This window comes from Crinia signifera, chromosome 19, assembly GCF_055691185.1.
Source record: "Crinia signifera chromosome 19, ASM5569118v1, whole genome shotgun sequence".
In the NCBI taxonomy this organism is placed as follows: domain Eukaryota; kingdom Metazoa; phylum Chordata; class Amphibia; order Anura; family Myobatrachidae; genus Crinia; species Crinia signifera.
The window spans coordinates 16,509,884-16,654,062 of NC_139226.1; the positions used below are offsets into that span (position 1 = coordinate 16,509,884).

The 144,179-nt window shown below is 46.4% G+C and overlaps 2 protein-coding genes and 1 pseudogene across 2 annotated transcripts; all 3 read right to left on the bottom strand.

Moving 5' to 3' along the window:
- Positions 1 to 41,638: 41,638 nt before the first annotated feature.
- Positions 41,639 to 43,810, bottom strand: LOC146042199 (myb-related transcription factor, partner of profilin-like). Its single transcript, XM_083162126.1, has 2 exons — positions 42,371 to 43,810; positions 41,639 to 42,074 (listed from the first exon to the last, which is right to left on the bottom strand). Exon 1 carries the CDS (start codon positions 43,404 to 43,406, stop codon positions 42,855 to 42,857), a length of 552 nt encoding a protein of 183 aa, XP_083018252.1. The 5' UTR covers positions 43,407 to 43,810; the 3' UTR covers positions 41,639 to 42,074; positions 42,371 to 42,854.
- A 592-nt stretch (positions 43,811 to 44,402) lies between these two features.
- LOC146042198 (phospholipase A2 inhibitor NAI-like) lies at positions 44,403 to 89,714 on the bottom strand. Its single transcript, XM_083162125.1, has 5 exons — positions 89,593 to 89,714; positions 80,253 to 80,381; positions 51,393 to 51,542; positions 46,808 to 46,948; positions 44,403 to 44,974 (listed from the first exon to the last, which is right to left on the bottom strand). The coding sequence occupies exons 1-5, from the start codon at positions 89,642 to 89,644 to the stop codon at positions 44,781 to 44,783; spliced, it is 666 nt and encodes a 221-aa protein (XP_083018251.1). The 5' UTR covers positions 89,645 to 89,714; the 3' UTR covers positions 44,403 to 44,780.
- Positions 89,715 to 116,630: 26,916 nt separating this feature from the next.
- On the bottom strand, positions 116,631 to 116,749 carry LOC146044369 (5S ribosomal RNA; annotated as a pseudogene).
- Between the last annotated feature and the right edge of the window lie 27,430 nt (positions 116,750 to 144,179).

Here is a 144,179-nt window from a genome sequence, read left to right on the forward strand (position 1 = left end):
ATGAAATGTATTAAGATGTGTATTCCACTTCACATGTGATGTTGCTATGGGAAACCAATCAGATCCTGCTTACTATCTTCTAGAGCAGGGGTGTCCAAACTTTTTGCAAAGAGGGCCGATTTGGTGAGGTGAAAATGTGTGGGGGCCGACCATTCAGCCTGAACCATGAATCACATCAGAAGACTAAAATAACTTGTCTTACCTGCTTTGGGGGGAGATTCTCTAAGAATCTCCGCCCCCCTTCGCCATCCATCGCATATTTAATTATCGCATATGTTGTAACATATGCGATAATTAAGGCAAAGGACAGCTCTTGCGTTAAGAGCTGTCCTTTGCGGTGAGAGTCGCCGGGTCCCAGCAGGTCCCGGCGGCTCCCCCCTCCCTCCCACACCCGGCGCTGCTGCGCCGGGCTCTCCTCCTCCCTGCACCCGGAAGAGGATGAGTGCAGGGAGGAGGTCACAGGTCCGGGCAGCACAGCTCTGTGCTGCCCGGACACAGGTGAGGGGGGAGGGGGCGATGCGGGGGGTTGGCGCGGGGCGGCGGAGGGTTGCGGTAGAAGCCCATTGGCTTCTATGGGGCATCGCCAGATTTTTCTGGAGATGCCCCCCGCCGGTAACCCGGCGGGTGATGCTTACAGCATCCTAAAATGCGGTAAAAACCCGATAACGGGGTTTTTACCGCATTTTTTTGCTTAGAGAATCTCCCCCCTAGTGTGAAGGGTGATACTGAGATCTCGGCTGCAGTAAATAGGCCAGGTCTGGCTCAAAGACCATGGTTTTGATGCGCAAGATGTCACGCAGGTGAGAGTCACTTAGTCTTGACCTCACACGGCTTTTGCTGTGGTTCATAACCGTGAAGATCTTCTCACACAAGTATGTCGAGCCAAACAAGCTCAGCATTTTCTTGGAAAATATTCGAGTCTCTTGGAAGCTGCCTTTGTCCAGCTGGCAGTAAAAGCTGACAAGAGGGAGCTGTTGGTACCAACTGCGACACTCGGCATCACACTGCAACTCAATCAGCTCCAGCTGCAGGTGGTCTGGAGCGTCATCAGGAACTACAGAGAAAGGGGAGGGAAAAAGTGAGATCTCCTCTTCAATAGCTGCAAAATCCTTAAAGCGTTGTTTAGATTCCTCAGCCAGAGTTGAGATGTCTGCTGCATTGCTGTGCACTGATGTTTTTCTATGTAAAACTTGTCATTATTTAGGGCAGTGATGGGAAATATGTGGTATTGGGCTGCATTTTTGACAGGTGTCCTTGGAAAAGTTGCAGCTTGGTCCCAAACAGAGGCAGAACTCTGGGAGGCAATGGAGTCATCTGCCACCGGGCTCCTGCTCCCAATGGGACACCTCTCTTCCCCTGCACATTTGAATCAGTTAATTGAAAGTCGTCGATAACAGTAAAGTGGCTGACTCCCCCTCGTAGCAGGACCATAAATGTCACTCTTAATTTTAAACATAATATACATAACATGTATTTATTTAAGGTGGTGTATGTGTGCATGTGTGTGTGTGGGGAAGAACCAATATTTATCTTGCCTCCGGGCAACTGGGACGAACTTACGCCACTGGTCCCAAAGGCTTTGATGTGTGAATACAGTCGGCTTACCACTGCATTTTGCCCCTGAAGGTTTGTGTTCAGTACATTCAGATGTTGTGTTATGTCAACTAAAAATCCAAAATCAGCCAGCCAAACAGGATCAGATATTTCTGGCATCGTCTGTCCCTTATTTGACAAGAATTATCTGATTTCTTTCCTTGGAGAGTAGAAGCGCTGCAGTGCAGATCCCCGACTGAGCCATCTTACGTCGTTGTAATACACAACATCTCTGTATTCAGCCTGGATGTCGAGTAGAAACTGTTGAAACTGGCGGTGGCACAGGGCTCTGGAGTGAATATAATTAATAGCCCCAGCACCGGTTTTATATCAAGATCCTATTTCAGATGTTTGGCACAGAGAACTTGTTGGTGAATAATACAGTGGAGTTTTATAGCTTTGCCACCTTCTTCGCTGACTTTGTTACAGACTATGGTTGATAATCCACTTCGCTCGCCAGCCATGGCAGGTGCGCCATCCGTAATAATCCCAGTGACTTTATTCCTCGGTAGTTTCATGTCATCTAGGGCGGAACAAACAGAAGCAAATAAATCTGTTCCTCTTGTTTGGTCCTTAAGGCTCTGCAGGTCAAGTAGCTCTTCATTCACATTCATTTCCCGGTCCGCTCCTCTCAAAAAAATTAGTAACTGAGTGGTGTCAGATGCATCTGTGCTTTCATCGCAGGCTAATGAAAAAAAACTCAAACTCCTTTTGACTCTAACTGTCTCTTCATATCAGATGAATCATCTTAAATTCTCCATACTACATTGTTACGAGCCAGGAAAACATTGGCAAACTCTTGCTTCTTCTCAGGACAAATGTTCTCAACCCAGTGGCGTAACTATCCCCACGCAGCCCCCACGGTGGCGGGGAGGCACTTGGAAGGTGAGGGCACCGGGGGGGGGGGCTACGGGGCTATTGTTACCCGCTGCGTCTGCCTGGGACCTTCCGCCGGCGAATCAGTCTGCAGTTCGGCTCTCCGTCTCCCTGCTCTCCCGGCTCCTTCTGCCATAAAAAATGTGACACACAGAAAATGGCTGCCCCCATACTGCAGACCGTTTTTGAGGATGATAGAGGAGGCGGAGGCCTCCTCTAGCATCCTTAAAAATGATTTGTTGTACGGGGGCAGCCATTTTCTGAGTGACACATTTTTTATAGCAGCAGGAGCTGGCAGAGCAGGGAGACGGAGAGCCGGACCACAGACTGATTCGCCGGTGGAAGGTCCAGACGCAGCGGCACTATGTGGAGGGTTAAAGGGGTTGGGGTGTTCGGGGTCGAGGTGGGGGGGCGCAAAAGATTTGTGGCAGGGGGAAGAATTTTTCATAGTTACGCCACTGTCTCCACCATTTTCATCATGCAGTCTTTGATAAATTCACGCTCAGTAAAAGGTTTGCAGTGCTTGGCAATCAGCATTGCCACCTTGTAGCTCGCCTTTGTGGCATGTTAATTTGACTCCCAGGCTCTTGTGAAAAAGCACTGCAGTGCCCATAAATCAGCGTCCAATTGCTTAAATTTTTCACTGCGTTTGTTCCCAGTTAGCTGGTTGTAGTTAGCATGTTTCGTCTGGTAGTGCCTCGTGATATTGAACTCCTTGAAAACAGCTACACTCTCTTGGCAAATTAGGCAGACACAGTTATTTTGTCATTCAGTGAAAAAATACTGCAATTTCCACTTCTCCTGGAAGCGTCGGCCCTCGCTGTCAACTTTCCTTTTTTCATTAGCGTCACCATTTTAGAAATGGGCAGGAAAGGTTCACACAAGACTCACGCAGCAAGGGTGCAGTCATGGGTCTGCTGAAAAAAAAATCACAGTAGGAAAGTACAGTAGCGCTGTGAAGCCACTATAGGGGTGATTCTAATTCCCCTTCACTGTATGCCCCCCAGCCTACTCCCCACTCTGCCCTCATTTAATGTATTTCCCCAGCCTGCACCCACCTTCTCGGTATGTCCCCCACTCTGCCCCCATTTAGTGTATTTCTTCCAACTTGCACCCCCTGCTCTCTATGTCCCCCACTCTGCCCCTATTCGATGTATTTCCCCCAGCCTGACCCTCCATCATTGTTTGTCCCCCCAGCCTGACCCTCCTTCACTGTATGTCCCCCACTCTTCCCCCCATTCAGTGTATTTCCCCCAGCCTGCTCCCCCCTTCTCTGTATGTCCCCCAATCTGCCCCCATTCAGTGTATTTCCCCCAGCCGGGCAAAAAAATGCAGTGGGGCCCCTAGTTTACAAAAATGTTATTTATCAAAACAAGTAAGCTTATGTTATTTATATATAACACATACTAACACACATATATAATTAATAAACAAAGGATAGAGGTTTCAGCGACTAAATATACCTGGGCATAAACTGTATTTTTTATATAAAAAAATATATATATTTAAAAATGTGAACAATAGTAATAAACAGAATTTTTAATAAAACAAACATAAAAAAATGTGCACAGAAAAAACGAAAGGATAAGAATATATGACCTTTATAAAATCAATATATAAGAAAAAAAGTGAAGTGAAATAAAAAAAATTCTAAAAAACTTTTTAAAAAATATAAGAACATAACTTATCTATTAGAGGAGTCAGCAGGCAATACCCAACGCGTTTCGTCAATTAGACTTCATCAAGGGGCGAGGGAGGGAAGTGCCTGGAGCACTGTTTATACTGTAAATGCTTGTTATAGCCAATTGTGATGTCACATCCTGTGGGATGCGCCCATCATTCTAAGATCAGGGGATTGGCTTTAAAACATATATATTGCTTTGGAGGTATTAAATGCTTACTCTATATATTCTCAGTAGTTGATCTTAAATATAAAAAACGTGGTGGAAATAGTAGAAAACTTATTAATGCAATTCAGGGATAAAACTTCCCACTTCCGGCGGGGCGGGCGTCACTTCCGCCCCACTTCCTGTGTCCGGGTGCTCATTCAGTCTATCAGGCTGTGTAGCTTCCGCCACCCTTAGGCAGGAGTTCAGTGTTCAGATATGCCCCGCTTCCGGTTTTCCGGGTCTATGTTTCTGATGCAGTGAATCTGTTTGATGATGATTTGTTGCTGCGGCCGTCAATCATATGTTATGTTTTTATGATGGAGTTTAGTGTGATTCTGTCTCCAGTCAGCACCCATTTTGTTAGGGACATTTGTATCTTCAAACAGAGGATCAGCCATTTTTCTGTATCCATATGTGCGGGTTTTCTGTTTCCCTTTTTTGGACTAATAGTTTCTTAAGTGTTTATTTTACATAGGACATGGGGGGAGAGGAAAAATAAATTAGGTACTTGTGTATTATCACGGCGCCCGATTTCATCTAAAGAGAGGATCAGGGTTGACACTCAGGGAGGGAAGGTCAGGGATGATGCTGAGGGAGGGTCAGGGTTGACGCTGAGGGAGGGTCAGGGTTGCCACTGAGGGAGGGTCTGGGTTGACGCTGAGGGTGGAAGGGTCAGGGTTACCGCTGAGGGAGGGTGAGGGTTTACGCTGAGGGAGGGAGGGTGAGGGTTGATGCTGAGGGAGGGTCAGTGTTTACGCTGAGGGAGGGTCAGAGTTGACACTGAGGGTGGGAGGGTCAGGGTTGACGCTGAGGGAGGGTCAGGGTTGACGCTGAGGGAGGGTCAGGGAATTAGACTGTGGGAGGGGAGGTAGGTTAGGTTTAGGCTGCAGAGGGGGAAAGGGGGCGTGGAGGTGTAGGTTTAGATATATCAGCACAGCCTCTTCTTCCTTTATCCCCACCAACACAGCACGGTTTAGGCAGAAAACTTTAGACCCCCCCCCCTCCCTCTAGAACCTTTCATCCCTCCACATAGTGCTCATAGCGCAGGGGGCATTGTTACACAGGCAGGCACAAAACTGCCCCCATCCCCCCTTACCTAAGTGTGTGGAAGCCTGCTGTTGGCACGCAGGAGGATGTTCCCACAGCGGCCACTGGCGGCAACCCACTGGCGTGTGGCCAATTCTCCATGCTGGTGATGCCACTCTCAGAATGGAAGCGCCTCACTCAGCCCGGCCACAGCTGCATACCTGGCTTGGGAGGGGTAAGCCGGGCAATGTGAGCCGGATGGCTGGCAGTGGGTGGGAATAGAGGCGTGAGCAGTGCGCCGGGCTAGAGGGAGAGTGGTCCTCCGCCTTCTATCGGCGGCAGGGTGTGGGGGTGTATGCGGTAAATGGAGACACGCCCCTAATTGGCGCAAGGCCACGCCTCCAGCGGTGAGGTCACTGGAGCTCGGGACATGTTCCCCAGTAAATAGCAGGTCTGTGGTGGGGTGGGTGACCCACAATGTATGTGGGGATGTGTGCAGGGGATGTGTGCACACTATAGGTCACTTCTTTGTAAAGACAGAATATGATTCTTATTTGTACCCTTGGATGTTTTTAACCAATAAATGTTTGTCCATCCTTATTTTAAACATATTTATTGTGTCTGCCGACACCACTTCTCCCGGAAGAGAGTTCCACAGTTTGACTGCTCTGACCGTAAATAATTTTTTCTTTTGAAGGAACAAAATATTCTTTCTTCTAAACTAAACCCGTGCCCTCGTGTCCTTGATTCCTTTCTAGCAGCAAAAAGGGTGCTTGACAGTTCTTTATATTGGCCCTTGATGTATTTGTACATGTTGAGCATGTCCCCCCTTAATCATCTCTTCTCTAGTGTAAATACCGGTAGTCCAAAAGTACTCAATCTCTCTTCATAGTTTCAATTCTTCATTCCCCTGATTAGCTTTGTTGCTCTTCTTTGTTTTTTTTTCCAATTCTATGATGTCCTTTTCCTAAAGTGGGGCCCGTAATTGTACTCTATAATCAAGGTGAGGTCTAACCAGTGCCTTGTACAGTGTCATAATTACTTTTGAGTCCCTAGTTTCCATGCCCCTTTTAATACATGCTAGTATTCTGTTGGCCTTTTTTGTTGCTATGTGACATTGAGCACTACACCCCAGTTTGTTATCAATTTGGACTCCTAGATACTTTTCAAGTACTGAAATAACCAATGACTCCCCACTTAACTAAGACACTGGTTATGTCTCCTGTGGTGCATGACCTTGCATTTGTCCACATTGAACCTCATCATCCACTTTTTACCCCACTCATCTAGATTGTTAGGATCATTTAGAAGTGCGATGACATCCTCTGTTGATTTAACCCCTTCATGACAGAGCCAGTTTGTGCCTTCATGACAGAGCCCTTTTTTTCAAATCTGACATGTCTCACTTAAGTGGGGATAACTTTTTTTTGCTTTTACTTATCACTACAGTGATTTTGAGATTGTTTTTTCGTGACACATTGTACTTCAAGTTAGTGGTAAATTTTGGTCGATACAGTCTGTGTTTTTTTGTGAAAAATACCAAAATATCGTGAAAAAATGGAAAATTTAGCAATATGCAAAATGTCACATTTTCTGCTTGTGAGACAAATAATCATACCACTCAAAATAGTGAATAACTAACAAAGACCATATGTCTACTTTATGTAGCAATCATTATTTCAACTTCCTTTTCATTTTTTTGGACACTAGGAGGCTTCAGATATGACTAGCAAATTCTCAAATTTTCAAGAAAATTTCAAACACTGATTTTTTTAGGGACCAGTTCAGTTCTGATGTGACTTTTAGGGACTTGTATGTGAGACACCCCCATAAATGATGCCATTTCAAAAACTGCACCCCTCGCAGTATTCAAAACAGCAGTTTGGAAGTTTGTTAACCCTTTAGGTGTTTCACAGGAATTAAAACAAAGTGTAGGTGAAATTTCAAAATTTCTTTTTTTTTGCAGAGTTTCAATTTTAATACATTTTTCTAACGAATACAGTAGATTTTACTAGAGAAATGTGACTAAAAATTGATTCCCCCAATTCTTTTGTTTTCAAAAATATCCTATATGTGGCCCTAGTGTGCACGTTGACCAAACCACAGGCTTCATAATAGAAGGAGCACCTACTTGATTTTGGAGCCTCCTTTTTATGAGATTTTTTTTTAGGCACCATGTAGGTTTCTAGGCACCATAAGTGCTAAAAGTTAGGAACCTCCCCCACAAGTCACCCCATTTTGCAATCTACACCCCTCAGGGAATTCATCTAGGGGTATAGTGTACATTTCAAACCCCCAGGGGTTTCACCAATTTTGGTACAACTGGGATGTGAAAATGGAAAATTACATTTTTTTACACAAACATGCAGTTCTGGCTCAAAATTTTTCATTTTCACAAGGAATGAAGGAGACAAAGCACCCCAAAATCTGTGCCCCAATTTCTCCCGAGTACGGCAATGCCTCACATGTGACCAAAAAATACCAGTTGGGCGCATGGCAGGACTCAGAAGGGAAGGAGTGATTTTTGGATTTTGCAGCACAGATTTTGGTGGAATAAATGGTGGGTGCTATGTTGCACCAATACAGTGGAACCCCCCCACAAGTCACCCCATTTTGCAAAGTACACCCCTCAGGGAATTCATCTAGGGGTATAGTGTACATTTCAAACCCCCAGGGGTTTCACCAATTTTGGTACAACTGGGCAGTGAAAATGAAAAATTACATTTTTTTACACAAAAATGCAGTTCTGGCTCAAAATTTTTCATTTTCACAAGGAATGAAGGAGACAAAGCACCCCAAAATCTGTGCCCCAATTTCTCCCGAGTACGGCAATGCCTCACATGTGACCAAAAAATACCAGTTGGGCGCATGGCAGGACTCAGAAGGGAAGGAGTGATTTTTGGATTTGGCAGCACAGATTTTGGTGGAATGAATGGTGGGTGCCATGTTGCATTAGCAAGACTCCCAAAGCACCAATACAGTGGAACCCCCCCACAAGTCACCCCATTTTGCAAAGTACACCCCTCAGGGAATTCATCTAGGGGTATAGTGTACATTTCAAACCCCCAGGGGTTTCACCAATTTTGATACAACTGGGCAGTGAAAATGAAAAATTACATTTTTTTACACAAAAATGCAGTTCTGGCTCAAAATTTTTCATTTTTACAAGGAATGAAGGAGACAAAGCACCCCAAAATCTGTGCCCCAATTTCTCCCGAGTACGGCAATGCCTCACATGTGACCAAAAAATACCAGTTGGGCGCATGGCAGGACTCAGAAGGGAAGGAGTGATTTTTGGATTTGGCAGCACAGATTTTGGTGGAATAAATGGTGGGTGCTATGTTGCACCAATACAGTGGAACCCCCCCACAAGTCACCCCATTTTGCAAAGTACACCCCTCAGGGAATTCATCTAGGGGTATAGTGTACATTTCAAACCCCCAGGGGTTTCACCAATTTTGGTACAACTGGGCTGTGAAAATGAAAAATTACATTTTTTTACACAAAAATGTACTTCTGGCTCAAAATTTTTCATTTTCACAAGGAATGAAGGAGACAAAGCACCCCAAAATCTGTGCCCCCATTTCTCCCGAGTACGGCAATGCCTCACATGTGACCAAAAAATACCAGTGGGGCGCATAGCAGGACTCAGAAGGGAAGGAGTGATTTTTGGATTTGGCAGCACAGATTTTGGTGGAATGAATGGTGGGTGCTATGTTGCATTGCCAATACAGTGGAACCCCCCCACAAGTGACCCCATTTTGCAAACTACACCCCTCAGGGAATTCATCTAGGGGTATAGTGTACATTTCAAACCCCCAGGGGTTTCACCAATTTTGGTACAACTGGGCTGTGAAAATGAAAAATTAAATTTTTTTACACAAAAATGTACTTCTGGCTCAAAATTTTTCATTTTCACAAGGAATGAAGGAGACAAAGCACCCCAAAATCTGTGCCCCCATTACTCCCGAGTACGGCAATGCCTCACATGTGACCAAAAAATACCAGTGGGGCGCATAGCAGGACTCAGAAGGGAAGGAGTGATTTTTGGATTTGGCAGCACAGATTTTGGTGGAATGAATGGTGGGTGCTATGTTGCATTGCCAATACAGTGGAACCCCCCCACAAGTGACCCCATTTTGCAAACTACACCCCTCAGGGAATTCATCTAGGGGTATAGTGTACATTTCAAACCCCCAGGGGTTTCACCAATTTTGGTACAACTGGGCTGTGAAAATGAAAAATTACATTTTTTTACACAAAAATGTACTTCTGGCTCAAAATTTTTCATTTTCACAAGGAATGAAGTAGACAAAGCACCCCAAAATCTGTGCCCCCATTTCTCCAGAGTACGGCAATGCCTCACATGTGACCAAAAAATACCAGTTGGGTGCATGGCAGGACTCAGAAGGGAAGGAGTGATTTTTGGATTTTGCAGCTCAGATTCTGGTGGAATGAATGGTGGGTGCTATGTGGCATTAGCAAGACCCCCGATGCACGGTGAAATGATGAACCTAATAATCCATCGATGTGTGGTATATTTTGAAACACTCCTTTATACATAGGCCGGGTTTGTCGGGGCAAGTTTCACAGTGGAAAATAGTTTCCTTTCTTATTCCCTTTTTATAGCAAACTTTGCACCTTTTTTGTGTCCTGCCCTTTCTTGCAGTGGAGGGGATTTCGTTGGGAAAATGCTGCCCTGGTACAATACGGGGGCCAGTACTAGAAGTACTGGGGCCCTCTGCCTGCTGGTTCCCAAATATTAGGCCCTTTATGACTTCCTCTTGAAAGTGCATAAATGTCCCCATCTGGCCGGTAGAACGGAATAGCACGTAAGCGTTATACAGTGCCATCTGGATGATATACACGGCCAGCTTCTTGTACCAGATATTTGTTTTCCGCAGGGCACTGTACGGCTTCAGTACCTGATCTGAAAGATCCACTCCGCCCATGTACTTATTGTAATCTAGGATACAATTTGGTTTTGAGGTGTGGGTACTGGTACCTCGTACAGGGATGGAGGTGGTACTGTCTCCATGAATTGTTGTCAGTATAAGGACATCCCTCTTGTCCTTATATTTGACCAACAACATATTTTCGGTGCATATTCCCCTGCTTTCACCCCTTCTCATTACTTGGGCAATGTGCGTTTTGGGGAGGCCTCTTTGGTTCTTGCGCACAGTACCGCAAGCTGCTGTACCTCTTGAACCAAGGGCCTTAAACAGGGGGATGCTGGTGTAAAAGTTATCCACATAGAGGTGATAACCCTTATCCAGGAAGGGGTGCATTAAATCCCAGACAATTTTGCCACTAACACCTACGAGGGAGGGGGGGCATTCTGGCGGTTCAATTCTTGAATCCTTCCCTTCATATACCCTAAACTTGTGGGTGTACCCTGTGGTGCTTTCACACAGCTTATACATTTTTATGCCATACCTTGCCCTCTTATTGGGAAGGTACTGGCGGAATTTAACCCTTCCTTTAAAATGTATAAGGGACTCGTCGATACTAATACATTTATCAGGGATGTATAGCTCTGCAAATTTGGCACTGAAATGATCAATGACCGGCCTGACTTTGAATAGCCTGTCAAAGGTGGGATCATCTCTGGGTGGGCACTGTGCATTATCGGTGTAATGTATAAATTTATGGATTGCGTCAAAACGAGTCCGAGTCATGGCCATACGGTAAAATGGGGTGCTGTACAGAACATCTGTACTCCAATATTGCCTAATTTGTGGCTTTTTTACTATGCCCATATGAAACACCAGACCCCAAAACGTCATCATCTCTACTGCATCTACAGGGGTCCACCTAGCAAATGATGACGTGGGGTTTTGAGCAATAAACTGCTGGGCATATAAATTAGTTTGGTCCACCATTAAATTTATAAAATCATCAGAGAAAAATAATTTGAAAAAGTCAATTTCTCTGAGACCTGTGGAATCAAATTGGATTCCTGGCATGGCCAAAAACTCAGGAACCTGGGGCTCAAAATTGTCTGGTGGTGGGGTCCATACGAGATCAATTATTGGGGGGGGGGGTCTCAGCTGCTCTACGGGGGCGTCTTTGAGGGGGTCCCTCATCACCAGAGGAGGAAGAGGAGCTTAAGACAAATCCTTCAAATTCCCCGCTTGCCTCACTGGCTGTGTCAGAATCAGAGGCAAGCATGGCATATGCCTCCTCCACTGAATACATTCTTCTGGATGACTGGGATGACATTTGGGATGACATTTGGGATGCCATTTTTATTTTTGTGTTACTGGTAGTGAAATGTTTCAACACGTGTATAGTGTAGGGGGGGGGGGGGTTCAAACTTTATTTCAAGCCGGGGGGTATGTAGTGTGGAGTGTGTATGTAGTGCAGAAAAAAAAAATACTTTATACAAAAAAAAAAAATTTGAAGGGGTTAAAAAAAAAAAAAAATTGAAGGGGTTAAAAAAAAAAAAATTGAAGGGGTTAAAAAAACAAAAAAAAAGGTCCTGCGCCAAAAATTGAGCACAGATGTTGGTCAGTAACGTCCGTCACTGAACAGCGCTCAAAGGCAACAGGAATTTGATAAAAAAAAAAAAAAAATAGATCAACCCTGTGCCGAAAAAGCTGATCAGTGATGTACGTCACTGATCAGCGCACAGTGGCCACAGGACACCCACAAAATCACAATGTGTGTAAAAAAAAATTAAAAAAAGACCACACAGCACCCACAAAAAAAAAAAAAGGTGATCAGTGATGCGACACTGATTACCAGTGAGGGGCAGCAGGTGCACAACCTTTGTTGCAACTGGCAGCAACTGACAGGTATATATAAAAAAAAAAAACCTCTGCGCCCCCAAAAAGTTGCTGATCACCTCAGATATAGTGATCAGCACAAAAGGCGGGGGTAGCAGACACAAAATATACACTCTCTATCACTCTCTGTCACTATCTCTCTCTATCTCTCACTATCTATCACTATCTATCACTATCTATCACTATCTATCACTATCTATCACACTGCAGCAGCAGCACTGACAGTTATATGTATAAAAAAAAACCTGCACCCCCAAAAAGGGGGGGTAGCAGACACAAAATATACACTCTCTATCACTCTCTGTCACTATCTCTCTCTATCTCTCTATCTCTCACTATCTATCACTATCTATCACTATGACACTGCAGCAGCAGCACTGACAGTTATATATATAAAAAAAAAAACCTGCACCCCCAAAAAGGGGGGGTAGCAGACACAAATCTCTCTATCTCTCACTATCTATCACTATCTATCACTATCTCTCACTATCTATCACTATGACACTGCAGCAGCAGCGACAGTTATTTATATATAAAAAACCCCTGCACCCCCAAAAAGGGGGGGTAGCAGACACAAAATATAGCTCTCTCTGTCACTATCTCTCTATCTCTCTCTATCTCTCTCTCTCTATCTCTCTATCTCTCTATCACACTGCAGCAGCAGCAGGAAGTCTCAGGAAGTCAGATCCAGGAAGCGTCCAGCACGCTACAAGCAGTGATCAAGTGATCAGGTAAGGTATTTGCAAGGATCAGGTAAGTATTAGCAAGGATCAGGTCAGTATCACGGCAGATAGGCACGGTGACCGCTCTGCACGCTACTCCAGACCGGAATGGCGTCTGCAGCGCAGTCACCGGTAGTTTAAATGTCGCGCCTTGGCTGTGATTGGTCCGTGGGTCCCACGGACCAATCACAGCCTTGGGGGCAGGTGGGGTGAGGGTGGGGTGAGGTGTCATCGTCACCGATGACCCCCTCATGCCCCCTGACGCCCGGCGGTGATTGACACCTGTGTTACCAAGCGTCTGATTCGCTGACAGACAGTTTAAAGTCATGACGTATATATACGTCATGTGTCGGGAAGTACTTCCCGGCCATGACGTATATATACGTCAAATGTCGTGAAGGGGTTAATAAATGCAAAACCCGGAAGTGGGTATGTGTGACCGTATCCAGTGAATTAGGTCTGGTGGATGGCTGTGACTAATTATTTATGCAACTTTGTGACTAATTATTTATGCAACTTAAAACCAATGTGGTGTGATGGATGTCTGACATGTTGATGCGCACCTGGTAAGGAGGTAATTGTATGCAGTGGTCACATGATCGTGTGACTCAGTAATGGAAAGCATACACCTGATGATTGATTAATTATGGGCCTATATACTGTATGCTGGTCTGGGTGAGTAGGCATTCATTCGCTACCTGGGTCTCTATTGGAGGACTGTGCCATGACTAAGGGCCCTGAGGGGGTCTGAAACGTTGGAGGAACTATGCAGTCATTTAAAAAGAATAAATCACCTATAATTGTACAAAAAGTCTGGTGAGTGCCCTGTCCTTGGATTTATATATATATATATATATATATATATATATATATATATATATATATATATATAAATATATATATATATATAAATATATATATGTGTTTGTAGATGGAGTAGGCGGCGCTCGACAGGACTTGTGGATATGAAAGATCAGGCGGGGACCACCATATTCTTATCTAGGTCCCCGCCTGATCTTTCATATCCAAAACTCCTGTCGAGTTCCGCATACAGAAGCATACAGTAGTACATGTCTTTATTCAAGAAAGGGTGTATGGTCATTGACTCGACGCATATTAGGTTGAGATGCATTGGGTTGATCACTGAAGATCAACATGACTTAAGTCAACACAAGAAATAGGTCAACATGGCTAAGGTCGACAGAGTTGGAAGTTCGACAGTCAAAAGGTCGACATGAGTACCTGTATATCATTTTTTTGTAGCTGATGTGCCGACAGGTGGTTTTTCATGTAATACCATCCACATAGTCGTGGAGAGAGAATAGAATAGTGTAAAGCAGAACACTCAGGGCCGGCGCCACCACTAGGCAAATCTAGCCATTTGCCTAGGGCGCCAGCCACTGGAGGGCGGCACTTCGCCCCTCGCCTCTCGCATGGAGGCTGCAGGGGTGTCCATGTCGGGTACCTGCGGCGCTGTGTGATCTGGCAGCGGGGTCCCTGCAGGGATGCGCGCTATCCGGCAGCCAGGCGGCGGCGCGGAAAGCGCTGCTGGGTTTGAAAACATTCCACATGCTGATTGGCTGAGATTCAGCCAATCAGCGTGCGGTGAGTTTTCAAACCCATCAGCGCTTCCCGCGCCGCCTGGCTGCCGGATAGCGCGCATCACTGCAGGGACCCCGCCGCCAGATCACACAGTGCTGCAGGTACCCCCCCCCCAGGCACCGGGGCGCCCCACCCCCCCTCGCCTGGCACCCTTGCACCGGCCCTGAGAACACTTACACGGTGTCCATGTCGACTATGTCTCTCATCTCATGGGGACTATGCTCTCATCTCCCAGCGGCGCTCAGGATCCGCTACCGCTGCTGTCACCCGCTCAACATAATGCTGGGTGGGAACGGCAGTGTAGAAAGGGTCACAATCTGAAATGCGACCCGGCTTTTTGGTGTAAAACCAGTATAAATAAATACGCGCAGAAGACCCCGTAACATATTGGATTTACATTTGTATACATACTGTAAGCAACATGGAGATTATCAGCATGTAGAATGATTACTCAGCACAGTATTACCAGATTTCCTGCACAAACCCTCAATGTGTCGGCTGAGTGATTTGTTTCCCAGGAGTTTCCTGTCAGGGACCCTAGATGGTGTACCTACAGTAATTTGGTTCAGCCTATAGTAAGAGACCAAGGGCTCTGATATCATAGACATTGGGAGTGTAGCTGCTATGGGGCCCAGAGCTGAGAGGGGCCACCTTAGCTGTCACAGTTACATGTGTTATATACAGGGTGTAGTTACCATAGGTGCAGGGAGTGCAGCTACTATGGGGCCGGAGCTGAGAGGAGCCACCTTCCCTGTCACAGTTACATGTGTTATATACAGGGGTGTAGCTACCATAGGTGCAGGGAGTGCAGCTACTATGGGGCCGGAGCTGAGAGGGGCCACCTTACCTGTCACAGTTGCATGTGTTATACACAGGGTGTAGTTACCATAGGTGCAGGGGGTGCAGCTGCTATGGGGCCCAGAGCTGAGAGGGGCCACCTTCCCTGTCACAGGTACATGTGTTATACACAGGGATGTAGCTACCATAGGTGCAGGGAGTGTAGTTGCTATGGGGCCCAGAGCTGAGAGGGGCCACCTTCCCTGTCACAGTTACATGTGTTATATACAGGGTGTAGCTACCATAGGCAGTGGCGTAACTACGTTTTGGGCGCCTCCCTCGCTGCCGCGGCCCCCCCGCCAAGCACCCCCAATCCCCCGCCGCCCATGCAAACCCCCCCAAACCCCTGCAGCCTTACCTATCACGCTGGTCCCGGCGGCTCCGTTCTTCTTCTGCTGAGGACCACCACAAAATGGCCACCCCCATACAGCAGACAGTTTCAGAGAACTGTGTGCTATATGGGGGTGGCCATTTTGTGGTGGTCCTCAGCAGAAGAACGGAGCCGCCGGGACCAGCGAGATAGGTAAGTCTGCAGGGGATTGGGGGGGGGGGGGGTGTAACTATAGCACCGCAGCCCCCGGCGCCCCCACATGCACAGCGCCCCCCCCGCAGTGGCGGGGGCTGCGGTGCTATAGTTACGCTGCTGACCATAGGTACAGGGGGTGCAGCTGCTATGGGGCCCAGAGGTGACAAGGGCCACCTTCCCTGTCACAGTTACATGTGTTATATACAGGGGTGTAACTACTATAGGTGCAGGTAGTGCAGCTGCTATGGAGACCAGAGCTGAGAGGGGCCACCTTCCCTGTCACAGTTACATGTGTTATATACAGGGTACAGCTACCATAGGTGCAGGGAGTACAGCTGCTATGGGCCCAGAGCTGAGAGAGGCCACCTTCCCTGTCACAGTTACATGTGTTATATACAGGGTGTAACTACCATGGTGCAGGGGGTGCAGCTGCTATGGGGCCCAGAGCTGAGAGGGGCCACCTTCCCTGTCACAGTTACATGTGTTATATACAGGGTGTAGCTACCATAGGTGCAGGGAGTGCAGCTGCTATGGGGCCCAGAGCTGAGAGGGGCCACCTTCCCTGTCACAGTTACATGTGTTATATACAGGGGTGTAGCTACCATAGGTGCAGGGAGTGCAGCTGCTATGGGGCCCAGAGCTGAGAGGGGTCACCTTCCCTGTCACAGTTACATGTGTTATATACAGGGTGTAACTACCATAGGTGCAGGGAGTGCAGCTGCTATGGGGCCCAGAGCTGAGAGGGGCCACCTTCCCTGTCACAGTTACATGTGTTATATACAGGGGTGTAGTTACCATAGGTGCAGGGAGTGCAGCTGCTATGGGGCCCAGAGCTGAGAGGGGCCACCTTCCCTGTCACAGTTATATGTGTTATATACAGGGTGTAACTACCATAGGTGCAGGGGGTGCAGCTGCTATGGGGCCCAGAGCTGAGAGGGGCCATCTTCCCTATCATAGTTACATGTGTTATATACAGGGTGTAGTTACCATAGGTGCAGGGAGTGCAGCTGCTATGGGGCCAGAGCTGAGAGGGGCCACCTTCCCTGTCACACTTACATGTGTTATATACAGGGGTGTAACTACTATAGGTGCAGGGGGTGCAGCTGCTATGGGGCCAGAGCTGAGAGGGGCCCACCTTCCCTGTCACAGTTACATGTGTTATATACAGGGTGTAACTACCATAGGTGCAGGGGGTGCAGCTGCTATGGGGTCCAGAGCTGAGAGGGGCCACCTTCCCTGTCACAGTTCCATGTGTTATATACAGGGGTGTAACTACTATAGGTGCAGGGAGTGCAGCTGCTATGGGCCCCAGAGCTGAGAGGGGACACCTTCCCTGTCATAGTTACATGTGTTATATAGAGGGGTGTAACTACTATAGGTGCAGGAGATAGGAGAAATGTGAGTTCAACTGAGCGTTCGATGACTTTCCACTGCCACCCCAGTGTGTTCACCACGGTAATCGTCCTGTGACATGGGTGCCGTGGTTAGGCAGCTACAGTATTATCACCCGATGTCAGCTGCCCGCCCACTTCCTTCTGAATTGCCCACGCACATCGAAGGTTACCTCAGAGTAAACGTAGATGTGCTTGTGCCTTCCACATCATTTGATGGTCAGGGAACATCGAATGATGTGGGTGTTCCTCCACAGCCTGCAAATGGATATAAATGTTAAACATCCATTGCAGCCCATGTATACAAACGCATCATGCGAGGGGGGTGGGGTGTGCGTATAGGCATTCGCAGGCCGGCATCTGGTGGAGTCGTTAGGTTGCTAATTTGCTGCCTTGCGAATCAACCAGAATAAGGTCCAGAGACTATTCTATACTGGGAAATTTACAACAATAACACAATTTGCCAACACAAACAGGAGAGAGGGAGTGTAAGGAAAACAAAACATATTATCCACCCATTCTGTCAATATTCTAACATTACATAAAGTAAATATAATGACTAGGAATTTATATTTCCGTAATTGAGTAACTGAATATTTCCCCAATTGAGTAACTCCACTGTTTGCCTTGATGGAAGCGCAGAAGTCTCGGGAACAGAGGCTAGCAGCGGCCATCTTCTTCCGGGTCCGGTGGGGCGCTCTGCTAGGCAATGCGAGACACGCAGACTGGTGCACATCGGCTGATGTCACACGCCGGCGGTGGCTTGTTTGAATAAAACTGGTCAGTTCGGCTGTCTGATGCCGGTTATAGCTCTGTGCAGCTTCATTCCAGTGTTTGGTGTTTCCTGTTCAGCTTGTTCCCAGTCCCTGCTGTGAGCCTTGTGCAGCATCCCTGCCTGTCATCTGCACTGTCTTCCTGGCCGTGTCTGTCACCAGATAAGTCAGGGGACATTCCCCTGCAGCTTTTTCTTCTGTATATTTCTTGGTACTATCTTCTGCATTGTTACCAGCACAGGTGGGTCCGCTTCTGCCTAGGATTAGGGGTTATCTGTACCTGTGCAGGCTACATTACTTTCTATGTGTTTACCATTTCACCTGTGCATTGTTGCATCCTTAGTATTTGTTTGGGTACTACTTCCCAGGTTACAGTACATATGTCCATTGTTGCACCCATGAGTTCCATCCTCACGTAAAGGTGTACTGAGTGTGGCCACAATACCACAAAATCTTGCAGTATTCCAAACTCCTGTAGCAGCCTTGTCCATCGTAAGACCTGGCGGCACTGGTATGGGGCCAGACTAAATTGGCCCTACAAATTTACAGCTTGTCCCATCTTTGCAGGGCTGACGTTTCTATCGCCAGCCCCGCCATCATGTCAGACCCGCCAGGGGGCATGCACACACGAGACGCTCTTGCGCCCCCTGACCGCCCTGCCTCCGACCCCGCCGCCTCCCCCTCTGCCGCCTCCCCTGCCGTCGCCTCCCGTCGCCCTTGCCGCCCCGAGCGCCCCCCTAACCCTGCCCATCTCCCTGAAGCGGAGACGGGCAGGGACACGCAGCGTCCTCGCTGAGAGACTGGGAAGTGCTTGCGTGTGAGACGCAAGCGCGCCCCAGTTCAGTGTAGCCCCTGCTGGTGGCGGCCGCCAGCGGGGAGGGTCTGGCAAGCCCCGTCCAAGGATGGCAGGGGCTACATCTGTAGCTGTAATAGGGGAAGCCTTAGCCAGCAGGAGGCAAGCATGACCTTTTTAACACTGGAACCTGGTCTGCGCACTCAGTCCCCCTAACATCCACAACTAGTATTAAACATTTGTGTTACTTACATTTAACACATATTGGTGCTGATTCAGACCTTCATCATGTGACATCATACGCCAGCCCTGAGCAAGCAGGGGCACAACTGCATTTGCTGTGGCCCACCCAGAGTTTCTGAGGGTGAACCCACAATGTTTGTGTGCATGCCCATGAAATAAGAAAAACAGGTGTTGCCAAGCAACAGTAATGGGCGCTGGTATGGGGTGCGTGTGCGAAGCAGCTACTTATAGGGGTGAGCAATCCCTTACACAATACATATAAAAAAACAGAAAAAAAGTAGCGCTAATAACACCAATGAACATTCATATGAAATTTAATGACAGGAATTAAAAACAAATTGATAATAAAACCACAGGATCCGTTCCTATATATGCCACCACAAGATGGATAAGTTCCAATAGTATCCAAGGATGATAAAATGGGCACCAGTTGGTGGTGTGCTGGTAATAGATGTATAGTTACCACAGTTGTCACACTTGGGTCACCAGGAGGAATTGTTCCAATCGGAGTGCATATCAGCACTAACTCTCCAAAACAGGTGAAGGTGCCAAACGTCCAATGGAGGAAATGTGCAAAGAAGCGCAATAATGGCGCAAGTGGTGGCTGGTCCAGATCAAGTGAAATAAAAAGTGCTGGGTGCAATGTCCAGAGCTCCTGACGCGTTTCCCTGCAACTAGGTGCAGCTTGACAAAGCTGCACCTAGTTGCAGGGAAACGCGTCAGGAGCTCTGGACATTGCACCCAGCACTTTTTATTTCACTTGATCTGGACCAGCCACCACTTGCGCCATTATTGCGCTTCTTTGCACATTTCCTCCATTGGACGTTTGGCACCTTCACCTGTTTTGGAGAGTTAGTGCTGATATGCACTCCGATTGGAACAATTCCTCCTGGTGACCCAAGTGTGACAACTGTGGTAACTATACATCTATTACCAGCACACCACCAACTGGTGCCCATTTTATCATCCTTGGATACTATTGGAACTTATCCATCTTGTGGTGGCATATATAGGAACGGATCCTGTGGTTTTATTATCAATTTGTTTTTAATTCCTGTCATTAAATTTCATATGAATGTTCATTGGTGTTATTAGCGCTACTTTTTTTCTGTTCTGTTTTTTTATATGCCCATGAAATACTGAGTGTCCAACCTGGAATGTTCCCCTTCCTGTCAATCAGGCACTAGCGCCCCAACAATTGAAAATTTAGCCAAAGTTTCTCGCTGCGGGAGTTGGCACATGCACATTAGCGCTTATATGCATGGCCAGTCCTGCATATATGCATGGCTAGTCCCCCTTCATTGGAGACAGGTGCGAAATTCATAAGTAATACAGCGATAGATTAACCAATGACATAAAAATAAGCCTAGAGTATACAGTAACCATAATTGTCCAAATGTATTGGCCTCTGCATGATGCTGGTCAAACTATGAGGCTTTTTTTCTTTTAAACGTGACATCACACGCAGTCACTGCGACCCAAACATAGCTGTGCATCCAGGGGGCAGATCATAATGTGAGAGCGATTCACTGTGTAATAAAGCACTCACACAATATTGATGTACCCGCAAAATCTACCGCCTGGAGTTGTCTATCTTCTACATTTTGCTAAATAATAACTCGTGTTAAATGAGGACCTACTGTATGTCATAAAGATAATTACATGTGTCCCGCATGGGAAAATATTTGAACATCCCATCAGAGCTGCTCCTGGTGATCGAATCTCCAATTGCCAGCCAGCAGGAGCCGGAAGGGGACGGTCGCGGATGAGATGCTCGTGCCCCATTCTGACAGACCCCTCTGCCACCCTCTGGTGCTTCCTCGCCCTGTCACTGCACGCAGTCTACTGCACCCCCCCTGCCCTATCCATCTCCCTGAAGTGGAGACCGGCAGGGATTCTGCTCCCCGCTGCCGAGTGACTGGGATGCGTCAGATGGATCGCCAGTATTACAAAAGGATCCTTCTGTATTTTTCCCTATAGATACACATCATTTAGCAGTTTATCTATATTTTCTTTTTACTGTTTTTTTTTTTTTTTTTAATTATATGTGATAAAGGATTATGTTACTAGTCACCTCTGGCTAGTCTGAGTTACTGCAGCCTGATTCCATTATTTGTTCTGTGTGCAGTCTCAGCAACTACATATTAGCCCATAATCTCTATACAGCATATCAGGCTGTAATGTCATTCAGGTGTTTAGCTGCAGCTGTGTCTCTACTCACCTGTCACATACTGTAATTAGGCCATCAGCACACTACCTGTGTGTCTGGCTGTCCACCTGCAATGATTCCCCCCAATCATTGCAGGTGGACAGCCAGACACACAGGTAGATCTCATTGGGAGATGCTCCCCATATCACCCAGCTTGCCCTGAACTTCAAGCCATTTATAGAGTCTTGTTACTGGAACCTGGTTGGTGCTGTCGGCCTGGTATCCTGTGTTCTTGTGGGAGTTCCAGCTTCTCCAGGCTGTGTCCCAGGGCCTTATTCTGGTTCACTTTCAGAGACAAATTCATTCTAAAATGGACAAAACCATGTGCACTGCATATGGGGATATAACATGGGCAGATAGAATTAGATTTGGGTGGGATTTTTCTATAGATCTATATTGCAGTGTAAAAATAAAGCAGTCAGTATTTTCCCTGCACTGAAACAAAATAAATTACCCAGAGGGGCGGAGCAAAGCACGGAGATGGACACTTAGGTGACCCAGTATATGCCGGGTCAGTTAAAGTATTATAGATAGTGTAGACCCCTGGGCATAGCAATGTATTGGGGGCACCTACCGATACTCCAGCAGTAGGGGTGGGGGATGCTTTGATGTCCCGCGGGTGGTAGGCGGTATTATATCAACTGCTCAGCATCTATGGCCTGGATCAGTAACTTCCACTAATTACCGCTTTACTGCACAGATGGTGGGAGATGGGGTGGGAGAAGGGGGCATTGGGCTGAATGAAGGGGCCCTGATACATAACTTCCAGGGTGGTAGATGATGTTTAATATGCAGAGGAGGGGTGTACAGTGTAGTGGGCTTATTATTCATAATTTTCTGGTGGGAGGACAGCTTGCTTGACTGCAGATATCTCCAGTTCCCAGAAATAGATTTCTTAGATTTTAATTTTAAAAACTAGAGAATCCCACCTACCAAATGGTATTGGGGACTAGGGGATGAGAGTTCAGGAGGCAGAGCAATCTGCCAATGAGGATATAAAACTACATACCCAGTGTATGGAGCTGGAGCAGTAACCAGCTGCTGGAAGGCTGATATCTCTGGTTATGGGAAAAGTAGAGACAAGCTACTAGTGTCCCTCAAAGGGGGAGAGTCACAGATTTTGGAATATATCCTCTAGAAAACTGTAAGTCAGACAGAACCTGAAATATCTGACTGGGAAGAGCAATTAACAGGCTTGGATGGGGACCACTGCTTTGAAGTCAGATATCTCCAGTTCCCAATGGCCGATTTTTAAAATTCTTGTACCCGTGGAAAGAGGGGACCCTCAGCTTTCAGCATATTAGACTCCTGGGGGGGTTTCTGGGTACTCAGAAACCCCCCCTGCGTGCGCTACTGCCCTGCCCTGTCTTCGTCCCGCTGCCCACAAATATAAACCAGTGTCCACATATTTGCAAAGGCAGTGATGGTGACCATCAAATGATTTCTCCTGCAGAGGAGGTATGGGAAGTTCATAACACATCCCCTCGCATGGATTCAAGGAAAAACGACAGCAATGAGCATATTTTTGGCAGGCGGTCAGGCTCTTTGGGACTTGCTAAGCTGCGAGTTTCGCCGCTTACCAAGTCAACCAAAATCAGGGCCTAGGTACACCACCAGTAGATAAATTCCTAATTGCATATTAATGTGGGGTGTCATGCGCTCCGGGCGCTGGATAAGGGAGCAGCATAGTTATTGAGATGAGGTAGTCAGTGTCACAGTGGGAGGGAGAAGACAGCACAGAAGGAAGCATGCAATGTGACAGCCGGGCAGAGAGCGGTGGGCTGCCTGGCTGTCTTCAGAGTGTGTCAGCGGCTATTTGAAATCTTGCGTTGGGTCGCCAGCCAATTGTAGCTTGTTGCCCGGCAGCCAATCAGGAGCAACCCTGCCAGGCCATGAACTCCTATTGGCTGGTGACCCGGTGTGAGATTCCAAATAGCCGCCGACCTGCTCTGAAGAAAGCCTGGCATCCCACCGCTCTTTGCCCGGCTGTCACACTGCTTCCCTTCTGGCAGGCTGGCAGCTGTCAACACAAACTCCCCCATGGTAATGAGCATTAAACCCCTTGGCAACAAGCATGTAATCCCCAATAGCAATGAGCATGAAACCCCCTTGGCATCAAACATGAAGCCCCTGGCATCGAGCATGAAGCCCCTGGCATTGAGAATCTCCTAGCAATAAGCATGTGGGTAAGTGGAATTCATGTGGCATAATAATGGGAATCACAGTGTCTGGCATCATGTGTAATAGCCTCTAGCTTTGTGTGACCATACCCCTCATGGCATGTGGTCATGCCCATTTTTGCCACATGCATTGAATTTTCTTTTTCTTTTTATGGAGGGGGGGGGGGGGGGCACCAAATGACTGCCTTACTCCAGGCACCAGCAACCCTAGTTTCAGGCCTGCCAAGCCAGGATGACAGCCAGCAGTGAAGTCATGCTCTATCATGGACAGGGGAGTCGGCTGTTTTCATTTGACCTGCATTTGTAAAGAAGCTGCTGTCATGATAAAAAGAGCCAGAAGGAAATGCGCGGTGGAGTGACCACATCAGAATAACCCCATGGTTCGATTTCGTCTAATTTTCTATTCAATTTTGCTTATATAGACAAAATCGAATCGAAATCTAACGGTTTACAGCCACGTTGGATCTCAATTCCATGGCATCTATATCAAATAGAAAAATAGACTGCGCAGACAAGAATATATTGAATTGGTCAAATACAGTATAAAGGAAATCTAATAGAAAGTAAAATGAACTGTTTGTTCACCCCTTACTGCAGGAGTGTCATGAGCCAGATTCAATTAACTTGCAACTCTGTATCTAGAGGAGTTATTTAATGTTATGCTGACCGTAAGGGAGACAGGAGCCGGATGTCACCAGCGGGGACTGGAGGACTGAGAGGAGCCAGTGGACATGAGGAGGGCCCTTCAAGGACCTGTGGGAACTAGTGGACGAGGGCTTGTGATCTTCCTGGAGTCTTCTGGGTAGTCACCAAGGACCAGCGATGCGTCGTGCGGCGCTGTGACGTTTCAGGGGGGTAGGGGGCTTGCCATGCAATGCGGTGCTGGCCGCCGCAATGCTTCTCAGGGAGGGGAGGGGAGGGGGGGGGCTCAATGACATTCCAGGGGGGGGGACTTGCCAGGTTATGGTCGTCGCACCATGACATTCCCCAGGGATGGGGCTGCTTGCTGGGTGATGCGGTGCGGGGGGGCAGCTCCAAACTGCCGCCTTTCAGCGGCCGGCGCCCTAGGCAAATGCCTAAGGCAGCCTAGTGGTGGCGCCGGCCCTGAGTATGTCTACCGGCACTAGTATGCCACCCGGACTTACGTCGATAGATGGCAGTGTAGGCTGAACCGGGGGAACCAGAGTGAGCTACCGGTAGGTAGTGAGGGGACTACCCTAACTACAGGACTAAATAAATGACAAGGGACAGAGGAATGGGCTAAAGGAGCAGTGCAGGCTGAAATCTTACTAAAGAGAATAACAGTGTAAAAGACAATAACAAGTGCTTGATAGGTGAACCACACAAACACACAGGACATACTAGTGAAATAAGAGAGCACACAAATGATAGGTTAAGAGCCTGCTTAAAGGGTGACGGCCTTTTAACTAAGGCCTCTGTAACAACTAACTACAAGCTTTAGCAGTAAAGGACACAAGCTATACTACAGGGAACGCTGGACATTCTGTTTAGCAAGATATAAATGGACTGCATAAATAGGTACTGTTACTTGCATTTAGCACAGCTGGTAATCAGGTAGGGAATAACTCTGGACAGAACAAACCAGGAGTAAACTGCAACAGGGACCGGATACACATGCAAGGCAGACAGAGAGTTCTCCACACCAAACTCTATAACCTGCATTGGTCTGCCCCATAGAGTGTCTTAAAAAAGCTTCCCTGACCTATAATAGCAAGAGCCCTGCTGGAGGTAATTAATGAAAGCAGCTGTGTGCTGCATCAGAAGCCCGCCTAATCTGTGGAGGCAGCAGCTGCCTGGCGTGCCCGCCGCCTAGGCAACCGCTGCGAAGCGGGTCTGCAGGCGGAGGGAGGCGTCCAGGTTGCTCTGCAACTGCCCCGGAAGCGCTATGATGCCTCAGCCGCCTAGCAGCAACCGGGGCCAGAGTATCCCTAATCTGAAATGCTCGGGACCAGAAGCATTTTGGACAAGGGATTATTGTGGATTTCTGAGGTTTTTTTTTCCATGCTCACCTGGACCCCTGGCATCCACGGCGACCGTCGGAATCCCATGACATCACCAGCGCACCCGCAAAATGCATCCTTGGTACCAAAGATGCTGCTGAAGAGGAGTCCGATGCAGAATGAAAAATCATTCAATGGTCGCTGACAAACTGATTTGTCTTCTCATATATATGCCCTCACACGCTAAATAGGGGATGCAGGGGTGGTGGTGGTGGGGGGGGGGGGGGGGGGCGTTAATTAGTGCAACAGGTATACAGTATATAATATGTTCATGAGGCTGGTATAGGATTTTGGAGGTTATTCACATCACTGGCACATTTCCATGGGAACACCCAGCTGTGCAAATATGCAGGGGAGGAAAGCGATCAGAATTAGGGCCTATATGTGGGTTTAGTCAATTTAATTTTTATTTTTTTCATTTTATCTCTCTCTCACTATCTATAGCTTTGGCTACTTATCACTAATCCATACTAGCACTATAGTATTTTCACTGGTGTGCTGCTCTGGGCTTTCTGGCTTGTGATGGTTTTTGGGGTGCCGCACCCTGCACCTAGATAAAGCGCTAAGGACCCCCAATATACAGAGAAGCCTTGTCGATGGCTTGGGGGCTTACACATAAATTTACACAAATATATGTAATCAATGTCTCTGAATTCTATTATCATGTACTGTTCTAGACTGGTTACTAATTCCATTCAGTGAGCTGATAGAAACCATGTATTGTTACTTACTTGGTTTAGTGAATACAGTAAGTAGCTTATATGTAAAAGTACTGATGTTATACTATAACATTATATACTCACCATTAGTGGAATTCCCATGATCAAAATCTTCAACTGGCGATTAAAAAAAAAAATTAAAAAAAAAATTAGATAAACAGAAAGGGATTTATTATATATACATAAACATATACCCTACCATGTTAATATTACATTTTCCCTAGCTAATTTAGGTAAATACTGTAACACTAGTTAATGAAACCAGATTTCAGAATAAAGAGAGGGCTACATTACCATCGTGGCTCTCCAGAAAACAAACATCTTAATCTCCAGTGCACTGCATGGTGACCGTAGTGTTACACCAACCAGATTCATCCAATATGCAAGTAGGAGAGGTCACTACATTTGGCTGAGAGCTATCGCCGGGTACTGTAAAATATATAGTTCCACAAAATGAAATGCGCAACCTCTTGGTGACTTCTATTATCATGTTTGGGTTAAAGTTTAGAGATGAGCGTTTCGGATTCCACGGGGCATTGTGCACTGGGGTGTTCTAAAAAATTTTTTCAAAAAAAAAGAGGGAGACTGTTCGTGGAGAACGCACTAGTAGTCAATATTACAATAAAATATAACTTTTAATAGGTTTTTCGTTAATACTTCCTATATTACTTTACATGGAAAATTGAAATCACAGTGAAAAATAGAGGTAAAAACATCAACATACAAACACATAGACACTTAGTGTGCTCAAAGGAAAGAAATCAGTGTATTGAAATTACACAGAAGTCCACCTGAAAGATACGTGTTGTATTATGGCCAGCGATATTGTTCTTGTGCCATGGCCAGGGCTGGACTGGCCATATATTGGTAGTTAATACTACCACAATCCTGATTCCTCCTTTTTTCCTATTTTTCTTCCTTACCTGATCTAAAGATTTTTCTATTTTCTCTAGTGTTTCTCCACTAGATGGCGCCATGGTCATCATTATAAGCTGAAATTATATACCATTCTTTTGGAGAGAAAAGGATACAAAATACAGTTTTTTTCTCATAGAATTCTGTACACACTATTAGCCTATGTACAATCTTCATATAAAGATTTCAATATAGAATATTCGCGGTTCGCCACACATTTATCACATATGTGATCACTGTCTGAGTGACAGTCCTTGACAATTTAAGATTATTTGATTAGTTCGAAAATGTATTATCTGTTGAATGATCAAAGATTTAATGTATTCGTAAGTATCATTCGATTTATATGTTTGTATGTGTCGTGTGTATGTCATATACTGTATGTGTTTCTGCAATTATCGAATTATTAAATGTTTTAAAAATGAATAATTAAACGTTAAGTTTTATAAAGTGTGCCCCCCAAAAAAGAGAGTTCTTCTCTTTCCTCTACCGCATACTACTATTCACTCTCAGGGGAGCACCTCCACTTCACTCACCAGTGCTAAGGCACACACACATTCAATAACTGTGGATAAATTGTCTCTTCTTGATTGTTGACATATATCGAGAAAGTGGTGCTAGTGCACAGGTACTCCTCCCCAAAATCCCTCCCCCATGGTACAACATGATCTGTGCAGGTGAAAGGCAAATACGGTTGGAAAATGAAGGGTATTTTCCAGAAATATTTTACCGGCAATTAGTGGTCATAAACCGCTAATTGCCGATAATTGAAAATACGTCTGGTTAATAAATTAGGAATCACCATTCTTTTGAATGGTGATTCCAATTCGTATTTTACAATTTTGTATACATTTGGTATATGTAAATACAAATACGATTGTTCCATCAATACAAATACGAGTTGGTGTATTTTTTGCCAAAAATACGAATACGCCTAAAAAAATTTGTATTTTCTCATACAAATACGAATTATACTTAGTCAATTTCCCCTCTTATGCAAGGAGGGGGCCTGGCCACACCTCCCAGGGTTGGCCACACCCCCTCCCTGTACTGAGGCCCGGCGGAGTAGTCTGAGCATCGTTATGCTATGAATAAAAATGATAACTTCACTGCTCTCCCAACATTAGGCTGTGATTATATTTTACCACTTCAGTAAAGAAAAAAGATATTAACAATGTCTATATGTTCAATAAAAACAGGAAAAATTAGCGCTAATGAAGATTTAAAAGAAAAGAAAAGAATAGATAAAAGTAGGAAAAAAAACACCTGAAAAATAAAACGTTAGCAAGAAAATGTTTACAGCTCCTTAGAGCTTGTGTGTGTGTTTGTCCGTGGTATTGGTTTCTGTGCTAGCCCTACAGTACCTCTAAACAAGCGGGATGCAGGAAGCAGAGAATGGCGTGCTGCGGCTGTGTAATCAACGCTGATCTTCGCTCCGTCTGCCGGGTGACATCACTCAGTGCAGCGGGAGCCGCTTCTGCTCCTGGTGGAACGGAGTTCACTTGCTGGGGTGGACTTGAGGCACCAGAGGGCTCCACAGACAAGCCTTCAACGCGTTTCGTGCTATCAAAGCACTTTTTCAAGAATGGCTGTTCAGGCATTTCTTTTGTTTTTTTATTTTGAAAAAACATTATTGAAAAATACACAGTGGGTTTCACCATGCGGTTCCAACCACTTTTTAGCCAATTTCCGTTTTTCCAATAAAGTTTTTTCAAAACTTCTGCCTTCAGCCGCAGCACGCCATTCTCCGCTTCCTGCATCCCGCTTGGTTAGAGGTAGGGCTAGCACAGAAACCAATACCACGGACAAACACACACACAAGCTCTAAGGAGATGTAAACATTTTCTTGCTAACGTTTTAATTTTTCAGGTATTTTTTTCCTACTTTTATCTATTCTTTTCTTTTAAATCTTATTTAGCGCTCATTTTTCCTGTTTTTATTGTCCTTATTTTATTGAGCAGCTATCCCAATTTTTAATGTCTATATGTTGTTACTATGGGTTACAGACATACATTAAATGAAAACATTTGTACTTGGGTCAGATATCTTTGGAACACAGTCATCAGTGTAACAACAGGCTTTGATAATATATTTCCTGCCATTGGGGGAGTTGAAATTTCTAAAGAAAGAAGGATGATGAATAAGGTGCCCGTTGTCTTATTGTGACACGCTGCTTAACAAATACTTAAGCTTGCTTAAGACTAAGAAATAAAGACTCGGACAATAAATAATCACACGGACACCAACTGCTAGATTTTAAAAGGCCAACAAGTATTAATTGATTTGGTGACCCCTTTAACTAAGCGTGGGAGGATGGTAAGAAAAAGGTGCTACCAAACGCCAGCCCAGTCAACTAGATATTAGCACAAAAAATTGAGGAGGGTCTCACCACCGCCTCCTACCGCATAAGCTGCATTGTGCAGGACCCACCAACCTGTCACGGCCCGAGTATTAAGACCTGTATATAGTATTTATCATCTAAGTGTCTGGCAAGACAGTCCCTGCATTTCAAAGCATGCTTCCATCAGCAATGTGTGCGCTGAGCCTGCAGCGCTGAGATCCAGCACCGTCCTAGTGCGCCTGTGTCCACAGCAATCCAGTAGTCTCCCAGCACTGCAGTTATTGCAGCTGAACACCAGTCCATGCCTGTTTGTCAGCCCCTGTCTCACGTGGCTTCCATGCTGCCGCCATTACCATAGCAATGCTCCATGTGCTCTAGAAACAGCGTTTCTAACATTTCCTGAACAGCCATGTTCTTCCTTTCACATGGAATTCCTTAACCTATCCAGGGCCGGCGCCACCACTAGGCAAATCTAGGCATTTGCCTAGGGCGCCGGCCACTGGAGGGCGGCATTTTGTGCCGCCCGGGTACCTGTCCTGCGGCGCTGTGTATGTAAAGTTGGCGGCGGAGGCAGCGGGGGTCCCTGCAGTCCATTAGAAATCACGAGCGCTATCCGCCGGGCTATGCGGAAGCGCTTCTAGTGTGAAAACTCTGGCAGCACAGCGCACGCTGATCTCAGCCAATCAGCGTGCTGCCAGTGTTTTCACACTAGAAGCGCTTCCGCATAGCCCGGTGGATAGCGCTCGTGATTTCTAATGGACTGCAGGGACCCCCGCTGCCTCCACCGCCAACTTTACATACACAGCGCCGCAGGACAGGTACACCCCCCCCCCCCCCCCCCCGGCACCGGGGCGCCCCCACCCCGACTCGCCTGGGGCGCTCCGGTGCCTTGCACCGGCCCTGAACCTATCCTGTGAGCCTTCCAGCAGTGCTAATTGCCCAGCCAATCATCACTCCTCTGCTGCTATAAAGGTATGGGTGAGTATGGCCAGTTGCCAGTGCTACTGATAAGATTGTGCTGCCTACATCACCAAAAACAAGGACCACACTCGCAAATCATCCCTTATCTCACGAGACAGATACATCATATGGTGAGGCTTGGACACACTGGTCATAGACCTTTAAAGGTATAAAGCTCAGCCCATAGACCTTATAATGTAGAAAACCTGGCAATCAAAGGTAAAAGAGCCAAGCAACAATAAGAGTTGCCCTTTGCGATCGTTGCCAGTTCCTAGACTTCTGGATTTGTGCCCTGGTAGTCTTTCTGTGGCATCTGCAGGGACTGCTGGGAGCGATACTTATTGAAGCCCATAGGTTGCTGGCATTTCCCTCTGCAACAGAGCCACGCCGGAGGATAGCTTTAGTAAGGACCGGATTAAAGCTAAAGGTAGCCTGGGGGAAGGGATGTGTATATTAGATTGTGCATACCTCCTAACATGACCTATTCTTGGAGGGACAAAATGCTCTCTATCTGGATATATTCATACATCTAAATATATAATTGGTATCATGATTGGCGTCATCTCTATTGGACTCTTTAATTGGTACTTGTGTAGTTTCACGGCTCCAGCATGGTGCCGTGCTACTTCCGGGTGTCCGCTCGCCACTAAATATGTCAAATAAACTAACTTAACTCCATGCCAACATGGATAGTTTATGCCTCCACTATCCATGTTGGCATGGAGTTAAATTTAAATAGCGTGGCGAGCGTAGCGAGCCACCGAGCCCGCAGCGTGCCCTTTAATTTATAATATATTCATAAATATTCAAGTGCCCTTTAATTTATAATATATTCATTTCAACACAGGTAACTGCAATTATAAACCAATTGTGTATATTAGAGTTAAACTAATGGGCCGATTCAGGATCACTCGGTGTGATCCGAATTTGTCCCCAGTCCCGATGGTCGGGGTTTGTGCATGTGGGTAGAACTGAGTTCCACCACGTCTAATAGTAGGGGAAACTACTTACAGATCCACCACAGCCCTGCACAGTCATTCAAAAGAAAGGCCTGTTCCAGCAGCTTCCTTTTCTAGCACGGCTTATGTGATGTCATGACATCACCGATGCTGAAGTGAAGAAGAGCCACTAACAGGAGCAGGATCTGTGCTTGCTGAAAACAAGGTTAGATAGAGTTGAAAGGACACAGAGAGTTGGGGACGCTGCTGGAGGAATAAAGGGCATGGCACTGTTGGATGAAAAAGAGGCAGATATGTCTGTAAGGGACACTACTGTGTTGTTTGTATAAATGGCATTACTACTTTGGGCATTATGTGTAAGGGGCACTACTACTGTGGCACTACTGTGTAACATACATGTATAAGGAGTATTACAGCGTGACATGAATAAGGGGCTATACCAGTGGTTCCCAAACATTGGGCCTCGGGATCCTTGTAGGGGGTGCCCCAGGTTGGTGTTCCAAGCCCAATGCAAATTACTAGTGGCCATTACAAAAAGGTAAAACCAGTGCTGGTGGCTGCCAATCATGAACTGTGTGGACAAACAGAAATGAATGCTGTCCCTCCCCACATAATTAAACCTAAGGATGTCATATAAACACAATTTACTTAATTTGATATTTTTTTCCCCTACATTTCTCAATAAGAAACTTATCCTAGGGGTGCTGTGAAAAAAATTATTATATGGCAGTAATCAAATTTAGTTTGCAGTGGCATCTGCTGGGAATAATGGGAGTGTTGCTTGTTGAACCCCATAGGTTGCTGACATTACCCTCTGCAACGGAAACAGGCCGGAGGGGACTTTAGGAGGTTATTTTAGTTGATTTGCTCCCCTGTGCAAACTTTTATGCACATGTGCGGCCACTTTAGAGGACTCGCAAACCTGTGAAATACAGATAGAGAGCATGCTCTCCCTCCTGTTAGGAGGTATGGATTGTGGATACTGTATTACATTTAAAGCAATTTTGTATATTATATATTAGATTTAAAGTAATAATGTAATAAAGTCTGGATACTATTTTATAAAGTTTCTATGTAGTGGAGCAAAGACAACTTTAACCATTCGAGTGCCTGGTGAATTTGTCGAAATAGGTGTGAAAATTGGCAAGCAAACATTTGTATGCACCATAATGGCGTGTAATGTTACCTTACTGTATATAGGAAATATTCTTTTTTTACACAACATTTTTTTTTTTAGATTCATACAACAAATGTGAGCGACGTTGGAGATACTGTATCAGGGGAGTCTAGGGACACTGGAGTTTAGGGGAGGGGGTGAACCCAGGGACACTGGAGATCAGGGGAGGGGGGAGCCTGGGGACACTGGAGTTTAGGGGAGAGGAAGAGCCCAGGTACACTGGAGATCAGGGGAGGGGGAGCCTGGGGACACTGGAGTTTAGGGGAGGGGGTGAACCTGGGGACACTGGAGATCAGGGGAGGGGGGAGCCTGGGGACACTGGAGTTTAGGGGAAAGGGTGACCAGGGGCCACTGGAGTTTAGGGGAGGGGGAGCCCGGGTACACTGGAGTTTAGGGGAGGGGGAGCCCGGGTACACTGGAGTTTATGGGAGGGGGAGCCTGGGGACACTGGAGTTACTAGGAGGGAATGAGCCTGGAGACACTGGAGAATAGGGAAGGGGGAGCCTGGGGACACTGGAGTATATGGGAGGGGGTGAGCCCGTGGACACTGGAGTTTAAGGAAGGGGGGAGCCTGGGGACTGGATATCATGGGAGGGTTGGAGCATTGACCAGGCTGATACTCAGCTTAGTATCCATAAAGGATCTTGTTCCCATCAAACCCTAACCCTACCCCCAGTGCCTAACCCACCTCTCCCACAGCCCAACCCTAACCCACCACCTAATGTGATGACTGTGTGTGTGGTCAATTCCATATCAGCATGACCAGGTGTAGACACCCTACACCAGAGGTGGCCCAAGCATTGAATGCAGTTGATTGTGGACACACAACCAGTGGTGCCCAGTGGGGCAGCAGCTCTTCTCTACCCTGCACATGCTGCTGCGTGCTGGGCTGCCATCCGGACAGGGAGGTGCTTAAAGTGATAGTTTTTTTTGTATTTTAGTCTAATTGTGCACCACACCTCCACAAGTAGGCCACACCCCCTGAAATGTACCTGGGCCCGGCCAGACTCTCTACTGTCCTGCATACTACCAGTCTATGTTGGTGGACACAATCTGCAGCAGCCAGCATTAGTCACTGAAAATCAGGCTGATTCTTACTTTCTGTTTCTGTTCTGTTTAATAGCACTGTGGAGGTTATTCTGGTTCACAGGTAGTGCAATGAATTTCACAGCGCTGCGTGTGATCTAAATGCCACTCATCCAGCCACCCCCCCCTCGCTCGCTGTGTTCCCCACACAGTAGCGAATGGATGTTTTGCATAAACATCCATTTGCAGCCTTGGTTGCGGGGACCAGATCATTTGATGGTCTCCGACCATAGTATGATTTTTAGCATGCATGCAAAAGTCACTCTCAGGTGCCTTTGTGTTGCGTGTTCCCTGTCAGCTGCCCGCCCTCGGCACCCACGTCATCAGGAAATGACCATGAGAACGCCCAGCAATTTCATGGGAACGCCCATAAAACGCTGGGCGTTCACATGGGCGCATCCCCCGCCCTCACCTATTTGCCCGGCCATTTGCACACAGCAGCTGCACATGAGCATAAATGACTATACGCAGGGCATTAAGTGGTCATGCAGAGGTGGGGGAACTCCTTTCTCTATGCCACCTACAGATGGAGCAGGTCTTATTGTTGCTGGCGAATCTCCAGCAGCATGTTGCTGGTGATCCGCCAACAAAACGGCGCTCCCTATGACTGAGACGCGCGTGCGTCCCCCACGCACGCGCGTTTCAGTATCCGGGCGGCGAGGCAGATGCAATCCTGTCTGCCTCCCGCTTCAGGGGGCTGCGGGGGGCTGCGGAGGGGTGCGGGGACCCGGTGTAGACACCGGGCGACCGCTGGCAGCACCGTCGGAAGGGGACGCGCGCGCACCTCGTGCGTGCGCGTCCCCTTCCGGCATACAGATGGCGCGAGGCAGGGGATGGCGGCTGGCGTCGCCATCCCCTGGATAGATAAGTCCTGCTCCATCTGTAATTACCCCCCCTTCCCCTCCCCCATTAGGCAGAGACAGGACCAGTGGTAGGGTATTTGGCATCCCCCTGCAAACTACAATGCTCTTCTGTGAGAGTTACTGTGCTGGGCCAATGTGGAGGTTAAAATGTTCCACCTCACCATTAGAGGGGGTGGAACTCCGATCCACCCTGTTCCCCCTCACTTTAACCCCTGACTATACGCATGCACAGTTGTGAAAAATCACCCCCCTGCATGTTCCTACACGCAGGGGAGCGCAGAAATCAGAATAACGCCTCTGTGTTCTGTATATATCACTTCATTTTAATTCTGTAGAATAATAATAATAAAAAAAAAAAAACAATAGCACTGTACACGGTAATTACACAGCACTCCTAATGTTCTCTGTATATTGCAGCAGAGCTTCATAATTCCTTATATAGCAACGCACAAGATTCACCGTTAGCCAGAGCTTGTATGAGGCCACCTTATATCCGAGGGTTATATTACCAGTAACGGTAACGCATTTAATCAGTGGACACTTTCATAATTATCGTCATGTGACACAGGAGACATCACTACGCTACAAATATACAGTAAGCGATGACCCGACTGCTCTCCAGATAGAAACCTATGGTTTATATTGTAGTATTGTGCTTAACCCTTTGAGTACCAACATCTCCGTGAGAGACGTTCAAAATATCCGCAAAAAAGGACAGCGGCGCGCACACTTGTTAAAGAAATTAAAATTAAAAAAAAAAGATTACATTTCCTATATAAGGGGAACATTACAGGTCACTGTGATGAATAACAATGATAAAGTTCACTAATTGGGGCAAATTTACTAAGACAGGAGATGGGATGTCACCTATAGCAACCAATCAGATTCTACTTATCTAGAAGGTGTTAAATAAATGACCCCAATGTGTTGGATTTTTCCCTGTGTGGTGCAGTGTTTACTACTGTGGCTTATTGCTGTGCAAGGCCACGCCCCTTGTTTCATACGGTGGGTGCAAATAGGTCCTCCTGCTAGGTCCCGAAAGCTTTTTAGCTTAGATCACCAACTCCAAAAGTCTGGCCACCAATGCGCTATATTATCTGCCCCAATGTCTCGGTAAATATGTACAAGTATTAAAAAATAAAAGTATAAAAATTCCTTAATTTTGTTATGAAATGATGATTTATAGCTGATTATGGTGCCAGTCACCACGTCGCTATCATAGTGATGGGACGTTTTTATGTGGAGGCCTGAAGCTGTAGTTTTATCCGCACCACTGTAGACCTGGCCCTGAGCAGCGGTGTATTGTAGCATGAGTGATATCACACACTGTAGCTCCAGTCGCACCAACAAGCCCCTGCCAGTGCGCCAGGTCCGGGGTAATTTATCCTAGCCGAGAGTCTGAAAATGTGTGCTACGCCCGTTAACTAAAACACCTAGAAGTGACAAAACAACTTGGCGAGATTGAACATCTGTTAAAATGAGTCTGAATCTGTATACAAATTGCTGCGCAGTAGCGGCGGTGGCATTTTCTAACACCAAGGGCTTGATTCAGGTTGTCTCTGTAAGCTTAGAAAAAAATGGTAGCGCTAAACAGTATACATTTAAAGAATTGGTACTTCTGTAGTTTCACGGCACCAGTATGGCGCCGTGCGTCTGAGTCCCCTTGCGGGGCTCGCTTCGCTCGCCCACGCTACGGGCTCGGTGGCTCGCTGCGCACGCCACGCTATTTAAAATCAACTCCATGCCAACATGGATAGTAGGGGTTTGAACTATCCATGTTGGCATGGAGTTAAGTTACTTTTTTTGACATATTTCGTGGCGAGCGTAGAACCCGGAAGTAGCACGGCGCCATGAAACTACAGAAGTACCAAAGAATTTAATAGGACATAAAAAAAGATATGGTTCATAAAAGCACAATATAAGAACAATAACGCACTGGCACCTATTAGAGTGTATCGGTCCATTCCTAGTTCACCGCCAAATGATTTTTGGAGAAATTCCAGATACAGTAAAAGTCTGTTAACTCAAAGCATGCTGTATAGTTACCGCAGAGGAATGTCCAAATGAAGATTTTTAATCCTTATTTTCTGTACTTTTTCTTTGTTGAAGGGATTCTCACCCCCTTCCCTAGTAGCCGCTTCACAACACACCCCATCACAAGCGCCTAATTGGTTGTTATTACAACCATTTTTCTTCCTTTTGTTTCTGTAAGCTGTGAAGATTACGGCTTACCCAGTTCCAGAGAGGCCACCCCCCCCCCCCCCCCCCCGAATATCCCCCCCCCCTCCAACCACAGATTTCCCTCTCAACTAAGAGAGGGGATGTGTGACAAAGACACTTCCCCTCGCATGCTGTCGCTGCGGGAGAAATCATTCGATGGGGTCCCCGGCCATGGGATGATTTCTCCTGGCTTTCCAAATAAGCGCCAGTCTGAACAGAGTTTTATTTGTCTGTGCCCGGCCGTAGACAGGGCAAAGCGGCGGATGTCCTGTGATGTCAGCTGCCGGCCCCTGGCAGGCATCTGCCGTCTGCATGCCCATGCGAAAGCCCAGCATTTTCATAGGGACACCCATAAAACGCTGGGCATTCCCATGGGCGATCCCCGTCCACGTCGCCGACCGCCCCCTGCCCTCCCTCCCTGCTGCGACCAGCCCGGCGAGTGTCTAACTTGCCGCAGCCGTTCGATGTTGAGGTTTGCACATTTGCAGAAATGTGCATGTGCAAACTCCGACCATCGGAGCAGGGCCCGGATTGGGATCACTGTGTGTGATCCAGAATCAGCCCCCAAGTGCCGCTGTACTTGTTCTGTGACTTTGTACATGTTTATGTGATGTCACTGTTACTCTGTATGTGCAGAAATGTGGGGGTGAACCGGACCACCCATTAGACCGCCTGGTCTATCAAGTCCAGCGCTAGGGCGCGCGCCACTGCTCTCCCAGTGGCTGGCGCTGATGACTGAGCCGTGCAGGGCTGCGATGGCTGACTTCTATACTGAAGCTGCAGTCAGCGCAGGACTTCACCTCCCTTATCTACCGTATGCTGCCTGCCGCTAGTCCAATCCATCAAACATCCGACTGCTACCTGCCGCACTCCCCATCGCCAGGCCACCTGCTACCTGCCGCACTCCCCATCACCAGGCCATCTGCTACCTGCCGCACTCCCCATCGCCAGGCCACCTGCTACCTGCCGCACTCCCCATCGCCAAGCCATCTGCTACCTGCCACACTCCCCATCGCCAGGCCACCTGCTACCTGTCGCACTCCCCATCGCCAGGCCACCTGCTACCTGCCGCACTCCCCATCGCCAGGCCACCTGCTACCTGCCGCACTCCCCATCACCCGTGTGTCTGGTAAAGTGGCAGTTTGTGTAGAATTTATTTAAGTTTTACATGTATACATACCTCCCAACAGTCCCGAAAACCGCAGGAATGTCCCGGTTTTTGGGGACATTCCCACGTCCCTCCCACGGCCGGCAGTGTCCCGCGGCGAGGGGGGGGGGCTGTTGGGAGACCCCCCCTATTGGCTGGTGAGTAGTGGGGAATAAATGCTGTGCGCATGCGCACAGCGTCTATTCCCGCAGCCAGGGGGCTGAGGGCATGGCTAGACTCACAGATCCTCTGGGTCATGCCCCCATAGCATCAAAACGTGGGCGTGGCCTCGTGGGTGAGCTGCGAGTATAGGCCATGCCCCTTATTAAGGGGTACACGGTAAATGGGTTAATAGAGAGGTGAAAGTGGGAAGGAAAGGTACATGGGGTACATGGTAGATGTTCAGGGGGACAGGTGGATGGAGAGGTGCAGGGGAGACAGAGAGGTGCAAAGAAGATGGGGGCATGCACATATATAACAATTAATCTGGGGACATATCCAGCAGCTCACAGAACCCTGGGCATGCCCTCACAGCGGCGAAGAAAATGGGTCAGTATCTTGCAGGAGTGTCACCCCGCTAAGCCACGCATCTCTTCACATGAGACCACGCCCCTTTTATGGTTCATGCGCAAATTCGTACTGTACTTCAATCTGGGACCACCCATTACCATATTTCTAGATTCGCAGTTGCCGGTAGCCATACGATGCGGCTGCATAACATAAAGAAAAATTCACCGATTATCACTGGTTTTTATGTTCTTGCAGTTGGCTACAAATACTCAAAAATAAATGTACATATGGCAGTGGCCTGCGGTGGGGTGAGGCAGGTGAGGCACAGCCTTTCCTGTCATACTAACGTATATGCTGGCGTTTTGAATTATGTATAAAAAATACAAACAATTTAGAAAAAAAATCTTATTTTTATTATTCTAATCATTTTTATAGTCAAAACTCTGGAGTAAAAAGTCTATGGCAGGTGAGGCACTGCTACACATGTGTATAATGCTGGCATGTACCCCATGGCTCATATATTGTGTGCATATCTGGCACTTGGCAGGGACTTTTGAGCCATTTACCTCACCGCACATCCCTAACATATGGTACTTGTGTAGTTTCACAGCGGCAGTTACGTAGTCAGCGTAGCGTCCCTGTCAGAATCAGCGTAGTGTTCCCACGGCCAGCGTAGTCAGCATCCCTGTCAGTATCTGCATCTGCCTACAGATACTTTTTGTGCTATACAATATTGTACCCGCGGGGACGCGCATCGCATCCCCGAAGGTACAAAGTGCGATTATCGCACATGCGATGCGTTTTGAACTTTAAAAGTACAAAATGCATGCGATAATCACAGCGTGTATGGGCACCTTAAGTATGATTTTTTTTTTTTTTTTTTAAGTAGTCTAGTAATCTAAGTTGGCAATCTTGATCACTTTTTGATCAGAAACCTCACTAGGGGGGAGCCCATACATTGCCAATTTATTGTAACGAGGGGTGACATTCTATGCTGTGCGATTTCCGTTTTTTGGCGTTATTTAGACCACAAAATGGCGATATCGCATTTTTCATTGAAATCGCCAATTTAATGTGATGCGTTAAGGGACAGAAATCGCATATTATGTGCGTAAAGGTATGCGGACCAAAAGCGCGAGATTAATTCGCACTTTTATCGCATCCAGATGTTTTCCAATACAAAAGTATACAAACCGCTTATTTAATGCTATGCGCATTCGCAAATCGCACTTTTTAGGTGTCTAATTATCGCACTTATTTCAGACCTGGTTCTGTTTGGCGAATTTGCACAGAACTCATTTTGGCCAAGTGCACACATGGTTAATTTCAACACAGGTGCCCTCATTTTCACTCACAAACACCCCTACATAAACCCCAACATCAGTAAGGACACCTGTGAGGGTTTAAATCATGTAGATTTTGATGACTATTTTCAAGTTGCTTATCTGTGATGTGTCCCATTTGGAGGAGCAACGCAGGAGGGAGGAAGCTGGCCAACAGATCCTGGTAGCCCCCCCACTACTGAGTACCCCACGTATGTATGGTGCTCACCTGTACCTGGACTACCTGTCGGATCAACAGGTTGTGGGGATGGTTACGCTGAACCCCATTACCCTGTAGGAGTTATATGAGCAGGTGAGAGATGAATTGTACCATTTTGTAGGTGCCAACTATGCAGTGTCTGCCCAGCACAAATTAATGTGTGCCCTCTACTATTTGTCCACAGCCTCCACTCAGTCTGTGACCTCATGGGCCTTGGTGGTATCACAGGCCACTTTGTCTAAGCATTTTACTCAACTGTTACTTGCTATAAAGAAGTTGTTGCGGACATACTTCAGCAGCCGTTACTTTTCTGGTAAGCACATGTGCCCTGTACTCCAAAATGTACCAGTGTTGTAAGTGTACTCATTAACAAATTATTGACCAATACCATCTGTTTCCACCCACATTTAACCTAACACCAGTCCCCAACGGATGCACATGGTGGTGCTGACCTATCCCTTGCTGCTATCTACCTTCTAAGTACTGTTGATACATGTATGAATGAAGTTTGCAGTCAAACATGGCTCACTGGTGTTGTGGAACTACATGTGCCAGCATGCCCAGACACACTACAACCATTACAGTCCAAACCATGAGTGTCAAAGCCTGCTGGAATATGTAGATCCACAACCTTTGCCAGCCAAGGAGTTATACCACACTACTTTACTGCAATCCCATAGTCATATACCATTACAATACAGATGGGGCAGGTCCCATCTTGGCAGGGGATGGCGCTGGCGTCGCCAGCCGCCATCCCCCGCCAGCGCCATGGCGATGGTGAGAAGGGGACGCGCGCGCACGAGAGGCGCGCGCGTCCCCTTCCGACGGCGCTTCCATCCGTTCCCCGGGTCCCCGCCGGCTTGCCGGCGGTAACCCGGGGTCCCTGCCGCCTGCCCGCACCCCCCCCTAACCCCCCCTAACCCTGTCCGTCTCCCTGAGGCAGAGACGGACAGGGTTTCCGTCGCGCCAGCGACGGAGACTGAGACGCGCGTGCGCGTGAGACGCACGCGCGTCCCAGTCTCCTCGCTGGCGTGGCTGCTGGCGGGTCGCCAGCGCGTACGTTCTGGCGACCCGCCAGCAAGGATGGCTACAGTAACATACTGTATGTTCTAATTCACACATTAATTTATATTGAGAAAAAGACACAAACACAATGGTATGCGGTTAGCAATTTTTACTTTTTTTTTTTTTTGTGAAGCATTCTGCATTTTGACATGTGGTAAATAACAACTGTGGGGCCATGTACAAAGATCTTTGGCATTTCACTAACTGAACACATTAATATAGCAGCTACCTTCTCCCAGCATCAGGCAGCCATAAACCACTTCTAGACCCTGCACTAAGCCCACCACGGGTCATCACACTACGACGGGGTGGGGAAGTGGGGGAGCCACTTATTGGGGTGCTGGATACACTGCTGAGGGTTGATGCAGTGCCACCTCCCACATTGCCTTCCTGCTGCTGTATTTGGGCCTGCATAGCTAGTAGGGCATTGGTCTGCGCTGTGCATGTTTGGGTTAGTGCTGTGAGACTTTGGGCCAGGCTCCCAATGGGGCAGATGCATTAAGCCTTAACAAGAGATAAATGCAAGGTTGATAAGGAGAGATAAACGTCCAGCCAATCAGCTCCTTACTAACTGTTTTCAAACACAGGCTGTACCATGGCAGTTATGATGTGATTGGCTGGACGTTTATCTCTCTTTATCACCCTTGTATTTATCTCTTGTTAAGGCTTAATACATCTGCCCCAATATGCCTATTCTGCTCCCTTATTGCAGCAGTTAGTTCTGCAAAACGGGTGTCAATACTGTTGGCAATGCGCACTTGAGTGCCTACACCTACCCGTACACTACGTGCAATTTTGCGTAACTGAAGGAAGGTGTCACGCATGTACCCCTGTATATTACCTATTTGGAGGCTTTGGGAGGCCATGAATTCTAACTGTTTGTCCTTGAAATTAACCAAGGAGTTAGCTACTTGGGAAGCAGTAGCTGGTGGGTGGTTGGGGGTGGGTTGGGAGACACCCCACTTGGGGGAAGATCACTCTGTGACGAGGTCTGCATTTCTTCCTCTGCCGCAAAGGTGTCGACCGGATCAAGAATGATGTCCATTTCGTCTAGCACCACTATTGAAGAATCTGTTGTGTTGCTCCCTAGTTGTATAGCAGCTGTGGATACAGATGAAGAGGTAAGTACTGATGCATATATAGGCCACACTGTCGTCTATACTGTTTTACATAGGGCTAGAGATGCTGGACGCACATACCTAGGGGTGTTATGCACTTACACATGTACCCCGATACAGCATGCAACTTTGACATTAATAATATATCACATGCCTAGCTTAGATTACATTCATTTCTGTAGCAATGTAGCAGCAGGAGCTGAATGTAGTGTGAGATATTGTTGATGTGACATGGGTGTGTGTACTGTATGTGTAATGGGGTGTGGTTTGTTCATTTACCTGCTTCCGCAGATTCAGCAGCAACGGGCCTTCTTCTCTTGGATGCCGCAGCACTTCGGGACGGACAATCTGTACATGGAAAGATGGACAGGCATTATAGACATTGCTAAGGCTAAGCATTTTCTGAAAACATGCATTGAATTTACAATAATGAACAATACCCAGTGGATAAGGACTGCATTATATCTTGACCACCTTTTTGGGGGTTTATAGTCAAATATTTTATTTAAAGCTTAGTAGTAAACTAGTGTACACATGGCAACTACTGGTTAATCGGTGGTATGTAGGCATGGCAGCTAAACCACCAGTACACCACAGGGTTTTTGTACACATACATGTTAGTCTGCTAGAAAGAATGGTACACTGTTAATCAATATGAGTAGTTGTTGAACTACAGGGCCCAGCATTATCAGCAATTTCAAAGTAGGAGCAGACATTTTCTTGTGCATGACCTTGCTGGGCTATGTAGTTCCACAGCAGCACTTTACAAAGCATAACAATACAAGTGCACATTACAGGTATAATACATTGGCATGTATGTTAAACTTTGCATGGGGTCACACTTGCCAGCTCTGGTTGGCGTTTGTGGCCTGTCGGAATCCGCCACATGCATGCCAGGCAGGACCTCAGGTGGGATGATGCGCTTCAGCTTCACCTCATACGCATTGTAGCTGACAGTGGTGGGGCTTCCTCCTCCAGTCCTGGTGGCCTCCTCCATCTCCAGGGCCATTTTATGTTTTAACTGGCGTTTTATATCGTTAAACCGCTTTTTCACATTGCGGACCAGGCGCTTGCGATTACTGACAGCGTTCACCGCCTGGGTGATGTCCTTCCATATAGCCCGTTTGCGCTGAGCAGTGGTCTTGTAGTTGCTTTTTCCGAGCAGACGCTCGAACACTGGCATGATAGCCCGGACAAGTGCCACATTTTCTTCATAAGAGAATCTCACCATCCGGCCACTTTTGGTGCGACCAGCTACCACCTCCTCCTCCTCCTCCTCATTTTCACCACCAGCCATGTCGCCCTCCTCCTCCATGCCAGTGTCTTCCTCCTCCTCACCAGCATCTTCCTCCACCTCTGACGTGGCCCTCCTGCAGCTGGTGTGGGGTATGGTCTAGGGCTTGGCTGTAGGATGGGGATGCCAGCGGATCCTCCACCTCCTCCTGCTGGGGCTGGACAGCCAGGGTCTGGGCTGAGGCTGGCCTTGCTGTGGCCATGCTGCCTGCCACACTGCTGCCTCTCACACTTGACTGGCTGCTGCCACTGCTCCCTCTGCCACTGCTCCCTCTGCCACTGCTCCCTCTGCCACTGCTCCCTCTGCCAGTGCTCACTCTGCCACCAACACCTCTTCCTGAACTCACGCTTCCACTGCTCCTCTCCATGCTCCTTACTTCCTATCAAAGAGTGAAATGGCGCCAATGGCCCTTTATATAGGGGGTGTGATGCATAATAGAGGGGACACAGGTGGGCCAATAGGTTGTGGGGTTCTTAGTGATGCGGAGACAGTTTTGTAAATCGCACTCCGGTTGGTCCAAAACTCGCACATGACCGGCGGAAGAAATCACACTTTTTTGTTACTAAAAATCGAATTTTTTTGTTACTAAAAATCGCAACTCTTCGCCGCAAATCGCCCCTCTTCGCACTTTTCAGCCTCAAATGCGCATCACATTAAATAATCGAATTTTAACTGAAAAGTGCGATTTGCGGCGATGTGGTGCGGGAATAAAACATGCGCATTTAGCGCAAAGCATAGAATGTCACCCCATCATTTCTAAAATGGGTAATTGCTACAATTTACCATAGATGGATCTCGGTATTTAGTTCAAGCTCATGGGTTTGTTTAATAATACATTTTTTATTATAGTTCTGAATTGATATCAGTTCCAGGATTAAAAATCATATCTATATAAATTAGAATATAACGGTAATCCAATCACTTCTTTTTTTTTTGGTCTGTAGAGCCATATCTTAATTCACAATATTTAATATATTCAATCCCATTAACATTGAAAAAAAAGCTACAATAAAAAAATGTTTTTAAACTTTATATTTATTTAAATGTTTAAGCTTTAAAAGCAATATTTTTTTATTGAAAATAAAAATGTCACATTTTTAAACATGTGTAGATAAATGGCGCTGTAAATTTTGTTTTTAGAATATTCGGAAACTAACAGGTGACAGAAAAACTGCTGGAGAACCAGGAAGAGAAGAGGAAGGGAAACATGGAAGCAAAAAATACAAAAATACAAAAGTAGATGAAGACATCACAATACATTTTACATGGCCGAGAAAAACCTGTCACCCTGATCTACAATAAAGAACTAGCGATATCCAGTCCACGCACACCAATGAAACAGAGGACAACCAAAAGTGGAATGATAGGAAGTGGTTGTGGAATGAGTGCTGTTATCTACTTAAACAATACAGCTATAACAACAGCAAAAATAAAGGAAACAATTGGACTACTGCGCAGACCAAATGTTCCGCTGCTACATGAAAATGACCCTTTGATTTTCATGGTACCAAATGTTATAGACTGGGTGCCGATTGCACATATGCTTTTGGTGGCACATCCCCGAATCCCTGAAGATATTGTTGTAGGACCTGTAAAGAACAAACATAATATCAGTGAAGAATTCTTGTCAATGATTTAAAGAAAAATAGTATAGAGTTCCCGATTATACAGTACACAGGGAGAGGTAACACGTTCTTATCAGGTCAGTAGGTACAGCTTCCAATCAGCCCGAGTCACCAGAATAAACCTCTCGTTGGCTAAAAAGGAACCTAAATCATAATGTTATATAGGGGTGATTCAACATCAATCGTAATGGGGCAAATTCGGCCCAGTTCTAATGGTGGGGGGGGGGTCTGCGCATTTGCGTATTTGCACGTGCCGACCCCGGCAACGAACTGCTTCAGCGAGTTACACACTGGGCGGTCCATTTGTTGCAGGGAGGGAGGGACGGGGGCGGAAACAGGGCTTGCCCATGAGAATGCCCAGCGTTTTATAGGCTTCCGCGTTCCCATAGGGATGCAGCCAGGCCGATGCCTGCCGGGGGCAGGTGGCTGACGTCACAGAGGGACACCAAAGGAAATAAAAGTCAGTGGAGACACGATAAATCATTTGATGGTCTGTGACCATCGAATGATTTCTCCTGCTAGCGGATGAATGCAAGGGGATGTGTTAGTGAACACATCCCCTTGCATGATAACGACGGGATTTGGCCAAGGGGTCGGGCATTCGGCCGGGCGCCGTTAAGCCGATCGGTAAGCAGTGAGCGAACGTTGCTTACCAAGCGGTGTTGAATCATCCCCTACGTACGCCATCCCACTGTAGTAAATGTGTGAATAGATACAAAATGTCCAAATCTGCCATGAAATCAGCCTGATCAAGGCCGCAGCTGAAGACACACACCCTCCCCTAACAGGCTTGGGCCCGCCTGCGTTCTCCTAAGCACACCCAGCATTTTTACTGTCACGCCTGCATTATTTCCAAGACTCCCATGAAACGGCAAGTTACCACCACCAGACTCCTACTTCCTGTCAATCACCTAGCTAAGGGCAAAAGTAGCAGACCTTCATCACTTCCCACCTTCCCAAATCCGCATTGGGGTCCAGATGTATCGATAGTGGGCTGCTGTGCGAATTCGCACAGCAGCGATCAGGTCTGAATTGGGCCCATTGTACACAGTATTCTGCAACAATATTGAGATTTACAATGTTTACAGTTATGATGTTGTCATCTGCATTAAAGGCCACCTTGTCCCCTGAGCTCCCCTGGGAGATCTCATTAAGATAACCCCCTTAATGTGCCTTTTGTACATGTGTTGAATCGCATGGGATTTATCACACGTAAAAGGCTGGGGAAAAAATCCAATTCAAAAACTCTGCGGATTCTGATTCGCTGAGAGAGCTCTCAGCCAATCAGTGGCCACCCAGTCTTTTGAATAGGATTTTTTTCATTTCTCTCACTGCACCCTGCTCGCCGCGACCCCGGAGACAATCTGGCGATTCGCCAGCAAGAGGGAGGCTAGCTCCATCTGTATAGTATGTATTATGTAGATGCAGTGGATTGGGTGTGTGGCTACACACTACATGGATCAGCCCAGTTGCAATGATATTGAACTGACAATTGTAAGTAGTAGCTTAATATAGTTAGAATATTCAGGCTTATTATGAGGGTGTAAACAGCTTCATTAGTAGGGTGTCTGTCTACAATGTAACATGTAATGGGTTGAAATCCCAACTATGAAAGAATTTTGAAGAGTATGACTGCCAAGAAATGTGTTACTCAAAGTTCCACTTCTGAAGTCTTGGCAGATGTAGTATCTGACGACATAATGGCAAATCTTCACATGAATCTCAATTATAAGTTACATTCAATGTATTTCATCAGACGCCTAAATGTACAAAAAAATAAATAAATATTATAGTTACCATAAATATTAGAGCGTTGGAGAAGACACATGTTTTCCTTTCCAGTGCACTGCATGGTGTCCGCAGTGTAACACCAATCAGATGTAGCCGATATGCAAGAACGACAGGTCACTCCGTTGGGCTGAGAGTTATCGCTGGGTACTGTAAAATATTTAGTTCCACAAAATGAAATGTGCAGCCTATTGGTGACTTCTAATATCATGTTTGGTTTACAGTAGGGCGTGCAATACTCGTTATATATTACACAAGTGTGAACATGAAGTTGTCTTAAGGTGCCCATACATTACTATACAACTCAAGGGGCAACGGCTGAGACTTCTCCAAGGTGGGAAGCTGCAGTAATGCCTGGGCATCTTCAGACTGTTGTAGTAACACCTCTATGGCTCCGTGCAACACCACCTGGACTTACGTTTGTCCATTACTTACATGGGTCTAGGCCGACATGATATTAGGTCGACACAAGCATTAGGTCGGCATGGGCAATGTCGACAGTCAAAAGGTTGACATGGGGTTTTTCACTGTTTTTTTTACCCGAGTGTCCACACAGTCATGGGGGTTTTCACTGTTTTTTTTACCCGAGTGTCCACACAGTCATGGGGGTTTTCACTGTTTTTTGAGCTGACACGTGCCGACAGGCGGTATTTCATGCCTTACCATCCACTAGGGCGTGGTGGGAGAATAAAATAGTGTGCCTGAAGATGGATGCGGTGCATTTCAAACTGTGTCCATGTCGACTGTGTCAACATTCGGGTAAAAAAAACATGTCGACCTTTTGACTGTCAACCTTGCCCAGGTTGACCTAATGCTTGTGTCAACCTAATGACCTGTCAACCTAAACCCATGTCAACCTTGACCTATGTCGACCTAAACCCATGTCGACCTAGTTGCTGTAGCAATATGACCGTATCCCGGTGGCAGTAATACTTTTTTCTTGCCAGGCATAACAGATATTGATGATAGCATATTGCATAAATACGGAATCATACTGAGAGATCTCTGTATCGTATGTACAATATGACTGGATTGCGGCAGCAGTTACATTGTATCAACCACCAATTGCAATAAGGTGATTTTGATACCAAAACAGTGCTCTGAAATGAGCACAGTGCTATAGTAAAACACTCACACTCTGTAACTAAGTACATTATTTGTTAATGAAGAAACGTGGATGTGGATTTGGAATCTAGCCTAATAAAGTATCACTGATTATTGTATCACTACTTGTTCCACATATGAAATACCCAGTACATTGTTTGTGCAGGTTGATCCTGCTGTGAATCTCTTCAAGTGATTTTTGAGTGGAGATTAAACTACCATATTAGACAGTGCGCTGAATAAACATATGAATTTAGGAGAGTACCATTTAACACGCGGCCTGTCCGCATGTACTGTGTATTTAACACACACTGATTGCACTTGTTTGTCATTTTTTTGTGTTACTTTTGAAATTTCGCCATTTTTTAAGGTTATAATAAAAGTTATATTTTACTGTATTTCTTCTTTGGTGCACCACACCTGACAATATCTTTTCTGTCCTATCAAAATACTTGAACTCCATATTTGTCTGTGGTAACACTACCAGAAATGCATCATAGAACACGTTCCTATATGATCTGACCAATAGGGGGCCTCATTTAATTGAATATCCATTAAAAAACACTTATTTTTGTGCCATTGACCCCAAACACAATCCCTCTGATTTTGTTTACATCCTTCATTTCCTCTGTGTCCATGCTGGTTCGGGTACCGGCATTTAAAAAAAAACTTTTGCCAAGTACGTGGATGCCTACAGGGAAAGAAGAGGACGATCCACACCTAGGAGATGTAAGTATGATTTGCCTCCAAAGGTACCCTTAAAGGATTACTACTGGACAAGTGAACCTATCTACAACCAAGTTAGGTAAGTACAGTACAGTATGAATGGGCTCTGTGTGAAATAAAGCTTTATTTTTCTTGTGTCAGTGTGCTTTTATTTAACTATTGGTTTTGCTGTGCAACTAAGAGTCCCAACAAGCCCATTAATTGGCTGCATGCTGGGACCTGTGGTTCTCCAAACCCAGTATGTGTTCCCGGCTTGCTGGGACTCATAGTTCCACAGCAAAACCTAATGGTTTTTTCTATTTTTTACACTTTATTCAGCCACAGGAGTTCCGGGGACAGCAACAGGCTTCAGCCTGGGCAGGTAAGTTCTGGAGGGGGAACCCCTTCATTGGGGAGGTCCCCCCTGGCCAGGCTTACTGGTCGGTAGGGATGAATGCTTTGGCCGGGGGGGACTTGTATAAAAAGTCTCCCCCCCCGGCTGTGACATTACCCTGTTGGTTGGTTGAGCCTGGTTGTCAAAATACGGGGGACCCCTAGTCATTTTGTCCCCGTATTTTGGTAACCAGGACCGGCCCTGTGGCCTGGTGCTGGTGGTAAATAATCAGGGAAACTCTACTCAAATGTTTCCCTGATTTTTTACAACCAGGACTGGGTGTTTGATCTTGGAGCTGGTTACGGCCATTGGGGGGGGGGGGGACCCAACGCCAATTTTTCAAATGATTTATTTATTCTTTTTTTTTTTTTTTACACTGAAACCAATACGAATTCGTATCAGCAAAAATATGAATGCATACACTATCGGAAAATATGAATCAGTCAAATACGACTGATTAGAAAAATACCCCCCAGAATACGAATTTCCATATGGCTATAACAGCCGTATCCATTCGTATTAAGAATACAAATACAAAATTTTGTATTTATATTCTTATATTTCCCCCACTGACTTAACGGATATAAGTGAGGAGCTGCTTCCCCTTTAGAACCCTTTAACCCCTCGAGTGGTGGGTTTTTATGGGGCAGGGAAAACCTACCAAAGCAGGTTTATCCTGCCTGCAAAATAACCACCACAGAACTTAGGGGAAGCTACCCTGTTGCCCCCCCCCCATTCCTGTTGCCCCCCACCCAGTCCTGACTCGGGGTTCCCTGCTGCTGTCCCCACTGCCATTCACAGCAGTGACCGGGTGGCAGGCTCGGGGATGTTTGGAGTGGCTCGGGGGTTCTCGAATGTCAGAACTCCTGCGCAGCCCCGAACTTTCCTGAGTGGGCCTGCCACTGCTGCAAATGGTGGCATGGGAGCCCTGGCATACATTCGCCAGGGTGGGGAGTCAGGACTGTCCGGAGCCGGAGGTGAGCGCGTGGGGGGAGTGACAGTGGGATGCCCCTAGACATGGTGTGCCAGTGGTGCTAAGCTAGAGGCATCACTGGCGCACACCTCCTTATCGAGGGTATGCCCGGAAAATATCTGAGAGGGCCCTCTCCTGCATCGTGGCTCAGCCTGGAAAATTTCAGGGCATACAGTACCACTGAAGTGGTTATTTCCCCTACCTGCTAATTTACCATTTATGCATTACTATCCAGCACATTTAATGCTTGTTATTATTTGCATGTATGCTTCATTTAAAAAAAAATATATGTTTTTTTTGGTACTTATATGTTAATTGGGCGCCCGTTACGTAGTTTGTGTAGTGGTATATTGAGAATACCAATACACCACTATGCTGGCTACGTAAACTACGTAACTTACGCAAATGACGTAAGTTACGCAAATTACGTAACTGTAGCCCTGCTAACACATAAAGGGTCATATGGCCACTATCCACGTCCTAACCCCAGTGTCCACGTGGGCGTGGAGTTAATTTTATAAAGTGTGGCGAGCACAGCGAGCCCGAAGCGTGGCGAGCGCAGCGAGCCCCACGAAGGGCCACGTATCTGTGTCCCCTCATGGGGCTCACTGCGCACGCCATGCTTCGGGCTTGGTGGCTCGCTGCGCTCGCCACACTTTATAAAATTAACTCCACACCCACGTGGACACTGGGGTTAGGATGTGGATAGCGGCCATATGATTGTTTAAGTGTGTGTAGTGTGCATGATATACTTACCATCCCGGCGTCTCCGGCACTCGGCTCCCCGCTGTCCCGCATGCCATGACAGTCCGGCTCCATGTATGCTATTAGCGTAGTGCCGCTGGGGGGAGCTGGGAAACCATGTGATGCTCCCCCATTGCTCCCTGCCACCTAAATGCTTCGCCCCTGCCCGGCCACCGCAGATTCCCTGCCGCCCGCCCCACTGCACGATACTGTAAGTTAACACCCCCAGGCTGGCAGCCCGCCCCCGGCCCCCACACAATCCCTGCCCGATGCAGATTAGCCAATGCTACGTTCTCAGCATAGCGTAGCCGGGCGCCCAGCTAACATATAAGTACCTTTTTTTTTTTTTTAAGATGGCTCCTTTAAAAAAATTCCGAACTTGGCCGGCATCCCGCATGTCCGCCAAACTCAGGCGGCATTACATCCTGTCCCTTGCGTCTCAACTGCAACTCCTACAATGTAGGACACTTACACTGTGCAACTCTTTAGGCTTCCATAGCCTTATATAGGGAAGCCTCGGAGACCCAGCATCTGGGTCATAGTACATGTGGGAAATGCAATAAAACCCTGAAAACTGGGATTTTGCCACATTTTCCCAACAGGAACAAATATGGATTAAAATACTATACTATATAATTCAGGGATAGACCAAAGGCATGGAACGGAACACTTACATGTAGGTGCTGGTGGAATACAGTTATCAGTGTAACAACAGGAAGTGCCCATCTTTATTTTGCCACTGGGGGCGGTAATACTTCCACTTGTATCACAGCGATCCTTCGGTACACAGTATAGTTCAGCTGTGTCAGTGACTTCGATCCCACCTGTACAAAGAGAATGATAAAAAAAAAAAGATTAAACAGTGCTAAAGTTATATCTTTTCCCACCTTCAACTTAAAATTGACTAACCTCCTGCCTTCCCCCTAATAGCCCAATGGTGGGGTTTGTCTACTACGCACATCACTGTCTTTATTTAGCACAGTCTCAGCATTTACTGTACATATAACTGGTGCCAATGCCATCACTTGGTGGGAGCGGACCCAGGTGTCCCCACCGGGCAGGGACATCTTAATAGCATTGTAGGCCCCAGGCAATGTATTTGGGGCCCCTTCACACCCATTCACGGGGGGGGGGGATTAAAAAAAAAAATCATAATAAACTCCTCATGTGGGTCCATTCCATCTCTCCACTGGCTTCCATACAGTGAATGGCTGTTTGAACTCTGATTGGTGGATAGCTCCAGCCATCCAAGAATCTATCCAAGGATACTAAAAGAGCTTAAACAGAATATTCAACCAGTCACGAGCTACTGAAGACCAGTGAGCCTTACATCAGTAGTGGGGAAATTGATGGAAACACTCTTAAAACAAAGAGTTGCAGAATCTCTCAAAACCGGGATCAGAGACAGCATGGGTTTACTGGGGGCTGGGGCGTAACTATAGCACCGCAGCCCCCGCGACCGCGGGGGGCGCTGTGCATGTGCGGGCACCGGGGGCTGCATTGCTATAGTTACACCCCGCCGCCCCGCCGTCATCCCCCACAGTCTTTACCTGTCAGTGTCTTCTTCAGTACGCGCTGGTCCCGGCTCCCTTCTTCTGCTATAAGGACCACAACAAAATGTCCGCCCCCATGTAGCAGAAAGTTCTCTGAAACTGTCTGCTGCATGGGGGCAGACATTTTGTGGTGGTCCTCATAGCAGAAGAAGGGAGCTGGGACCAGCGCGTACTGAGCGTAGGTAAGACTGCGGGGGATGGGGGGGATTGCATGGGCGGCGAGGCGGGGGTTGGTGCGGCGGGGCGGGCGAGGGTTGGTGCGGCGGGGCGGGCGAGGGTTGGTGCGGCGGGGCGGGCAGGCGGGGGTTGGTGCGGCGGGGCGGGCGGGGGTGGTGCGGCAGGGTTCGTGGGTGGGCGCCCTCCCTTTAACGGCAGGTGGGCGCCCTCCCTTTAACGGGGGGGGGGCGCCCAAAAGCTAGTTACGCCACTGACTGGGGGGAAAATCTAAGATGGCTGAATGGATAAGATCTTGGTTGCAGGATAGAAAACAGAGGCCCTTATTCAGATCTGATTGCAGCACAAATTTGTTTGGAAAATGGGCAAAACCATGTGCACGGCAGGTGGGGCAGATGTAACATGTGCAGAGAGAGTTCGATTTGGGTGGAGTGTGTTGAAACTGAAATCTAAATTGCAGTGTACAAATAATTTAGCCAGTATTAACCCTGCATGGAAACAAAATAACTCACCCAAATCTAACCCTCTGCACATGTTACATCTGTCCCACCTGCAGTGCACATGGGTTTGCCCATTTTACAAACAAATTTGTACTGCGATCAGATCTGAATAAAGGCCAGATAGTTGTAGTAAAGGGAGTACAGTCAAAGGAGGGAAAGGTTACAAGTGGAGTACCCCAGGGATCTGTACTTGGACCAGTACTTGTTAATATCTTTATTGGTGATATTGCAAATGGAATTGAGGGTAAAATGTGCCTTTTTGCAGATGACACAAAGGTATGCAACAGGATAGACACACCAGGAGGGGTAAAACAAATGATTGAGGATCTACTGTAGGTAGATTAGAGGAATGGTCAAGAGAATGGCAACTACAGTTTAATGCCAAAAAATGCAAAATCTGCACTTGGGTCTCAGAAATCCAAAGACTAAATATAGTATAAATGGCACTATAATGGAAACTACTGAGGAAGAGAGGGATCTAGGTGTCACTATTTCAGGGGACTTAAAAGCAGGTAGGCAATGTAACAAAGCAATGAAGAAGGCAAGTCAGATGCTTGGTTGCATAGGGAGAGGTATCAGCAGTAGAAAGAAAGAAGTAATAATGCCACTGTATAGGTCATTGGTACGACCTCACCTAGAGTATTGTGTTCAGTTCTGGAGGCCATATCTCCAGAAGGATATAAATACATTAGAGACTGTACAAAGAAGAGCAACTAAAATGGTGCATGGCCTACATCATAAAACGTACCAGGAAAGACAAAAAGATCTTAATATGTATACTTTAGAGCAGAGGAGGGAAAGGGGGACATGATAGAAACTTTCAAATATATCAAGGGTTTTAACAAGGTACAGGTGGGAGACATTCTTCACAGGAAGAGGAGCAGCAGAACACGAGGACACACACTGACACTAGAGGGAGGAAGGTACAGGTGGGAGACATTCTTCACAGGAAGAGGAGCAGCAGAACACGAGGACACACACTGACACTAGAGGGAGGAGGGTACAGGTGGGAGACATTCTTCACAGGAAGAGGAGCAGCAGAACACGAGGACACACACTGATACTAGAGGGAGGAAGGTACAGGTGGGAGACATTCGTCACAGGAAGAGGAGCAGCAGAACACGAGGACATGCACTGACACTGGGGGGAGGAAGGTACAGGTGGGAGACATTCTTCACAGGAAGAGGAGCAGCAGAACACGAGGACATGCACTGACACTGGGGGGAGGAAGGTACAGGTGGGAGACATTCTTCACAGGAAGAGGAGCAGCAGAACACGAGGACATGCACTGACACTAGGGGGAGGAAGGTACAGGTGGGAGACATTCTTCACAGGAAGAGGAGCAGCAGAACACGAGGACATGCACTGAAACTAGAGGGCGGAAGATTCAGGGGAAATTTGAGGAAGAATTACTTCACAGAAAGAGTAGTAGATAAGTGGAATAGCCTCCCAACAGAGGTGGTAGACGCAAATACAGTAGTACAATTTAAACATGCTTGGGATAGGCATATTGATATCCTTACAAAGAAATAAGGATCAAATATGGTTGGATGTAACATGTTTAAAAAAGGGGCAGACTAGATGGGCCGAGTGGTTCTTATCTGCCGTCACATTATATGTTTCTATCCACCAATCAGCATGCAGACAGCAGTTCAGTGTTTAGCTGCAGGCTAGGAAGCAGGAAGAGAATGCTGCTGTGTGTGATTCACAATCATGGAGTCCAGGCAGTATTCTCTACTGCCTACCAAGAAGCTCAGGAGGCCGATGCCCACAGTCCAAATTGCCCCAACTTGAAGGCCCCTAGAATTGGGGAGCCCTTGGGCAGCGGCCCCTTGAGCCAATACGTTAAGATGGCCCTGCCACCACGGAAGTGACACCAAAGTGCTGACAACTCTGTAGTGAGAGGAGCCAGATGCTGCTCTGTAACATGTGCAGCAACCGGCTCCTGTCACTATGTAGGAGCCGCCAATGAAGCCTGACTGGTCCCTGTGTGCAGCACAGCATCTCCGGACCCCGCAAGAATGAAAACAGATATTCGGGCCACTTTTTTTCCGAAGCCTGGAGAGCCTGGAGAGAGATAAAGTGAGGACAGATAATGTACCAGCTGTCTCTTACTGGACCCTCTTGTTGCTCAGTTCATTGCTCACAGTCAGTCATCGAGCATAAGATCCTCGCCATTGAGAAGTGATCAGACACCCCTTCAAATTTGTGTGATCAACATCATGAATCAAGATAAGTAGTAAATTCTTTATTATCTACCAACAAGTACGTATAGCGCTCTGATCTGCATTGCATATGTGACGTTTCCTGATGAAACTGCATTTCTATAGGCTAAGCTAATGTTTCTATTCTGTACGTCACACATATAGAAGCTTCTAGCATTTTCAGAACATAAAAAGTAATTATGCCTCTCTAAGTCAGCTAGACATGTTCAGATGCGGTTTTGTACCTTGTCAGACACCTGCATTGACTTCCTGTAGCTTAAACACAAGTTCCTGTCTGCAGCACAACTACCGCTGTGTGGGCAATGTTTCCGTAACCAGTGGCATAACTATAAATGTTGCTCCCCCCCAGCCAAAATACTGTATGTTCTGGCGCGCATATGTTTAGGGTTATAGGCTGCAGGGTGTATGTGTGTGTATTAGGGCGGAGTGAAAAAACTGAAATTGAGAAATTCAAAATCGGCTAGTGTGGGAGAGTTGTGACTTGACCTGAAGAAGAAACGTGAAAAGCTTTAACATCTTCTGTTCTGGCAAGAGGCCTGAAGTTTCACCTTTTTGGTGAAAATGACGAAAACTGTGAAGAAGCTCCGATCTAGTTAAAATTATCTCATGATGTCTTAGTGTGGTTTATTAATATACTTTAGCTTAGTAAAAGAGAGTATGAGCTTGTTCAAACCAACACCCAGCCCACAGTTATTGCCCCCTGTTTCCACCAACAGAACACCCAGCCCACAGTTTTAGCTCCCAGTATTTGACAATACACCGAACCAACCACCAAAAATACCCCTGAGAGCCAGCACTCCACCCTTCTATTTTTGCTTTTTAAAATATGAACATAGTCTGAAGCATTAACATCAGTTACAATAAGTAAGTGACATAAACAATATACAGTTTTAGTATATCACAGAGAAGCGGTCCAGAGAAAAAAGAAAAAGAAAAAAGAGGGGGAAGAAGAGAAAAGAAAGGGAAAGATTGAGAATTTTTGTTTTAAAAAGAGAGATAGATAAGAAACGAGAAAAGAGAGTGTAACAGGATTCCTATTTGCATTTGAATGATTAGTAGTCTACAAAAAAAAATAAAAATAAAAACAATTTGACTTCTAAACTAAACTAAAAAAAAAATGGTAGAAGGGGAGGGGGGAGGGAGAGGGTAGGGTAAAAAGGGAGGCACGGGAGAGAAAGGGAAGGGGAGGGGGTGGTCTCCATTATCAGGGGTCGAATGGCGGTGGGGAGTTCTGTTGGGACAGCCAGGGGGTCCAAACCTTATGGAAGGACTTAAACGAATGGCGTATGTTAGCTGTCATAAACTCCATTTTGTAAATATACCACACTCAAGAGAGAACTGCTTGCATTGGGGCTGGGAGGGGCTTCTTCCAGTCAGCCGCTATTAGACAGGTCATTGCTGAGGAAATGTGCCTAAGTAATTTGTGTTGGTGGAAATTGAGCGCGGGAGGTTTTAGCGGGAGAAGGAAATATATGGGGTCTAAAGGAACGGCAATTCCCAACAAACTTGTAAGTAAGTCTACCACTTCTCTCCAAATTCCAGCAATTTTTGGACATGTCCACCAAATATGAAGAAAATTACCTTCTGTAGGACAGCCTCTCCAGCATCTATCGGATACATCAGGAAACATCCTATGTAGTCTAGAGGGGACGTAGTACCAACGATATAGAAGTTTGTATGTGTTTTCCTTAATTTTTACACAAATCGAACTGGAGGCCGCGTTATTGCGTATTTCCTCCCAGTCTACGTCATCTAAGGAAAGACCAAGATCTCTCTCCCAGGCTGTTTCATGGGGAGCCCGAGGGGAGGATACATAGGAGTCCAACAGAGAATAAAGTATGGAGATTAGTCGTCTAGAAGAGGTGCGTTTCCAGCAGATGTATTCAAAAGATGTCAGAGATCTAGCATTTAGAATAGATAGGACTTTGGAATGAAAGTGCCGGATCTGTAGAAAGCGAAAAAAGTCCATGTTTGGAATTGCCGTGCCCTCCCGAATGTCAGAGAATTGAGGGAAGTTCGTATTGTCTGATATATCATTTAAATAGTAAATACCATCTTTTAACCAGCTGGATAGGGAGGAGCGCCCCAAGCCAGCGGGGAAGGCTGGGTTGTGGAATAATGGAATCAACGGAGAGGGGAGTGGGGCTAAACTATATGTTTTATTCACTTTGTCCCAGACTGATAGGGTGTGAGAAATCACTGGGTGAGACGTAACTGAATGCGGGCGTTTAGGTCTGGGCAGCCATAGCAGGGATGACAAAGTGGACAGGCCTATATCTTCTGATTCTATGTTCACCCATACCTAAGAGTTAAAAGCACGACGTCGGCATACAATGCTATCTTGTGCTCTGAAGAGCCAGTTTTGATGCCGTGGATGGCAGTGTTATTGCGTATCCTCGCCGCCAGAATCTCCATAACAAGAGAAAAAATTAATGGAGATAAAGGGCACCCCTGACGGGTGCCATTACATATACTGAAGTGTTCAGACCCCACCCCGTTAACGACCACCCGAGCGTACGGCGTGCGATATAGGGCCTTAACCCCTTCCAAAAAGGATCCCGATATGCCCATCCTTTCTAAGACTGCGAAGGCAAACGACCAAGAAATAAGGTCGAATGCCTTTTCTGCGTCCAAGGCTAGAATCAGGGCGGGGATTTTCTGCTTCTGAATTACATGGATGAGGTCGATCGCACGCCTTGTGTTGTCTGACGCCTGGCGACCAGGAATAAAGCCTACCTGGTCTGGGTGGAACAGGGATGGAAGCCAAAGTGCCAGACGACCGGCTAAGATTTTTGCATAGATTTTTAAATCGACATTAAATAATGAAATTGGCCTATAGTTCGCACAGCTGGTTGGATCCTTGCCCGGTTTTGGAATCACCACTATGTCCGCCAGGGTGGTCTCGGGAGAGAAGGAAGCACCCTCCAATATATCGTTAAACAGCACCACAAGGTGGGGGGATAGTTCTTTCGCAAAGCGTTTATAATAAATAGCTGAGAAGCCGTCTGGGCCTGGGGCAGCAGAGGACCGCATAGAGCGGATTGCTACTACAACCTCCTCTTCTATTATTTTTGCGTTCAGAGTGGCGAGCTGAGCTTCTGAAAGAGACGGAAGGGAGGTGTCAGCTAGGTAAGAGGACAGATCTCTGTCGGAAGTGTCTATGTGGGGAGAATTCTTCAAATTATACAGTGATTCATAGAAGACTTGTAATTCCCTTGCTATTTCTTTAGGGTCCTATGTGTGAGGTCCTGGTTTTGTAGACTGTATTTTTTCAATCATCCTTGACGCTTGTTGGCGCCTAAGTTTATTAGCTAATAATGAATCTATTTTATCTGCTTTATCATAAAAGCGTTGCTTAAGTTTTTTGAGGATGTTGGCAGCTCGGTGGGATAAAAGTGCATTCAGCTGCCCCTAACCGCTTCAATTTGGGGCAGCAGGTTGGGGGCAGGTGTGCTTTTATGTTGGTCCAATAGGGAGGTTAGCTGAGATTCCAAAAAGTGTATCTGTGAGGCCCATTTCTTTCGAATAGAGGAAACCTTAGAGATTATCATGCCTCTAATTGTTGCCGTATGGGCCTCCCAGATAGTGTTTGAGGGTATATCAGGAGAGGAATTCTCCTTAAAAAAATTAATAATAGCGGGCTTGACCTCCTTCAGAGAGGAAGGATGGTCTAGTAAGGAATCGTCCAACCTCCACCTATATGTACCGGGGGGGCGATCATAAAGTCTAAGGTCCAGGAAGGTGCCGGCATGGTCCGTCCATGAGAATGGTACCATGCCCGTTTCCCCAACCCGTGGTATCAAGGAGGAGGAAATGAGGAGCATGTCGATCCTAGAGTATTGTTGGTGGGGGGCCGAGAAGTGTGTAAAGTCTTTGGAATGAGGATGTTTTAGTCGCCAGGAGTCGCACATCCCATATTGTCTTAAAGCGGCAGCAAGGGTGCGTGTAGCTCTAGGAGCTTCTGTTGTAGGAGTGCGGGAAGAGGGGGAAGATTTGTCCAGCAGTGGGTCAATAATCATATTGAAATCTCCTCCAATAATAATATGACCTTGGGCTACTCTGTCCAGTCGCTTGAAGAAATTATCAAAAAATTGGGATTGGTCCTGGTTGGGAGCATATAAGGAAGCTAGGGTCACTGTCAATGATCTAATGTTTCCTATCACAATAACAAACCTGCCGTCAGGGTCAGTAACTGTTTTAATGGGTACAAAAGGTACATCATTGCGGATTAGAATAGCGACTCCCCGTTTCTTGCAGTCCGCCGATGCGAAAAAGTTTTGAGAAAAGGAACGACCCCTCAGTTGGGATTGAATGCATGTAAAGTGTGTCTCTTGCAAGAAAACGATAGATGCGTTCTCCCTCTTGCAAGCTCCCAAAAGGATTGTTCGTTTTCTAGGGGAATTTAAGCCATTAACGTTTACTGATAAAAATTTAAGGGCCATAGGAGAATGTGTCAACACAGCTTATAAAGAAAACCCGTGAATTAAAGAGAATAAAATATAGGAGATATGGAGGCCATCCCCAGGGAAAGGAAAGGGAAGAGGGGAGGGTGGATAAAAAGGAAGAACCATTGAGAGAAAGCCAAAAAGGAAAAGATATAGCTTGAGGGAAAAGAAAAGAAAGCCCGAAAGGGCTGAATCCCTGAAAAGAAGGGTCCCAAAATGAGACCGCTACAGAGCAAATCATTTCAACATACATGTTAAACTTTTATATAAGGGATTATGGGGGGTGGTGGAGAAATAAGGTATTTCCGAACCCAGAGCAGCCGGGGCCAACAATGTCCCAATCCGGAGCGATCTATAGAAACTAAGCTAGCATGTGGAAACAAATAAACTCCATAACAAAGGGTTATTTACAGGAGAACAAGACAGTTGTGGAAACATTATGCCTTAAAAGGGCTCGCTCGAAAGGCTTGATTTCAACATTATATAGATTACTACTTAACCATAACAAACCAAGACGAGCAGCGCATGAAATGGCATGGGAACATGAGATGGGAATACAGCTGGAGAACAGAGAGTGGGATAAAATTAAACAAAATATAGTGTCGGTTTCGCCCTCAATTAGATACCGAGAAAATGCATATAAAATATATACCAGATGGTATATGACACCAATTAAATTGGCCCAAATGTTCCCAAATATGTCGGATGATTGTTGGAGGGAGTGTGGGCTGAGAGGCTCTATGACCCATATCTTCTGGGGATGTCCCAAAATAAGGGAGATATGGAGATTTACACGGGAGTTGATTAAAAAGGTGTTGGGAATCCGAATACCAGAGGACCCTAGCTATTTTTTGTTACCACAAAATATTCCGGGGATTTTAAAACACCAGCAAAAATTGGTATGGTTTATATGTGGGGCGGTAAAAATAAAGATTGCCCTTCATTGGAAATCAATAAATATCCCATCTAAACATGCGATTTTGGCATCAATTTGGGATATATATCATTTAGAATATTTAGCAAGCATTGTGGAGGATACATCGGGAATGTTTGGGAGGATCTGGGGCCCATGGCTTGAGTACAATGGTCTCCCTCCACCATATACATATGGGCATTGAGGGGACCAGGTGTACTCGGGTCGGATTAATAGGGTATAACTAAGGTAATTATGCCCTACCATTATGAGCCCATTGGGGGAGTAGAGTCAGGGGAATTGTGGAGGATATATTCTTGACCATGTTAATTTGCATGGAAGAAAAAGGGAGGGAGAACATATCGATGCAATCCATTATTAGTTAGTTTGTATTTTTTTTTTTTTTTTTTTTTTATTATTGTCGTGGGATGGAAGGGACGTCATAAAGATATTGAAATATGTATAAGAATATTACCAGTGGTAAATGTTGACGGGATGTAATTGTATTGTATGTATTGTGAAAAATTATGTAATAAAATTTAAATTTAAAGGAAACAAATAAACTTCTATATGAAATATATCAACACCAAGGGTTAGCATATAATAACAAAAACATCAACAAGGGTAAATCTCACCCATAAAGAATCAAAACAATGAGCTCGTGTGCGGAGCCATCACGGTAATCATTTCACTTTGGTTCGCTGTTTTCCACTCCGTGGTTGGGGTCGGAAGGAGTTCCAGCTTGGACAGCAATTCCTGGCCTTGAGTCAGGGTCTTGACGTTGTGTAGTGAATTGTTTGCTGATACTTGTAGCATGAAAGGAAAACCCCACCTATAGCGAATGTTGTGCTGACGAAGGATTTTAGTAACTGGTTGTAGGTCGCGCCTTTTTTGAATAGTTGAGGGGGCCAAATCTTGGAAAATTTGTAATTGCAAATCTTGAAATTGTATGGTTTGGGTTTCTATGGTGGCTGAGAGGATTTTCTCCTTCGTTTGATAGTAATGAAATCGGACAATGACGTCCCTCGGGGGCTGAGATGCAGAGGGCTTCGGGCGGAGAGCTCTGTGGGCTCTGTCCAATAGGCAGTCCTCATCCGAAAGTGCCAGGACTATTTGTTGAAACAAGTCCTTAAGGAAAGATGGTAAGTTGGACCCAAGAACAGATTCTGCTACGTTGCGGATGCGCAAATTATTGCGTCGGGACCGATTTTCCTGGTCCTCTTAGCGATCTTTAAGGGCCTCCAACTCTTCATGGAGCCTGGAGAGTTCCTTATCCAGGCGCAATTGAGAGCGACAAATGTCGTCCGTCTTGGACTCCAGGGCATCGGTTCTATTACCCAAGGCTGTTAGGTCAGACCGGAATTCTGAGACGGCTTTAGCCAGTTCTTGTTTGAATGCGATTTGCACGTCCAGTCATGACTGCTTGGATTTGGGGATCTATAGGAGTTTCCACTGCATCGGAGCGGGTGGGGGAGTCTGAAGGCTGCGACATACATGAAGTATTTCTGGATTTGGAACCAAAGAAATTCCCAGCTGCCTGAGATGCTTTCTTATTTTTCTGAGACATAATCGACCAGAGTAATGAGGGCCAGAGGCAGCGACCAATGTAGTAATGTTATATTCGTGGTGTGGGGGCTATAGAGATGATCAGCAGGTCAGCATTGAGGGACAATCTCGGCCCCAGCGGGCCATCGGGGACAATCAGGCGGGCATGACAGATCCAAGAGCCCCAGGGGAGGGCAACTCACTGATGTAAGTTCACAGTTGGTCTTATGAACGTCCACACAGATACCTATGTGAGTCTCACAACAGAGCCCACTTCTGAAAAGCCGGGCCCCAAATGTGTCCCCCACAGAGGCTGCCTCCTGTCTCCGTAGATCTCGAGCCGCCCGCTCTGGTAACCGCCGTCCTGTGGCCTGCACAAGATGGCAGCCGTCCGTCTGTGCCTGGAACAAACCCGGGGGACTCCGGTGTTCAAGCCCTGCTTCAGGGGGGGGAAGGAAGCAGGCTCTTTACTTCAGCGGCTCCCGCTATGGTCTGGTCTGCCACGCGACTCCTTTCCAGCCTGTCAGCCGCGTCGCCTCCTGTTTTTATTTTTGTATATATTTTTTTTCTTTATATATATATTTTTTTTTTAAATTTTGTATTTTATTTAAATTTTTATAAACCTGTCCTCAGTAAATTGTGTGGTAGTGCAGAGGGGATTCAGCACCCCTGGGATAATCAAATTAGTAGGCAGGGGTGAGGTGTAGACACTTGTGCTGCAGTGATTGCAGGCAGGGAGGGCTGAGCAGTGTGTGTATATAATACTCAGTGTGTGGCTCGGATCCAAGATGGCCGCCGCGGCTGAAACCGAAGGGAGATACACGGATCTCCACTCTTAGCTCCTGTCCCCAGGGCAGCCCAGGCAATTCAAGGGTGCCGGGAGGGGTTGGGGCGCCCACCGCTTACCTCCAGGAGGGCGGGATGAATGATATGCTGCCCCCGGGATCCGTCCTTCGGTGCGATGCATCCGTGGAGCTCAGGCACTGGACACAGGACACTAATTGAGGCCACGGCTCCAAGTCAGGTGAGGTCCGCAACCTGCAGGGCTGGATTTCTCCTACCCCCGGCTCCGCAGCACACTCAAACCTGATCCAGAGGGTGCCTGTGGGGCAGCAAGGCTGCTGCTGATGCTGTGTTGGTGCCCCCAAAGCAGTAGAAAGGCACTTTATATAAGGAATAGCAGGAGCACTCTCAAAGTGCGTCCTGCCTCTATCCCGGCTAGGCCACGCCCCCCCCAACACTTCTGTGTATTGTCTTTACTTGTGGCAGTTTAGTTGTTTGAAAAACAGTCTGAAAAACAGTGTTGCATCCCCTATGCTGGGAACATGAAAGGGCTGCATTATGGCATTTAGTTATGCCAAAGATAAGCCAATATGTTAACAGTTCAGTACGTTGAAGTGTATTATGATGTAATAAACAAATATTCCTTATGTTTAGTTATATTTTAAATGATACATTAATCAGTTTACACTGTTACTTGTAATACAAATACTGCTTTCACATTGCAGAAACGGGTAATGACCCGGTATTCTTAAATGGGACTTTAAAACGGGTCTGAACCTTTAGACCTTTCACATTGGAGGTGAAAACCGTTTTAAAAAGTATTTAATACCATTCACACATTCAACCCGTTTAACCCCCAAGGGACACGTTTCAAGCCATAGAAATAGAGCCATTCACACTGCCTAAAAAACGGCTTTGAAACGTGTAGGACTCTGCTTTTTAACCGTGTTGAAATACCGGTTAACTTTAACCGGTAAATCAACTCTGGCGCTTTCACACTGCAGCCTTAAACATTTTAAAATGGAAAAAAAAACGGCAATATACCGTTTTAAAAGTGCAGTGTGAAAGGGGTATTATTGTAACAGTTACTGTTTTTCAATAACAGACTGCAACAGTTATTTCTTATTAGCAAGATCTGACAACCAGACACTCTTATTGATAATAAAGAATACAGTATCTATCCTTATGTATCAATGCCTATTTCCCTATAGATTGTAAGCTTGCGAGCAGGGCCCTCCTACATTTTGACTGTCTGTAAATACCCTGTTTTGTTGTATCACTGTCTGTCATTGTAAAGCGCAACGGAATATGCTGCGCTATATAAGAAATTGTTAATAAATAAATAAATAAATAAGACACGAAGGGTGACATTCTATGGACTGCGATTTGCGTTTTTTTGCATTAATTAGACAGCAAAATGGCGATATCGCATTTTTCCTTCAAATCGGCAATTTAATGGGATGCGCTAAGGGACTGAAATCGCATATTATGTGCGTTAAGGCATGCGGACCAAAAGTGCGACATTAATTTGCATTTTTATCGCATCCAGATGTTTTCGTACAGAAAACTATACAACTCGCTTATTTAATGCTATGCGCATTTGCACATCGCAATTTTTAGGTGTCTAATTATCGCACTTATTTCAGACCAGGGTCTGTTTGGCAAATGAGCCAGAACCCTGCACAGATCGCAATGTTCTGTGCAGGGTTCTGGTGTTAAAATAAAAAAAATCAGTTAAAATAAAAAAAAAACGAGCGCGGGGTCCCCCGCCCAAGCATAACCAGCCCCGGGCTCATTGAGCCGGTGCTGGTGACATATAATCAGGGTCCCTGACAAATCAGGGTCCCCTTGATTTCACGAAACCAGCACCAGGCTCAAGGTCCGGCGCTGGTTCCCAAAATACGGGGGACAAAATGACTAGGGGTCCCCCGTATTTTAAGAACCAGCACCGGACCCAACCAGCCAGCAGGGTAATGCCACAGCCAGGGGACACTTATTATATAAGGTCCCGCGGCCAAAGCATTAACCCCCTGGCTGGTTGGGTCCGGTGCTGGTTCTTAAAATACGGGGGACCCCTAGTCATTTTTTCCCCCGTATTTTGGGAACCAGTGCCGGACCTTGAGCCTGGTGCTGGTTTCGTGAAATCAAGGGGACCCCGATTTGTCGGGGACCCTGATTTTATGTCACCAGCACCGGCTCAATGAGCCCGGGGCTGGTTATGCTTGGGCGGGGGACCCCGCGCACGTTTTTTTTTTATTTTAACTGATTTTTTTTATTTTAACACCAGAACCCTGGGGACCAATGAAGGGGTCCCCCCCCTCCAGGACTTACCAGCCCATGCTGATAGTCCAGGGCTGTCCCCGATGCCCCTGGGCGGTGGGCATCGGGCTGATGAATTGTCTAAAAAAATTATCTTCTGCCCTGGAGCCCCGGAGCCCGGACCCAGGATCCAGGGACCGACCTACGGGCTCAAGGTAGGTAAGTATCAGTGTGTGTGTGTATTAAACTTTTATTTTTCAGGGTGTGAGTGTGTTTTCTTTAACTATTTTTTGTACTGCAGAACTACAAGTGCTAGCGGGCCCTTTAATGCCCCGCATGCTGGGACTTGTGGTTCTCCAAGTCCCAGCATGCGGGGTAGGCTTGCTGGGACTCATAGTTCGCCAGTAGAAAACAATAGTTTTACTTCTTTTTTTTACACAATTCATCAGCCCGATGCCCACCGCCCAGGGGCATCGGAGACAGCCCCGGACTATCAGCATGGGCTGGTAAGTCCTGGAGGGGGGGGACCCCTTCATTGGGGGGGTCCCCACTTCCCCAGGACCCCTGCCCATGCTGACCAGCCAGTGGGTTAATGCTTTGGCTGCGGGACATTATATAATAAGTGTCCCCCGGCTGTGGCATTACCCTGCTGGCTCGTTGGGTCCGGTGCTGGTTCTTAAAATACGGGGGACCCCTAGTCATTTTGTCCCCCGTATTTTGGGAACCAGCGCCGGACCTTGAGCCTGGTGCTGGTTTCATGAAATCAAGGGGACCCCGATTTGTCGGGGACCCTGATTTTATGTCACCAGCACCGGCTCAATGAGTCCGGGGCTGGTTATGCTCTGGCGGGGGACCCCGCGCGCGTTTTTTTTTTTTTTACTTTGCGCTTTCCTGCAAACGTGCGATTTTCAGACATGAAAATCGCACATTTTCAGGACTAAAGACAGCGCACCAATTCGCCGCAAATCGCACCACTTCGCATTTTTCAGGCTCCAATGTGCATCACATTAAATATGCGAATTTTTACTGAAAAGTGCGATTTGAGGCGATGTGGTGCGCTAAAAAAAAAATGCGCATTTATCTCAACGCATAGAATGTCACCCAATATACCACACTAATAACGCTTTCACACTGCAAAAACGTTTAAAGAACCGGTATTTTTAAATGGTATTTAAAACGGGTCTGAGCCTTCACATTGCAGTAGATTACCGTTTAAGTACCATTCACATCAGTAAACCCGTTTAATCCCCTGAACATGTTTCAAGGCAGAATGCAGGGGACAGCCTATCACAGGTCTGGAATCTGTTGTTTTTGCTAAATACCGTTTCAGAGCCATTCTCACTGCATAAAAAACGTCTCTGAAACGTGTAGGACTCTGCTTTTTAAACGTATTGAAATACCAGTTATCTTTAACCAGTAAATCAACTCTGGCGCTTTCCCACTGCAGCGTTAAATGTTTAGAAATGGGAAAAAATGGCAATATACCATTTCACAAGTGTAGTGTGAAAGGGGTATAACAGTGCTCCAAACACTGCTAAAAAGTATGTTTTTTTATTTTTTTTTATTTACAGATTTAAAAAACAGTGCAGGTTTTTATTTATACTTGATTGACATTACTACCACAAAACATTCCTAAATTCATATAAGGTTGTGAAAAATGTAATCAGCTTTACTCCATATGTACTAATGTCCTGTTATATAGAAGGTTGGTAGGACATTACTAGTGAAAAGGTAATGAGGCTTTTGAACTGTTGTATCACTGTCTTTTGGCCCTTATTCAAACCTGACCGCAGTAAAAAATTTGTTCTCAAAATGGGCAAAAAAATGCTGCACTGCAAGGGGGCAGATGTAACATGTGCAGAGAGAATTACATTTGTGTGATTTAGTTTGTTTCTGTGCAGGGTAAATTCTGGCTGCTTTATTTTTACACTTCAATTTAGATTTCAGTTTCAACACACCCACCCATATCTAACTCTCTCTGCACATGTTACATCTGCCCCCCCCCCCCCTGCAGTGCAGCATTTTTCTGCCCATTTTGAGAACAAATTTTTACTGCGATCAGGTTTGAATAAGGGCCAGAAGGCAGTGATACAACAGTTCACAGAAAAGCCTCATTACCTTTTCACTAGTAATGATGCTGACCGTTCATACATTCGGCCTGCTATCATTTAGATAGCAGCACCGATATGGACAGGGGCGCCCCTGTCCTTTACCGCACGCTGGCTCCATCATACATGGTGGAGAAGTGGCATCAGTGCACATAACGTGCGCTGATACCCCTTCTCCCCCATAACGATCTTTCATACATCTGCCCCATTGTGTCTTATCAATAAGAGTGTCTGGTTGTCAGATCTTGCTAATAAGAAATAACTGTTGCAGTCTGTTATTGAAAAACAGTAACTGTTACAATAGGTATAACAAGTAACAGTGTAAACTGTTTAATGTATCATTTTACATATCACTAAACATTAGATGTATTTGTTTATTACATCATAATACACGTCAACGTATTTAACTGTTAATATATTGGCTTATCTTTGGAATAATTATATGCTGTAATGCAGCCCAATCATGTTCCCAGCATAGGGGATGCAACACTGTTTTTCAGAGTGTTTTTCAAACAAATAAACTGCCACAAGTAAAGACAATCAGATGTGTTTTAAATCATGCATCTATAGAACAGAGTGTAATGCATTGTTACTGAACTTACTGTAGCATTCAGTAAAGAGTTTGTTGGACATTAGAAGACACATAGGTGCACTATTCTATTAAAGGCAAAAAAAAGGGATTTACCCTGTTTTTTTTTTTTCCCACCAAGTTTCTTTTCCTGATCACATCAATGACAGAGCATCCCCCCCCCCCCCCCCCCAAAAAAAAAAAAACACGTTCCGGTGAAAACTCAATATTCACAATTGTAACCATGAAAATGGGTCATTTATCAGGGATTTTTTCTCCCGCCAAAGTCAGTCACTTTGCACTAGGACAAGCTCGTACTCTCTTTTAAGTATTTTATTTATTTATTTGCAGTTTTTTATATAGCGCAGCAGATTCCGTTGCGCTTTACAATAGTAGACAGTGTTAAAACAAACTGGCTATCAGACAGACTTGGAGGTTAGAGGGCCCTGCTGCAGGCTTACAATCTATTAAGTATATTAATAAACCACTCTAATGCTGCTTTCCCACTGCCTAAACGGGTAAAGACCAGGTATTTGTAAACGGGTCTTTAAATGGGTAAGAGCTATAAAGACCCTTTCCCACTGCAGCTCTTAAACAGTCATTTGCAATTTAAATGCTGTTTTTGTCACATTCACATATACCCATTTAAGCTAAAAATTTAAATCCTTAGTAAACATGGGCTGTCATATAGAATGGACTTTTCTGCCCACATTGATGACGTTTGGAGAGAACAAAAGGAGGGGGTGGGGAGTGGTCTGATCAGTGTTACAATAATGGCAGACAGAGCACATGTCTCTGCTGATTTCCTGCCTGATTTTCTTCCACTTCCTCATTCTGAGTTTCAGGGATCACTTCAGGGGTCTGCGGTCGCAGCATGTCCTCCTTAAACAGGGGTGTGGATGTTGTGGACTGGGCTGGTTCCACAGGTGGGGGTAATGCAGGGTTGCCGACCCTCCCGGAATTTGCGGGAGTCTCCAGAAAATCGGGTCCTTCCTCCCGGCCCCCGGAAGGGTGGGCAACCCTCCCGGATTCAGGGGGACCCCCACTGAGCCCCCCGATCGCGGCATTTATATGCCGCAATCCGCGGGTCTCAGGGGAGGGGGCGGAGCTAAAACGGCACAATCGTGATGTTTTAGCTCCGCCCCTTCCATGGATATCAGTTATTTCTGCTATTTGCTGTAATGGGGACGGGGCTTAATGACGTCACAGTTAAGCCCCGCCTCCCGGAGAGGATTTTTTTAAAGTCAGCAACCCTGGGGTAATGTTTGTTCTGCACACGACTGTGCAGCTTCATGCCGACTTCCGGCTGCTGCCAGGCTAGATGATAATGCTACTGAATTAGCAAGAGCAGAATGCCCGAAAACCACCATGCATTAATCAAAGTACAACCACTCCCTACGTGCAGAGCCGATTTGGTTCCGGTTCTGGTCTAGTACATTGTGGAATAAGCATTTCAATGCCTTCAGCTTATTTATAATTTGCGTAGTGGTTCTTATAAATCCTGATGCTGCCATCATATTGCTGATATCAGGGCTATTTTTCAGCAGGCTCCAGCATGAACTGAGGCCCTTATTCTAGTTCACTCTTTCTGACAAAATATTTCTTAGATGGACAAAACCATGTGCACTGCAGGTGAGGCAGGTGTTACTTGTGCAGAGATACTTAGATTTGGGTGGGGTTTTACACCTGCCTCACCTGCAGTGCACATGGTTTTGTCCATCTAAGAAATATTTTGTCAGAAAGAGTGAACTAGAATAAGGGCCTCAGTTCCTGCTAGAGCCTGCTGAAAAATAGCCCTGGCTGATATTACGGTATATTGCAGCATCCTTTACCGTACCGGTCATCTGACACATGATTTCTTCTTCCCCACGAATTCAAATGAGTTCCCTGATCTCCTGCTCTGTCCAGCTGGGCATGGTAGCAGAATGTAAACAGCAGTACAGCACAAAAACGTTTTAGCTCCTCTCTGTCTACTGTCTGCTGCGATTACTTCCTGGATGTGGTGACTGTAAAGTCATCACAAGGAGGAAGCCAATCATGTTCTTAACCTTTATTATTATTACTAAATACCATTTAAGACCCTTTCCCACTGGCAAAAAAATGGCTCTTAAATGGGTAAAACTCTGCTTTTTACCCATTAAAAAAAAAAGGTATTTTTAAACGGGTATAGCAACCTGGAGCATTCCAACTGCAGCTCTACCAATTTAAAAAGGCTAAAAAAATGGCAAATTGCCATTTAAGAGCTGCAGTGGGAAAAGGGGTATAAGACATCATGACATCATTTTTACTAGATCGGAGCATCTTCACAGTTTTTGTCATTTTCACCAAAAAAGTGAAACTTCAGGCCTCTTGCGGGAACAGGGAACAGAAGATGTTGACTCAGATCAAAAAGCTTTTTCAAGTTTCTTATTCAGGTCAAGGCACAACTTTCCCACACTAGCCGATTTTGAATTTCTCAACTTCAGTTTTTTCACTCCGCCCTAGTGTGTATGGTTAGTGTTATAGGTTGCGAGGTGTATGCATGTATAGGCTGCGTGTTTGTGTAAAGGCTGCAGGGTGTATGTGTGTTAGGAAGGGTTATAGGCTGTGGAGTGTGTGTGTGGTTAGGATTATAGGCTGCAGGGGGTGTGTGTATGGTTAGGGTTATAGGCTGCGGGTGTGTGTGTATGTTTAGGGTTATAGGCTGCGGGGTGTGTGTGTATGGTTAGGGTTATAGGCTGCGGGTGTGTGTGTATGGTTAGGGTTATAGGCTGTGTGGTATGTGTTTATGGTTGGGGTTATAGGCTGCGGGTGTGTGTGTATGGTTAGGGTTATAGGCTGCGGGGTGTGTGTGTATGGTTAGGGTTATAGGCTGCGGGTGTGTGTGTATGGTTAGGGTTATAGGCTGCGTGGTATGGGTTTATGGTTAGGGTTATAGGCTGCGGGTGTGTGTGTATGGTTAGGGTTATAGGCTGCGGGGTGTGTGTGTATGGTTAGGGTTATAGGCTGCGGGTGTGTGTGTATGGTTAGAGTTATAGGCTGCGTGGTGTGTGTATGGTTAGGGTTATAGGCTGTGTGGTATGTGTTTATGGTTGGGGTTATAGGCTGCGGGTGTGTGTGTATGGTTAGGGTTATAGGCTGCGGGGTGTGTGTGTATGGTTAGGGTTATAGGCTGCGGGTGTGTGTGTATGGTTAGGGTTATAGGCTGCGTGGTATGGGTTTATGGTTAGGGTTATAGGCTGCGGGTGTGTGTGTATGGTTAGGGTTATAGGCTGCGGGGTGTGTGTGTATGGTTAGGGTTATAGGCTGCGGGTGTGTGTGTATGGTTAGAGTTATAGGCTGCGTGGTGTGTGAGTGGTTAGGGTTATAGGCTGCGGGGTATGGGTTTATGGTTAGGGTTATAGGCTGCGGGTGTGTGTGTATGGTTAGGGTTATAGGCTGCGGGGTGTGTGTGTGTGTATGGTTAGGGTTATAGGCTGCGGGTGTGTGTGTATGGTTAGAGTTATAGGCTGCGTGGTGTGTGTGTGGTTAGGGTTATAGGCTGCGGGGTGTGTGTATGGTTAGGGTTATAGGCGGCAGTGTGTGTGTATGGTTAGGGTTATAGGCTGCGGGGTGTATATGAATGGTTAGGGTTATAGGCTGCGGGGTGTATGTGTGTGTATGGTTAGGGTTATAGGCTGCGGGGTGTGTGTGTGTATGGTTAGGGTTATAGGCTGCGGGTGTGTGTGTGTATGGTTACGGTTATAGGCTGCGTGTGTGTGTGTTTGTTTAGGGTTATAGGCTGTGGGGTGTATGTGTATGGTTAGGGTTATAGGCTGCGGGTGTGTGTGTGTATGTTTAGGGTTATAGGCTGCAGGGGGTGTGTGTATGGTTAGGGCTATAGGCTGCAGGGGGTGTGTGTATGGTTAGGGCTATAGGCTGCGGGGTGTGTGTGCATGGTTAGGGTTATAGGCTGCGGGGGGTGTGTATGGTTAGGGTTATAGGCTGCAGGGGGTGTGTGTATGGTTAGGGTTGTAGGCTGCAGGGGGTGTGTGTATGGTTAGGGTTATAGGCTGCCGGGTGTGTGTGTATGGTTAGGGTTATAGGCTGCAGGTGTGTGTGTGTAAGGTTAGGGTTATAGGCTGCGTGGTATGTGTTTATGGTTAGGGTTATAGGCTGCGGGTGTGTGTGTATGGTTAGGGTTATAGGCTGCGGGTGTGTGTGTATGGTTAGGGGTATAGGCTGCGTGGTATGTGTTTATGGTTAGGGTTATAGGCTGCGGGTGTGTGTGTATGATTAGGGTTATAGGCTGCCGGGTGTGTGTGTATGGTTAGGGTTATAGGCTGCGTGGTGTGTGTGTGTGGTTAGGGTTATAGGCTGCGGGTGTGTGTGTATGGTTAGGGTTATAGACTGCGTGTGTGTGTGTAAGGTTAGGGTTATAGGCTGTGGGGTGTATGTGTATGGATAGGGTTATAGGCTGCGGGTGTGTGTGTATGGTTAGGGTTATAGCATACCCTCCAACTGTACCGATTTTGCCGGTACAGTACCGTTTTTTAACAGTCTGTACTGGCAAAATCATTTTGCACCGAATGTACCGGTTTTTCTCAGTGTGCGTGCGGTGCCCGGCTCTCCCTTCCCAGGTTCCATTTCCATGAGTGCTTTGCGGCGCCGGCGGGCATTGCAAGACGTCATGACGTCACGTGCCGCACCAGCGCCGCACACAGTCAGTGCACTCGGGACTCATGAGACTAGTTATAGTCTCCCCCGCATGCGCAGACACTGAGGGCGGCGGGCGCGAAAGAGTGATCATTATGTGAGGCAGAGCCGGGCAGACGGTCACTGCGGTGGCCAGCCGGGGCGCGCAGGGGGGATCTGACCGGGCCCGGAGCCGCTGCCTTCAAGCTAGCTGCAGCAAAGCCTGAGAGCGATCATCTCAGATGATCCTCCAGAGAGGAGTCTCACTGTGAGTCACACATATGTAAATAAAATATAAGTATCCAGCCTGGCCATATCATGTGTTCCACCTTCTGCAGTGTCTGACATGGTGGCTTAGTTTTATAAGTGGGCTGCTGGCATATTATATCAGTATATTATATTTAATATACTTAAAAAAAAATAAGTATATTAAATATATGCTGATTTAATATGCCAGCAGCCCACTAACTTAAGCCACCATGTGAGACAGTCTAAGTCACAGTGACTGTCTCAGACTCACATGGTGGATTAGTACTAAGGTGTATTGGTATCAATGCTCAGCTCCCTTTCACCCTTGTTTATATCTGCCAGTGCTCACATTCGGAAAGGGGTGACCACGCCCCCTTTTACCCGTGACCACACCCCCATTTGAGTGTGACCACGCCCCTTTCTGGGGGTGTACCGATTTCTGCCCTTCAAATGTTGGAGGGTATGTTATAGGCTGCGTGGTATGTGTTTATGGTTAGGGTTATAGGCTGCGGGTGTGTGTGTATGGTTAGGATTATAGGCTGCGTGGTATGTGTTTATGGTTAGGGTTATAGGCTGCGGGTGTGTGTGTATGGTTAGGATTATAGGCTGCGTGGTATGTGTTTATGGTTAGGGTTATAGGCTGCGGGGTGTGTGTGTATGGTTAGGGTTATAGGCTGCGTGGTGTGTGTGTGTATGGCTAGGATAATAGGCTGCGGGTGTGTGTGTATGGTTATGGTTATAGGCTGTGGCGTGTATGTGTATGGTTAGGGTTATAGGCTGCTTTGTCTGTGTATAGTTAGGGTTATAGGCTGCGGGGTGTGTGTGTATGGTTAGGGTTATAGGCTGCGTTGTCTGTGTATAGTTAGGGTTATAGGCTGCGGGGTGTGTGTGTATGGTTAGGGTTATAGCCTGCGGGGTGTGTGTATGGTTAGGGTTATAGGCTGTGTGGTGTATGTGTATGGTTAGGGTTATAGGCTGCGGGTGTATGTGTGTTATAGGCTTATAGGGTTATAGGCTGCGGGTGTATGTGTGTGTGTATGGTTAGGGTTATAGGCTGCGGTGTGTGTGTATGGTTAGGGTTATAGGCTGCGGGGTGTGTGTGTATGGTTAGGGTTATAGGCTGCGGGGTGTGTGTGGTTAGGGTTATAGGCTGCGGGGTGTGGTTTTATGGTTAGGGTTATAGGCTGCGGGTGTGTGTGTATGGTTAGGGTTATAGGCTGCGGGGTGTGTGTGTATGGTTAGGGTTATAGGCTGCAGGGGGTGTGTGTATGGTTAGGGTTATAGGCTGCGGGGTGTGTGTGTATGTTTAGGGTTATAGGCTGCGGGGTGTGTGTGTATGGTTAGGGTTATAGGCTGCGTGGTATGTGTTTATGGTTAGGGTTATAGGCTGCGGGTGTGTGTTTATGGTTAGGGTTATAGGCTGCGGGTGTGTGTGTATGGTTAGGGTTATAGGTTGCGGGGTGTGTGTGTATGGTTAGGGTTATAGGCTGTGGGTGTGTGTGTATGGTTAGGGTTATAGGCTGCATGGTATGGGTTTATGGTTAGGGTTATAGGCTGCGGGTGTGTGTGTATGGTTAGAGTTATAGGCTGCGGGGTGTGTGTGTATGGTTAGGGTTATAGGCTGCTGGTGTGTGTGTATAGTTAGGGTTATAGGCTGCGTGGTATGGGTTTATGGTTAGGGTTATAGGCTGCGGGGTGTGTGTGTGTATGGTTAGGGTTATAGGCTGCGGCGTGTGTGTATGGTTAGGGTTATAGGCTGCAGTGTGTGTGTATGGTTAGGGTTATAGGCTGCGGTGTTTGTGTAAAGTTAGGGTTATAGGCTGCGGGGTGTGTGTGTATGGTTAGGGTTATAGGCTGCGTGGTGTGTATGGCTAGGATTATAGGCTGCGGGTGTGTGTGTATGGTTATGGTTATAGGCTGTGGGGTGTATGTGTATGGTTAGGGTTATAGGCTGCTTTGTCTGTGTATAGTTAGGGTTATAGGCTGCGGGGTGTGTGTGTATGGATAGGGTTATAGGCTGCGTTGTCTGTGTATAGTTAGGGTTATAGGCTGCGGGGTGTGTGTGTATGGTTAGGGTTATAGGCTGCGGGGTGTGTGTATGGTTAGGGTTATAGGCTGCGTTGTCTGTGTATAGTTAGGGTTATAGGCTGCGGTGTGTGTATGGTTAGGGTTATAGGCTGCGGGTGTGTGTGTATGGTTATGGTTATAGGCTGTGGGGTGTATGTGTATGGTTAGGGTTATAGGTTTGGGTTATAGGCTGCGTTGTCTGTGTATGGTTAGGGTTATAGGCTGCGAGGTGAATGTGTGTGGTTGGGGCTATAGGCTGCGGGGGGTGTGTATGGTTAGGGTTATAAGCTGCGGGGTGTGTGTGCATGGTTAGGGTTATAGGCTGCAGGGTGTGTGTATGGTTAGGGTTATAGGCTGCGGGTGTGTGTGTGTATGGTTAGGGTTATAGGCTGCGGGGTGTGTGTGTATAGTTAGGGTTATAGGCTGCGTGGTGTGTGTATGGTTAGGGTTATAGGCTGCGGGGGGGGGTGTATGGTTAGGGTTATAGGCTGCGGGGTGTGTGTGTATGGTTAGGGTTATAAGCTGCGGGGTGTGTGTGCATGGTTAGGGTTATAGGCTGCAGTGTGTGTGTGTGTATGGTTAGGGTTATAGGCTGCGGGTGTGTGTGTGTATGGTTAGGTTTATAGGCTGCGGGATGTGTGTGTGTATGGTTAGGGTTATAGGCTGCGGGATGTGTGTGTGTATGGTTAGGGTTATAGGCTGTGGGATGTGTGTGTGTATGGTTAGGGTTATAGACTGCGGGGTGTGTGTATGGTTAGGGTTATAGGCTGTGGGGTGTGTATGGTTAGGGTTATAGGCTGCGGGTTGTGTGTGTATGGTTAAGGTTATAGGCTGCGGGGTGTGTGTATGGTTAAGGTTATAGGCTGCGGGGTGTGTGTATGGTTAGGGTTATAGGCGGCAGTGTGTGTGTATGGTTAGGGTTATAGGCTGCGGGGTGTGTGTGTATGGTTAGGGTTATAGGCTGCGTGGTGTGTGTGTGTATGGCTAGGATTATAGGCTGCGGGTGTGTGTGTATGGTTATGGTTATAGGCTGTGGCGTATATGTGTATGGTTAGGGTTATAGGCTGCTTTGTCTGTGTATAGTTAGGGTTATAGGCTGCGGGGTGTGTGTGTGTATGGTTAGGGTTATAGGCTGCGTTGTCTGTGTATAGTTAGGGTTATAGGCTGCGGGTGTGTGTGTATGGTTAGGGTTATAGGCTGCGGGGTGTGTGTGTATGGTTAGGGTTATAGGCTGCGGGGTGTGTGTATGGTTAGGGTTATAGGCTGCGTTGTCTGTGTATAGTTAGGGTTATAGGCTGCGGTGTGTGTGTATGGTTATGGTTATAGGCTGTGGGGTGTATGTGTATGGTTAGGGTTATAGGTTAGGGTTATAGGCTGCGTTGTCTGTGTATGGTTAGGGTTATAGGCTGCGAGGTGAATGTGTGTGGTTGGGGCTATAGGCTGCGGGGTGTGTGTATGGTTAGGGTTATAGGCTGCGGGGTGTGTGTGCATGGTTAGGGTTATAGGCTGCGGGGTGTGTGTGTATGGTTAGGGTTATAGGCTGCGGGTGTGTGTGTGTATGGTTAGGTTTATAGGCTGCGGGATGTGTGTGTGTATGGTTAGGGTTATAGGCTGCGGGATGTGTGTGTGTATGGTTAGGGTTATAGGCTGCGGGATGTGTGTGTGTATGGTTAGGGTTATAGGCTGCGGGTTGTGTGTGTATGGTTAGGGTTATAGGCTGTGGGGTGTGTATGGTTAGGGTTATAGGCTGCGGGGTGTGTGTATGGTTAAGGTTATAGGCTGCGGGGTGTGTGTATGGTTAGGGTTATAGGCGGCAGTGTGTGTGTATGGTTAGGGTTATAGGCTGCGGGGTGTATATGTATGGTTAGGGTTATAGGCTGCGGGGTGTATGTGTGTGTATGGTTAGGGTTATAGGCTGCGGGGTGTGTGTATGGTTAGGGTTATAGGCTGCGTGGTATGTGTATGGTTAGTGTTGTAGGCTGCGCGGTAGGTGTATGGTTAGTGTTATAGGCTGCGGGGTGTGTGTATGGTTAGGGTTATAGATTGCGGGGTATGTGTATGGTAAGATTTATATGCTGCGGGTGGGTGTGTATATGGTTAGGGTTATACAGTAGGCTGTGGTGTGTATGTGTGTGTAGGGTTAGGGTTACAGTTTGCGGGGTGTGTGTGTGTGTATGGTAAGATTAGTATGCGGCGTGTGTGTGTGTGTGTGTGTGTGTGTATGGTTAGGGTTATACAGTAGGCTGTGGGGTGTATGCGTGTTTGGTTAGGGTTATAGGCAGGGGTTAAAGTGATGGTGAACGGGGTTAAACTGAGTTCTACCACCTCTAATGGTGAGGTGGAACATTTTAACCTCCACATTGGCCCTGCACAGTAATTCTCACAGAAAAGCATTCCAATTTGCAAGGGTATGCCAAATTCCTTACCACTGGCCCTGTCCCTGCCTAATGGGGGGAGGGGAGGGGGGGGTCATTAGGTGGCATAGAGAAATGAGTCCCCCATAGCTGGGTGGTGAATGGTTGGGCTGTGGAGGTATGTATAGTTAGGGTTGGGCTACAGGGGGGGGGGGGTGTATAATTAAGGTTAGGCGTATAAAAAAAAAATGGTGTGGGGTCCCCTGTCCTGAGCAAGCATAACCAGCCCCGGGCTCATTGAGCAAGACCTGGTTCCAAAAATATGGAGGACAAAAAATTCTGAATATGGGGGACAAAATATGGAGGACAAATGGGGGACAAAAATTTCTGAAACCAGACCCAGATTCTTGGACCAGTTCTGGTTCCAAAAATATGGGGGACAAAAACCTGGGGTTCCCCTATATTTTGGAACCAGCATCAAGCTCCAATGCCGCAGCCTGGGGACACTTTTTACGTAAGGTCCCCCGGCCGTACCATGCTCACCGTAGGTGGTCAGCCAGGGTACCTGGGGGAGTGTGGACCCTCTCAACAAAGCCTCCCTCAGGTTTCACCCATCCAGAGCTGAAGCACAGAGCTATCCCTGGCATCGCTAGGTGGTGGAAGCCAGGCTGATACGTGTAAATTTAGACTAAAAAACATTGCTTTTTACAGTCGAAATACAATTCTCAGCAGGCCTCCCCGCATGCTGGGACTTCGCCAAGACATTAATGGGCCCCCTTAGACTTGTTGTTTACTTGTAAAAAGAATGTTCAAATAAAACACATAAACTGGCTGTAGGTGTCTCCATGGAGACACTTTCAGCCAGTCAGGACTGAGAGGCTTCTACAGAGCTATGACAGCAGTATTCCCCGATGTCATTAGCGTGAGGGAAGCCACCTTACCCCGCAGTCAGTGCAAGGGGAGCCGGCTCAACCCGCTATCAGTGAGGGTGAGGTGCAGCAGAGGATCAGCGCTGGAGCCAAAGATGGTAATGTATATTGGTGTAAAACGAATGTGTGTATTAAAGCTTTGTGTGTGTTTTTGTATGAACATTCGGTACTTGTTTCTTAGCACGGCCCCACCGACTTTAATTGTATGCCATCGGGTCTGAAAAATCGGTCGCATCGCATGCGACTGACCCGATTTTTACATTTGACCCAATGTTAAATGCCCCCCAGACCCAATTTTTAATTGTATACCCACCCTGATGGGTAATTACTATGTCAAATGCCCCCCCCCCCCCCCCCATTGTTACCGACATGCCACGATCAACGGCAACCCAAAGCGTGGCGAGTGCAGCAAGCCCGCGAGGGGCGGCGGTACGCGTGCTCCGACCTTTTCATACCCCCACTATCCACGTCGGCATGGAGTTAAATTCATATAGTGTGGCGAGCGCAGCGAGCCCCGTGAGGGGACGAACATTACTTCACAAGTATTACGTAATAATTGTACAATAACCTCTCAAAAGCCCGAAAATTGGGTCGGTCGGGTCTGATCGGGTCCCATCGCATACCTTAAGTTATGGTATGTGATGGGACCCGACGGGCGCCGTGCTAGGAAACAAGTACCGAACATTCTTATTACAGGTGAACTACAAGTCTAAGGGGGCCCATTAATGCCCCACATGCTGAGACTTCGCCAAGTCCCAGCATGCGGAGAAGGCCTGCTGGGACTTGTAGTTTGTAATTTGTAAAGAGCAATGTTTTTTAGTCTAATTTTACACATATCAGCCTGGCGTCTACCACCTAGGGTTGCCTGGGACAGCCCCGGACTTCAGCCCTGGATGGGTGAAGCCTGAGGGGCCATTTATTGGGAGGGTTCACACTCCCCCAGTTACCCCGTCCAGGGTTGTGCAGCCACTGTATGCATGGACCTTACTTGAAAATTGTCCCCAGGCTGTTGCATGACACTGCAGGCTGCTGGGTCCAGCTACTGGTTCCAATATATGGGGGCCCCCATTTTTTATCCCTATATTTTTGAAACCAGGACTGGTCCAAGAGCTTTTTGTACTTCATATTTTTGGAACCAGGTCCAGCTCAATGAGCCTAGGGGGCTGGTTATTTTCTTTAGGGGGGACCCCACACATTTTTTTTTTACACAATACCACACACGTCTATAAAATTGCACCTAGGGCCAGATGCACTAAGCTTCAAAAGTGATAAAATGGAGAATGACAAACAGCCAGCCAATCAGCTCCTACCTGCCATGTCACAGGCTGTGTTTGAAAAATGTCAGGCAGAAGCTGATTGGCTGGTTATTTATCACTCTCCATTTTATCACTTTTGAAGCTTAGTGCATCTGGCCCATTATCATTAATAAAAATCACACATTTTATTTAGTTCAGTTCACACTGTTTTGTTACCAAAAATCACAGTAAATTGCTCGTAAATTCAAACAGGCTGGGATCATTTGGTCTACAAGAAGTTGGTCGAAACCATTAGGTCGACATGGGTCTAGGTCGACATGGCGTTAGGTCGTCAGGTATTTTGTAACTGTATTTTTGGAACCAGGACCGGTACATGAGTCCGGGGCTGGTTTCAGAAATACAGGGGACCCCTACACTTTTTGTGACCCAGTATTTCCGAAACCAGTCCCGGCTCAATGAGCCAGGGGCTGGTTATTTTTTTAAGACAGAACCATGCACAAATCTTAATGATCTGTGCATGGTTCTGTCAAATTTGCCTGTCAGAACCTGATCTATTTTTTGGGTGATTTTTGGTAACAGTTACCAAAAATCGCACCCTATTACATTTGTGAGTTGTATACTTTATAACGGGAAAACATCTGGATGCGAATTGAAGTGTGACCAAAAATCGCCAGGTGAAAATGTCCGATTTTTACCCCAAATCTCACCCTATTGCATGTTCGATTTTCAGAAAACATGCAAATTCGGATGTTTTTTTTTACCAAAAATCGCACTTTTCAAGAAAAAGACACCCTATTACATTTCGTCCTATCAGTTCTCATCTTCCGATCTTGAATCCATGTAGTCCGAATCACTTCTTAAAAAGTGGAAGTACAGTAGACTGAGCAGGTTCCCCTATATCTACAAACAGTGATAGCTAATTGCTATTATAATCACAGAACCACATGACTTACTTATGGTTGTTGTTGTGGTACGGGTACCGCCACAAGCCTGATCTGCGGAGCAAGTCATGGTTGTCCCAGAACAGCTGGAAACATCATCAGAAGTGAGTCCCGAGCAAAGTCTGCATGTCAGAGAAAAGCCTGCAAATTGCAAATAACAAGGTAAGAAATACTGGGTGACGGGAACTCTGTTCTACTTACAGATGATGTGATAACAGTGTCAGTGTACTAATTGTATACATTTAGGCGCTGATTCAACAAGGCTTGCTAAGCAGCGGTCATTCACTGCTTAGCGAGCCCTGAAACGCCGTCCCCACCCTGCCACCGCCGAATCCCATTTGAACCATTACTTTTATTTCTATAAGGGAGGGAAGTCATTCAATGGTCGGAGTTCATTGAACGATTTCTCCCCACTTAACGAATGTGTTAGTGTACAACCTCGATTATTACCAAGGGTATTCAACGTCAGAAGTCGGGAGGGGAGTGACCATGCAGCGGGCATCTGGCTGGGCAGCTTTAAGGGGCTCACTAGGAAGCAAATGACTGCTGCCTAGCGAGGCAACCTGAATCACCTCCATTGTTCCCCAGGGATCTCTGACAATATAGTTACAGTATACACTACAATGGTCATATAGTGCCATAGAAGGGATTGGTCGCACCCTGGCTCGGCTCTGACTGTCTCCCACTTTAAAATATCAGGATATTTGTTAAATAAAGATCTAGGGGTAAAATTACTAAGGCTTCAAAAATGAAAAGAGGTGCTGTTTCCTATAGCAAATCATCTGATTCTGTCTCTCATTTCTCTATTGCATCCTAGAAAATGATGGACAGAATCTGATTAGTTGCTATGGGATACACTCTATTGACTTTTAGAAGTTTTAGGAAATGTATCCCCCAATATGTACTATAACACAGGTGAGAGAACCGGTCAGGGTAACAGACTATGGACAGTAATATGTACTATAACACAGGTGAGAGAACAGGTCAGTGTAACAGACTATGGACAGTAATATGTACTATAACACAGGTTAGAGAACCGGTCAGTGTAACAGACTATGGACAGTAATATGTACTACTAGCTGACCCACCCGGCGTTGCCCGGGAAACCCTTGGGGTTTCTTTATTTCCAAAATTGCTGAAAAATGTCATCTTACAATATGCTATGCCAAAGACCTAAGATTGTAATTTGTTATAGATTCCACCATAATGTTAGAATGTGTTTGCATTGATACTCAATGATGGCAATGAAATCAGGTGTTGTGTTGTTGTTTGAAACACAACGCTCCTGAGTTGATAACTTGTATGTGTTGATGAATTTCACATCCACTCCTGAGATTTAGCACCTACTGTATGACATATCCTCCAACATCTGAGGGTCAGAAATTTGTACAAAATCAGAAAGGGACGTGGCCACTCCTCCATTTCTATACTTTCAAATTGTACAGTTTCTAGGGTGTGTAATTACAGGCGCTGAGTGCGAAGGGACCGGGGTGGGCGTTACTTACCCCGCCATAATTAATAAAAAATTCACTGCTCCCTGCCACTGCCACTCCCCTCACCGAACCTGCAGCAGTCTCTGAGGTCTGGGGATCTGTAAAGCACATGCACTGGGCATCTCTACCAAACAGTGGGGTAGCCCGTGAGTGTGGAAGCAGGTCCACGGGCCTGGCCACATGATGTCATGACGCAACGCACGCTACCCGCACCACTGTAATGCCCCACTGGGAATGGGTGCAATGGGCCAAATGCTTCCCTACACCCGCCGAGCCAATCCACTGATCCAGCCATCACAATCATCAATGGGTGCATTGATAAGGTTTGAGTGTAAGAATTTGAAGAATAAGACTGAGAAAAATAATTGCCATGTTACAAAGTGTACAATTTACTCAATAAATCGTGAAAAAAATGTAAGTGTACATAGAAGTACAATCAAGAAAAGAAAGTAGGATTAAAAAATAAGTTCTGATTCAAACTGATAATTGTTTGGATGGGGTGGGTTGTGAAACAAATCTATAGGTGGGGGTATGGATATTGTGGGCATAATTGGTGTTTGTTACACATACATGGGGCCCTCAATTGATGGGATTTTCACTACAGTGTCACGGTCACATTGTCACCATAGGGGGATTCCCAATTGGGGTCCAGGTGGTCTTTTAGGGACCCTTTACAATCCTGTAGGTCTCTTCTCCTTGAGCTTACGGTCTCCCTTAATGATAGTCAATCACTGAGGGAGACCATAGGCTCCAGGAGAAGAGAGCAACGGAATTGTAAAGGGGTTCCTAAAAGACCACCTGAACCCCAATTGGAAATCCCCCTACGGTGACACTGTAGTGAAAATTTCTCATCATCTGGGTACCCCCTGTAGGTGTACCAAACACCAATTATGCCCACAATATCCATACCCCCTCCACCTATAGATTTGTTTCGCAACCCACCGCAATCCAAACAATTATCAGTTTGAATCATAATTTATTTTTTAATCCTACTTTCATTTCTTGATTGTACTTCTATGTACACATATTCTTTTCACGATTTATTGAGTAAATTGTACACTATAACATGACAAATCTTCATCTCAGTCTTATTCTTCAACTTCTTACACTCATAACATTCAAACAAATGCATGCAGCGCTCATGCCCATCGACCAAACATTATCTATGAACCAAAAGAGTCTGGGAAACCCTTAAGGCAGAGCAGTGCCTGATATCCAACTGACTAACAGGGTGAGTGCAGTGTACCCACTTTGTATTGATCAATGGGTGCATTGGCCAGGACAAAGATTTCTCAGTGCAACTGGAGGACTGGAGAGACGGATATGGGGAACAAAGTAGAAATGGTACATTAGGTACAGTTTTTATTTGCCGGTACAGACTGTTAAATAAACGGCAAATTATTTTTTATGTGTTCTGTGTGTTTGTGTGTGTTGTACTGTTTTTGTGTGTGTGTTGTAATGTATGTGGTTTTGTGTGTTATATTGTATGTATCTGTCCAATGCGTAAGTGTGTGAGGTGTGCTATGTATATACAGTATGTGTGTGTTGTGTCTTTGTGTATCTGTGCAAAGTTTAAATGTGTGTTTTGTGTGTGTTGTACTGTTTTTGGGTGTGTGTGGTGAATGTGGGTGTGTGTTGTGCTGTTAGAGGTATGTTATGTGTGTGTATCTGTGCAATGTTTAAGTGTGTGTTCTGTGTATTGTACTGTTTTGGGTGTGTGTTGTAGTGAATGTTGGTGTGTGTTGTACTGTGAGTTGTGTGTTATGTGTGTTGTGTTGTGTGTATATCTGCGGAATGTGTAAGTTTGTGAGGTGCGCTACGTATATATGTGTGTGTAGTGTGCTGTGCATATCCTGGCAATGTTTAAGTGTGTGTGTTCTCAGCGGCGTAGCTTGGTTTGGGGCGCCCCCCACCGCCATTAATGGGATGGCGCCTCCCCCCCCTCCCCGCCGGCCTCCCCACCCCCGCCGTTAATGGGGGGGTGCCTCCCCCCTCCCCACCCCGGCCGCCGCCACCCCCCCCCCATCGCCGCAGGCTTACCTGTCTGCGTGTCCCGGCTCCCCTCCTGGCTTCAATTAATAATTCTATGCAGAGGGACCACGATAAATTGGCCGCCCCCATACCGCAAACAGTTTCAGAGAACTGTCTGCTTTATGGGGTGGCCATTTTATCGTGGTCCGTCTCCATAGAATTGTTTGAAGCCAGGAGTTGTGTGTTGGTTGTACTGCTTTTGGGTGTGTGTTGTAGTGTGTATGGATTTGTATTGTACTGCATGCGGTGTGTTTCCAGCGATTTCAGCCCCTATCTCCCCCGTGTGTACACAGCTTAAGTGTGTGAGGTGCTCTACGTATAAATGTGTGTGTTGTGTGCTATGTGTGCGTATGTGGTGTACTGTGTGTGTGTGTGTGTGTGTGTGTGTGTGCGTGTACAATGTGTACGTGTGTGTGTGTTATGTGTGGTCTATGTATATCCTCAATTATTTCCTAATTGTTTAAAGCCTTCACCATAATGTTAGAATGTGTCTGTCATACTCAATGACAGCAATAAAATCAGGTGTGGAGTTGTTCCTTTGTCCACGGTTTCCCAGATCGTCGATCTTTTCCCCCAGATCATCAATGAAGGAAAATTAAAACTTGGTGTTTTTTAAAATTCTAAGTGAAATTTCCCAAAAATGGCTTCGAGGTGCACACCACCGGGTCCAGAGGTATCTTGTTTCCAAATTTGGTGTCTCTGAGTGCCACGGTGTGTCCGCAATGAGACGGACACGCACACACACACACACGCACACAGACTCTTCAACTTATTATATAGATAGCACAGGTGAGAGAACAGGTCAGTGTAACAGACTATGGACAGTAATATGTTCTATAACACAGGTTAGAGAACCGGTCAGTGTAACAGACTATGGACAGTAATATGTACTATAACACAGGTTAGAGAACCGGTCAGTGTAACAGACTATGGACAGTAATATGTACTATAATGCAGGTAAGAGAACAGGTCAGTGTAACATACTATGGACAGTAAAATGTACTATAACACAGGTGAGAGAACAGGTCAGTGTAACAGACCATGGACATTAATATGTACCATAACGCAGGTGAGAGAACAGGTCACTGTAAAAGGCTATGGACAGTAATATGTACTATAGCACAGGTGAGAGAACAGGTCAGTCTAACAGGCTATGGACAGTAATATGTACTATAGCACAGGTGAGGGAACAGGTCAGTGTGACAGATTAGGGATAGTAATATGTACTATATCACAGGTGAGAGAACAGGTCACTAAAAAAGACTATGGACAGTAATATGTACTACAATATAACATAGGTGATAGAACAGGTTAGTGTAACAGACTATGGACAGTAATATGTACTATAACACAGGTGAGAGAACCGGTCAGTGTAACAGACTATGGACAGTAATATGTACTATAATGCAGGTAAGAGAACAGGTCAGTGTAACATACTATGGACAGTAAAATGTACTATAACACAGGTGAGAGAACAGGTCAGTGTAACAGACCATGGACATTAATATGTACCATAACGCAGGTGAGAGAACAGGTCACTGTAAAAGGCTATGGACAGTAATATGTACTATAGCACAGGTGAGAGAACAGGTCAGTGTAACTGGCTATGGACAGTAATATGTACTATAGCACAGGTGAGGGAACAGGTCAGTGTGACAGATTAGGGATAGTAATATGTACTATATCACAGGTGAGAGAACAGGTCACTGAAAAAGACTATGGACAGTAATATGTACTACAGTATAACACAGGTGAGAGAACAGGTCAGTGTAACAGACTATGGACAGTAATATGTACTATAACACAGGTGAGAGAACAGGTCAGTGTAACAGACTATGGGCAGTAATATGTTCTATAACACACAAGAGAGAACAGGTCAGTGTAACAGTCTATGGACAGTAATATGTACTATAAGACAGGTGAGAGAACAGCTCAGTGTTACAGACTATGGACAGTAATATGTACCATAACACAGGTGAGAGAACAGGTCAGTGTAACAGGCTATGGGCAGTAATATGTACTATACCACAGGTGAGAGAACAGGTCAGTGTAACAGATTAGGGATAGTAATATGTACTATACCACAGGTGAGAGAACAGGTCAGTGTAACAGATTAGGTATAGTAATAATCTATATAATAAGTTGAAGAGTCTGTGTGCGTGTGTGTGTGTGTGCGTGTCCGTCTCATTGCGGACACACCGTGGCACTCAGAGACACCAAATTTGGAAACAAGATACCTCTGGACCCGGTGGTGTGCACCTCGAAGCCATTTTTGGGAAATTTCACTTAGAATTTTAAAAAACACCAAGTTTTAATTTTCCTTCATTGATGATCTGGGGGAAAAGATCGACGATCTGGGAAACCGTGGACAAAGGAACAACTCCACACCTGATTTTATTGCTGTCATTGAGTATGACAGACACATTCTAACATTATGGTGAAGGCTTTAAACAATTAGGAAATAATTGAGGATATACATAGACCACACATAACACACACACACGTACACATTGTACACGCACACACACACACACACACACACACACACAGTACACCACATACGCACACATAGCACACAACACACACATTTATACGTAGAGCACCTCACACACTTAAGCTGTGTACACACGGGGGAGATAGGGGCTGAAATCGCTGGAAACACACCGCATGCAGTACAATACAAATCCATACACACTACAACACACACCCAAAAGCAGTACAACCAACACACAACTCCTGGCTTCAAACAATTCTATGGAGACGGACCACGATAAAATGGCCACCCCATAAAGCAGACAGTTCTCTGAAACTGTTTGCGGTATGGGGGCGGCCAATTTATCGTGGTCCCTCTGCATAGAATTATTAATTGAAGCCAGGAGGGGAGCCGGGACACGCAGACAGGTAAGCCTGCGGCGATGGGGGGGGGGTGGCGGCGGCCGGGGTGGGGAGGGGGGAGGCACCCCCCCATTAACGGCGGGGGTGGGGAGGCCGGCGGGGAGGGGGGGGAGGCGCCATCCCATTAATGGCGGTGGGGGGCGCCCCAAACCAAGCTACGCCGCTGAGAACACACACACTTAAACATTGCCAGGATATGCACAGCACACTACACACACATATATACGTAGCGCACCTCACAAACTTACACATTCCGCAGATATACACACAACACAACACACATAACACACAACTCACAGTACAACACACACCAACATTCACTACAACACACACCCAAAACAGTACAATACACAGAACACACACTTAAACATTGCACAGATACACACACATAACATACCTCTAACAGCACAACACACACCCACATTCACCACACACACCCAAAAACAGTACAACACACACAAAACACACATTTAAACTTTGCACAGATACACAAAGACACAACACACACATACTGTATATACATAGCACACCTCACACACTTACGCATTGGACAGATACATACAATATAACACACAAAACCACATACATTACAACACACACACAAAAACAGTACAACACACACAAACACACAGAACACATAAAAAATAATTTGCCGTTTATTTAACAGTCTGTACCGGCAAATAAAAACTGTACCTAATGTACCATTTCTACTTTGTTCCCCATATCCGTCTCTCCAGTCCTCCAGTTGCACTGAGAAATCTTTGTCCTGGCCAATGCACCCATTGATCAATACAAAGTGGGTACACTGCACTCACCCTGTTAGTCAGTTGGATATCAGGCACTGCTCTGCCTTAAGGGTTTCCCAGACTCTTTTGGTTCATAGATAATGTTTGGTCGATGGGCATGAGCGCTGCATGCATTTGTTTGAATGTTATGAGTGTAAGAAGTTGAAGAATAAGACTGAGATGAAGATTTGTCATGTTATAGTGTACAATTTACTCAATAAATCGTGAAAAGAATATGTGTACATAGAAGTACAATCAAGAAATGAAAGTAGGATTAAAAAATAAATTATGATTCAAACTGATAATTGTTTGGATTGCGGTGGGTTGCGAAACAAATCTATAGGTGGAGGGGGTATGGATATTGTGGGCATAATTGGTGTTTGGTACACCTACAGGGGGTACCCAGATGATGAGAAATTTTCACTACAGTGTCACCGTAGGGGGATTTCCAATTGGGGTTCAGGTGGTCTTTTAGGAACCCCTTTACAATTCCGTTGCTCTCTTCTCCTGGAGCCTATGGTCTCCCTCAGTGATTGACTATCATTAAGGGAGACCGTAAGCTCAAGGAGAAGAGACCTACAGGATTGTAAAGGGTCCCTAAAAGACCACCTGGACCCCAATTGGGAATCCCCCTATGGTGACAATGTGACCGTGACACTGTAGTGAAAATCCCATCAATTGAGGGCCCCATGTATGTGTAACAAACACCAATTATGCCCACAATATCCATACCCCCACCTATAGATTTGTTTCACAACCCACCCCATCCAAACAATTATCAGTTTGAATCAGAACTTATTTTTTAATCCTACTTTCTTTTCTTGATTGTACTTCTATGTACACTTACATTTTTTTCACGATTTATTGAGTAAATTGTACACTTTGTAACATGGCAATTATTTTTCTCAGTCTTATTCTTCAAATTCTTACACTCAAACCTTATCAATGCACCCATTGATGATTGTGATGGCTGGATCAGTGGATTGGCTCGGCGGGTGTAGGGAAGCATTTGGCCCATTGCACCCATTCCCAGTGGGGCATTACAGTGGTGCGGGTAGCGTGCGTTGCGTCATGACATCATGTGGCCAGGCCCGTGGACCTGCTTCCACACTCACGGGCTACCCCACTGTTTGGTAGAGATGCCCAGTGCATGTGCTTTACAGATCCCCAGACCTCAGAGACTGCTGCAGGTTCGGTGAGGGGAGTGGCAGTGGCAGGGAGCAGTGAATTTTTTATTAATTATGGCGGGGTAAGTAACGCCCACCCCGGTCCCTTCGCACTCAGCGCCTGTAATTACACACCCTAGAAACTGTACAATTTGAAAGTATAGAAATGGAGGAGTGGCCACGTCCCTTTCTGATTTTGTACAAATTTCTGACCCTCAGATGTTGGAGGATATGTCATACAGTAGGTGCTAAATCTCAGGAGTGGATGTGAAATTCATCAACACATACAAGTTATCAACTCAGGAGCGTTGTGTTTCAAACAACAACACAACACCTGATTTCATTGCCATCATTGAGTATCAATGCAAACACATTCTAACATTATGGTGGAATCTATAACAAATTACAATCTTAGGTCTTTGGCATAGCATATTGTAAGATGACATTTTTCAGCAATTTTGGAAATAAAGAAACCCCAAGGGTTTCCCGGGCAACGCCGGGTGGGTCAGCTAGTATGTACTATACCACTGGTGAGAGAACAGGTCAGTGTAACAGATTAGGGATAGTAATATGTACTATATCACAGGTGAGAGAACAGGTCAGTGTAACAGATTAGGGATAGTAATATGTACTATACCACTGGTGAGAGAACAGGTCAGTGTAACAGATTAGGGATAGTAATATGTACTATATCACAGGTGAGAGAACAGGTCACTGAAAAAGACTATGGACAGTAATATGTACTACAGTATAACACAGGTGAGAGAACAGGTCAGTGTAACAGACTATGGAGAGTAATATGTACTATAACACAGGTGAGAGAACAGGTCAGTGTAACAGATTAGGGATAGTAATATGTACTATATCACAGGTGAGAGAACAGGTCACTGAAAAAGACTATGGACAGTAATATGTACTACAGTATAACACAGGTGAGAGAACAGGTCAGTGTAACAGACTATGGAGAGTAATATGTACTTACCAGTGGCTGCCAGAGCTGAGAGGACGCACAGGAATGTGAGGAGGGGTCCCATGATATAGCTGCAGACTCCAGCAGTGTATCAGACTGTGACACAATAATCATCGGGGTCCTTTTATTAAGATGATCTAGGGGAAGGCGGGGCCAGTACTCTAGGGGAAGGCGGTGCCAAGAGTGATTCTCGGGAAATGAAACTACAGAAACTAAGAGTTTGTGGTTAATTAAAAAAAATACAAATACAAATGAATGAGCCGGAACAATGAGAAGCCCGAGCACAATCCCCCAAAAAACGCTTTCTCCTTTGGCTGTTTTTCCAAGGTGAAGCAGTAAACACTAGTGATGAGCTGTACAAAGGGGCTGATTCAGTTCGGCTGGGTCCAACCACGGCACTGTGCCTGATGATGGGGGGTAGCACATGCGTGTATATGCGCATGTACAGACCACCTGTGCGAATGCCTTCAGCGAGTATAACACTCGTCAAGGCATTCACACACTAACAGGAGGGCCGGGGGCAGGCAGCTGCAGGGGAACGCCCAGCTTTTTATGGGTGCCCCCACGAAAATGGTGGGCATTGCGCTGTGAACGCAGGAAAGCCGATTCCTGCATGAGGCGGATTGCGGCTGATGTCACATGACATCAGCGCCCGCCACCTGTTCGGTGGAGAGCGGCTACAATTTCTCCTGCTTGCAGCCACATACGAGGGGATGTGTTCGCCAAACACATCCCCTCGCATGCTAGCAAACGGATTTAGGCATTGGGGGTGGGCGGACGTTCGGCAGGGCGGTGTTAAGGTGCTCACTAATAGACGCTGGCTAGTAAGCCGACCTAAATCAGGCCCAAAATCTCATTTGCCGAAGTAGGGGAGTAAAAATCCCCCCCCCCACACCAGGGATCCCTGCTAGGGCTCCAAGTCCAAAGCGCATCAGCCTCATGGTCTTCTCCAGACCGGCTCACCTGGGCATGTGCTATTAGCAAGAGATCTCCTCTGCGACCCGGAACCACTGCAGCCAGTGACTGTCCCTGAAGTGGTGAATTGGGCACGACACCCATAACTGTCTGAATCGATAGCAGCAGGTGTCGCAATGGTCAGTGCCGCTGACTGTTCATGCATTTCCCGCTCATTGGCATGCCATCTTGTAGATATTCCCCTGAGGACCCCCTCTTGCTGCTGGGGGAAGACGCAGGGTCGCTGCCTGCCTGCGGATGCTGGGTCACTGCCTGCCTGCTGTGTGCGGTATGTCCACTGTCTCCTGGGACTTGGGGAAGATGCTGGGCAACAGCCTGAGGACCCCCTCTTGCGGCTGGGGGAAGATGCCGGGTGTGCCTCCCCCTTCCTGCATCTGCCTTCAGGTAATGTGACATGGGGGGGGGGGAAGGGGTTCTCTCCCCTCACACCAGAAAATGCAGAGATCATATTCCTGGGTAAGTCCCTGCATTTTCTGGTGTGAAAGGGGTATTACACCAAGACTTCGACCTGGGTAGGACCTAATTCTACACCACTTACATTGAACCTGGGTCCTTGTGGATGTCATTATTGGATGTCACATGTGCTACCCCTGAGGGGACGCGCATTACTTCGCAGGTGCTACCACTGAGGGGATGTCACATGTGCTACCCCTGAGGGGATGCGCATTACTCTGCACACGTCCGCTCGCCACACTATATAAAATCGACTCCACGCCGACATGGATAGTGGGGGTATGAAAAGGTCGTAGGACACGTACCGCCGCCCCTCACAGGCTCGCTGCGCTCGCCATGCTTCGGGATGGCGTTTATCGTGGGGTGGCTTTAACAATGGGGGGGCATTTCACATACAAATTACCCATCAGGGTGGGTATACAATCAAAAATCAGGTGTGCTGGCCCATTTAACATTGGTTCCTATGTAAAAATTGGGTCCATCGCATCGGTCGCATCGCATGCCATTATAATGGCATGCGATGCGACCGATGCGATGGACCCGTTTTTACATTGGATTCAATGTTAAATGGCCATTATAATGGCATGCGATGCGACCGATGCGATGGACCCGTTTTTACATTGGATTCAATGTTTAATGGCCATTATAATGGCATGCGATGCAACCAACTTTTACCATTTTAATACCAAAGCTCTTTAAAAGCCCGAAATCGGGTCAGTCGGGCCCATCGCATACCTCAAATTACCTTAACTTAAGGTATGCAATCTGACCCGATGGGCGCCGTGCTAGGAAACAAGTACTGTACCCTTATTACTATAGAGACTCTGTGCATAAAATTGCCAGCAACAGTGGTAAGGGTATTACTTCGCAATAATGATAGAAAATAGCAAGAGTGATAAAATGTCATTAAAATCATGGGGGTGATTCAGGTTGGTTTGAAAACTCCTTCTTTAACCCCTGCAGTGGTAATCCCGAGAATTTTCCATGCTATGCCTTAGTGCCCAGACTGGCAAGCCTGGAAAATTCTCGGGATTGCCATTGTTTAGCGGCTCCCTCTCCTCTGCTGCACCTTCGGCTCACCCCGCCCCCTGGCTATTGTATTACAGCCTGTGGTGCCGGCTACTGACACACCGGGTTGCCGGGGGCAGGGGCGAGTTGCCGGTGTGTAGGGCTGGGCAGCAGCTGACATAGGGCGGGATGTACTAAAGGGAAAATGCGGTAAAACCCCCGTTTTACCGCATTTTCCTATGCATCATCACCGGTTCGCCCCGTTTTCGCTGGCCAGGGTTTCGCTATAGAAGCCTATGGGCTTCTTTCGCCGCCCACCGTACGCCGTCCACGCCCCCCCCCCCCCCCCCCCCTCCCGTCCTCCTTTAACCTCCTCCTCCCTCTGGTGTGACGGCCGAGAGGACATCCGGCTTCAGGGGGGAGGAGGAGATGCAGGGGGGCGCTGGCAGCCGCCGGGAGGTGACGGAGACCCCCGCAGCCCACATCACAGGTATCGCGGGGGTCTCCGTTACCGCAGCCCGATGCTGGCCGCATATGTTAGTACATATGCGGTAGCATCGCGGCGGCTGCCGTGCGAAGGGCGGCGATGTATGTTGATACATCCCGCCCATAGTGTTCATCGGTGCTGCCCGAACCCTAGACACAGCGTGGTGAGGTTTTAGTAGAGATGTGCAGGCTTAGATTTCCCGGATCCAGTCCGCACGAACATCATCAATCTGAGTCCCGGTTCCGAGCGACGCTCGGAGCTTCCTGTCTGACTCGGATACGGGCGCACGGGCAAAATGTCATTGCCTGACATCGGATTCTCACGAGATCACGGAACCCCTTAAATTCCACCTCCCCGTGCCACCATCTTCACTCCAGTCTAGGAGCAGGGTGGGATAGGGTGTGCTGCTGTGTACTGTCTCTGCTGGCGCCTCGTGTGCTGCTGTGTACTGTCTCTGCTGGGGCCTCTTGTGCTGCTGTGTACTGTGTCACTCCTCTCTTCTCAATGGGATCATCACCATTGCAAGGATGACTGCTGTGTACTCAGGGCCGGTGCAAGGGTCCTTGGCACCCTAGGCAAAAACCTCTGCCAGCCGCCCCCCCCCCCCCCAATTATTTATTTAGTCCGTGAGGGCGTGCGCACACACACACACACGCACTTTAACCCACTCCCCCAGGCAGTTAACTCCTTGAGTGGTGAGTTTTGCTGGGGCAGGACTATCCTACCAGGGCAGGTTTGTCCTGCCCCAGAAAAAGCCACCACAGGAATTTGCAGGCTTCCCCCCTCACCTCTGCTCCAGCGTTAGTACGCCGGAGCTTCCATGCAGCCGCTGCGCTGTCCCCCTTGCCTTTGCCGGCGCCTGTCACTTTCAGCAGTGACGTCGGCTGCAGACTGGGGGATGATTGCGGCAGCTGGGAAGGACTCGGGTGCCTGAGCGCTCCCGAGTCCCCCCCGAGCCGTGCCGACCATCCCCGAGCCTGCCGCCGACGTCACTGTAATATGAGTGACAGGCGGCTAGCGGGACGGGCGGCTAGCGGGGCGGGTGGCAGGGGATCGCCATCCAAAGGTGATGGTGAGGACGGGACAAGGTTTGTGGCGGGGGGTGGGCACTAGAGGTGCTGCGCCAGTGGTGCACACCTGGACACCACTGGCGCGCACCTATTGTATGTAGGTTAAGTGGTTAAATTATAAATAAGTGGCGTCCTCCAGCGGCCAGCGCCCTAGGCAGCTGCCTAATGCTGCCTAGTGGTAGCTCCGGCCCTGTGTGTACTACCTCTCCTCCTTTGTGCTGGGGCCTGCTTCTGCTGGATATGTATAGTCCACTGGTGCTGCTAGTGCCTGCCCTGCACTGCCTAGTGGCTGCCAGTACCTACCTACTGCAGTATATAATTCCAGTCTGCTGGTGCCCTGCCAACCAGTACCTATTGCAGTATATAATTCCAGTCTGCTCTCTGCTGTTGTCACTGGCTCCCAGTACCCATCGCAGTTTATAATTCCAATCTGCTCTTGCCCCTGGCGGCCAGTACCTATCGCAGTAAATAATAATTCCAGTCAGCTGTTGCCCCTGGCGACCAGTACCTACTGCAGTAGTATATAAATCCATTTGGCTGTTGCCGCTGGTGACCAGTACCTAACACAGTAGTATATAATTCCAGTCGGATGTTGCCCCTGGCGATCAGTACCTATCAAAGTACTTTTTAATTCCTGTCGGCTGTTGCCGCTGGCAACCAGTACCTATCGCAGTAAATAATAATTCCAGTCAGCTGTTGCCCCTGGTGACCAGTACCTACCGCAGTAGTATATAATTCCAGTCGGCTTTTGCCCCTGGCGGCCAGTACCTACCGCAGTAGTATATAATTTCAGTCGGATGTTGCCCCTGGCGATCAGTACCTAACAAAGTACTTTTTAATTCCTGTCGGCTGTTGCCGCTGGCAACCAGTACCTACCGCAGTAGTATATAATTCCAGTCGGATGTTGCCCTGGCGACCAGTACCTAACGCAGTAGTTTATAATTCCAGTCGGATGTTGCCCTGGTGACCAGTACCTAACGCAGTAGTTTATAATTCCAGTCGGCTGTTGCCCCTGGTGACCAGTACCTACCGCAGTAGTATATAATTCCAGTCGGCTGTTGCCGCTGGCGACCAGTACCTATCGCAATTTATAATTCCAGTCGGCTCTTGCCTTTGGCAACCAGTAACCACCGCAGTATATAATTCAAGTCGGCTGTTGCCCCTGGCGACCAGTACCTAACGCAGTAGTATATAATTCCAGTCGGCTGTTGCTGCTGGAGATCAGTACCTACCGTGGTAGTATATAATTCCAGTCGGCTGTTGCCCCTGGTGACCAGTACCTAATGCAGTAGTTTATAATTCCAGTTGGCTGTTGCCGCTGGCTACCAGTACCTACTGCAGTAGTGTATACTGTAATTCCAGTCGGCTGTTGCCGCTGGTGACCAGTACCTACTGCAGTAGTATATAATTCCAGTCGGCTGTTGCTGCTGGCGACCAGTACTTATCACAATTTATAATTCCAGTCTGCTCTTGCCTTTGGCAACCAGTAACCGCTGCAGTATATAATTCAAGTCGGCTGTTGCCCCTGGCGACCAGTACCTACCGCAGTAGTATATAATTCCAGTCAGCTGTTGCCCCTGGTGTCCAGTACCTAATGCAGTAGTTTATAATTCCAGTTGGCTATTGCCACTGGCGACCAGTACCTACCGCAGTAGTATATAATTCCAGTCGGCTGTTGCCGCTGGCTCCCAGTACCTACCGCAGTAGTATATAATTCCAGTCGGCTGTTGCCGCTGGTGACCAGTACCTACAGCAGTAGTATATAATTCCAGTCGGCTGTTGCCGCTGGCGACCAGTACCTATCGCAATTTATAATTCCAGTCGGCTCTTGCCTTTGGCAACCAGTAACCACCGCAGTATATAATTCAAGTCGGCTGTTGCCCCTGGCGACCAGTACCTACCGCAGTAGTATATAAGTCCAGTCGGCTGTGGCCGCTGGCGACCAGTACCTAATGCAGTAGTATATAATTCCAGTCGGCTGTTGCTGCTGGTGACCAGTACCTACCGCAGTAGTGTATAATTCCAGTCGGCTGTTGCCCCTGGCGACCGTACATAACGCAGTAGTATATAATTCCAGTCGGCTGTTGCCGCTGGCGATCAGAACCTACCGCAGTAGTATATAATTCCAGTTGTCTGTTGCCCCTGACGACCAGTATGTACCGCAGTAGTATATAATTCTAGTCCTCTGTAGCGTTTTAATTCATATATTAAAATAAGTACTGTCCTATGAGTGAAATGTTTTCCGGATATATGAGAAAATTCTTTTATCTTTGATTCAATTTTTGAATTGTATTAAAATATTTATATGGTTGTCAGTGTCCTTTATTTATTCTTAATTTATTTCTTGTTTCCAGGGGAGGTTAGTTTTTAATTGTCTTTCTAGAGGAGAATTGTTTATCTCATTCTTTTTATAAACTCCCACTGTATTAAAACCGTGCGTGTTGTAGTTGTGGTTCCACTTCCTTAGTGAGTAATATAAGTGCTTTCGTATTCCTTAATTTCTGTGTCACTTTTACTTTAATTAGTCCTGTAGGTTCAAGGGGTGCGTAGCGATTTGGCATATACACTTGTCAGTTTAAAATGACTTGTATACTATAAGTATAAAGCAATTTATTGGTTTCACTTCTTATCAGCCAATTTTCCGCAAGTTAGAGAATGCACAGGGATTTATTGCTGGGAGTAAGGAATATTCAATGCCTTCTGTATATTCACACACTTAATATCCCGTTTTATCAAACAGTTCCTGCGTATCCTTGCTTGTCAAATATCTGCAAGATGCCTTGAAAAAACTGTCACAAGTGAAACGCGCGTCAGCGTTTGGTGTCAGTGTCCTCTTAAAATAATTTTCTTTAAAACTGTGTTTATCTAATGTGACTTAATATGTTTGGTCAATAATACATTTCCTTAATAGAGTGCGGAGGGCGGACTGCACCCGCTCTGCCGGCTGTAGAAGGATAGCCGGAGAAGCGGTAGCAGAGACTAATCCACACTAGTGTGATAGAACGAAAATGTACTAACTCAGCGGCTTGTGAATTTAACCACATCGCTTTACTGTTCGCAATAATACAATTAAAAAGCGGCTGTGACTGTATATCTTCACCACAAACTGATCCGTATAGACTTAATATCGTGATCATAATAGAGCAGTCTTACACTTTAAATATATATCGAATAAGTCGTGAATCAAGCTGTGTGATCACATCTGTCGTCTCCTTATACAATATCCACTTAGCAGTTGTATTTTAACGGCAATTCAAGCCAGATACTTAATAAACTGCAACAGAGTATATATACGCAAAGACTCATTTGGTATCATTTAAATATACTGAGTTTGCGATACCCAGTCAAGTGGGGGCAATAAAAAGCAACCTTAGCCAAAAGGACTGTGGAATAAGTATAAATTAAAGAAAAAACTAGCGGACTTACTCAAATAGCCCGCAGGCACAATATGACCTTTGAACAGATGTAATACTCAGTAAAATAAACTGATAAATTGCAGCTCTACAACTGTACATGCTTTCTAAAAACGCTGATAAAGTGATAACATGCACAGTATTCACGCGAGTGAACCTGCGACACAAGTAAAGTAGGAAAGGTTCTTCTGTACAGTCACACTAGACTGACAACCTTATCGGCCAACAAATCACACCCAATCGATAAGTGTGTATGCTAAATTGATATATACTCCTTAAAATCTGTGGGATTGATAAAACTTAATCCTGCACCTAACCCAATTTCTCAGCGTATTCTATAAACACCTGATAAGCGTCGATACGCAGAGAATTTTGATGAACTAGATGTTGGTGGCACACCATAAAATCAGCAAACTACTTGCAGAAGACAAGTCACACTAAATTGATAGGTGTGTATGCTGAAGGTATATGTCAAACTGCAATCATAGCCACAATAAATAGTGGCACACCGCAAAATCAGCGAAATATTTGCAGAAGACAAGTCACACTAAATTGACAGGTGTGTATGCTAGGTGTGCATACCAAATCACAATTATAGCCACAACAAATAGTGGCACTCCGCAGAAATTAGCAATACACTTGCAGAAGACAAGTCATATTGAATTGATAAGTGTGTATGCTGAATCGGTGTATACTCCTAAAAAATCTTGCGGGATTGATAGGATTTATTTTACTTGTATCTTATGAATATCTGATAAGCGATGATACGCAGAGATTGTTGGTAAACTAGAGATTGGTGAATCAGTACAACACTCGCAGAAAAAAAGTCAAACAAGATTGACAGATGTGTATGCCAAATTGAAGCATACTCTCTAAAATCTGCGAGACTGATAAGATTTATACCGCACCAATCCAACACGCCAGCATACCTTACAAACATCTGACAAGGAATGATACGCAGAGATTGCTGATAAACTAGATATTGGAATCTTGAATATATTTTCTATCTCCAGCGATAAATCTGTGTGAACTCTCTTAACTGTAGAGAACTGGCTGACGTATTACAAAAGCAGTCAAACCAATTGTTACATACCTGTAGAAGACAAGCTACAGTGATTTAATAGACATGCAACTGCTACACACCCGCAGATGGGTAAAATCCAATACAAGTCACAATAAAGTGACGGAGTGTATACCAGAATTTGGATACACCGCAAACCCAGTAAAATCAACGGCGACATATTAGCAGATGATATTTTACTTTAATTGATGGTGTGTATGTCAAATTGCTGGATACTCTGTAAATCTGCGGGTTTGATTGCCTCGCATCAATCCAATATCCCAGCGTATCTTGCAGACATTTGATGGTGTGTATGCCAAATCGCTGTATACCCTTTAAATCGGCGGGTTTGATTGCCTCGCATCAACCCAACATACTAGCGTATCTTGCAGATATTTGACAAGCAAGGATACGCAGGAACTGTTTGATAAAACGGGATATTAAGTGTGTGAATATACAGAAGGCATTGAATATTCCTTACTCCCAGCAATAAATCCCTGTGCATTCTCTAACTTGCGGAAAATTGGCTGATAAGAAGTGAAACCAATCAATTGCTATATACTTATAGTATACAAGTCATTTTAAACTGACAAGTGTATATGCCAAATCGCTACGCACCCCTTGAACCTACAGGACTAATTAAAGTAAAAGTGACACAGAAATTAAGGAATACGAAAGCACTTATATTACTCACTAAGGAAGTGGAACCACAACTACAACACGCACGGTTTTAATACAGTGGGAGTTTATAAAAAGAATGAGATAAACAATTCTCCTCTAGAAAGACAATTAAAACTAACCTCCCCTGGAAACAAGAAATAAATTAAGAATAAATAAAGGACACTGACAACCATATAAATATTTTAATACAATTCAAAAATCGAATCAAAGATAAAAGAATTTTCTCATATATCCGGAAAACATTTCACTCATAGGACAGTACTTATTTTAATATATGAATTAAAACATTGAAATTTTAAAAATATATAACTTTCTCAAACTCATCTTTGTGCGCCAACAAAAAAGACATTCTTCTCTGTCCTTCTTTCTATGGTAAACTTTATTGTCTTTGGCTGCACCCCCTCCGAGCTTCACACACAAAATTGTCTCATTTGGGGTTCACTAGTGCTATAGCACTTGCCTGTGCGGATATATCCAATCCCCCCTCTCCCTTAAAAACTTATAGTCGTCTGTAGCCCCTGGTGACCAGTACCTACCGCAGTAGTTTATAATTCCAGTCGGCTGTTGCCCCTGGTGTCCAGTACCTAATACAGTAGTTTATAATTCCAGTTGGCTATTGCCACTGGCGACCAGTACCTACCGCAGTAGTATATAATTCCAGTCGGCTGTTGCCGCTGGTGACCAGTACCTACTGCAGTAGTATATAATTCCAGTCGGCTGTTGCCGCTGGCGACCAGTACCTATCGCAATTTATAATTCCAGTCGGCTCTTGCCTTTGGCAACCATTAACCACCGCAGTATATAATTCAAGTCGGCTGTTGCCCCTGGCGACCAGTACCTACCGCAGTAGTATATAAGTCCAGTCGGCTGTGGCCGCTGGCGACCAGTACCTAATGCAGTAGTATATAATTCCAGTCGGCTGTTGCTGCTGGTGACCAGTACCTACCGCAGTAGTGTATAATTCCAGTCGGCTGTTGCCCCTGGCGACCGTACATAACGCAGTAGTATATAATTCCAGTCGGCTGTTGCCGCTGGCGACCAGAACCTACCGCAGTAGTATATAATTCCAGTTGTCTGTTGCCCCTGACGACCAGTATGTACCGCAGTAGTATATAATTCTAGTCGTCTGTAGCCCCTGGTGACCAGTACCTACCGCAGTAGTTTATAATTCCAGTCGGCTGTTGCCGCTGGAGATCAGTACTTACCGCAGTAGTATATATTTCCAGTCAGCTGTTGCCCCTGGTGACCAGTACCTAATACAGTAGTTTATAATTCCAGTTGGCTATTGCCACTGGCGACCAGTACCTACCGCAGTAGTATATAATTCCAGTCGGCTGTTGCCGCTGGTGACCAGTACCTACTGCAGTAGTATATAATTCCAGTCGGCTGTTGCCGCTGGCGACCAGTACCTATCGCAATTTATAATTCCAGTCGGCTCTTGCCTTTGGCAACCAGTAACCACCGCAGTATATAATTCAAGTCGGCTGTTGCCCCTGGCGACCAGTACCTACCGCAGTAGTATATAAGTCCAGTCGGCTGTGGCCGCTGGCGACCAGTACCTAATGCAGTAGTATATAATTCCAGTCGGCTGTTGCTGCTGGTAACCAGTACCTACCGCAGTAGTTTATAATTCCAGTCGGCTGTTGCCCCTGGCGACCAGTACCTAACGCAGTAGTATATAATTCCAGTTGGCTGTTGCCGCTGGCGACCAGAACCTACCGCAGTAGTATATAATTCCAGTTGTCTGTTGCCCCTGGCGACCAGTATGTACCGCAGTAGTATATAATTCCAGTTGTCTGTAGCCCCTGGCAACCAGTACCTAACGCAGTAGTTTATAATTCCAGTCGGCTGTTGCCGCTGGCGCCCATTACGCTGTTGCCGCTGGTGACGGTACCTAACGCAGTAGTTTATAATTCCAGTCGGCTGTTGGCCCTTGCGACCAGTACCTAATGCAGTCATTTATAATTCCAGTCGGCTGGGGCCTACCTACTGACATATATAATTGCACTCCACTGGTTCTGTCCTGTGGCATAACTCCACAAAAAAAATGGAGATCCAAAATATGGAGGATAAAAGAATACGGAAAGATGAAGAGCTGCTTTCTCATAGTTCTGAAGCTGCTGCCACTTGTCAGGACAAAGGATGAAATGCAATCAACTTCGTCTGCCAAGGCCGATACCCAGTGTCAAAGTAGAGGGCATGTAAAATCGAACCCAAAGTTCGGTAAAAAGACTCGAAAAAATAAATGTAAACCGTTGTATGAGAAACGTAAACTTGCCAATATGCCATTTACGACACGGAGTGGCAAGGAACGGCTAAGGCCATGGCCTACGTGCATGACTAGTGGTTCAGCTTCACATGAAGATCAAAGTCCTCCTCCTCTTCCCTGCCCTATAGTAAATTTAAGAGAATTAAGCTGTCATTCACAAAAACACAGCAAACAACTCTGCCTTCTAAACACATTTTATCACAAAGCCCCAAGGAGAGTCCAAGAGTGTCGGTGGTTGTGATGCCGGATCTTCCCATCACTGTACGAGAAGAGCTGGCTCCTTCCACCATTTGCAGTACGCCCTCTGCATATGCTGGAAGGATCACCCACAGTCTAGTTCTAGATTTTAATAATGAAGGTGATGTTGTACACCAGGAGGAGGATATTGATGTAGCTGGGGCTGAGGAGGAAGTTGACGAGGAGGATGCTGAGGTGGTTTGCTTAAATGAGGCACCTTGGGGGGAAACAGTTGTTGTCCATGGGTTGAAAAAGCCCACCGTCATGCCTGGGCAGAGGACCAATAAATTCACCTCTGTGGTCTGGAATTTTTTTTATCCGAATCCGGACAACAAAAGTATTGCCATATGTAGCTTATGTAAAGCTCCAATAAGCAGGGGTAAGGATCTTGCCCACCTAGGCATCACCTAAATCAGTGTTTAGTTCAGGAACTGTGGCTAGCAGTCCAGGGATACCTAAATCCCTTGGTCCTCCTGTTGGAGCCAAACACCTGAAAAGCACACCACCAACTCGCTCCTCGTCAATTTCCTCTTCGATCCGGATCGGGGGGATTCCTGCAGGCCATGTCAATATACTGATCTGGGCCTGCAGAGCATTCCAACTCATGCTGAATTTTTTAAACATCTTGGTAATCATATTTCAGAATTCAACTGCATTATTTTGTTTTAAATCTGTAAAAAGCTGTTGTGGTTTTTATCTGAGCTGTGTGAGTTGTAAGGTTTGATTAGCACCTTCTGCTGTATTGGGAGGTGTATTGGGAGGGGCAGTTGAATCAGGATGAACATTTGTTTCTTTCGGCTGATATATTCAGTGTAGTTTGGGACTTCAGGCCCTGGGACGTCAGGGGTCTAGTGTCTGAAGGGTCTAGTTATAAAGGGTCATCTTTAAATTAATGGAAGCGTTATAACGGCGTTAAACCAGAAGGAAACAACAAACCATCATTACTTCTGAAGGACGGCATTATAAACACAAAACACAGGAACATCATGTGGCCTCAACACACCTTTGCCATGAGAACACCTGGACCAGGCCCACCACCACTATGGCTGAGAACACCAGGACTACCCCTCATGGTGAGTATGGAGCTGTGAGGGGAAGCACCAGGGCCAGCCAATGTAGCTATACTTCCCCCATACATGAATGTGCCCCCACTTTCTCAACCACCTGTACTGCTCTCATGAGACCCGGACATTGATGATTCTATGAAAATGATTTCTCAATACTTCCCTTTCATTAGTCTCCTGCAAAGATGTGCTTGTGACTTTTCACCCCCCCCCCCCCAGAATACATGTACCCCACCATGTGCTATTCCTGTAATGTGTACCTCCGCATGTTGCACACCCTGCCAGTGCTGACCTATGCAGTGCACCAAGCTGGTTGCCTCAGATGGTATCTCTGCGGGCAGGATGTGAGTCACATGGATGTTTCTGTGCAGGGTTTATCATACTACTACACAAGTATTTGTTTTCCAGTATATGCATTGGGTCCTTGTATGGCTCGCCCCCTACAGTGTAACCTTCGTAGTGCGCCCATCATGGCTGCCTCATCTGGTGCACTTGTGGATCGGATGAAAGATACATGAACCTGAGTATTCACTGAAATCACCCATTTTGTAATCCTATGCAGAGCGCCTAAAATGGCTGCCAGACCTGGTACCTTGTCAGGGTGGAGTACACAACCCATGGAAGTTATTATCCAAAATGCTACACCAATCCTGCATTATACTTAAGGGTTTCTTTTGTCTGTTAATGTACTACCAATATCCTCTGTATTATGTGCATTGATTTTTAATGTCTGCAAAGCACCTTGAGTCCTGTTGGAGAAAGTGCGCTATATAGTTTATACTTACTTACATGTCACCAACATGACTGACTCCTCTTCTATCTGGGATTCCTCTGGAGGATCCTGCAGCACTACGCCTACTGCTGCCGCTGCTGATGCTGCTGTTGCTGGGAGTCAGTCATCATCCCAGAGGGGAAGTCGTAAGACTGCTACGTCTTTCACTAAGCAATTGACCGTCCAACAGTCGGTTCCCTTGAGGACGAAGTACGACAGCAGTCATCCTATGGCAAAGCGGATAACTGAATATCCTTACAAAGAAATAAGGATTAAAAAGGGTTGAGATTACCTGAAGAATAAAAAAGGGGCAGACTAGATGGGCCAAATGGTTCTTATCTGCCGTCAAATTCTATGTTTCTATATGAATATCCTTACAAAGAACTGCAGCCTTGACAGCTTGCGTTGGTATTAGATGTGCGTCACGTGTCCGCCATCAGTGGAGTGGGATTTAGACGGTTGATGGAGGTATTATACCAAATCCCCTCTAGATCCCACTTCACTAGGCAGACGATACCCAGGATGTACAGAGACGTCAGAAAAGGTGTCCTCAGTGTCCTGAAAAATGCTGCTGTACCCACTGTCCACTTAACCACGGACATGTGGACAAGTGGATCAGGGCAAACTAAGGACTGTATGACTGAGACATCCCACTGGGTAGATGCATCGCCTTCTGCAGCAACAGCAGCAGCAGCTCCTTCCAAGGCAGGCTACACTGTGTATCACCGGTTTCAGGAAGAGGCACAACACCTACAACCTCTTAGAGAAACTGAGGGAAATCATCCCCCAGTGGCTTACCCCACTTAGACTCTCCTGGGGATTTATGGTGTCAGACAACACCAGTAACATTATGCGGGCATTACACATGGGCAATTTCCAGCACATGCCATGTTTTGGCCACACAATAAATTTGGTGGCCCACAAAATTTACAGACACTTTCGGCATTCTCTGTTGCAGGGAAGGGGGGTTGTCGACCAGTGCACAGGTGGTATCAAAAATACGTTAACGACGAGGGTATATATGTAATCCACAATGGCTGAATCATTCGAGAGAGGGCATTCTCCGAAAAAGGGGGGAGTGGACCCGCTACAGCTGAAAATTAGGTGGTTTGATACTTTGAATAATCTCTAACCAACATAGAAACTACTCAGGCTGATGCTGGTAGTTAAGGTGTTGGTGGTGCGCCCTGCGTTCAGTAGCTAGACTGAAAGTGGGATTGTTTTCTTGTGTTTGCTAGAGGAGCAAACCAAGGACAGTGAACGCTTTGTGGGCGCACTCTTTAAATAATATCTTAAATGTGTATAGTAGAATTATTTTAAAATTTAACTTTTAATGGGAACCACTTAAAAAGAGTGGGGCGCAATGAAAATTAAAGTATATAATGTTGATGGTTTTGTTGTGTGGTTGTCTTTTTTGATATTAAATACTATCATCCAAATAAATCATTTTAAACCACACGTTTTTTGTATCATTTACTGCATGTGATCAACACAGGTATGTAGACCTGGGTGACAGTAGGCTGCAAAAATTAGTTTATCCCCCGGGATGGGGATTTATTTCTGGGGGGGATTAAGGCTGCCCCACGTCTGTCATGAACCTGACTTGGTTCAGTTATTTCCTGAGGTTTCCATGCCTGTTTGTTTCCTAGCTGCTGCTGTTGCAGCTGCTCTGCATTCTCAGTGATTAAAACACCAGTGAAGCTCCCTGAGTTCAGCACCAGTCACATGATTCCAGGTAACTCAAGGCATACTTCCTGGTTCTGTCTGCTGCTGCAAGCTGCAGACAATCAGCAATCACCTGGAGGAATATAACGCAGTTTCCCAGAGTCCTCCTTGTCTTGAACAATTGCTAATCTGTTCCCAGTGTTTCCTGTGTCAGAGAGGTTCCCAAGACTCCGAGATCTCCAGGCTTCCCTGTGTCTCAAACTCCAGCGTTCACCTGCACCTGTGATACCTACCTGGTTCTTACCCCCTCCAGAAGACTCCTGCGATTACATCCCTGCAGTAGAGTAGCCGGTGCAAACATCATTTGGCTTTTCAGCCCATCAGTGACTTTTCCATCTAGTCCTGAAAACTGCCGACAGACTCTGTCGACTCCGGGGTTGACTACTCCCTGCTGCTCTCATAGGGACTACATCATCTGTCCTATACTTCCAGCAAGTACCCCGGGGGCCTTCCCTCATCTGTCGACACCACGGTCGACATCTCACGTCGACATCCCCAGCAATTCCCAGATTGCACTTCCCTCATTGAGCTCTCCAAGTTCAAGTGTCATCACCCCAGCCTGCATCCAGAGGACCAGGGCAGGGGGCCGCGACCTGCCTGTCAGACGCAGCTAAGTCCAAAGCTCCTTGCGGGGCTCCCTGGTGAATACCGCTGGCAGGTTAGACTCCGCGCCCCTGTTTCTGGTCTCCGCCAACACTCTGGTTTGCTGTTCCCTGATCCCCCTGTTTATGTCCGTCATCAGACCTCCAGCGTTCAACTATCCAGCGCACTCCACTGGTCCACCACGGTCTCAGCCGGGAACACAAAATACTCCTGCGCTGACAGTTTGTTCAAGACCGATGGACTTGGCTCAAGACCCAAGCGTGGGACCAGCGGTTCTCCAAAATGTTACCGCCCGAATTGAGACCCAAGAAACCATTCAACAACAGGTGATAAAATATCTTCAAGAGGTGTCCAGTCGACTGGATACAATGCAGCAGTCATTGTCAACTCATGTGTCGACTGTCCAAAATTTTTTACCACCCGCTGCTCATTCCAGTCTGCAATTGCCGGTACCAAGCAAGTACGACGGTGATTCCAAGACCTGCAGGGGATTCATTAATCAGTGTCAAATTCAATTCGAACTGTTACCCCACAACTTCCCCACAGCTAGAATCAAGATTGCATATATTGTCTCATTGCTTTCCGGATCTGCCCTCGAGTGGGTATCACCGCTGTGGGAGTAGTCTGATCCTCTCCTTGCAGACTATGACAAGTTTATCCAGACTTTTCGCCGTATATTCGATAGACCAGGTCGCCCAGCCTCTGCTTCCACAGATATCCTTCAGGTCAAACAGGGATCTCGGCCCATGGGGCAATATGTGGTCCATTTTCAGACTTTGGCATCCGAGTTACTGTGGAACAATGAAGCCTTGACAGCTGCGTTCTGGTTAGGAGTATCAGATCGCATCAAGAATGGCTGGCAACCCGGGATCTTCCAGATCGGTTGGAAGACCTTATCTCCCAATGTGTCAAGATTGATTTACGCCTCCGTGAGAGGGGTCTGGAGAAACAAAAGAAGTTAATTCCCAGAGATATTCCTGAATCACGTTCTGTAGAAAAAAAGTGGGTTTCTTACCAAAGGTAAGAGAGGGGCGCCGAGGAATGGGGTGTTTGTGACCAGAGCAGCTCACACCAAGGAAGGTCAGTTCCTTGAGACAATAGGTAATAAAAAAGAAAAACAAGAAGTGGAGCGCTAGGTAAAAAATTGGATTAGGTCAATTGGGTATCACAATAAAAATACATTTATTTAAGCACATATAAAAAAAGAAATAATCGATTATGCTCATACAATGAATAATAAGAACAATGGTATCTCAACCATAAAAGCAATTAAGTATAAAATGGTATAAATGGGACCGAGCTTGTATAATTATGCGTTCTCCTACTTGCCAACAGTCCAGATCTCAAGGTGCCCCTTGGTTACCCCTTTAGTTGGTTGGGGATCCAAATGAATGGGTGTCCATAACCATGCTGGGATATATTTGGCCGCTGTGTCTCAGAGCTTACTGTCCGTTAGTTGGAATGACGGTTGCACAGATGGATAAACGGCTTCCCAATTAGGCTGGTGATAGTGTCCCAAACAGGATTTTTCCAATGTAGGGGTGCAATAAAGTTGGGTACAGATGGTACCAGGCAAGGTAAATGTAGGAGTGTCCCGCTGTAAAGCTTCAGGTCCCAATAAACCAATGTATCCTGACGCGTTTTGTTACCCTAACTGGTAACTTTTTCAAAGGGATACTGCTGTATGGCTTGACAGGTTATTTATACCCTATTACAGGAAGTGCAATGTGCAACAGTAAAAACATTACCCAATTGACCAATTTCATCTAAAGAATAGGTTCTGACAGGAGGCAGACCTGTCAGGTATATATAAGCATTTATACTACTTTATTAGAGAATATACAATGATTTTAGAGGTATAAAACTGCGTTTTTATACAAGTACGATCCATTTCCTGTCTTTGGAACGCACTCAGGATGCATTTTTCCGGTTGATGGAACGCATATATTATTGGCGCCTTTTTTAATCGGCTATACTGCGTTCATATGTGCGCTGTATTATTGTGCCACAACTATATAGTTCCCCTTCTGTTTCAATAATAGTGCACCTGTCTAGCACAGGGTGGGGGAAGCGCCGGTATCTGACCTGGCGTGGACCAGGGAAGACGCGCTGAGCGGCGTCACATATAGCTTCCGGTTTGGTAGCCGGAAGTTCAGCTGCATATCCCGACTCTTGGAACGCAGGAAGCATCAAGATCAGCGCTCTATATCTGTATGGAACGCACAATAGAGGAAGTCATGCGTTCCATACCGTTCAATATACGTTTAAGGGGGATTTTATTCTAGGTATATACATGGAGACATGGATTTATAAATATAAGAGCTTCAGGTGGGACTGTTGATCTCTTTATTTATATTATGATAAATGAAATAAATGTAGTATAATAATAATACTATTATTACTGGGAGTTCATAATACTAAACCATAATGGATATATTAATATTAATATGAAAATAATAATAATGGTAAAAATAATAATGGTAAAAATAATAATAATAAAATTAATAATAATAATAATAAAAATAAAAATAAATATAAATAATAATAAAAATAAATATAAATAAATACAAATTAATAATAATAAAAAAATATAAAATATAGAAAAAATAATAAAATAAAAATAAGTGTAAATAAAATAATAATAATAAGTATAAATATAGGATTAAAAATATGAAATTATATGTATTATAGATGAGAAGCAATGGAGGGAGGAAGATGATAATGGTACAATGAAATAAATGTGGATATATGTTTCAAAAGGACAATTATTTGACAGGCAAGTTTCAATAATCGTGTAAAATACTATGTTTATGATAAAAACATGTATAGAAACGAGCTATGCTCAACAAGGACATTTACTAGAATGTGTTTGTATAGATCTAGAGTATTATGATTATTTACATATCTTTCACAAATTAAACAATTACATACAGGATGAAAGATGAACAAATACATATAAATGCATGTATATGGAGAGAAAATATACATATACATATATGTAGTTATTCTATTTTTATTTATGTTATTACTTATAGACATGTGTTTAGCTCTACTTGGTCATTAAGTCCTTCAGGGAATATGGAGTTCATGCGGTGCATCCAATAAATTTCTTGTTGACACAGAATTTTGAAACGGTCTCCTCCTCTTTTTGTATTCTCAATGTGCTCGAGGCCAAGGATTTTGAGGCAGGCTGGGTTACTGTTATGATGGACTAGATAATGCTTCGATACACTGTGATTAATAAATTTGTTTATAACGTTCCTCCTATGTTCTAGGAACCGTTTCTTTAAGGACCGTGTGGTACGTCCTATATAGATCAGTCCGCATGAGCAAGACAACATATAGATTATGTATGTGCTTTCACAATTAATACAACTTTTTATTTTGTACATCCTACCATCACTTGTTTTTAGTTCTTTCATGTTATTTTGAATATGCTGGCAAGTGATGCACCTATTTTTGTTACATCTAAAACAACCAGTCATACTGTTCTTTATAGATTGTAACCAGTTGGAATCCTTAGATTCTTTTAGATCAAAAAAACTGGGTGCTAAAAGATTTTTTATAGTTTTATTTTTGCGAAAAATGAAATTAGGTCTCTTTCAAAATCGGATCGCATCTCAAGAGATTATAATTTTTGTTTACAATTTTCTTGATTTGTACATATTCGCTGTTGTAAGTGGATATAAACGAAACTTCGTTATCAGGAATTTGTTGTTCCTCTTTGTTCTTTTTGGGGACTAGTAATTCTGCCCTATTTAATTTTTCTGCTTCATTTTGGGCTTTCTCTATTATTTGTTCCGGGTAGCCTCTCTCTAGAAAGGAATCGGTCATAATTTTGCTCTGAGCTTGGTATATAGCCACATCTGAACAGTTCCTGCGTAGGCGCAGGAACTGTCCTTTCGGGATGTTACGTTTCCACGGAGGATAATGAGCACTTTGGAAGTGAAGGTACGAATTGGTGTTGACCTCCTTGTTAAAATTTGAGGTCTGTATCCGATTATTTTCAATACTGAGGGCAATATCTAGATAATTAATTTGTGAAGGGTGGTAAGTGTGCGTGAATTGCAGATTAAAGGTATTATTATTCAAATGAGTGACAAAAGAAAGTGCAGATTGTTCATCACCGTGCCAAACAAAGAATAAGTCATCTATATAACGGCCATAAAGCACCAGGGACGCCCCGTGTCCGCCACCCCACACCAGCTGGTCTTCAACCATGCCCATGTAGAGATTGGCGTAACTCGGGGCGAACCTGGTGCCCATGGCCGTCCCCATCACCTGTAAGTAGTAAGTGTTATTAAAAAGAAAATAGTTGTGATGTAAAATAAAATAAATAGAGTCCAAAAGAAATTTGATGTGGGAATCACTGAGGTCACCATCTACATGTAATTTGTCAGAAATGGCTTTTAGGCCTAAAGCGTGTGGAATATTTGAATATAGGCTTGAGACGTCGAGTGTCAGGAAGGTGTAGCCCTCCTTCCACTCGACGTCCCCAATCAGATTCAGAAAATGTTGAGTATCCTTGATGTGTGACCTCAGTGATTGCACCCGTGGCTGTAAAAAAGAATCAACATAACTGGATAAATTAGAAGTGAGGGAGTGGATACCAGAAATTATGGGGCGACCAGGGGGTGAAATTAGTGATTTGTGAATTTTGGGCAAATGATAATAAGTGGGGGTGACAGGATGTGATGGAAAAATAAATTGATATTCATCTTTGGAAATAACCTAATTTTCAATTGCTGTATCTAAAAGCTGTTTTAAAGTGATGACATAACCGGGGGTGGGGTCTTTTGTTAGTTTAGTGTAATGTATTGGTTAATTGTCTATTGGCTTCTTTGAGATAATCTTGAACATTTTGAATAACAACCCCCCCCCCCCTTATCTGCCTCTTTAATTATTATTGTGGAATCTTTTTGTAAGTTTTTAAGGGCTCGTCGTTCCCATTTGTTTAAATTATCTTTTATTTTGTGTTGTTTATTATCGGTTTTTAAACAAAGTGCTTTGAATTCCTCCATGGTTGCCTTGTAAAAAGCATCTATTGCTGTTCCTTTCGATCTAATCGGATAGAAATCCGATTTTTGTTTAAAGCGTCTCCTACCTCTATTTAGATCATAAATGGGCGTAGTTGAGGTACTTTGGGCACTCTCTAATAAGAAAGATTCCAACTCGGAGATCGCCTGCTCATCTTTTTGGTCGAGAAGGATGGGTGTGGCTTCAACATCCATTTTTTTGAATTTTTGGCTCGCAAAGTATTTTTTCCGACATAAAGTCCGTACAAAACGGTTAAGTTCTACGAAAAGAACAAAGATATTGGGAGAGGTGGTGGGAGAAAATTTAAGACCTTTCTCCAATATTTGTATTTCCCCTCTATTAAGGACCCTTGCTGAAAGATTAAACACTTTTTTCTTTTTATTATCGTTTTTGGTATTACCATTTCTTAATATTTTTGAATTTTTGCATTTTAGTTACAGGTGATGGGGACGGCCATGGGCACCAGGTTCGCCCCGAGTTACTCCAATCTCTACATGGGCATGGTTGAAGACCAGCTGGTGTGGGGTGGCGGACACGGGGCGTCCCTGGTGCTTTATGGCCGTTATATAGATGACTTATTCTTTGTTTGGCACGGTGATGAACAATCTGCACTTTCTTTTGTCACTCATTTGAATAATAATCCCTTTAATCTGCAATTCACGCACACTTACCACCCTTCACAAATTAATTATCTAGATATTGCCCTCAGTATTGAAAATAATCGGATACAGACCTCAAATTTTAACAAGGAGGTCAACACCAATTCGTACCTTCACTTCCAAAGTGCTCATTATCCTCCGTGGAAACGTAACATCCCGAAAGGACAGTTCCTGCGCCTACGCAGGAACTGTTCAGATGTGGCTATATACCAAGCTCAGAGCAAAATTATGACCGATTCCTTTCTAGAGAGAGGCTACCCGGAACAAATAATAGAGAAAGCCCAAAATGAAGCAGAAAAATTAAATAGGGCAGAATTACTAGTCCCCAAAAAGAACAAAGAGGAACAACAAATTCCTGATAACGAAGTTTCGTTTATATCCACTTACAACAGCGAATATGTACAAAAATTATAATCTCTTGAGATGCGATCCGATTTTGAAAGAGCAGATTCCGGAGAGACCTAATTTAATTTTTCGCAAAAATAAAACTATAAAAAATCTTTTAGCACCCAGTTTTTTTATCTAAAAGAATCTAAGGATTCGAACTGGTTACAATCTATAAAGAACAGTATGACTGGTTGTTTTAGATGTAACAAAAATAGGTGCATCACTTGCCAGCATATTCAAAATAACATGAAAGAACTAAAAACAAGTGATGGTAGGATGTACAAAATAAAAAGTTGTATTAATTGTGAAAGCACATACATAATCTATATGTTGTCTTGCTCATATGGACTGATCTATATAGGACGTACCACACGGTCCTTAAAGAAACGGTTCCTAGAACATAGGAGGAACGTTATAAACAAATTTATTAATCAAAGTGTATCGAAGCATTATCTAGTCCATCATAACAGTAACCCAGCCTGCCTCAAAATCCTTGGCCTCAAGCACATTGAGAATACAAAAAGAGGAGGAGACCGTTTCAAAATTCTGTGTCAACAAGAAATTTATTGGATGCACCGCATGAACTCCATATTCCCTGAAGGACTTAATGACCAAGTAGAGCTAAACACATGTCTATAAGTAATAACATAAATAAAAATAGAATAACTACATATATGTATATGTATATTTTCTCTCCATATACATGCATTTATATGTATTTGTTCATCTTTCATCCTGTATGTAATTGTTTAATTTGTGAAAGATATGTAAATAATCATAATACTCTAGATCTATACAAACACATTCTAGTAAATGTCCTTGTTGAGCATAGCTCGTTTCTATACATGTTTTTATCATAAACATAGTATTTTACACGATTATTGAAACTTGCCTGTCAAATAATTGTCCTTTTGAAACATATCTCCACATTTATTTCATTGTACCATTATCATCTTCCTCCCTCCATTGCTTCTTATCTATAATACATATATTTTCATATTTTTAATCCTATATTTATACTTATTATTATTTTATTTACACTTATTTTTATTTTATTTTATTATTTTTTCTATTTTTTCTATATTTTATATTTTTTATTATTATTAATTTTTATTTATTTATATTTATTTTTATTATTATTTATATTTATATTTATTTTTATTATTATTTATATTTATATTTATTATTATTATTATTTTTATTATTATTTTTACCATTATTATTTTTACCATTATTATTATTATTATTATTATTATTATTATTATTATTATTTTCATATTAATATTAATATATCCATTATGCTTTAGTATTATGAACTCCCAGTAATAATAGTATTATTATTATACTACATTTATTTCATTTATCATAATATAAATAAAGAGATCAACAGTCCCACCTGAAGCTCTTATATTTATAAATCCATGTCTCCGTGTATATACCTAGAATAAAATCCCCCTTAAACTTATATTGAACGGTATGGAGCGCATGACTTCCTCTATTGTGCGTTCCATACAGATATAGAGCGCTGATCTTGATGCTTCCTGCGTTCCAAGAGTCGGGATATGCAGCTGAACTTCCGGCTACCAAACCGGAAGCTATATGTGACGCCGCTCAGCGCGTCTTCCCTGGTCCACGCCAGGTCAGATACCGGCGCTTCCCCCACCCTGTGCTAGACAGGTGCACTATTATTGAAACAGAAGGGGAACTATATAGTTGTGGCACAATAATACAGCGCACATATGAACGCTGTATAGCCGATTAAAAAAGGCGCCAATAATATATGCGCTCCAACAACCGGAAATACGCATCCTGAGTGCGTTCCAAAGACAGGAAATGGATCGTACTTGTATAAAAACGCAGTTTTATACCTCTAAAATCATTGTATATTCTCTAATAAAGTAGTATAAATGCTTATATATACCTGACAGGTCTGCCTCCTGTCAGAACCTATTCTTTAGATGAAATTGGTCAATTGGGTAATGTTTTTACTGTTGCACATTGCACTTCCTGTAATAGGGTATAAATAACCTGTCAAGCCATACACAGCAGTATCCCTTTGAAAAAGTTACCAGTTAGGGTAACGAAACGCGTCAGGGTACATTGGTTTATTGGGACCTGAAGCTTTACAGCGGGACACTCCTACATTTACCTTGCCTGGTACCATCTGTACCCAACTTTATTGCACCCCTACATTGGAAAAATCCTGTTTGGGACACTATCACCAGCCTAATTGGGAAGCCGTTTATCCATCTGTGCAACCGTCATTCCAACTAACGGACAGTAAGCTCTGAGACACAGCGGCCGAATTCATCCCAGCATGGTTATGGACACCCATTCATTCGGATCCCCAACCAACTAAAGGGGTAACCAAGGGGCACCTTGAGATCTGGACTATTGGCAAGTAGGAGAACGCATAATTATACAAGCTCGGTCCCATTTATACCATTTTATACTTAATTGCTTTTATGGTTGAGATACCATTGTTCTTATTATTCATTGTATGAGCATAATCGATTATTGCTTTTTTTATATGTGCTTAAATAAATGTATTTTTATTGTGATACCCAATTGACCTAATCCAATTTTTTACCTAGCGCTCCACTTCTTGTTTTTCTTTTGAATCACGTTCTGTGTCTCCTGACCGTGAAGAACCCATGCAAATTGGTAGATCACGCCTGACTCCTGATGAACGTACCTGCAGGCAGCGCAATAGATTGTGTATATACTGTGCTGCTTCCAATCATTTCATTGATGCCTGTCCTGAGCGTTCGAGAAAACACCAAGGCCTGACCTACAATGGAGAAGTTAGGTTAGGTCAAGTGGTGAAATCTCCTCACGATAATGACTTTGTCCTTTCAGTGTCCCTCGAGACTCCAGCCGGACCCATACCCAGTTCTGCCCTAGCAGATTCCGGGTCAGCTGGAAACTTCATCTCTTATGACCTTGTCTCCAAGTTGAAAATTCCTCTGGTACCCATATCTCCGCCTATCTCTGTTACCGCAATGGATGGCAGCAAGATTCCTGGCAGTGAGGTTCATTTCCGTACTGAACCTGTCCTTTTAAAAGTTGGTACTTTGCATCAAGAGTTAATAAAATTCTTTGTGATTCCCAAAGCATCCTATGACATTGTACTGGGGCTTCCATGGCTCCGACTCCATAACCCCAGTATCAACTGGTCCACTTTACAGTTGGAACATTGGAGTCCATATTGTTGTCAGCATTGTACTGTTCCGGCGCTGCCAACCGGTTCCACGAATGTCGCACCATTTCCTGGTCGGCCTGACACCTACAGAGACCTTATGGATAAGCATGCTGCCGATACCCTGCCACCACCTCAGGAGTGGGATTGCTCCATCAATTTGCGCCCAGGGAAAATTCCTCCTAAAGGCCGTACCTACCCGGTATCAGTCCCTAAGAATCAGGCCATGCCATCTGGTAATAGAAAGAATCTTCAAAAGAGATTCGTCGATCTTGTATTGATTCCAGAGACGTAGAATCCCATCGCTCTCCAGTAAAAGAGGTTCCACGTCAGCTCAGACAAAACAAGCCCTATGATAGGATTATGTGCCGTTCTGGTACTCTGAGTGTAAAAACTGATGTCCTATCTTGCTCCATGAAGGAAGACTACCCCATTCCTGATTCCATCGCATTTGCTCCTACGCAAGTATCTCCTACACCTCCTTCTGGTAAGACATTTGTGCCCCCTGAGCTCCGCCCAAGACAGTTGTCAGGGGTTCATAAATCTTTGTTCCCCGGGCGTCCCGGTGCCCAAAACACCCTCGAGACTCTGCAACGCTCCGATGGATGGCCACAGATCAGAGAAGATATCAAAGAATGTGTGACATCCTGTCCAGAGTGTACACAGCATAAAATTCCTTTCCAGGGAGGCCCTATCCTCCACCATCATGTTTTTCTCCAGAAAGATACTCCAATAAATTCAGTTTCCATCCATGATGGATGGTCCACCTCTTCCGAAGATGGAGATTGAGAAGATCTGTCAAAAACTTAGTTGGGAGTTCTTAGCTCTCCTACCAAGTTCATTGGGGTGTACGGAGTCCACCCCTAAAGGAGGGGGTACTGTCATGAACCTGACTTGGTTCAGTTATTTCCTGAGGTTTCCATGCCTGTTTGTTTCCTAGCTGCTGCTGTTGCAGCTGCTCTGCATTTTCAGTGATTAAAACACCAGTGAAGCTCCCTGAGTTCCGCACCAGTCACATGATTCCAGGTAACTCAAGGCATACTTCCTGGTTCTGTCTGCTGCTGCAAGCTGCAGACAATCAGCAATCACCTGGAGGAATATAAGCCAGTTTCCCAGAGTCCTCCTTGTCTTGAACAATTGCTAATCTGTTCCCAGTGTTTCCTGTGTCAGAGAGGTTCCCAAGACTCCGAGATCTCCAGGCTTCCCTGTGTCTCAAACTCCAGCGTTCACCTGCACCTGTGATACCTACCTGGTTCTTACCACCTCCAGAAGACTCCTGCGATTACATCCCTGCAGTAGAGTAGCCGGTGCAAACATCATTTGGCTTTTCAGCCCATCAGTGACTTTTCCATCTAGTCCTGAAAACTGCCGACAGACTCTGTCGACTCCGGGGTTGACTACTCCCTGCTGCTCTCATAGTGACTACATCATCTGTCCTATACTTCCAGCAAGTACCCCGGGGGCCTTCCCTCATCTGTCGACACCACGGTCGACATCTCACGTCGACATCCCCAGCAATTCCCAGATTGCACTTCCCTCATTGAGCTCTCCAAGTTCAAGTGTCATCACCCCAGCCTGCATCCAGAGGACCAGGGCAGGTGGCCGCGACCTGCCTGTCAGACGCAGCTAAGTCCAAAGCTCCTTGCAGGGCTCCCTGGTGAATACCGCTGGCAGGTTAGACTCCGCGCCCCTGTTTCTGGTCTCCGCCAACACTCTGGTTTGCTGTGCCCTGATCCCCCTGTTTATGTCCGTCATCAGACCTCCAGCGTTCAACTATCCAGCGCCCTCCACTGGTCCACCACGGTCACAGCCGGGAACACAAAATACTCCTGCGCTGACAACGTCACTATTACAAAAAACTTTTAATTACTAATAGTGAGGTACGATTTTAGAACACTGATAGTAGGCGGCTCCAAAGCTGCTTATCTGGTGATCGTGCAACCCCAAATGGGTGATACCACACCTGGACTTCTCCAGGGGTCTCCCACCCGGATACTGCCCAGGCCCTTCACTGCTTGGCTTCCAAGTTCGGAAGGGTTTTGGGCAGACCAGTGAGGTATGGTGGTATAATGGGTAGGGGTGCAAATCACAGACAGCTGCTCCAGTTAACTATCGGTATCACGAATAATTGCACAAATGAGTATTTTCAGAAAACCCCTCAAAACTTTAGTGACATATTGTGGTTAAACAGGTGGTACGGGAGTAAATAATATATCACAGTGCAGACATGTACAAGGTACCTTGATGATATCCAAAAATAACAGTATTAGGCCGATATAGCACGATAGACTTAATCATGGTCAAATATGCAAAGTCGCATTTATGAAAACAGTTCATCTGAATTATATTTCCACGGTTGAGTCACAAAGAAAAAAAGTTAATCACAATGTAACAGTGTGACAAGAAAGAGCACTGGGGCTGAGTGGTGTTTGTAGCAATTACTGATACCTGTATGGCTGACTACATTTATTTTAGTCTACAGTTTTAAGTTCTGCCAATGTAGTTAGCTGGACGGTATTGCTCCCCCATATATTTACCCACTTCATCTCGACTGTGCAAACTATGCTATTGATTCAGATATGTGAGAGGTATTCTGACTGTTCATATCACAGCACACCAACTTCAAACTGAGATAGCAACAAATACTTTTGGGTGAATCAGATTAAATGGAGCAATTCAAACCAATACCGTCCAGCTAACTACATTAATATCAAAAAAGACAACCACACAACAAAACCATCAACATTATATACTTTAATTTCATTGTGCCCCACTCTTTTTAAGCGGTTCCCATTAAAAGTTAAATTTTAAAATAATTCTACTATACACATTTAAGATATTATTTAAAGAGTGCGAACACAAAGCGTTCACTGTCCTTGGTTTGCTCCTCTAGCAAACCCAAAAAAACAATCCCACTTTTAGAGGGCATTCTCCCTCTGTACATTTACGAAGTGGAGATGCACCCAGGAGAGTAATTATAGTTAGCAAAGAAAAGGACACTCTTATAGCTAAGATTACGTATCGTAATCTATAGTTTTCAAAAAGATTGTATTAAGGTATTGTAGGAATATGCGGTAAGGTACCCACAGTCAGGTTTGCCAATCTTTAGGCGTTTTTTCAAGTTAGGGGCCTCTCCATGAAAGCGGCTCCTGGACTAGAAATCCGAATTGTTGATTTTAGCTGTACAACGGCAATAACAATGCAGAAACTTGTGGCAAATAACTAATACAAGGGGTTAGGGGGAAACAAACCCACAAGCTGGAGTGTTGATGGTCCCCAGGTAACTGAGTAGATATTGTATTAGTACTTGCCATACAATGGTAGTGACTATACAGATACTGATAGTGGATAACTAGTACACAAGTTTCAGGGGAAAGTAAACCCACAAAATGGAGTTTTTAGGGATCCCAGGGTAAATGAATAGAGATTAAGATTTAACTTTTAATTGTAAGTTTAAAATATTGACGACAGACATTTATCAGACACACATACATAAAGACAAACATTGACAAAAAACACTGCTGTATATGTTCTGTGATTTGGCGCACCTGGGTACTTGTGCCTCGAACCTCTACAAAAAAAGCAGGGGGACTGCATTTATTTATAGAGAATAGTCTCTGTCCCATGCTACTCCCCTATGGAGAAGGCCCTGGGAATATAGGGCCTTATTCGAGTTCACTCTTTCAGACAAAATCCTTCTTAGATGGACAAAACCATGTGCACTGCAGGGGGGCAGATGTGACTTGTGCAGATCTAATTAGATTTGGGTGGGGTTTTACTTCAAAGTGAGATCTATATTGCAGTGTTAAAATAAAGCAGCCAGTATTTACCCTGCAAAGAATCACCAAAAAATCACCAAATCTATTTCTATCTGCACATGTTTCATCTGCCCCCATGCAGTGCACATGGTTTTGTCCATCTAAGAAGGATTTTGTCAGAAAGAGTGAACTCGAATAAGGCCCATAGTCAGGGCAGTTCCCTGATGTTCCTGCAGATATATTACAACTCCGGTACTAGGCTTGTAAGGATACAGTATCCTTAGTGCTTGTGATTGGAAACTTTGTTGCAAAATATCCTAGAATATTAAATCCTCAGTGGAGAGGAAACAAAACAGGCTTCAAAGTATGCAGCGGTTCAATCTGTGCAATATAGGCCTACAGATTTTGCTGCGGTACAGCGAAAAACATATACATGCAATTTTACTCCATTCTAATATGCATAATTACGTCACAATGTGGAGTTTTAGGATAGGAATTTGTATAGCTTATGCTTCTACACCGTAGGTGTGTTCTAGTAGTTTTACTATACGTCTTTCTAAATTTAATTTCAGCAGATCAGTAATTATTCTGTGGCAGTTTTCAGACCTTTAGAGTATAGATATAAGGTAACTTATTGTGCCTCTCTGGCTCCCGTATGAGGAAGGGTAATTTTAGAGAACAGTATAGGGAAGAGGTAGAATTGTGGAGGGGAGAGTGATAAAGTGGTGCTCTTGGATTAGAGTTCAGGTCTGAGAGTCCCCCGTGGGGCTCAGTTAGGTGTTCCCAACTGACTTTAGGAAGGAAGAAGGAGGGGAGTCTGGTCACAACAGGAAAGTCACACTTCCCGTTGCACAGATATCCCTTTTCTGATAAGTAGCCCATGACTTAATTAAACTTTAACTTAACCATAAGTACAAAACCTCTTACTTAAAATAATTGAGACTGACGCAAATAAATCACGCAGACAAAATAAAGACTCAGACACCACAATTACGTTTAAAAAGGTCAAAGGAATTATTTATTGAAGACCTTGTTAAGCTAAACTAGAATTTAAATTTGGAATTTTTGGGATCTTAAAGATCAGGTCCCTAAACGTTAAACTAAAAGATGGAGGATGGCAAAAATTATAGTCGCTACCACACGCCAGCCCAGTCAACTTGAAACACGTGACTTAAACTTAAGGAGGGGTTCACCACCGCCTCCTAACTGGCACAACCTGCTTCGTGAGGATCTCACCACCCCCTAACCTGGCAGAGCAAAAAATGGGCGGTCCCGCAGGGGAACGCCCCTTGTCCACTCGCATGGCGAGGACCACCCGCCGTCCTACGAAAGGGGTGGTGTCCCACAATGACCGCTTATGCCCCCCTTTGACCGCTGGCTGGTAGCGACTTTCCGCCACAACAAGGTTGCCTCAAGGCAACCTCCACCGCCATCCCCAGGAGAGATCCCGAAAAACCATTAACCCGAGTACTCAGGCCCAAACTCTAAAAATATCCTCCAAGAAAATGCAATTTCCCGCAGGGGAAAGATGCACCCCATCCTCACGATAAAACCTCACACTGTCCAAAACCAGTGAAGGATGCTTGACCACAATTCCCCCCATGGCTCTCACAAAAACTCCTATTGCGGAGTTTACTTTCTTGCGAGCCTTTTCAATGGCGGAGATCCTAACTGCACACCGCCAATGAAACCTGGGGACTATCTCTGACCACACCACCTTAACACTAGGCCAGTGTGCCCTCAAAGCTACCAGATCTGACTTGATACTTAAAATCAAGTCAATGCCTTTAGTAATATCCAAATCATTACCACCGAGATGAATGACCAGCCACTCAGGCCTGCCCCAGTTCCTCTCATGCCTCATGAGCACTTTCAGGAACTCGCCCCAACGCAAACCACAGACTCCTATCCACCTGACATGCCTATCACCAAGGTAATCATGTGACCTTCTCGCCATTGGATGCCTACCAGCCCAATAAATAAAAGAATGGCCGATGAGCCATATTTGTCCCGACGAATTCGTTGAAACTGAAAAAATAAGGAGATTCCCTAACATCAGTATCTTATTCTTAAAACACAACTTGATACATAATCAACCCATGTGAAGGAGAAAACTTAAAAAACCTCCCGTGGACCAGTTTTGCCAATTGAATTAAGGCCCCCGTGGAGGAAAAAGTAAAAGCAACCTTCACACCATCGATTCCGGAACGCTGTCGTTCCAAAACCGACAGTAAACTACGTTTTAGGGTTGGTGCAACAGGCGCATCTACAACTTATCTAAACGAACATAAGACTTGTATGCATTCGACTTCCACCGACCTAGCGCCCGGATCTCACTTACCGACGATCCGGACGCCGCCGCCTGTGTAGCCGACCCAATCCGAAAGGAATGGGTACCATACTCCTGGGGCCTTAGCCCCAGTACCTCTAGACAATGCTTTAAAACTGCAGCAAATTGAAACTTTGAAAGTGAACTCCCATCCGCATGCAACAAGAACTGCCCCTGAATCCCCGCAGGGCGGATTCCTAAATAAGCTTGTGCCAAGCTAAGCGGGCAGATATCCTTAACGCTTTGCGCCTGCAATGTGACCCAACGCCCCTTACCCAGTTGATCTGTTTTGGACTTGACCAACCTGCATAACATGCTGCCACTACCCATTTGGACGTTGCCCACCAACAAACCTGCCTCTTTGCCCGCTTTGTTCTTAGCCACTAACTCGCTCACTCTAAATGCCCCGAAAAATGCAAAAACAAAAGCAGTTCTAAACAGCAGCACCTCAAATGGAGATTCCCCAACATCCACTAATACTTTAACTAAATCATTCAGCAGTGCCAAATCAATGGGACGCCTTGAGTCCTTTGGTGCCGGGTTGGCCCTGGCCCACCCTTTCATCGCCTTAGCCAACACAAAGGACCGAGTGGGGTCCTCCTTACCTCGCAGCCGAGAATGAAAGGCTATGCCCACAAGGGCAATCGACATGGCCCCTTTAGCCCTACCCGCCTCGTAGTGTTCCCACACAAAAACACCCAACCTGTCTTCCATGGACTCACCTTCCCGACCATACCTACACAGAAAGGCCTGCCAATCCTTCCATGCTGCATCATATGCCCTTTGTGTGGAAGGAGCCAAAGCGTTTCTGGCCAGACCCACTAAACCGGTTCGATGATCTGCCAGACATAAGGCGGGCATGTCAAACCCACTGGAGACGCCCCGGGTACCAATTCCCGGAACCTCTCCCATTGGAATCGGGACAATGCATCCGCAATTTTATTATCAATGCCGGGCACATGACTGGCAGAGAAATTAATATTAAAATGCAAACACTGCAATACTAGATGCCTGAGCAGCTGCAAGGTGAACGGGCATGAACTCCTCTGATTGTTTATTGCGTGCACCACCCCCATGTTGTCGCACCTAAAAACTACCTGCCTATCAGCCAGATCGCGGGCCCACAACACCAGGGACACCACAATGGGAAAAAATTCCAATAACAGCAGGTTCCTAGTAAAACCCCTATCCACCCAGGACTTTGGCCAGCCCGAAACACACCATTCCAACCTGAAAAAGGCTCCGAACCCACAACTGCCTGACGCATCCGTAAATAACTGAAGTGCACTGTTGTAGCAAGGAGGTGCAGGCCACAAAACTACCCTGTTGAAAGAAACCAAAAACGAGGACCAAACCTTTAAATCTTCCCTGATTTCCCTGGAAAGGTAAACCAAATGATGGAGCCGTGCAACACCAGCTGTTGCCCGTTCCAATTTGCGACAAAAAACACAGCCCATGGGTATAATCCTGCACGCAAAATTGAAAGATCCCAATAACGACTGTACCTGTTTTAACCGCACTTTCCGCTTACCCAGACAGTCATCAATAAGTCCCAACAACTTCTGAACCTTGTCCGCCGGGAGACGGCAGCATCCCGCCTGGGAATCGATTTCGATTCCCAGATAACTGAGGCAATGGGTAGGGCCCTCCGTTTTCCCTTCCGCTATGGGCACCCCTAGCGCTCCAAAAACCCTCTCAGTAACCTCCAATAACTTCTCGCAAACCTTGCTCCCGCCCTGACCCACAAAAAGGAAATCATCAAGGTAATGAGCAATACCCTGCTGCCCTGATGCCGACTGAATGCACCAATGCAAAAAACAACTAAACCTCTCAAAATACGCACAAGATATTAAGCACCCCATAGGTAAACATCTATCCACAAAAAACTCGCTACCTAACTTGAAACCCAGGAACCGCAAGGAATCCGGGTGTATCGGTAACAACCGAAAAGCTGCTTCAACATCTACCTTTGCTAACAACGCATTGCGGCCACAGCCTCTCACTAACTGCAAGGCCTCCTCAAACAACTGGTACCTAACCCTGCACAGCTCCTCCGGTATGGCATCATTAACTGACCCACCGTGGGGGTGAGATAGGTGTTGGATCAACCTGAACTTTCCCGGGGTACTCTTGGGTACAACACCTACCGGAGAAATGCACAAACCCTGTATTGGCGGTACCGCATATGGACCGCACATACGCCCTAACGCTATTTCCGCATCCACTTTCTGGCGGACAATGAGAGGAAAATCCCTGGCCGATTTTAAGTTCCTAACTGAAACAACATGCACAGAACCCTCAATCGGCAACTGAAAACCCCAACGAAACCCATTCAACAAAAAACTAGCAGCCTCAAGATCCGGGTAATTCCTAAGCCATCGGTCTAACTCAGCTACCACTATAGGCGAAGGAGCCTTACTTGTGACTTCCAGCGGCTTCACTGGCATCACCTGCTTTGGCAGACGGGGCTGCGGTGCAGTCCTTTGCTGGGTGACTGGACCCGCACACTCTGCAGGAGTGGCGAAAACGACAATTCGCCCCCCTATTGCATTTTCCCTCATTGTAAGCGAAACACTTGCCCTTGCCCGCTACCTTAGGGGACTTAGCTGGCACCACTGCCACCTTTTTTCCCGAACCTTCACCCAAAGGCCTGATCTGCTGCGTGACCTCCAACCAGACCTCAACATCTTTAAAACCCATAGGCAACACCCCGTTCCCGTCCTGTTTACGACGAAACTTTTCATCATACTCATGCCAGGAATACCCCTTTGTCTTCAAATACATCTCGTGTACCAAAAACAAATATTTTATAAGGTTGGGGTATTCCGCCACCGTCGTCTCAGCATAACAGGCTGCAAAAACTAAAAACCCCTTGAGCCACTGAAAAGCCTGCTTCATGTCATCAGTCAGTGTAAAAATATCCACATACTTCCCCTTTCTAATCTTTTCCCTCATCCTCTTACGGATGCCGCTAGTGACCGCTGTATTCGCGCAGTGAACCATTTCGGTGAACAGGGGTGGCTCCGCAGGAGGAGGAGCAGCGCTTGCACCCAAAGGTTTATCCTTTGTGGTAACCTTAGCAACCTGACGCACAATCATCCTGGCTAACTTACGCGGGCGCCGAGGTGAATCCGACCCCACACTACTAGTGTCGCTATCCGTGGAATCACATGAGGAATGAACCGCACACTCACCCGTGCCTGATGTCCCTGGAGCTTCGTCAGCCGCAACGGCCGACCCGGAAACTGCTGCAGACGTTTCAGGGGTTGTCCTCGGCTCCACTTTGACCTCCCGACTTCTTCTCCTGGAGGACAATGTCGGCACTGTTCCCGCATTTGCCTGTGAAGACACAACGAGAGAGGGGGGGGGGGGGGAAGAAACCACACTATCCCCTTCGGCCCCTGTGGAGGCCGAAACTGCCGCCGTGGAAGGAGGAACCCCCTCCAAATTCCCAGAAGGCGGCACCCTCTGTGGATGCACAAACCTGGGCAGGTTTCCATTTCCCCGCGATGCCTGGGGGTATCCAACCCCCCCCGCCCCCGGAGAAAACCCGTAACCCTGACCCATCTGGGGCTGCCAATACCCCGAGTAATTCGACCCTTGCTCCCAAACACTACCAACTGAACTGGGTGAGCAGTACCCATGCGAAACCATGGGCCCCCACACATGCTGGCCCCGGGAAACTGACTGATAACCCGCTCCCTGCTGTAACCCATAACCTGTAGAAAGTAAAGGTCTCCAGGGAGCCCCCTGAGACCACACCCCTTGACCACCACCCCCCATAGGGGACTGAAAATACGGGGAGCTATGGGGAGCCCACTGCCCATGCCAACCCAACATGGGGGATCCCTGCGGCATTGAAAGGGAATGAGCCCCCTGACAGGCTGCTGAAGACGTCACCCCCCCACCCCCTGAGGAAAACCCCGGATACCCACTTGCTGCAGGTCCCTGCATTTGTACTGAAGTGGCCACGGAACTACTAACATAAAAAACATTCCCTGTCCCACCTACCCCTGCAGGTGGCGCTGGTGCACCACCCCCTTGCCCCATCATTACATTATACCCCATGCCCCTAGGCCCAGCTTCACCATAAAACCCCTGACTAGCCCCAGCAATGGGGGGAGCCATGCCACTCGACCCCATACCCACCATATACTGGGGTCTGAGGTAACTCAAACCCCCCAGTGCAGGACCTCCATGCGCGACCCCAGCTGAGACATTTATCCCCCCCAGAGCTTGCCCTTATCCCCCCAGGAACTGACTGGGCATCCCCCGCCCGCCCACCACCTCCAATGCCCGCAGCAACATGCACATTCCCGACATCTGTATAAAACTGTGCCCCAGCGTTGCTCCCCGCAAGGGAAGACAACGTCACATCATCATCCCCCCGCCCCTGTTCCGGCCTGTGCGTCTGCAGCGCCGGGGACCCCTGAGCCTCATCCGGCCCCGAGTGAGTCCCCGCCGCCTGTACTACCACGCCAGGCCTCGCGTTAACCAGAGCCGAGGCCTGCGCTTCCAGCACGGCGCCTCCATCATCAGGCGCCGGCACTGTCTCTGACGCGTCCCCCGCCATCAGCACAGGGCGCGCGCTAGCCAGCGCCGCGTCCTGCACCTCCGTCACGGGAACGCTCCCCGCCGGGGGAGCCGACGTCCCCGGCCCACCCGCTAGCACTGCTTCCAGCCTGGGACTCTCCAGGGTCCCGGGCTGCACAATGTCCGGCCCCGACCCCACGCTCGCCACCGGAGAAGGGGAGGCGGGGGGGGAACGGCCGCCATCACTGACATACTGACTGGGATAACTAAGGGAGCAGGCAAAGCCTCTGCCATGTCCCCAGCCCCCACCACCCTTACCCTGGGCCGCCTGTACCCCGCTAGGGGCCTGGCTGCATCAACTAAACGGCAGGGAGGGGGAGCAGAGCGTCTAGGCCTAGGCATATTAATGCTGAAAAAGAGAGAGAAAATTGTACACTTAACAGATCTGCGCAGGAGCCCACAGGATACCAGCACTTCCAAAGGTAAGAAGGTGGAGGTCACATGATCCCTAAGGCTTAAGTAGTGCTGTAATGTACCCTCCCCCTTAACTCCTGATAGGCTAACTACTTCTGCCAACCTTATCACTAGGCAGAAAAACTGAAGAGAGTTTTTTCACTGCCTGAACTTTTAATGACCCTAAGTCAGGGCTCTTATCTTGCCTCATGCTTAGGCAGCCCTCAGCTCCCCTTATCAGCTTCCACCTATTGTATTTGGTGGGCCTTGCGGGTATTGTGGGGGAGTGGCCCCTGGAATGGAAAGGAGAACTGGTGGGAAAGTGATGATTAGTGCAGGGTGGTATACTCAGAACCCAAAACTCGAAAAGTGGCCGGTGCACATCCCTAGTTTTTAGGCAGCGCTCCCCCTAAAAATCTCGCTCTGTGGGGAATGCTACCTTAAAAAAAAAACACCACTGAAGGGGTTAATGGACAAAACCATGTGCACTGCAGGTGGGGCAGATCTAACATGTGCAGAGATAGTTACATTTGGGTGAGTCATTTTGTTTTTGTGCAGAGTAAATATTGGCTAATTTATTTTTAAACTGCAATTTAGATTTCAGTTTGAACACACCCCACCCAAATCTAACTCTCTCTGCACACGTCACATCTGCCCCACCTGCAGTGCACATGGTTTTGTCCATTAAAAAAGGAGATTGCTTTTACAAACCAACCTCAATCAGACCGTATATTGCCACTGTTATTTTTTTATGAAATATGCTTTTTGGGAACAAAAATTGATGTTGCTCTAAGATAGCATAGTAAAGTAACGCATGCCTGTTTAATTATCTAACTTATATTACTTCCAGCATTCTAAAGGTATTGTCATTTAAACTGGTTACTTTTAACGAGAATTTAAAGAGATTCTACAAAATGATACAGATGGTGCCAAGCTCACCGGGCCTGCTCTCGGCGCCCCAGCCACCACCCCACGCAGCCAGACAAATATAATTGGCTATGCACCATCGGTATCGAAGGCCATCGTAGTGCCAGGGGGTTTATATCAACTACCCCCTCTAATGCCGGACACTGCTGCCCATGGGAATGTCACAAAATATTACGACTCTCCCGTGAATAGACAGTTGGGAGGTGAGTGTCATTCTTTACTCTTGTGCGGTTCTGTCTTTAACACACAGATGATATATTTTACTACAGCCAGACAAATATAACTGACCAACTGACCAACCCAGACATTAGAACATTGCCTGGATGGCAGCTGACACTGGGCACGCTCATGTCTATAATGCAGAACACACATTTGCAAAGAAGTAGGAACACTGGTCTTATTTACACAAGTATTAGCATTCCAATATATGTACTAATATTATTCTATTGTCACTACATGCTGGAATTATGAAACAGGTTCCCTCTGGTTATTTATATAGAACTATGGTCTATTGTATAGGTTCTGGCCTACAGCCAGAACCTACAGCCAGAAATGCTGATGGCACAGATCAGATGGTGAGAAGGAAATGGAGAAATTACTACCTTCCCGCAGCCTAACCCTAACTGCCCCAAACAGCCTAACCCTAACTCCCTCCACAGCCTAACCCTAACTGCCCCTCACAGCCTAACCCTAACTCCCTCCACAGCCTAGCCCTCCCTCCCCGCTAGTGTCGAACCCAAACCATCCCTCCCCACAGCCTAACCCTATCCATCCCTCCCCACTAGTGCTAAACCCTAACCTTCCCTTCCCGCATCCTAACCCTCCCTCTGCACAGCCAGCCCTCCCTTCCCACAGCCTAACCCTAACCATCCCTCCCTGTAGCCTAACCCTAACTGCCCCCCACAGCCTAACCCTAACTCTCCATCCCCGCTAGTGCCAAACCCTAACCATCCCTCTCCACAGCCTAGCCCTAACTCCCCCCACAGGCTAACCCTCCCTCCGCACAGCCAACCCTTCCTTCCACAGCCTAACCCTAACCATCCCTCCATTGTAGCCTAACCCTAACTGCCCCCCACAGCCTAACCTTAAGTCTCCATCCCCGCTAATGCAAAACCCTAACCATCCCTCTCCACAGCCTAACCCTAATGCTTGGTACACACAAGGACGACAAGGGCCCGATCCCCTCAATCTAGATCCAATTCCGACCAATTGGATGTAGATTGTGTGCTTATTGGGCCCTTTTCTGTCCTGGTGTGGACCGATACCGATCCGATGCGCGGTCCCGCGGGTCGGTCGGTCGGTCGTTATTGAGATCCTACCTGCTGCAGGTAGGATCTCAATGACGACCATACAGCCGGATGCGGGTCGCCATCGGATCGGACCCGCTCACGGTGCACATCATGAGCGGGTCATGCCCCCCCGCGTCACCGTGAGTGGGTCGGACAAGACACTGACGACCCGCTCACGATGTGCATCGTGAGCGGGTCGTCCTGGTGTGTACCCTACATTACTCCCCCCGCAGCCTAACCCTCCCTCCCTGCTAGTGCCGAACCCTAATCATCAGTCCCCACAGCCTAACCATAACTCCCCCCCCACAGCCTAACCCTATCCCTCCCCACTATTGCCAAACCCTAACGCTACCTACCTGCATCTTGACCCTAAACCTCCCCACTAGTGCCTTACCCTCACATAAACCTAAACCCCACCTCCTGCAGCCTAACCCTAACCCCTCTTCCAGCTGCAGAAAGGGTTAAATACATTCAGAAGTTATGCAGCAACAACAAAACCTGGATCATTTCCCCTCTTCTATTTAAGTTGCGTTTCTCAATAAGACTTTGCATTGGGAAATCCTCTCACTTTCACTTCTGATTCTTAATGAATGCAGGACACATGTAAGGGAATCAATACTGTGTTTGAATAGTATCATCTTTGCTGCGAGCTGATATGATGACGACCATGGTCCATACGTCCTTACCCTTCTTGAAGGACCGGGAGGCTCAAGAAAATTGGGTTGAGCTCATGCCCCCCCCTAAAAAGAGTGCAAGTAACCTGCTTTCCCCGGATGCCTCCCGCACAACCACGTATACCCATACTTGCCTACTTTGGAAAACTAGTTTCAGGGAGATTATAGTTGGTAGTAGAATTTTGCACAGCGCCCCATTGAGGGGGGATGTCATGTCCACCCAAAGAGCATGGCTAGTTTCATATATGGAGAGATTGTGAAAAGAGATTGTGAACGTGGCACCTAGAAGCGTGGGTGTGCACTGCTACATATAAGAGGAATATTTTATAATGACTGATATACAAATGTAGATGAGCCCCAAAGACTCTAGTAAGAGCTACTTTACTTGGTAACGTGCAGGGAAATGGCTCTGATGATTCAATGTAAATGTATCTGTCTCTCATTCCTTTTTTACCCAAAAACGTAACAGTGTAATGTGGGCTAGGTGACATGAGGGAGATTGCTAGACTAATGAGGAGAGAGGGAGATTGCTGCTATGTCAGGGAGTCTCCTGCAGAATGCAGGAGGGGAGATAACTATGATGTAACAGTGTAATGTGGGCTAGGTGACATGAGGGAGATTGCTAGACTAATGAGGGAGAGTGGGAGATTGCTGCTATGTCAGGGAGTCTCCTGCAGAATGCAGGGGGGTAGGTAACTATGACAGTGTAATGTGGGCTAGGGAACATGAGGGAGATTGGTAGACTAATGAGGGAGAGAGGGAGATAGCTGCTATGTCAGGGAGTCTCCTGCAGAATGCAGGAGGGGAGGTAACTATGATTTAACAGTGTAATGTGGGCTAGGTGACATGAGGGAGATTGCTAGACTAATGAGGGAGATAGGGAGATTGCTGCTATGTCAGGGAGTCTCCTGCAGAATGCAGGAGGGGAGGTAACTATGATGTAACAGTTTAATGTGGGCTAGGTGACATGAGGGAGATTGCTAGACTAATGAGGGAGATAGGGAGATTGCTGGTATGTCAGGGAGTCTCCTGCAGACAGATGACTGGTAGCAGGTGTGTGTCTTACATGCTGGGGGTGGTGGCTGCAGGAAGGGAGGGTGGTTGACAGAGGCGTAACTATCGTCCCGCAGCCCCCGCCGTGGCGGGGAAGCGCTGAGGGTATGTGGGCGCTGGGGAGGCTGCGGGACGACAGTCACTGTCTGGCTGCCTGTGTGCACCGTCCGGGTCCCAGCTCTCCCGGCTATTGCCGCAGCGCTGCTCTCACTGATACAAAAAGTGACACTTGAAAAATGGCTGTCCCCATACCGCAGACAGTTTTTCGTCTGCTGTATGGGGGCAGTCATTTTCCAAGTGTCACTTTCGTTAGCAGCAGTAGCCGGGACCCGGCGCGGACGGATGCGGCCCAAGGTAAAATACACACGCACACAAACACACACATACACACACACACGCTCTCTCCCCTCAATCCCCCCCCCCCCGCGCGCCACGGCTCCCCGCTGCTTGTTTTTTTTTAGGGCAGGGGGGCGCACAACTATTAGTTACGCCTCTGGTGGTTGAGCATGTTTTGTTCACTGTATGCTACAGTGTGTGTGTGTGTGTGTGTGGGGGGGGGGGGGGGGGGGGGTGTCTGACGCACGGTGGCTACGCCACTGACTCTAAGATAGAATAGTAAAGTGACGCATGCCTGCTTAATTATCTAACTTATATTGCTTCCAGCATTCTAAAGGTATTGTCATTTAAACTGATTACTTTTAAGGAGAGTTTAAAGAAATTCTTCAATATGATACAGATGGTGCCAAGCTCACCGAGCCTGCTCTCGGCGCGCCAGTCGCCACCCCACGCAGCCAGACAAATATAACTGGCTGTGCACCATCGGTATCGAAGGCCATCCGTAGTGCCAGGGGGTTTATATCAACTGCCCCCTCTAATGCAGGACACTGCTGCCCATGGGAATGTCACAAAATATTACGACTCTCCCGTGAATAGACAGTTGGGAGGTGAGTGTCATTCTTTACTCTTGTGCGGTTCTGTCTTTAACACACAGATGATATATTTTACTGCAGCCAGACAAATATAACTGACGAACTGACCAACCCAGACATTAGAACATTGCCTGGATGGCAGCTGACACTGGGCACGCTCATGTCTATAATGCAGAACACACATTTGCAAAGAAGTAGGAACACTGGTCTTATTTACACAAGTATTAACTGGTACTTCTTTCCTAGCACGGCCACAACGATCTTGATCTGGGGCATCGCAGGTAAAAAAATCGCGTCGGTCACATCGCATGCGGGCTATAAAATCGCATGCGATGCGACCGACGTGATGCCCGCGATTTCCCATAGGGAACAATGTAAAATGCCTCAATTTAACCAAATCAACAAAGGAAACAATGTTAAATGGGCCAGAGACCCCCAAAACCCCCCCTGACCAGTGAAATGGCCCCCCAAAAATAGTTAACGCCACCCCACGATCAACGTGAACCCGAAGCGTGGCGAGTGGCGGTGGTACACGTCCTCCGACCTTTTCATACCCCCACTATCCACGTTGGCGTGGAGTTGAGAATAGAATAGTGTGGCGAGCGCAGCGAGCCACCGAGCCCGAAGCGTGGCGAGCGCAGCGTGCCCCGCGAGGGGACGCGGATACCTTCACAGGTAAACGCGTCCCTTCGCAGGCTTCACAGGTATCCGCGTCCCCTCTCGGGGCTCGCTGCACTCGCCACGCTTCGGGCTCGGTGGCTCGATGCGCTCGCCACACTAATCTATTCTCAACTCCACGCCGACGTGGATAGTGGGGGTATGAAAAGGTCGGAGGACGCGTACCGCCGCCCCTCGCGGCCTCGCTGCGCTCGCCATGCTTCGGGTTGACGTTGATCGTGGGGTGGCGTTAACTATTTTTGGGGGGCCATTTCACTGGTCAGGAGGGTTTTTTGGAGTCTCTGGCCCATTTAACATTGTTCCCTATGTTGATTTGGGTAAATTGAGGCATTTTACATTGTTCCCTATAGGAAATCGCGGGCATCGCGTCGGTACCATCGCGACCGACGCGATTTTGACTTTTTCAATGCATTTCAATTGGAAATTGCGGGCATCGCGTCGGTCGCATCGCAGACCATTAAAAATTACATGCGATGCCCGCGATTGTGGCCGTGCTAGGAAACAAGTACCGTATTACCATTCCAATCTATGTACTAATATTATTCTATTGTCACTACATGCTGGAATTATACAACAGGTTTCCTCTGGTTATTTATATAGAACTATGGTCTATTATATAGGTTCTGGTCTACATCCAGAACCTACAGCCAGAAATGCTGATGGCACATATCAGATGGTGAGAAGGAAATGGAGAAATTACTACCTCCCCGCAGCCTAACCCTAACTGCCCCTCACAGCCTAACCCTAACTTCCCCCACAGCCTAACCCTAACTGCCCCTCACAGCCTAACCCTAACTCCCTCCACAGTCTAACACTCCCTCCCCGCTAGTGTCGAACCCAAACCATCCCTCCCCACAGCCTAACTCTAACTCCCTCCACAGCCTAACCTTCCCTCCCCGCTAGTGTCGAACTCAAACCATCCCTCCCCACAGCCTAACCCTAACTCCCCCCACAGCCTAACCCTAACTCCCTCCACAGCCTAACCCTAACTGCCCCTCACAGCCTAACCCTAACTCTCTCCACAGCCTAACCCTAACTGCCCCTCATAGCCTAACCCTAACTCCCTCCACAGCCTAACCCTCCCTCCCCGCTAGTGTCGAACCCAAACCCTCACTCCCCACAGCTTAACCCCATCCATCCCTCCCCACAGCCTAACCCTAACTCCCCCCACAGCCTAAACCTCCCTCCCTGCTAGTGCACAACCCTAACCCTCACTCCCCACAGCTTAACCCCATCCATCCCTCCCCACAGCCTAACCCTAACACCCCCCACAGCCTAACCCTCCCTCCCCACTAGTGCCCAACCTTAACCCTCCCTTCCCACAGCCTAACCCTAACCATCCCTCCCTGTAGCCTAACCCTAACTCTCCATCCCCGCTAGTGCCAAAACCTAACCTCCCCCCCCCCCCACAGCCTAACCCTCCCTCCCTGCTAGTGCCGAACCCTAATCATCAGTCCCCACAGCCTAACCATAACTCCCCCCCCACAGCCTAACCCTATCCCTCCCCACTATTGCCAAACCCTAACGCTACCTACCTGCAGCTTGAACCTAAACCTCCCCACTAGTGCCTAACCCTCACAAAAACCTAAACCCCACCTCCTGCAGCCTAACCCTAACCCCTCTTCCAGCTGCCGAAAGGGTTAAACACATTCAGAAGTTATGCAGCAACAACAACACCTGGATCATTTCCCCCTCTTCTACAGTATTTAAGTTGCGTTTCTCAATAAGACTTTGCATTGGAAATCCTCTCACTTTCACTTTTGATTCTTAATGAATGCAGGACACATGTAAGGGAATCAATACTGTGTTTGAATGGTATCATCTTTGCTGCGAGCTGATATGATGATGACCATGGTCCATACGTCCTTACCCTTATTGCTAGACTAATGAGGGAGAGAGGGAGATTGCTGCTATGTCAGGGAGTCTCCTGCAGAATGCAGGAGGTAAGGTAACTATGATGTAACAGTGTAATGCGGGCTAGGTGACATGAGGGAGATTGCTAGACTAATGAGGGAGATTGCTGCTATGTCAGGGAGTCTCCTGCAGAATGCAGGAGGGGAGGTAACTATGATGTAACAGTGTAATGTGGGCTAGGTGACATGAGGGAGATTGCTAGACTAATGAGGGAGAGAGGGAGATTGCTGCTATGTCAGGCTGTCTCCTGCAGAATGCAGGAGGTAAGGTAACTATGATGTAACAGTGTAATGTGGGCTAGGTGATATGAGGGAGATTGCTAGACTAATGAGGGAGAGAGGGAGATTGCTGCTATGTCAGGGAGTCTCCTGCAGAATGCAGGAGGGGAGGTAACTATGATGTAACAGTGTAATATGGGCTAGGTGACTTGAGGGCGATTGCTAGACTAATGAGGGAGAGAGGAAGGTTGCTGCTATGTCAGAGAGTCTCCTGCAGAATGCAGGGGGGAGGTAACTATGATGTAACAGTGTAATGTGGGATAGGTGACATGAAGGAGATTGCAAGCCTAATGAGGGAGAGAGAGGGAGATTGCTGCTATTTCAGGGAGTCTCCTGCATAATGCAGGAGGGGAGGTAACTATGATGTAACAGTGTAATGTGGGCTAGGTGACATGAGGGAGATTGCTAGCCTAATGAGGGAGAGAGGGAGATTGCTGCTATTTCAGGGAGTCTCCTGCAGAATGCAGGAGGGGAGGTAACTATGACAGTGTAATGTGAGCTAGGGAACATGAGGGAGATTGCTAGACTAATGAGGGAGAGAGAGGGAGATTGCTGCTATTTCAGGGAGTCTCCTGCATAATGCAGGAGGGGAGGTAACTATGATGTAACAGTGTAATGTGGGCTAGGTGACATGAGGGAGATTGCTAGCCTAATGAGGGAGAGAGGGAGATTGCTGCTATTTCAGGGATTCTCCTGCAGAATGCAGGAGGGGAGGTAACTATGATGTAACAGTGTAATGTGGGCTAGGTGACATGAGGGAGATTGCTAGACTAATGAGGAAGAGAGGGAGATTGTTGCTATGTCAGGGAGTCTCCTGCAGAATGCAGGAGGGGAGGTAACTATGATGTAACAGTGTAATGTGGGCTAGGTGACATGAGGGAGATTGCTAGACTAATGAGGGAGAGAGGGAGATTGCTTCTATGTCAGGGAGTCTCCTGCAGAATGCAGGAGGGTAGGCAACTATGATGTAATATTGTAATGTGGGCTAGGTGACATGAGGGAGATTGCTAGCCTAATGAGGGAGAGAGGGAGATTGCTGCTATGTCAGGGAGTCTCCTGCAGAATGCAGGATGGGAGATAACTATGATGTAATATTGTAAGGTCTGCTAGGTGACATGAGGGAGATTGCTAGACTAATGAGGGAGAGAGGGAGATTGCTGCAATGTCAGGGAGTTTGCTGCAGAATGCAGGAGGGTAGGCAACTATGATGTAACAGTGTAATGTGGGCTAGGTGACATGAGGGAGATTGCTAGACTAATGAGGGAGAGAGGGAGATTGCTGCTATGTCAGGGAGTCTCCTGCAGAATGCAGGAGGGGATGTAACTATGATATAACAGTGTAATGTGGGATAGGTGACATGAGGGAGATTGCTAGACTAATGATGGAGAGAGGGAGATTGCTGCTATGTCAGGGAGTCTCCTGCAGAATGCAGGAGGGGAGGTAACTATGATGTAACAGTGTAATGTGGGCTAGGTGACATGAGGGAGATTGCTAGACTAATGATGGAGAGAGGGAGATTACTGCTATGTCAGGGAGTCTCCTGCAGAATGCAGGAGGGGAGGTAACTATGATGTAACAGTGTAATGTGGGCTAGGTGACATGAGGGAGATTGCTAGACTAATGATGGAGAGAGGGAGATTACTGCTATGTCAGGGAGTCTCTTGCAGAATGCAGGAGGGGATGTAACTATGATGTAACAGTGTAATGTGGGATAGGTGACATGAGGGAGATTGCTAGACTAATGATGGAGAGAGGGAGATTGCTGCTATGTCAGGGAGTCTCCTGCAGAATTCAGGAGGGGAGGTAACTATGATGTAACAGTGTAATGTGGGCTAGGTGACATGAGGGAGATTGCTAGACTAATGATGGAGAGAGGGAGATTACTGCTATATCAGGGAGTCTCCTGCAGAATGCAGGAGGGGAGGTAACTATGATATAACAGTGTAATGTGGGCTAGGTGACATGAGGGAGATTGCTAGACTAATGATGGAGAGAGGGAGATTACTGCTATGTCAGGGAGTCTCCTGCAGAATGCAGGAGGGTAGGCAGCTATGCGTATACAGTACCTGTCTAGTCTGCGAGCAAAAAAGACAGATGACTGGTAGCAGGTGTGTGTCTTAAATGCTGGGGGTGGTGGCTGCAGGAAGGGAGGGTGGTTGAGCATGTTTTGCTCACTGTATGCTACTGTGTGGGGGGTAGTGTAACTGACATAGTGCATCATGATCTGTGTGGACAAAACTCATAATGGGGGAGATTCTCTTACATTCGTGATGAATGTATCTATTTCCCGCTACTTTAATGGCACATTTGCGCGCCGTTAATGACTACCTCTTCTCCATATGCTCTGTCAATTAGGCTACCGCATTGTGTTTGCGGTATCTCACCCCTCCGTGATCCCCTGGTTGTGTCCAGTGCGCATGCGCCCGCTGTTTCATTTTCAAGTCATGCGCACTGCTTGTCCGGAAGCCAGTGGGGATCTCCTGTCCATCAGTCCGAAAGGCTCTGGCGCGCGGTGCACGGGGGTATGATATATATGATTTGACACCTCCGCGCATTATAAAAAAACCTATAAATGATTATTTAAATATGGCTATTCCCTGTGCTCTAACGCCCGCTCTGTAGTAAAGCAGGCTGTACAATTTCGCCACCTCAAGCTTGCGAAGTTGAACAGCCTACTTTACTTCGGCGCGGGTGTTAGAGCATACGGAATAGGAGGGAAGGCAATGCAGTCCAATGGGGAGCCGGCACCATGATGAAACAGGATGGAATGCGGAAGTGCGGTGATCGCGCATCGGGAAAAGGAGAAAAGGACCCCGGACCGCGGCGGTAAGCAATAGAGAATCTCCCCCACTGTCATCTGTTCAAACCCCCGTTTCTTGTTTTACTATTTCATACCCTCCAACTGTACCGATTTAGCCGGTACAGTACCGTTTTTTAAAAGACTGTACAGACTAAATAAAAATGTACCGATTGTACAGTTTTTTTGAAGGGTTTGGGCGGCTCCTCACTTCCTTTCCCCTTGACAGGCGATGGGAATCGATTGGGACCGGAGCATTTGGAAAGAAAAATCTATCCTGGACCTTCTGCACCCATTCCCAGGGGTGCATTGCGGCGGGTCCCAGGGTGCATTGCGGTGCGTCATGACAACAGGTGGCCAGCGGACTCCCGGGCTGAGAGACGCTGCGCTGGTGGAGGAGCATAATCTATCCTGGACGCAGCTGTGACAGGACCGCGGGAGATGAGGGAGTATGTGTGTATGACCTGACGATGTTGGTCTGCGACGGCTCTAGTGCGCTACTCTTTTGGGTACACCTGTATTATTATTATTATTATTATTATAATTTTATTTATAAGGCGCCACAAGTGTTTCGCAGCGCCGTACAAAGGAACAATACAGGGAGACAAAAACTTGGCATAACATTGAATAAATAACAAAAATACAGTACAAATAAAGAGCGCCACAGTTCAATACACATTACAGCTTAAATGTAAGTAGTGAGGACCCAATCAACATACAACTAGAGGCTTGAGGCCAATGATGGAGATGAGTATGAAGATGGTCACTGAGTGTTGGAGTAAAGGAGAGCTGTGAGTGAAATGTGAAGAGAAGTGGGCTTTGACAACAGGAGGGAAGAGGGCCCTACTCGGAGGAGCTTACAATCTAGTAGGAAGGGGAGACAGACAGATTACAAGAGGTGCAAGCGAGGGGGTGGTGGTTAGATAGCAGGATGTAAGCAGGCAAGGGGTCGGAGAACCAGCTGGTTTATGCAGTGGAAGGGTACGCTTTGATGAATAGGTGAGTTTTCAGTGCCCGTTTGAAGCTTTGCAAGGTCGGGGAGAGTCTAATGGAGCGAGGGAGTGCGTTCCACTGAAGGGGTGCAGCACGGGCAAAGTCCTGTACTCTAGCATGGGAAGCAGTGATCAGGGTGGAGGAGAGACGACAGTCGTCAGCTGACCGTAGAGGGCGGGAGGGTGTATGAATGGAGATGAGGTTAGAGATATATGGAGCAATGGAATTAGAGATGGCCCTGTATGTGAGTGTGAGGTGTTTGAAGAGGATTCTGTAGGGGAATGGAAGCCAGTGCAGATTTTGTTGAAGGGGAGTAGCAGAGTTAGAGCGGCGGGGAGAGGAAGATAAGCCTGGCTGCAGCATTGAGGACAGATTGGAGAGGAGCTAGTTGGGATTGAGCGAGGCCAGTGAGAAGAGCATTACAGTAGTCAAGCCGTGAGATGACTAATGAGTGGATGATCAGCTTAGTTGCACTCTGTGAGAGAAAGGGCCTGATGCGAGCAATGTTGCGTAACTGGAACCGGCAAGAATGGGCCAGGGCTTGGATGTGGGGTGCAAAGGAGAGGGAGGAGTCAAGTGTGACACCCAGGCAGCGGAGTTGGGGAACAGGGGAGATGATGGTGTTGTTAACAGTGATAGAGATATTAGTAGGATATTATACAGGCGTACCCAAAAGAGCGGCGAAGACCAGCACCGTCAGGTCAGGCTGTATCTGTGCCCCTGTGCCCACTGCAGTTATAGTTCATATGATTTAAATAAGAGAAGTTGTACAGAAAAGGTTAAACATATTATATTAAATAAATACACAAACAATAGAACCAGTACTGCACTTTCTAAGCTCACAATCTCCCACTTCATGGTAAGGCTCCTGTCTCTTCCTCCTAACAGCTACTCTCTGGTCCATTGCGATGGTAGAAGTAAATCTGGTAGAAGAAGCTGGTACACTGGGCATGTGCAGCAGTTCTGCTCTGTCCCTTACACTGCATGGTGTGATGACAGCTCAATTGATCATATTATATACCAATATAATTTAAGGCACTTGCCAAGAGGAGGGGGGCTTCCAGGCAACCAACCCCCCCCCCCCCCCCCCTACATTGGCCTATGGATCTGGGATTGTAGGCAAGTATGACACATAGGGGGAAATTTACTAAGAATACTAAAATTCTTATTTGTATTCTTAATATGAATGCATATGAATGGCATCGCCGTCGTATGGCATTTACAAATTTGTATTCAGGAGGAAAATTCACTAATCAGTCGTAATTGACTGATTCCTATCTTCCGATGATGCCGATACGAACTCATATTTTAAATACAAATTTGTATCGGCTTCAGCGTATAAAAAAATAAATAAAAAAATAATAAAAACAACTGGCATGGGGTAACAGCCCCAGGCTCAAAGAGCCGGTCCTGATTTTAAAAAAATCAGGGGAAAAATTGGATAGGGTTATCCTTCTTTTTTAAAACCAGCACCAGGCCCAGTCCTGGTTCCCAAAATACAGGGGACAAAATGACTAGGGGTCTCCTGTATTTTAAGAACCAGCACCAGGCCCAACCAGCCAGCGGGGTAATGCCACTTTTTATACAACTGATTAGTACATTTTCCTCTGGAATAGGAATTCATAAATGCCAGTCGTATGCATTCATATTAAGAATACAAATACAAATTTTGTATTCTTAGTAGAGATGAGCGGGTCTGGATCTTTGAGATCCGAACCAGAGCCGGCCCTAGCCTAAATGATGCCCTAGGCAAGATTTTGTCTGGTGCCCCCTAGCACCTCCACTAGTTCCGCCTCTGACCAAGCTCCCCTTTCCCAGCACCATCAACCCTCATCATAGCAGTCATCATTTTGGTGCTCCTACCCGCAATATTTTAAATAGAAACAGCGCAAACATTCGGTGCGCAGCCCAAACAGGGGTGTGTTCTTTCTGGGAAGGGGCATGGCCACACAATAGTACCCCCAATTCAAATTATGCCACACAGTAGTGCAACTTTATTCACATTATATCATGTGATGGTGTCCCTTATTCACGTTACATAGTACCACTTTACCTTATATACATTACTCTTCACATTATTCACATTATACCCTTAGAAAAAAATCCTGAGAAAATATTGTATTTCAAGCACCTCCATGGCCACACTGCAACCCAGCACAAAGCAGTGCTTTCACTTAAGGGGAGGGGGCCCGGGGCCCCCACTGGGCCCTTCCATCAGACTTTGGCCTGGGTAATTTGTACCCCCTACCCCTTTCTCTTGGCACCCCTGATAATACCACACAGTAATGCCCCTTACACATGACACACATTATTAATGTCCTTATAACCATAATGCCCCTTACACATTATGCCAACCTTTATTAATGCCCTTCATACACATAATGACACATAATGCCCCTTACACCTATGTTGCACATTATTAATGCCCTTATACACATGACACACATAATGCCCATTACACATATGTTGCACATTATTAATGCCCTTATACACATGACACACGTAATGAATGTTACACATATGTCGCACATTTTGAATGCATTTATACATGACACACATAATGCCCCTTACACATATGCCGAACACTATTGCACAACCAACCCCCCCGCAGACAGCACTCGCACAGCCGCTAACACTGTGAGCTCTGCCTCTGCTTGGATGCAGATGTTTCCTCATACATCTTGCCTCAATAGGCCATGCAGCTCCTGGCCAGTTCTGCTAACGTTGGGTGCCTTTTTTGCTGAAAATTCATCTTATTTGCATTGTTATGTGACCAGAACACACAAGGAGCTTCCAATGATTAAAATGATATGCAGCATGCCTATATTCTGTGTGCGACTGTGGCTGTACCTTCATATGGAATGCTATGTTATAGTGATTTCAATGAATACACTATTTCATATGCAGATACAGCCTCATTCACACACAGAATATAGGCATGCTGCATATCATTTTAATCAGCAGAAGCTGCTGATGCCCCTAGGCATTCCAAATGCCCTAGGCAACTGCCTAGTTTGTCTATGCCTAAGGCCGGCTCTGATCCGAACCCACCGAACATTGCGATCCGAGGCGGGATCCGAGCGGACTCGGGAGTTCCTGCCTAATTCCGGACCGAAAACGAGGCAAAACGTCATCATCGTGCTGTCGGATTCTCGCCGGATCTGGATTCTATATAAGACGCACGCGTGTCCCGCCATCTTCACTCCATTATAGGAGAGGGTGGTTGGGATCTGTGCTCTGTGCTGTGCACTTTTGTTTGGTGCTGCAGTGCTCACTCGATTAGGGTCTGCACTCAGGGGCTGCTGACTGTACACAAGTCCAGTGTACAGGGGCTGCAGGGGCTGTGTTCAGTGTGACAGGGCCTGTGTCCAGTGTACAAGGGTTGTGTCCAGTGTACAGGGGCTGTGTACAGGGGTTGTGTCCTGTGTCCAGTGTGACAGGGGTTGTGTCCAGTGTACAGGGGCTGTGTACAGGGGTTGTGTCCTGTGTCCAGTGTGACAGGGGTTGTGTCCAGTGTACAGGGGCTGTGTACAGGGGTTGTGTCCAGTGTACAGGGGCTGTGTACAGGGGTTGTGTCCAGTGTACAGGGGCTGTGTCCAGTGTACAGGGGCTGTGTCCAGTGTACAGGGGCTGTGCACAGGGGCTGTGTCTAGTGTACAGGGGCTGTGTACAGGGGTTGTGTCCAGGGGCTGTGTACAGTGTACAGGGGCTGTGCACAGGGGCTGTGCACAGGGGCTGTGCACAGGGGCTGTGTCTAGTGTACAGGGGCTGTGTACAGGGGTTGTGTCCAGTGTACAGGGGCTGTGTCCAGTGTACAGGGGCTGTGCACAGGGGCTGTGCACAGGGGCTGTGTCTAGTGTACAGGGGCTGTGTACAGGGGTTGTGTCCAGTGTACAGGGGCTGTGTACAGGGGTTGTGTCCAGTGTACAGGGGCTGTGTCCAGTGTACAGGGGCTGTGCACAGGGGCTGTGCACAGGGGCTGTGTCTAGTGTACAGGGGTTGTGTACAGGGGTTGTGTCCAGTGTACAGGGGCTGTGTCCAGTGTACAGGGGCTGTGTCCAGTGTACAGGGGCTGTGTACAGGGTGCATTGTCCAGTGTGACAGGGGCTGTGTCCAGTGTGACAGGGGCTGTGTCCATTGTCCAGGGGCTGTGTCCAGGGAGATGGCCGGTGTTCAGGGGCAGTGTCCAGTGTGATGGCTGTGTTCAGTGTACAGGAGCTGTGTCCAGAGGCTGTGTCCATTGTCCAGGGGCTGTGTCCAGGGTGACGGCCTGTATCCAGTGTCCAGTGTGACAGCCTGTGTCCATGGGCAGTGTCCAGTGTGATGGCTGTGCCCAGTGTACAGGAGCTGTGCCCGGGCGCTGTCTCCATTGTCCAGGGGCTGTTTCCAGGGTGACGGGCTGTATCTAGTGTCCAGTGTGATGGCTCTGTCCAGTGTACAGGAGCTGTGTCCAGGGGCGGTGTCCAGAGGCTGTGTCCATTGTCCAGGGGCTGTGTCCAGGGTGACGGGCAGTGTCCAGTGTCCAGGGGCTGTGTCCAGTGTGACAGGCTGTGTCCAGTGTAAAGTAAGAGAAATAAATAAAAGTAATAAATAAAATAAAAACACATTTTTGGAGGATGATGGAGGAGGAAATAGTGGGAGATCAGCAACCTGATAGAAGTGCTGAAGTTGCTACCACCAGTCATGACAAGGCCGATGGTCAAAGGCAGTCCCTGCCGCTGAAGTCCCTCTCGCTGTAATGATTGGTTTGTTAAACTGTGCATGTCCTGTATACAACATAAGGGTGGGTGGGAGGGCCCAAGGACAATTTAATCTTGCACCTCTTTGTATATTTTGCTTTTTGTAGCATTTCTCTTTTTTTTGGGTAGTTTATTAAACTGATGCCCTATCTGCCCCTGCAGTGCCTCTCTGCTTCCAAGATGTGCCAGGTTGGAAGTGTAAGGTCCACATGTATGTGATGCCCACTGCTGTCGCTTAGCTTAGTCATCCAGCTACCTCGGTATACCCTTTTGGCCCAACTACAGTCAATGAAAACAATTTTGTGAGCTGTGAAGTGATCAAAATTGACTAGAAATGAGTGGAAATGAGTTGTTGAGGTCAATAATACTTTAGGGGCAAATACAGGCCCAAATTATGTTATTTTAGCCATTTTTAGCATTTATTCTAAAAAAATCCAGATCCAAAACCAAAACCTGCAAGGGTGGTTTTGCCAAAACCAATCCAGATCCAAAACACGAAGGGAGATCCAGATCCAACACCAAAACCCGGAAAAGTGCCCGGCGCACATCTCTAATTCTTAGTAAATTTACCTCTTAGAGTGTTTATATACCAGCTGTGACAGGAGGCCTTCCTCTTCCTGTTTTCCACCTACTGTGTCAGATTCAATCCCGTTTGTTTGCGTCCAAACTTGGCCCCATCCCTGATGTTTGTGGTCTGTAGTAGGCGGCAGTAGGGGGAACGCCCAGCATTTATGCTGGGGGTTACCCTGGGAGCACAAGCATGTAGAAGCCTGTGTTAGACAGGCAGCTGATGTCACATGACATCAGTGCACGCCCCCTTTTCGGCCATCTCCATCCAGGATAAACTTAGGACATAGTCTTTGATCCACGAACAGAGAAAAATCATTTGATGGTCAGCAACTAGGAGGCAAAATAATGGAGCATCTGGGAGCTGTGGCATGATGCGCCCAAATGGAGCTTTGCCCGAACCGTACTGCGCATTAGGGATGGCCATCGACAGGGCTGCCATCAGAAATGATGGGGCCCGGCACTGTCAAAATAGACAGAGCCCTGGGCCCTCCCCTTCCTCTTGTACAGTTCGAAAATTACCTTTCCCCAGCATCGCATACAGGCTGCTCAGTACCCTTCTGGTTGGTGGCTTCTCTGCAGGCTGCTGTTCTTGGCGTGACAGGAGAGGAGGCTGGCATGTGGAGGTTGATGGGCTGCAACAGTGGACAACCTGTTGCTCACTGCTAACAAATCAAGGAGGCTGGTAAACGGTGTGCAGTGGTCTGCGGCAGCGGATGACCCACGGCCCACCACTGTAAATGTAGGTGGCTGGCAGGATGTGGGTGTGGGTGACCATTGGCTGGGGGTGTGCAACAGAATGGCCCAGGCCCTCCCCTCTCTGCCAGAGTGGTGGAACCGGGACAGATGTACCCTCAGCAACCCCTCAGGGTGTCCCTGGCCATCGACCATTGATGATTTTAAATAATCGATGGTTTATGGCTGATTTTTGCCATCAATGTGGAGAACCAGATGGTTTCACTACATCGATGGCAGAGGAGAACTGATGTTTCCTTTTTTTTTTTTCAAGGTACCGTAAAAATGAGCATAGCTCCACCCCCTTACACACAGAAGTCCTGCACCCAGAGTTCTGATTGGCCCACAGGTCATTCAGTCAAATATAATGGATGACCATCGATAGCTAAAACTATCAATGGTTATCGATCAGATTGTTTCTGACTATCAATGGCTGGTTGCAGAATCACCATTGATGACAACCATCCCTACTGTGCATGTGTAGTATTAATCTGCGATGGGGGATGCAGCATGACACAAGACTGTTAGTGATGTGTAACAGCAGCCCTGTGACGGTGTACTGTCATACCTGCATTTCCAGATGACGGGTGGTATCCGTGCTGTGGCACACCAGTTGTCAGGTGTGCACCCATGCCACGGCGACTCACCAAATCCCTGGCAGCAGCGATGTAAGTCAGTGTAGTGACATGTGGGGGGCAGGCAGTTTGAACTTATGCTCGATGGTTGCCAGATGTGCCGCCTTCTGTGATATCTGCTGCGCAGCTGCCTGGCTAGAATGCCTATGCGGCTTCCCCTCTATTAGCCGGCATCACTGTACTTTTCCACAGGTTGGAGAGTCATGCACGGCACATTGA

What these genes read in the sequence shown, in the direction of transcription:
- LOC146042199 (XM_083162126.1), bottom strand. Translation starts at nt 43,406, where the DNA reads ATGGAGGAGGAGGGCGACATGGCTGGTGGTGAAAATGAGGAGGAGGAG.
- LOC146042198 (XM_083162125.1), bottom strand. Translation starts at nt 89,644, where the DNA reads ATGGGACCCCTCCTCACATTCCTGTGCGTCCTCTCAGCTCTGGCAGCC. An exon ending in TACCACAACAACAACCATAA is followed by an intron (nt 51,543 to 80,252) that starts GTAAGTCATGTG and finishes CTCTTTGTACAG; the next exon opens with GTGGGATCGAAGTCACTGAC. An exon ending in CCAACGCTCTAATATTTATG is followed by an intron (nt 44,975 to 46,807) that starts GTAACTATAATA and finishes TGTTCTTTACAG; the next exon opens with GTCCTACAACAATATCTTCA.